This window comes from Homalodisca vitripennis, chromosome 3 (genome assembly GCF_021130785.1).
Source record: "Homalodisca vitripennis isolate AUS2020 chromosome 3, UT_GWSS_2.1, whole genome shotgun sequence".
Lineage (NCBI taxonomy): Eukaryota > Metazoa > Arthropoda > Insecta > Hemiptera > Cicadellidae > Homalodisca > Homalodisca vitripennis.
Genome location: NC_060209.1, coordinates 24582881 through 24727059, shown reverse-complemented (window position 1 = coordinate 24727059; position 144179 = coordinate 24582881). Strand labels below are relative to the sequence as shown.

General features: G+C 31.6%; 1 protein-coding gene across 1 annotated transcript; it reads left to right on the top strand.

The window, feature by feature from the left end:
* Nucleotides 1-64609: 64609 nt before the first annotated feature.
* LOC124358119 lies at nucleotides 64610-65164 on the top strand. The gene has a single exon (XM_046810414.1). It carries the CDS (start codon nucleotides 64610-64612, stop codon nucleotides 65162-65164), a length of 555 nt encoding a protein of 184 aa, XP_046666370.1.
* The last annotated feature ends 79015 nt before the right edge of the window (nucleotides 65165-144179 follow it).

Genomic DNA, 144179 nt, shown 5'->3' with positions numbered 1-144179 from the left:
GTATTTGGTCTTCCGATCATATGTTAGTTTGCTTATTTAAACGCATATGTACAGATACGGCCAAATACAAAATAATTGAATCGGGAAAAAGTAAGCGCTCAGTGGTGTAATGGTAGCACATTCACCCGGCAAGTGAGAGATCCGGGTTCGACTCCCGGCGGAGCAAGTACTTTTTGCGATTCAATGTTTATTGAAATTAAATAAGGCTGTTGCCATTTATACAATTTAATGTAAATAAAAAGTCGTTTGACAGGTATTTGGTCTTCCGATCATATGTTAGTTTGCTTATTTAAACGCATATGTGACAGATACGGCCAAATACAAAATAATTGAATCGGAAAAAGTAAGCGCTCTGTGGTGTAATGGTAGCACATTCACCCGGCAAGTGAGAGATCCGGGTTCGACTCCCGGCGGAGCAAGAGTACTTTTTGCGATTCAATGTTTATTGAAATTAAATAAGGCTGTTGCCCATTTATACAATTTAATGTAAATAAAAGTCGTTTGACAGGTATTTGGGTCTTTCCGATCATATGTTAGTTTGCTTATTTAAACGCATATGTGACAGATACGGCCAAATACAAAAATAATTGAATCGGAAAAGTAAGCGCTCTGTGGTGTAATGGTAGCACATTCACCCGGCAAGTGAGGAGATCCGGGTTCGACTCCCGGCGGAGCAAGTACTTTTTGCGATTCAATGTTTATTGAAATTAAATAAGGCTGTTGCCATTTATACAATTTAATGTAAATAAAAGTCGTTTGACAGGTATTTGGTCTTCCGATCATATGTTAGTTTGCTTATTTAAACGCATATGTGACAGATACGGCCAAATACAAAATAATTGAATCGGAAAAAGTAAGCGCTCTGTGGTGTAATGGTAGCACATTCACCCGCAAGTGAGAGATCCGGGTTCGACTCCGGCGGAGCAAGTACTTTTTGCGATTCCAATGTTTATTGATAATTAATAAGGCTGTTGCCATTTATACAATTTAATGTAAATAAAAGTCGTTTGACAGGTATTTGGTCTTCCGATCATATGTTAGTTTGCTTATTTAAACGCATATGTGACAGATACGGCCAAATACAAAATAATTGAATCGGAAAAAGTAAGCGCTCTGTGGTGTAATGGTAGCACATTCACCCGGCAAGTGAGAGATCCGGGTTCGACTCCGGCGGAGCAAGTACTTTTTGCGATTCAATGTTTATTGAAATTAAATAAGGCTGTTGCCATTTATACAATTTTAATGTAAATAAAAGTCGTTTTGACAGGTATTTGGTCTTCCGATCATATGTTAGTTTGCTTATTTAAAACGCATATGTGACAGATACGGCCAAATACAAAATAATTGAATCGGAAAAAAGTAAGCGCTCTGTGGTGTAATGGTAGCACATTCACCCGGCAAGTGAGAGATCCGGGTTCGACTCCCGGCGGAGCAAAGGAGCAAGTACTTTTTGCGATTCAATGTTTATTGAAATTTAAATAAGGCTGTTGCCATTTTATACAATTTAATGTAAATAAAAGTCGTTTGACAGGTATTTGGTCTTCCGATCATATGTTAGTTTGCTTATTTAAACGCATATGTGACAGATACGGCCAAATACAAAATAATTGAATCGGGAAAAAGTAAGCGCTCTGTGGTGTAATGGTAGCACATTCACCCGGCAAGTGAGAGATCCGGGTTCGACTCCCGGCGGAGCAAGTACTTTTTGCGATTCAATGTTTATTGAAATTAAATAAGGCTGTTGCCATTTATACAATTTAATGTAAATAAAAGTCGTTTGACAGGTATTTGGTCTTCCGATCATATGTTAGTTTGCTTATTTAAACGCATATGTGACAGATACGGCCAAATACAAAATAATTGAATCGGAAAAAAGTAAGCGCTCTGTGGTGTAATGGTAGCACATTCACCCCGGCAAGTGAGAGATCCGGGTTCGACTCCCGGCGGAGCAAGTACTTTTTGCGATTTCAATGTTTATTGAAATTAAATAAGGCTGTTGCCATTTATACAATTTAATGTAAATAAAAGTCGTTTGACAGGTATTTGGTCTTCCGATCATATGTTAGTTTGCTTATTTAAAACGCATATGTGACAGATACGGCCAAATACAAAATAATTGAATCGGAAAAAGTAAGCGCTCTGTGGTGTAATGGTAGCACATTTCACCCGGCAAGTGAGAGATCCGGGTTCGACTCCCGGCGGAGCAAGTACTTTTTGCGATTCAATGTTTATTGAAATTAAATAAGGCTGTTGCCATTTATACAATTTAATGTAAATAAAAGTCGTTTGACAGGTAATTTGGTCTTCCGATCATATGTTAGTTTGCTTATTTAAACGCATATGTGACAGATACGGCCAAATACAAAATAATTGAATCGGAAAAAAGTAAAGCGCTCTGTGGTGTAATGGTAGCACATTCACCCGGCAAGGTGAGAGATCCGGGTTCGACTCCCGGCGGAGCAAAGTACTTTTTGCGATTCAATGTTTATTGAAATTAAATAAGGCTGTTGCCATTTATACAATTTAATGTAAATAAAAGTCGTTTGACAGGTATTTGGTCTTCCGATCATATGTTAGTTTGCTTATTTAAACGCATATGTGACAGATACGGCCAAATACAAAAATAATTGAATCGGAAAAAGTAAGCGCTCTGTGGTGTAAATGGTAGCACATTCACACCGGCAAGTGAGAGATCCGGGGTTCGACTCCCGGCGGAGCAAGTACTTTTTGCGATTCAATGTTTATTGAAATTAAATAAGGCTGTTGCCATTTATACAATTTAATGTAAATAAAAGTCGTTTGACAGGTATTTGGTCTTCCGATCATATGTTAGTTTTGCTTATTTAAACGCATATGTGACAGATACGGCCAAATACAAAATAATTGAATCGGAAAAAGTAAGCGCTCTGTGGTGTAATGGTAGCACATTCACCCGGCAAGTGAGAGATCCGGGTTCGACTCCCGGCGGAGCAAGTACTTTTTTTGCGATTCAATGTTTATTGAAATTAAATAAGGCTGTTGCCATTTATACAATTTAATGTAAATAAAAGTCGTTTGACAGGTATTTGGTCTTCCGAACATATGTTAGTTTGCTTATTTAAACGCATATGTGACAGATACGGCCAAATACAAAATAATTGAATCGGAAAAAGTAAGCGCTCTGTGGTGTAATGGTAGCACATTCACCCGGCAAGTGAGAGATCCGGGTTCGACTCCCGGCGGAGCAAGTACTTTTTGCGATTCAATGTTTATTGAAATTAAATAAGGCTGTTGCCATTTATACAATTTAATGTAAAATAAAAGTCGTTTGACAGGTATTTGGTCTTCCGATCATATGTTAGTTTGCTTATTTAAACGCATATGTGACAGATACGGCCAAATACAAAATAATTGAAATCGGAAAAAGTAAGCGCTCTGTGGTGTAATGGTAGCACATTCACCCGGCAAGTGAGAGATCCGGGTTCGACTCCCGGCGGAGCAAGTACTTTTTGCGATTCAATGTTTATTGAAATTAAAATAAGGCTGTTGCCATTTATACAATTTAATGTATATATATATATATATATATATATATACATAATATATATATATATATATATATATATATATATTATATATATATATATATATATATATTATATATATTATATATATATATATATAATAGCTTTTTCTTTAAGATGTTTAGGTTTGTGATTAATTTGTACACCTAGCAATTATTTTAAAATTTATCTTTAATTTCTATACAGAACGTTGATAAACTGAATGAATGTTAAATGCTAAGATGGTATAACTCAGAAGTATCATTCATACAAACAGAGTTGTAATAAATTATTATGTGTTGCAGCTTATATAAAAATAGTGTAACAATATATTTGATTAAAAATCTACAATATAAAGAGGAATGGGAATAAAGAACATTATTTTATTAATTAACATTAAATTATATTATCTTATCCATTTTATACATAGGATGCCTGTTAAACTTGTAATCGTGTACCACCATAATAGAATCTCTATAAAAGACAACAAATTACAACACAATTTCTTTCAGCTCCAGAGATTGCATGCCAATGAGCAGTCCACATTGCCTTTTTATTGGAGTACACAACTTAATTTAGATTTATACTTCATTGATATGTCAACAGAAATAACTTTCATTAGTAGCGGAAACCTTTAAATTATGTTAATACATTAACTTCAACATATACTCGTATTTAACGAGGAAATTTGGATTAATTTTGTTTCCTCTTAAAAACTTACAATTTGTTCCTAAATTATCTTCCTCTCTTTGAAAAATCTAAATAATTCTTCACACCAAGCTAAATCTTTTTTGTATGGTGAAAACAATATATTTTTGTCAAATCTCAAAGTTGAATAAGAAATCTTATTCTTATACATGCTAACAAAATTCTTGTTCTCAGACATTAGTTTTCAGTTGTTTTGGAAATATTACAAGGCTGTTTAATTACTAATAAGATTGAAACTAATTTATTTACAAAAATTAATACCGCTTAAACAGTTTATACTTTATCGAAATAAAACTCTTTAGAATTAGATAACATCTTGTCTTGGAATATCCATATCAAAATATTATGCTGGAAAATTTCATGCAATTAGCTACTAATCAATTTGCATAGTTCTTTGAACAAACCTTTCGTAAACGTGTGTATAGTATTAATACCATAACCGTATACATCCTCACATTGGTTAGAATAATAGACTGCAGGAACATTTTTCAAAAATAAATTACAAAAGGTAAAATTCCAGTTATTTCAAGCTTAACGAGATCTCATTCCCAGAATTAACTTCTAAGCCTAGCTTAGATTGTTGATTAATTGTGGAAGTATATTTTGAAGCTGTTTAAATCTTAACAGTAACATAGTTCATGAGTGGGAAAAATTCCTAAAACGCTGTAAGAAGAGGGAGGGCAAATAGGAACTAAGGACTAACAGAATGATGAAATCTGCTTTGGTAATTTAGGTTCGGGCAATGCTCTTTAAATCTTTGGCTAAACGACCTGCCTGTATGTCCGATGTAAAAACTAAGACAATTGGAACAAGTTAGTTTATAAAAGATGACTTACTAGAAGTTTAAACTCTAGAAACGTTGACTTCAGTTTGAAATTTTTGACGAACATAATTGTTGATGTTGACAAATAAAGGAATAATCTAAATCTTCCAACGGAGACTATTAGTACACCCCTAATTATAAAAGGCAACCGAAATATTCTACGTCTAAGGGGATACGATTAAAATTTATCAAATATGATAATAAGGAGGAGAGATATTTTATAAAGGTACTACAGAAACTTCTCTTTAAGTTTACATATTTTCAAGCAGACTAAATACTTCCAACCCGCAGAACAGGAGGTCACAACGCTTGTCTACAACGCGATGTCCTAAATTAAAATTTAGGAACATTAATTTAACTTCGTTACTACATAGAAAAGAGGGAGGCTTACGATGGTGCGTAACAAACCATAGAATTTGGCCGAGCCTGTCACTTAGTAGGCCGATGAAATTTCTCTTATGTCTGGCGGGGGATGTAAACATTGTTTCTGCATGTCTGTCCAAAGAACATCTTGAGAATGAAATGAGCTTTAGGCTTGCAATTTTGCAGGCAAGTCACGTGGTGTGGCGTATTCCTACCTTGTCGAACTTGTGGTAACAGACGAGGAGTTCAACCCTAAACTCCTGATTAAAGATATTGGAATTATCCAGGTTTGACTGTTCGTCCATAAAATCTGTAGGATATGCAATTCAAATAAATCGATATTTATTCAATTTAATACTACTAAAATATACTTCCACAATTTAAAAGCTAGGCTTAGAAGTTAATTCTGGGAATGAGATCTCGTTAAATTGGAGTTTATTAGGAATTTAAAACAGAAACTTGAAAATGCAAGGAAAATAATCACTTCTGACACTTATAGGGTGTAATAATAGTCACACGTTAAAATTAAATATGTCAAAAAATTATACAAAATAAAATGAAAATTAATTCTTTTCTATAGAGAAAAGTATATTAGTATGTAGTAATCGGTAAACCATTCTTACATTACTTGATGTTTTCAGTAATATGTATTTATGTTGATCTTCTTGTTTAAAAGAAAATTGTAATTAACATATGCTGTATTAACTGTAGTAACTTAAAATTAAAAAAAAAAAAAAAAAAAAAAAAAAAAAAAAAACTATACACTACTTATAGCGAAACCTGTATGAATAAACAATAATTGTTTTGAACGTTGGTTTTAGTTCTTATACAAGTAATGAATAGTGATATTATTATGATAATTACTTTAATGAGACCAGCCGATAAACGTTAAACAGATTACATTCCGGAACTGAGTGTTTCGGTTATCCTATTAACAGCTAGTAACTGTCTGCTGAACGTCTACAAAGCCGATTAAAACATTCGAAATGTTGGATTGTACTGGTGTAGTCAAATTACATCGTGTATATACGGTGTATAGATCTGTTGATACATTTAACAGAGAACAGGGCTGACAATAAGTGCTTACCTAAGTCAGTACCTAAATCTATATAAAATATGTATGTTTTTATTCATTAACTGACTCATTCACAATAAATATAAATCACTTAAATAAGCTGCAATATTTTAATTTATACATTAGAAGTGTATTTGGCTAAATATATGTATGCCAAAATTTATTTGGTTAAATTTTGAAGATATACCAAACTTCATATGCCTGTAAAAATATAAATGGGTATTAAAAACTTGAATTTTGAAGTTACCCAAAAAAATGTTAATGCAATGAGGAAAAGTATTAGTTAGTGGATCAAAATATGCTCTTAAACTACAATTGATAGGCACATGGGCTATAACGAAAAAAACCATGTATTCGTGTGATTGTTCTGGAAAAATCGAATGTTTGGTTGAAACTTATTAAATTTGTAAAATCAAATATACAAGAATAAATAAATATTACTTAAATGCGTTACCTTTTTTAATATAATTTCCAATCCCTTCAATACTCATTCATGAACACACTGTAAATGCTTTAATATTATCATTGGTGGCTGTTTTTATTTTGGTCTGATTACAAATCACTCCCAGGTACTCTCCAGTTCCTCGTGGAATGATAAAAAATGTTTCTTTCTTAAAGAACGTTATTTATAAGGGCTGAACTAAATAAATATTTAAAAACTAATAATATGTATACAGAGTGTTCAAAAAGGGCGTCAAAAACTTCTGTGGCTGAGGAGTGGGCTTAATTTCAAACAAAAGCTGTCCTAAAACATAGGTCGAGAAATGTTTCGTTTAGCCGCTAGCCGCAATTTTGTATTTTGTATAAAAAATTATCTCTAAAACTAGTTAAGCTAAAGAAATCAAATTTGGCATCGAGGTTTTATTAGATAAGAGTACAATTAAAAAAAAATTCTTATTTTCTTTAATATTAACAAAATGGCGTCCGTTAAAACATTTACAATAGAAATAACAAAAAAACATGTATAGTTATACAGGATTTCCTATTTTTTAAATTTCATTATAATTCGAACGGTTCTTATTTCAAATAAATCCATCAATGCATAAGCAAGCAGTACTACTTTAAAGATACGCCTACACAAGCCGGAAGCAGCAAACATGTCACAGTTGAGAGGTATCAGTTTTTGCTCTTTTAGATATTTTCAAAAGGCGCCATTTTGTTAATATTAAATAAAGTACCACAATTATTTTTTATAACTTTCTTCTTATCCATCTAAACCTATGTACAAAAATATGGTTTATTTAGATTAATCATGCTTGATTTTGGGTTCATATGGTGGTACAAAATTGTTATTAAATTTTTAAACCTGTTTAAAGTACGTTGGTAATAGAATTTCAAATTTCTCTGATTCGATGTTACAATAAGACTGAAAGGGCCCGTATATGTATCGTATTTTCTTTTAATATTTTTTTTTTAGAAATCATATTTCTCATTCATGTCCTTACCCCATAGTACATTAAAAGGGCACGATAAAATTTCCAATTTCCACAAGGGTGTACATAATTAATTGTCAGCTTAACAATGAGATTACAGCTCAATCTAATTCATAATGTATATAATTTACTGTAACTTACACGTAGAGATAATTTCTAAATAAATATATGAAGACAAATTAGTAAGTGGTAAATCATATTTTTTTATAACAAAAGGTAGATGAAAGAACTGTTGTTTGCTGAAAATATTATATTTTTAGAAGTTTTCAGTAGCAATTATAATTATGAAATTGTTTCTCAGAGAAGAATCGCACCCTGCTGAGCTTTCAGAGTAGCCAAACACTGAGTTACTTGAGGAGATTAATGTCGCAAGATCACACGAGAGTGAGCGCTCTAATTAATGAAAATTCGCTAAAACCATCATCAAATATTTTTACACAATGGAACACTTAATTTAATTGACAGGGATCGCTCTTTATATTTATATATTTTTATATTATTTCTCCTAAATAAGTATTAAAATATGAATTTTCCCATTAATCATGTTTTAACTGTGCTTCATTCAATAAACCTTGCACGTCATTTTCTTAGAAAATTTATACTTCTAAAATCGCTTTTCTACAAAACTGCATGTAATTATCTTTAAAATTATATGTAACAAAGTGAATAACTATCACAGACCACAATTATGTTTGTTTTTTTAATTTTATTTTATTTTAGGTCAATTTAATTTAATTTCAGGATAGAAATACACATTACAAATTTGTTAACAATGCTACTGTTTTAATATTTATTTTTCTTTCTGGCACCTAAAATTGAAAAATAATGTATGCTTTCCCAAAGTATGGCTGAGCATTAGCTCGTCACAAATTGTGCTTATCTTATTCAGATAAAAGAGTCTACTTTTAAGGCTTTGCATTTCAAGGTAATGCCATATTTCCCACGCTCCACAATCTATTAAATGATAGGAGTACGCCAGGCAATTTGGTAGCGAAATAGGCTTTACTAAAGTTTCATGCAAATTTTACAGACTGAAAAAATCTCTAGACATTCTGCGCATATTTAGGCCACTTTAATACTCAACCAAGGACCATAGCGAGACAGGGAACACGATTAAGCACGATAGTACCTTGTGTTTAAATGCATGGCTTTACATGCAAAATGTTCACAGTTTAATTTGTTCTTTAGATATCTGCAAAAAACAGACAGAAGATACATTTGCCTAGTCACTTGATTAGTTTGCAAAGACCGTTCCGTTTTAAGTGAATCTAGATACAAATTGGTTGGTATGAAATCACTCATGATGGACGACACAACCAAATTGTACCTGTGCGTAAGAGATGAGCTAGAGAACTTCACAGTCTGAAGGACGGTTTTGAACTCAGGGAGAGTCAAGGTCACTGCCAAAACAACACGAGTAGTATCTACTTACACTGAAATTCCGGCTAAGAATTATGTTTGATCCATTTATGTCAAAAAATCACGAACGTCCTAACTGGAACACGCACACAAGATGCATAACAATTTGGATATCCAAATTCAAAGCGTTTCTACGCACCAGAGACTGCTGTCATAATACATGATGATCTTCCTACATCGTGATTGCCACAGCTTTATCTGATAGTTATAACGTAGCACAGAAAGTTGACACTGAAGGACATCGTATGTCTGTAAACATTACGTCAACTAAGTGTCCTTAACATTCAACTTGTGAATGGAGTTCTTGATTTAGTAGTTTGCAAGTTACAAAGCATGTGATTAAGTTTCCAGATTGCCAATTATCAAAATTGCCTTTGTAAAAGTAAAATAAAGTAGTCTTATTTTACCAGACGAAGTTAGGACTAAGAAGCCCTCTCTAACACTTAACTTTTGTCTTACAAATACAATAACAATCATTTCCACGGGACTTTTAGACTCAGAATGCAAAGTTATCGGCAAAATTTAAATGTTTATGAGCTTATAAGGCAGTCTTGAGAATTTTGAGTAGAGGAAACTAAGATGATCACAAAGACCTGCAGGAGATGTACTGAATCAAATACATTTCTTCTACGTATAGGATTCGGTTGAATTAAGTCGAGGTCAGTGTTGTGGGTTATATGCTACATCCTTAGCATTAATTTCGTGTTTTCAAATTTCACTCATTCTATATCATATATAAAACGGAATTAATATTCTTATATAAAGTATACAATACTAGACGCATGTATTCACGATCATAAAACTTGAATTTTGAGCATTTCCGCTATTTAGGGGAGGCACACTCTACGAGGGGTCTGTTTTAAAAATTTGTATGTAAGCATAAGTGATTGTATCAGTTTAAAATAAAGTATTTAATGAACACAGACATTGATATTGAAATAAATTTGAACATTTTTATACTGATTAAGAATGATTTTTTGTGACAGTGAATAATTAACTGTTTTTAAAATCAATAAATTTTTGTGAAATTATGACTTTTGTTAAATAATATATATATATACTTTCAAAAAACAATATATGTAAAAACAAATAATGCCTTGCATGGGGATATTTTTGTTCCTATTTATATATTATTTACAAGACTCTTACTAAAGCAATAATTATTCTATTATTGGAAACAAATCAGTTCTAATGTGTATCTGTTACTAAAACTGGGAAAATTATAATATTTCGCGTTTCTTTCAAGTGGGCGTAAGATTAATGAACCAGTCTTGGTAATTTCTTGTGTTGTTCATCTCAAAGATTTATTGAAAGATTTGATATTAAAGATTTAATTTGTTTCCCTAAAAATAATACTTGGGTTTATATACGTCGAGTCAGTAAACATTATTTTAAGAGGCTCTTAAAATTGGCTCTTATAAAATTAATTAAAGCAATTAAGGCTACAGTACTTTAAAAACATAAGCTGTCTATTTATGCATAAATAAAGTATTATAAATTGGCGCGTTAATATTGAAGAAGAATTAAAAGTAATTTTCCTTGTCTAAAACTGTAGCTGTTACAATTATTTATTTAAAATTTTGTCTTACATAGTAGGAGACATTTTTGAGTCACTTGAGATTGTTAGACATAGACACAGCGCCATAATAAATATATTTTTAACGCTCTTATGCACTTCACCAATGAATTTATTATTATTAATTAAATAATAGCTGCAGAGTTCCTCTATTTACTTGTATTAAAAATGTCTTACGTAAATTACTTTTCAAAAAAATCCAATGAACAAGGTATAAAATCCTTAAATAAATTTAATGTACATTTACAATATTTAATATGACTGTTTTATTTGTATAATTTATAATTATAAATTATTGTATTTTGTATATTTAGAATATTTTATTTATGCAGTGTAGAATCCAAAAATGTAGATACAACCCAGTTATTATCGCTATTGACCAATGCTACAGACAGAAGGAAAACGTACAGCTTAATCTTAATAATGTAATTTCTTCACATTTACATGACATTGGTGTTATTTGGTGAATCCAAAAATGCAGTTACGGCCCAGTTTTAATCACTGTAGACAAATGCTACAGACAGAAGGATAATATCCGTCTCAGTCTAATTAATGTTATTTAAATTGCTAAAATTGTTCTTGGGCTGTGAAAGCCACATGTATCCTTTACAATTTTTATTATAATATAAGGATTACTTTTTAAAACTAAAATTCCCAAAAAATGTCTAATTCCTTAAATCGAACCAATCGATTGGCATTATTTTTCTTAAATTATTTATTTAAAGACCTGGAAGTCGGTCTGCAAGACAGTTTAAGTCAAATTTAAACTGAATGAAAACTGTCGAGCTAACTTAACTAATAACTGTCACTAATTTCAATAAATTGTATGATATTGCAGGCTAGTATTGAAGTTGACCAGAAATAACTTATTAATAAAAAAGCTAAACAAATTGCGATATTTTCAAAACTAAAGTAAAGAAAGTGCAGGCCAACTTTACAGACTCACATTAACCGATTGCATAAGGTTTCCTTACATTTTGAAGTTGTGATTTATCTGAATTTTGTTTTCCCTCTTTCAAAACCGATTAGTTTTTATTAATACGTTTCTAGCTCTTACTACTAATTTATTTGTAACGTAAATTAACCATTTACATCCAGGATGTATCATGTATATGCAAGATATCAGTGACAGAAAAGGTAAAATACAAAGAGCAAACAATGTTACTGTCACTGACAGTTGAATCGATTGCTTAACCTATAACAATACAATACAGAAAAAAAACAGCCGTTGACTATAATATGACAGTATCAACGACAAACACTTACCAATAAGCGCAGTACAAGCGTATAAGAACAATAAAGAATAAAAATGATAATATAAACCCAAACTCGTGAAAATAATACAGAATAATAGCACAGGTTTAGAATTGCGAACGTATTCGTCACTCCATGCACTGCAGTTCACTCTCATATAAACATACTTATATTAATGAATGTGTTATCTCAGCGTTATTGTGTATAGTTATGAACGTGTTATATATAAAATACTTTACAGTTAGTTGTAAAGTGCTGCGTTTTGGCTTTTAATTTTTTTTCTGTGTTCACTATCGCTTTTATCTTTTCTTATATTACAAATTATGTCTCCATATAACGTATTTCCTTATATGAGTAATTTATGTTTTCTTGTTGAATGATTAATGCAACATGTTGGATGATTAGACTTTTTCAAAAGTTCTTTTTTTAGCTCAAGGCGCCTACTTGAGATTGCTTATTATTTCTGAACTATTTAAAATCCATGTAATCTATTTTAGTTTTCAATTTACTCAGGTAATGGAAAGTCACTGCTATATTAGTCGTGTTTCATTATATTCACCTACATAAATTTAAATCCTTTTGTAAATAAAAACAAATTATACACTTTGGTTAATGTTTTATTGCATATTGTTGAAAATAATAAATGTTTGGGAAAATGTAATCTGTAACTGAGCTTAAATATGCAAAATTGTACTAAATGGTGACTAGAAAGTTTTGAAATACTGGACGTAAAGTATCTGATATAATATTGCATGTTGAGAAAAGGTTTCTACATAAATATCCATGAATTATCATAATTACAGACTGTCAATTTTATGTTTTTTACTTCTAGATATGCTTTAAGGCTTGTAATTTAACTACCAATACGATTAGGGAATGTTAAGAATATGTATATGATGCCTGCTATGGAGGTATTATCTATTAACATTTATTCGTAAACGTAAAAAAGATTGACAGCATAAAATTGCTTATACGTATTTAATTAATATTTTCAACACATGATTCTAATACAAAATTTAGTTAAAAAAAAACAGGTAATAACAATACATAACTTCGTTTTTCCATCTCAGTAAAGTATTCAGAATTTAAATCTCCTTTTCTGCATCAATATTTTAGGGTAGAATCCTATTAGCACGTCAAGCGTAATTTATTAGGTTCTAATGATAATTTTGTTGTTACCCAAAGTAATTTGGATTAGAAGAGGCAATCCAATTGGAAATTCAATTTGCGCTACCTGCTGTTGCTGATTTAGCGAGGATTTGCCCGTTCATTTCTATGGAAATGTGTTGATATTACTACTGAATAGTCTTACTTTCTGGAAGTTAGAAAATGCTTATTAAAATTTGAGTTTAACTGCTATTAACTTATATTAACTATGAATGTTGTATAAATACATATCTGTAATGTATATATATATATATATATATATATATATATATATATATATATATATATATATATATATATTTATACAACATAAACATAAATTATATAAACTAAGATAATTCTAGTATTAGTAGCTTAGTTTCCAAGATATACTTTTTTTGGAAACCTCACAATGAAGCTTTTTTAGAAGAATTAATGCTACAAAATAAAACAGAGTATTTTGCATTAGAAGTCATCATTGCAATTTTATTGTCTATTATGACGTACCATTATAACTTAAGAATTTGACAAAATATACGAGATAAGACACGAACAGCTTTCATAATTTCTATTTTAACATATTGAGGTCTGTATTTGCAATGAGCGGACCAGTAGTATAAATCCTGCTCAAGATTAACTGCAGTTACTGACTGACAAAACGTAACTACAATATTTTCATTTTGGTTTATATATTTCAGAAATTTTTTTATAGCTGATTACAAAATATGTTTTTGCTTTCCAATGAAAAGTATACATTTTACACCGATTTAACTTCAAAGTAAATTACATTTCGTTGCGTGGGCTATTTAAAATAAATTAAAAAACCAGTATCTGAACATTATATTATCTAATTTTAAAAATACATCTAAAAAAGACAAACCTTAAGTATTTTAAGATCAAGACAAAAACAAAGTTTTGTTAGTGTGACATGTAAAATATGTAGAATATGTACACAGGATCACAATATGTCTGATCTTGTTGCAACCCGGCTACACCTAAAAGTCGTATCCGAGTAGCTACTATAGATATTTCTATAAGTGTTGACTATAAAACCTGATATGTAGACCATTGAGTTTAATATACTCCATTATGTGTAATATGTCTTCAATATTCAGGAAACTTTGATAAAATAATAAGAAAACTTGTTTGTGATGTATTTTGGTTTGTAAATAGCGTGCAGCAAAAAGTTTTCCACTTATTGAATGAATATCAGAGGATGAATATAATGAGCTATGTCTAGTTTTCTCTGTCATAATTACTAGCCATCGCATCCATCTTATTTATTACGCATTATAACCTGAACTGAAAATGTAGGCCTCTTTTCATTTAAGCTCCTGGCTCCATTCTTTCTGAAAATACCGTATCCGTACTATTAAATATCTTGAAAAAGCTTTCTCTACAATAGGACCATTAAGAATAATAGATTGAATTTAATTTTAAAACAGACTCTACATTGAGAATCGAGTCCTTAGTTATTTTACCGCTTGATATTGTTCTTAAGGAACTGCCTGGATCTGGTTGACTAACTTAGTAGTGATAACTTCTATGCCAGTATACCGTAGCATAATTAAGTATATAATACGTTATTCAACATGAAATAAATTATTAAATTAGAATAACCCCCAGATTACTGTTACATAAGTCACTAACTCGAATAACAACGGGACTGTGTAAATCAGCTTAGTAAACGTGAAAGCAGACAGCTACTGGACGTAATAGGATAACAGAAATACTCAGTGCGAGACCGTAATCTGTTCAGCGCCCAATCTGGATATGGTGGTCTAATTACAGTAATTACCAGATATCGTGGTACCAGCTGTGGTCGATAACTATGTACTAGTTAGACACGGAAGCAGCTAACTACTGGACTTAACAGGATAACAGAAATACGCAGTGTGAGACCGCAATATGTTCAGTGCCCAATCTGAATATGGTGGTCTAATTACAGTAATTACCAGATATCGTGGTACCAGCTGTGGTCGATAACTATGTACTAGTTAGACACGGAAGCAGAATGCTACTGGACGTAATAGGATAATATAAATTCGTGGTTCGAGAATTTAATCCGTTCAACCCCAATCCGGCTATTGTGGTTTAATAACAGTAATTACAAGAATATCACGGTACCAGCTGTGGTGGCCAATTCCGCGGATCTAGCGGATGAAATACTATCAATTTTGTTGAAAATTCCTTAACCTTAGTCGTAAGTTGTTAGTGAAAACCGTTCAGTAAAAACATTTGTTTCCTGTTTACTATTCTTTAGAATGTATTGATATTCCTTATTTTTAGTTTGCTGTTCTAACTAGAACGATGTTTTGTAAACTGTAACTATTATAACTGTTATTTTGAAGTGATTATTTGTAGGAAGACATTCAACTGAATAGTTTAATATATAATAATGTTTAATATATACTTTATTCAATCTTAAGCATTAAAGAGAGTGTGTAATCTATTTTTACTGCAATAAAAGAGCTCCAGACCTCGGATTTATACGTTTCGCCAACGCTCAACCAATTTGTAGTCGACCTTCATTTTCAAACTGATTGGCCTAATTACGTATTTCAAATTAGAGAATTACATTTATGAATTATAGTCATTGTTTACTGTTTTAAGAGTGAATTTAAGCCATAAAACCTCATTTCAAAAACTTAATTTTATATATTCATCCGATGAATGGCATAAAAACACAAGCTTATAAATGTGGTGAAGCAGACAACCAAATTATGCCATTGTGACACACTGACGTCAGGAATTGTAATTCACACTGGCTGACATTCAGAAAAACGTTGTTACTTGTCACACAAAGGATGCACAAGCGAGATAACACTTGATGTATTGTGGCGGTATGAATTGTCAACACGCTCTGATCCAATCACAGGCAACTTGGCGGTGATCAATGCAAACGTGGCTATAATTAATAGCAAACAATGGTGGCGACAAGGATGTATAGAAGATTAACGACGATGATTTCCAGAGATATTTCTGAGTTACTTTATAGTAGCTTAGGGAGCTGCTTCAGCTCTCTGTTCTTCATATAACCTTTAATTAATCTGTTTCTAATGCATTAAAACTGCATTTCCACCAGCAGAATTAGGTTTTTGGTTTTAAAAGAGTATTTTAATTGAAGATCTTATGCTTTAGCAACTGTATACAATTCACTGTTTACATGATCGGCTAGCACCATTTTTCATTTGTCTGCGGAGGATTCCCCCCATTTATAAACATGAAAACAAACTTTTGTCCACAGAATTTAATTCTTGAATTTAATTTCAAGAATTAAAATGAGCTTTAAACTCGAAATTGTGCAAGTAACATCAGCGTAGCCTGTCACGCGACACGTCAAATAAATTTATGCGTGCGTCGTTTATCGATGCAAAAATTGGAAGTTTTAAATACTTTAAAACTATGAAGGGTGTTATTAATAAATTATCGCCTTCGTAATTTCAGTAAAAGTTGTCTAATGTATAATAATGCAAATAAAAGAAAGCTTTGTCTTAGCTTTAAAATAATGTTCTGATTAAAACAAAAAACTTAACCTCATAATAAATTCATATACAGCACATTTTTATCGTTTAAAGTTGTGGAAGCTCTGGTTCTTCGGTCGTATGGACATGGGTTATTACCAAGGAAAGAATTATTAAAAATGGTCTCTGTGATGCTTTAAAAGACAATTGTTTATAGACGGTTGTGAATTTGTAAAGATGTTATGGCTATAACGGACTTTCAGTTAAATTCACTTAAGCGTGTTGGAACCTGTCTAAATGTGATATGAATATTGTAGGTTAAGAGTATTCAGTGTATTTAAACTGTAATAACTGTGTTTTAAAAGGTAAACTCCTATATTTTTAAATAGCGTCCCTCCTTTGTTTGGAAGCGGTTTGGCAGAAGAGGTTATGATTTTGTCGTGAGTCCAAAATTATGCATTAAGATTTGTGTTTCATCTGGAAAGTTCCATCAAATTAATACTGATCGTAAAAGTACCAAAATACTTTCAGTAATGACTTATGTTAACTCCTGAATGTGAAATTAGCGCATACAATTCTGGAAACATTTGTGACGCCTATCAGTTCCAAAAAACGGGTTCAAGGAATCCGGACCCCTCCAAATTTAAAATTTTTCAATTAACGTTTTAGCAAATGATTATTATTATTTAAATAATTCAGTATACTGACATGTACTGCTGAAAGATCGTTCTCAACATTTAAACGGGCAAGAGACTTTTTAAGGACCAGAATGAGGAATAAGCGGTTGACTGCACTTCCTTTAGTTTCTGTTCACCATGGGAAAATATCAGTCCTCTTTGACCCCCCCCTAAATCCTTTCCAGGCTACGTTCTTGATGAGGGCCTACACTCTCATGAAGTCCTTCAACTATAATATTAAAAACAAATTAAAATTATGTTACTTGCGTGTGATTAGGCCAAAGTGCTTCAGTGTTTAAGAATGATCACAATAACAATCCACTTTATTAAATTTAAATACATTAATTCATTATTTTGACACCAGTCAATTGTCAAACATCATTAATCCGCAAATGCCTCAAATCCGCTCACAAATATAAACATTAGTTATTTATTTATTCTATTTACAAAGTAAATAAATTATTGTGATACTTGAATGAGCCTATCAGATAGCTATGCATTTATAATGTCTACTGGTGGGTTCATAACGTAGGATTTCCTTTTTGTTTATCCACTATAATTTTATGCTGATAATTACTAGTTCACTCTAATTATTGTGTTTTTATTTTATTTTATTTTGTATTGCCCTACATATATATGGTATGTAGAATGTTTGATTTTTGGAATATACTTGTTTCGTTATATAGAATTAATAAACTTACGTAAAGAATGGCGTAAAAGTAGCTAACTGAGGACCCAATTGAAATTAATGGCAGGATATTAACTGCAAAAGTTATAATGTATATAATAGTTGCTTGGATAGTTCTTAGCATCTTCTAAACGAGTACTAAATCTCCCTGTTTATAAAGATGAGGCACAGCTGTGCAATATCTTAGCAAAACACTCCCTCCGCAATAAATTTCTTTTTTAGTAAATTACTTGGCCAATTTCAGTTGATTTACAGGTTAAGTTTGTAAATTAACTGTTCTTTTTTACACAAGTTTCCTCTATTTCAGTAAAATTATTTCGTTCTTTAAGGTAATATGAAATATTCAACCAAAGCTACCAAAAATTATATCCGTTTAGATTGACGATTTCATGTGCGTTTATTTTTACCTTGTTAAAAACCTAGCGTATTTAGCGGTGATAATAAATATTTTCATTAGGCACAAAGGAAAATGTGTATTGTATGAGGATAAGGAGCTAATAAAACACTCGTTTTAATTCAAATAAGTATTAACGGCATGAATGAATTAGCATTAGTAAATTAAGAGATATCATAATTGTTTATTAAAAAAAGTTGTTTGATGGGTTATAATTTAAAAAATGTGGAAATAATTTAGCTCGTTTTAAAATTTAATTACGATTTAGTTTCATATTAAATATAAAGGAATTGCTCTAATTAGTCGATTTCATATAAACTAAGAGCGCCAGCTGTGTGAAATGCTTAAGCTGAGGTTTCAACAAATTTCCTTAATTACAGAGCTATTACTCCATCCCCCGGAGAGTTAGTAATGTTACTCCTCTAGTAAAGAACAAGTATTTGCCTACTCTTTGAAAGGTTTTAGTTTCTGAAGGAATTAATTTTGGCTTTTGTACAGGTAATGATAAACATTTTACCTACGTTTAGATATGTTTGAATGATTAAGGAGGTATTGAATGAAGAAGAATAATGCTGCTGTTTTATTTAACATCGTCACGGTTTAAAACAAAAAACTACGAGAGATTTTGTGTCTTAGAATCTGATACCTAAACATATTTTTTAGGTATGCAAAACTGAAACAGTATTACTTAGAAAAATAATTTCAATGAACGAATGAGAGTTAATTACTTAATTAACACTTCCACGTTTGAACGTTGCAGTAAATGTTTCAATTTGAAGTTTCCCACGATTTTAAGTAGAACATTATATTCTGCTTCCACTTTCTCTGACCTTTATTACAAAAAAAGGAAACAAAATGAGGAAAACTAAAATTTATTATGTATTCAGAGATCAATTCCTAAATAAATAGGCATTGTTAGGCCGTGTTTAATATAATTACTTTTAAACCATTCATGTATGAAAAAAGCTATAATTACACTCCTAAAACTCCTTATAATTTTTAGTTTCAAAAAAGAAGATGGTCTATGTTTAGGAACACAGGTTGTGAACTATTCTGTGCCTGACGTCAACCTAATAATGTAACTCCGGGTAATTCGTCTTTAAACTTTCTTTAAATTTTCTTTAATAATTTAAAATTTATCCCTTGTCATTTCATGGAAATAACTGTCTGTGTGTACGTAACATAGGTTTAATTCAAATAAAAGTTCTTGAATTTTACGGTAACCGTAATAAAACTAGTATACTAGCAATTTTGATAGGTCTAAGACATGAAAACCCTATGTTGATTGGGTTATTTCAAAATTACCTTTTTTCTTGGACATGTGAGACGAAATGCAATTTTCATTAAATATTTTAAGGCAATTAAAGTTAGTTTTCTTAGCCTGTTTCATTGTCCTCATTTCCAAGCTTAATATCACACCCATTCCGAAACATTTTCTATAAAATTTCCAAAAGGGTTATTCGTTAGTTTTTTGAAGCCACTTGTAGCCTTGGCTCTCATATTTAGTAAAGTTCTGGAAAGTTTCTTGTTAAAATGTTCAGGAAAATAAAAGCGGTAAATACCTGTGTTTTTCATGTTATTTTTTTGGATATTTAAGATCGAATTAAAGAATGTATCAGTAAGATTTATCTCTATAAGTTATAAAATTGTTTTGAGTTTTTTGAGATTTTTGAAAAGTTTTTCAGTATATGAAACAATGAATTTAAATGTACCAGTAAATGAGAATTTTATAAAACTTTAGGCTTATCACATTTAAAATCATATCATCTTATCTATAACAAGAATGTATGTACTTTTCAACTGTGGTTGCAATAAAGTGTACATTTACATATCGCCTTGCCAGTTCTTTGATTTATAAACGAGTATCATAGTCAGACATACTGTGATAGAAAATTAGAGTATTTCGTGGACATTTCAAACTTAAACTACAACACAAACGCACAGAACCTCTAATTTTACCTGTTAAATGACAATATTGTACTTTTTATCTGTTTTCACTATCGAATCCTTTAGTCTCACAAATGCGGCAAATGTCTAAATTTTAATATAATTTTTTCTCTTCTTCAGACAATTTCCTAGATTTCTTGTTCCTAGAATTGTATTTCTGAGCTATGTATTTGAAAATTTTGTTGGGCTCTTCAAATAATTTATTGGAACATTTGGTAAGTCTTCTTCATTTTTATAATATATCAGTTTATATATAGTATTGGTTACATACAATACTAAATATGATGTAAAATCATAAGAAGTATGCTTCTAAATCTTAGTTGTCCTTGATTTTTTGGATTATAATTACAAGTCTGATATTTTTTCTAAAATGCTTTAAAAGTTCATATAAATCACATAAGGATGAGTAAATTCTTTTTATACTTGAAGCATTTTGTTTTTTGTTGACCTAAATATGCCATAATTGAGTTATGAACCTCGTGAGTTTAAAATTTCAAAATAATCTGTAAAACCCTTAGATTTATAAACATGACTTAAACATCTTCAAAATAAGAATGCTTTATGTTGATTTCTATATAATTAAGAGGAGACAAGTTTATTTAAATCTGTTACCAAAACATAATGAGATTTTCATTATTGCCTAATATACAACAAATCAATATTGAAATAAAATATTATCGCTGATTTTAAAAATTGGCTTTCCATTAATTTTACTCTATGAATAAACATACCATATGTTAAAATCTCATAAAATTGTTCTCGGTCTATTGTAAAATTTGGGGTTTATACTATTTTCTTGTTTCCATCACGGTTAAAATAAAACAAATGTGAAATATTCGCTAACGCCCAACCAAATCGCATTGCTTCATACTCAGTTTGAAGTATAGGTCAGGTCGTTTTTGAGATATTGTCTAGATAGACAGACAGACGGACATATATACAGAAATGAAATTTTCTGCCCCTCGACTGATAAGCTTCACTAATGCTCAACTAATAAAATTACTCTGATATTTTCATTATAAAATGTACAAATCTACAACACTAAATTTTGTATGAAGTGAAGACAATCGCCAATTATATGTTATAAAAATAAACCACATCTTATTTTAACGAGTTTCATTATTTTCCCTTTACGCATCGTTTTAATATTTTATATGCTTGAAAATGCTGGGTTCTATGGATGTAAAATCTATTAAGGCAGTTAGTTACAATCGTAACTGTAATAGCTTTGGAATTACATTTGCAAATAGCAATCATCACATTGGAACAGCTCCCTTGGTTCTTAAATAAGTTACGTCTTGGGAATTGCGCGTTCCAGAATGTCTGCTACTGCTACATTTGTTAGGTTCTACTTACAATACCGTGCCAATAGTAGTTATGCCCCAATTTTAGAGGCATATATGACATTCGACTGAAATTACAAAAATTTTTGTGTTTGACTAGTGTGACAAAAAATGTAAGATGTGTTTTCTTTTTATTTACATGTATAACCAGCAATTCAAAGTAACAAGTTTCAAAGTATCGTGAGGTTATGATGAATAATAAACAATAACGCGAAACATTCAGTTCTATTTTGATAATTATTAGTGTGCCCATTTTGATTTTTTTTTCATGCTAACCATATTTTTCTTACTCGCTTGATATCAGGCACGCAGACAGACTCAGCAAAGTATACAATTTTAAATTGTTAAGTGATTTTTTGCTCACGTAATTCCGCGTTTTATGTAAACTCTATTTTAACATTGTTGACGATTCTGCGAAGAAAATAAATTATTTACATCTTTCTACAATATGACTGGCAATGATGTTTCACGATTGAAACTGGCCAAGAGATTGAGCGTAACGGTAAAGATAGCGGAAAATAAGGATTGTTGAGATAAGTTACAGTTTTATTATATTACAGTAATCGAAATCCAAAAGCTAACAAGCAAGAATTGTTCACGTCCATGATAACAACGAGATCTCTTTCAGGAGCGCCATATCTTTTGAAATGAAACGTCATACTACATTATATATGAATGTTTTAGGATAATGTAAATTTATAAATTTTTAAAACTATTTTATTAATATGGCAAATAATTAAGAGTTACCATATTATTTCCATTAGTTACCATACTTATCCATCGTACACTAAAGATTAACTCTAAAGACAGCAATTTCTTCAGTTTGATATTTCGAGATGACAGATGACGAAATTTATTTGTCTTGGGACTGCGCCGGCAAAGGTATTCAGTTTAGTTAAAAAGTCCTTTAAAATTATAAAATAATTACTCAGTTAGTCCCGAAACGGACACGCATGTTGATTTATCTCAGATATATGAGTACCGATTCACCTCCACAAACGAAATGACACAAATCTGGTAATCTGAGTTATTAACATATAAGTATAATCAAGGAATAAATAGAACAGCCAAGTGTTGGGTGTGACCGCACTGCGTCACAAACAAACATTACAACTGCTGTCACATTGATCACTCCATTGTAATGAGCGCCAATAATTAATCATGACAACATCCATCCTGGAGCGATTAAACTCTCTCTGGTCGTTTCACTGTTTCCATTTTCCGCCTGTTAGTTGATGGTGATTAATTAACAGTGACGTTTCGTTTTCCATTGACAAAACAGAATTATGGTTATCGTAAAATAATACAGCCCACTCCTGCTGAAATGGTATGGTATGTTTAGCTGTAGAAACAGCTCTCCGAATTGCAGAAAATACCATAAGTAATCGGTTATAGTATTTCCTACCTTAAAACGTGATATCTAAATAGTGATAATCTTTTACAGTATTTTGACCACTACTCACAATAAGTGGAATAATTTAAAATTTTACACTACATTTTCAATTCAATTTTCAAAAATTTTGGTAATGTGTGATACGCGAGTGGCGATTTTAACTTCTATAGTTTAAAGAGTAGGTGGATGTAATATTTTAAAATTATCTATACACTTGAATATAAATTTAGTTCTCAATGTATAAATAGAGAAATAATTTACTATTTTATTAAAATCTTTAGCAGTTGAACCACTAAAAACTGAGAGTTTTTGTACTTTAACACGAGGTGCTATAAATGAACCACTTACTTTTTTTGAGTTACGGCCGTTAAATCTCTAAAAATAGTTATTTTTAGAGTTAGAAAATATTTGCTAAATAAGTTCGTTACATGTAAGGAAATTAATTGAAAATTAGTATTTTCAAGATTTATTATTTGTTATTGAGATTATTATTATATATTATTTGTACTGAAAAAAAAGTAAAATACATTTAAAATCCTAAACCTTTTTATCTGAAAATTTTAACGGTTAATATTGATTAAACATTGGACGGAACTGTTTACAGGGATTTTATGGCACGTACCATGTAATATAGAATTATGGTTTGAAATTATTGTAAAAATGTAATAATATAATTTACAGTAATATTAATGTGTGACTGTTAATTTTATGAAGGAAACAGGATTTTTCCGGACATTTGCCATCGTTCAGTGAAACAAGAAAACAGTAACACTACGTTTCGAGATCTGCAATCTGATCTCTTCTTCAGGTAAAGAACTAACCTAATACATAATTACAAACTAGGTTAAAATAAACAAACCTAGTTTATTTTAACCTAGTTTGTAATTATGTATTAGGTTAGTTCTTTACCTGAAGAAGAGATCAGATTGCAGATCTCGAAACGTAGTGTTACTGTTTTCTTGTTTCACTGAACGATGGCAAATGTCCGGCAAAAATCCTGTTTCCTTCACAATCCTTCCATCGTCAAAAATAACCTTTAAACAAAGTGTTAATTTTAAATATTGAAATCAGTTTTCTCCATTAAAAAACTGTTAGATACAGAAATACGGTTAGAATGTTAAACAAAATCTTTTTTCGGACATTAAATATGTGGTACTACATAACTTGCACTTTTAAATTCAGACTTTTAAGTTATGCTAATTTTAACTTTCTTTAAATTTTAAAAATAGCGTAGGCAAATTTTATTAAATATTGTTATGTACATATATTTTTAATAGGAATTTATTCCAGATAAAAATTGATAATTCCATTATTTCTAGAAAATACTTGATACAATATAAACCACTAATTCTGTTACTTTATCCACCGCTTTAAAAAGGTAAAATAGTTTTTTTACTTCACTGAAATATTATTGTCAACTAAAGTTAACCACATACACAGGTTTGTGTTTGAATTTGAGATGTGATCTTGAGCTCCAGTTTTGACATACAGTTCGTTAAATTCGATGAAGATGTTTTAAATAGATTTTCTGTATGCTATTTAGTAGGATTGCATTTTGTTTCACTGGTATAGCTGTAATTGTTCTCCAATTACATTGCGTTCAGCAAAATTTAGCTAGCTCAGTTTTATAGATAATTTGTTTGCTATTTAGGGGGGGGGGCATTTGTTGGGCATTTGTTGGGCCTTGCCCTTGAACAGTTTGAAGTGATGAATTGGTGTACTGAATCTCCGCTATTACATAAAAGAAAATAGTGTGAAAAAGGTAATAACGTTTCAATGAAGATGCTTTGAGAGCAGCTCCTGCAATTTGAAGTCTGTTGCCTCATTGACTCCTGTTATTACCGCTGAAAATTGCTTCATCTCACGCTATTTTTATTTCAATTAAGCGGTTTAGAACACTCATATAGGCATTCTAAGTCACATATTATTAAATTTAAAACCTAATCTATAAAGTTGGAGAAAGTATAATAATATGAGACATCAAATTTGTGTTGAAACATGTAAATTTCTAATTAAATGAAGGTTGTACGTAACGAAATGGTTTATTATGATTGCGAGAGAGTGTGAAGATGTTTGGGTGTTTGGTACTCTATCACGGAAACACAAGGGGGCAGATTTAGCATGCAAATTACTTATATATATATATATATATATATATATATATATATATATATATATATATATATATATATATATATAAGGATGAGACACATATCTATCTTCCGAAGTACCACCCACAAATACCTTACTGAAAGTAACTAACTGAAGATATATTTACTGCAAAGATAGACAGTATTCTTGCAATCTGAACAACAACAGAACGCAACGTAGCACACAGTATACCAGTACTTTGTAAGTATTTGCATGAATAAGTACCAGCTAAAAAATAGTAGTATCTGTCTTTAAGTATTGATGGCATCAAAGATGAATGTTGAGTTAAGCTCTAATTCACCTTTCTCGAAGAGTATCGTCTGGGTTTCGATGCTGTTACAAATATGTAACTCCTGAAATCTGGTGTTCGTCTGAAGATATATCTTTTACAAATACAAATTACATATATATATATATATTTTTTATTTTGTAACTATATAAAATCAAAATTTTATAGTGTCTTCACTTAGTGCAGCATCTAGAATCTGACGCTGTCACAGACTTGACTCCTGGAATCTAGAATCAACGTCCGTCTGTAAAGATCCTAAAGAGTCGGCGACGAAACTCAAAACAAACTTTTTGCATCGTTTCGTAGATTAAGCGGAATGTGAAATAGAGGTAAACTCACTATTCGTATTAAATCAAATCTTCCAACCATATATATTTATATGCTGCAAATTATGAATATTTGTCTAATAAATAAAGATATGGAATGTTATTATGAATAATACTATAATGCGTGTGTATATGGTATATAAACGTAAGTTATATTATATTATAAGTGTGTTCTACCGTGTACCAACAATTCATACACCGACGCAATTTCTAACCAACTTTGATGATACAAGTAACGAGAGCTAAAGTGGTTTTTGATGAAAATGGAATATTCGCCTGTAATATCCAGCAAACCTCATTAGGCTCTGTCGTGACTTTCATTAACTTTATTGGAAAAAAACACAAGACTGGTTTACTAATATCAAATGTCATAACATTGGCAAAGTAGTAATATTGCCAAAAACATTCGATTATAGCTGTCAATGTTTTCGACTGCTTACGACAACATGATGATTGTATGATTTTACCGTAAAATCTTAATTCATTTTAACATTAAATATGAAAATATTATACTTTAAGAATGTGAATAAATAAATATTAAAGTTCTTAAGATAAAATGTATACAATAATATAGCTGATTCTATTTTCAAGACATAAAAATGTTAAGGTACAAATTAAAATTTTTGGGTATTTAGGCTTCATTATTAATTACAAGGCGTGGAAACAGAGAATTATGAGATTACTTGTGTTTGCATAGTCGGATCTGATCTCTACCAGTGTTCTTCGGTAAAATGTACAGCATCAAGCATTTACACGTAAAGTAACAATTTTAAACTTTTAAAATATTCTGTCGGAATAATAACGAACCTTATCATTGAAAAGCTCTATATATTTTTCCAAATTAATGTTTTACTAATTCATGTGATCTATTTAATTTAGAAACGTATAGGAGCTCCCCTAAAATCCCTCAAATTAATGACAATGCTAAATGTAAGAAAGATTAATACATAAGGTCAATCATAATTATTGTAACAGAAGATTAATCATATTCAATTAAAACCGTCCCAAATCTTACCATGCAAATTAAGATTAATCCGTGATTTTAAAATGGTTGGCATTTCCCATTACAAACGTTAAACGCTGTTAGACGTTACGTCTTATTGACAAATATTTCACAGCAGTTCTGATAAGTTTCAACAGAAGTCTGGTTAATACTAATGGTAGCTCATCAGAACGTTCAATCCAATGTCTCAAGCATCAATCAAGAAAGTCAATGGGAGATGGGCTGTTGGAACATCTGTCGCCTCCCTCCCTCTACACCCTACCATTAAACCACCACCAGCCACATCACATTCACTTCCTCCTGCCATTTTACCGAGCTGCTCCCTCCAATCAACCGCAACTAATGTCAAAAACTTATGTTGCCTCCTTTTTATTTGGGGTTTCCATCGGTATTTTTAAAGGGCTAACGCCATACAAAAGTTCTCTGTAAATAGTAATTAAGTGACACTACTATACTATAATTTAGCATTAGTTATTACGAGTAGTAAAGTTGATATCAATAAATAAATTATTAAAAGACTTTCATATCTTAACTTTTAGATTTTAACGAGTTGTATCTTTAAAAAATAAAAATAAACTTTTCGAAACACTAATTTCTATGCATCGGCACACATGGTTGGAAACAACACTTTCCAATTGCGGGTATTTTGGAATTTAATATTAAAAGATTTGTGAGTTTGATTTCAAGTCCATGTTAGGATTTTATTGCAACTTAAGATGTAATACAATGTAATGTGCCTGTGATAAAAAGCAAAAAGCAAATAACCAATGAACAGTTATTAAAAATTAAGAATAAGTTTAACATGAAGATAAACATTTATTAAATTAGGTATAATTTTAAGGCATTTGTAAAACCCAGTTTTTACCATGTATTTACGTCTTATAAGACCGCACTAATATTTGATTCGATTAAAAACTTAAAAATATTTACGGGGTTCAGTTTTATTGAATGGATGCTGTGGGATCACTTCTTTTAAAACGTACATCATGACTCTATGTTTATTTACAAGAAGATTACCTTCAATTTCAAAGCAAACTCTACAATGTTAAAATTATTTTTAGAGATATAATTATACTTGTAGTACTATTAAGATAATTCATTGTTGACACTTAAAAGCTGCCCTAGTTTTTTGTGTCTAGTTGTTCACGTCTAACGGAGGTTCCTTAGTCATATTAGCTCCTAAGAAGACAAGATTTGAGGATGAAAATACTTAATTACAGTAAGTGCACTCAACTAAGCCAGAAAGTTACACAACATTCACCAGTAAAGTCTAATTTTAGTTACTCTAGTTGTTCTCGTCTAACGGAGGTTCCTTAGTCATATTAGCTCGTAATAAACCAAGATTTCAGGGTAAAAACTCTTAGTTACAGTAAGTGCACTCTACCAAGCCAAAATTTAGCACAACATTCACCAGTAAAGTCTAATCTAAGTCACTTAAGCTTTACACCTAACGAAGGTTCCTTAATCATATTAGCACGTAAGAAGCCAAGATTTGAGGGTGAAAACACTTAGTTACAGTGAGAGCCGGAGCTAAGTGGAGAACTTTCATAACGAAAGCTCCTCGCGTATCTTGTTCTACACACCGCTCGTATTATACACACTCTGTACAGCGAGATTACATACAGGTACTTGAAACTAGTTACAGTGAGAGCCGGAGCTAAGTGGAGAACTTTCATAACGAAAGCTCCTCGCGTATCTTGTTCTACACACCGCTCGTATTATACACGCTCTGTACAGCGAGATTACATACAGGTACTTGAAACTAGTTACAGTGAGAGCCGGAGCTAAGTGGAGAACTTTCATAACGAAAGCTCCTCGCGCTTTCTTGTTCTACACACCGCTCGTATTATACACACTCTGTACAGCGAGATTACATACAGGTACTTGAAACTAGTTACAGTGAGAGCCGGGCTAAGTGGAGAACTTTCATAACGAAAGCTCCTCGCGTATCTTGTTCTACACACCGCTCGTATTATATACGCTCTGTACAGCGAGATTACATACAGGTACTTGAAACTAGTTACAGTGAGAGCCGGAGCTAAGTGGAGAACTTTCATAACGAAAGCTCCTCGCGTATCTTGTTCTACACACCGCTCGTATTATACACACTCTGTACAGCGAGATTACATACAGGTACTTGAAACTAGTTACAGTGAGAGCCGGAGCTAAGTGGAGAACTTTCATAACGAAAGCTCCTCGCGTATCTTGTTCTACACACCGCTCGTATTATACACACTCTGTACAGCGAGATTACATACAGGTACTTGAAACTAGTTACAGTGAGAGCCGGAGCTAAGTGGAGAACTTTCATAACGAAAGCTCCTCGCGTATCTTGTTCTACACACCGCTCGTATTATACACTCTCTGTACAGCGAGATTACATACAGGTACTTGAAACTAGTTACAGTGAGAGCCGGAGCTAAGTGGAGAACTTTCATAACGAAAGCTCCTCGCGTATCTTGTTCTACACACCGCTCGTATTATACACACTCTGTACAGCGAGATTACATACAGGTACTTGAAACTAGTTACAGTGAGAGCCGAAGCTAAGTGGAGAACTTTCATAACGAAAGCTCCTCGCGTATCTTGTTCTACACACCGCTCGTATTATACACACTCTGTACAGCGAGATTACATACAGGTACTTGAAACTAGTTACAGTGAGAGCCGGAGCTAAGTGGAGAACTTTCATAACGAAAGCTCCTCGCGTATCTTGTTCTACACACCGCTCGTATTATACACACTCTGTACAGCGAGATTACATACAGGTACTTGAAACTAGTTACAGTGAGAGCCGGGCTAGTGGAACTTTCATAACGAAAACTCCTCGCGTATCTTGTTCTACACACCGCTCGTATTATACACTCTGTACAGCGACCTACATGATACTCTCTAACAGTGAGAGCCGGGGCTAAGTGGAGAACTTTCATAACGAAAGCTCCTCGCGTATCTTGTTCTACATCGTATTATATACACTCTGTACAGCGAGATTACATACAGGTACTTGAAACTAGTTACAGTGAGAGCCGGGGCTAAGTGGAGAACTTTCATAAACGAAAGCTCCTCGCGTATCTTGTTCTACACACCGCTCGTATTATACACTCTGTACAGCGAGATTACATAGGTAGAAACTAGTTACAGTGAGAGCCGGGGCTAAGTGGAGAACTTTCATAACGAAAGCTCCTCGCGTATCTTGTTCTACACACCGCTCGTATTATACACTCTGTACAGCGAGATTACATACAGGTACTTGAAAACTAGTTACAGTGAGAGCCGGGGCTAAGTGGAGAACTTTCATAACGAAAGCTCCTCGCGTATCTTGTTCTACACACCGCTCGTATTATAACGCTCTGTACAGCGAGATTACATACAGGTACTTGAAACTAGTTACAGTGAGAGCCGGGGCTAAGTGGAGAACTTTCATAACGAAAGCTCCTCGCGTATCTTGTTCTACACACCGCTCGTATTATATACGCTCTGTACAGCGAGATTACATACAGGTACTTGAAACTAGTTACAGTGAGAGCCGGGGCTAAGTGGAGAACTTTCATAACGAAAGCTCCTCGCGTATCTTGTTCTACACACCGCTCGTATTATATACACTCTGTACAGCGAGATTACATACAGGTACTTGAAACTAGTTACAGTGAGAGCCGGGGCTAAGTGGAGAACTTTCATAACGAAAGCTCCTCGCGTATCTTGTTCTACACACCGCTCGTATTATATACGCTCTGTACAGCGAGATTACATACAGGTACTTGAAACTAGTTACAGTGAGAGCCGGAGCTAAGTGGAGAACTTTCATAACGAAAGCTCCTCGCGTATCTTGTTCTACACACCGCTCGTATTATACACGCTCTGTACAGCGAGATTACATACAGGTACTTGAAACTAGTTAAACGCGCACATATTATTTATGAAAAGGTAATGAAACTCGTTAATGCCTGTTTAAACTCTTCATCTTTTCCTGCTTAAACTTCTAATTGCACATAGAAGCCAACCTTTCATAGATGTACAAGAAAGAGAGGATTTATTACATTAAGGACACGTAAGCCTCTTAAGCAAAACAGCGAAATATATTAACAGTATATTTTACATAGGAAAGACTTTTCCAAACATTAACCACAGTTTTTATTTAATATTTTCACAACTGTCATTATTTTTTACTTATAATTATTAATGTCAGCAAATTACAAAGTTACTTTGTTTTTAATTTTAATATTTTTAGTGTATTTAAAGAAAGTTTGTTAAAATATATAAAACTGTCATTATGATGCATGACTTGCGTGGACTATGGTTGTTATTATTTTCCTAATATTACGTTTTTATGTTTATTTTGGCAAACCAATAATTTACTTCATGGTTTGATTATTGAATTTAGATAGGATACTAATGGTCCATTAAAAATCACATAATTTATTATTACGATTGAAATTACTTACACAACGGTTCTTAAACACATTAAAACGTTTTATTTCTAATGAATTTAGTGGGCTATATCTCCTAAACGAATTAATTAAAAAAACCGCTAAGAATAACAATGTTTAAAAGGATTTATAAAAAAAAATATAGGATGAACCGTAATAGATTTTAAGCTTGGCGCTAAGTTCTAAAATGGTGCCCTTATTTTAAAATTATTAATTAATATTTTTAATTATACCTAAAAAAATAGGTTGAAGTTCTTCATTTAACCTTTCCAGTAAAGTTGGCCGTTTTTTAATTACCAATGGTAGCAAAGATGAGATAAACAACCTAAATAGTAAGTTTTATTAATATTTGTGATAGTTATAGTCAAAATTGTGTGCAAACACAAAATGGCAAGTGATTTTCTTAGCCTTTATTCCCTTAATTGCAAATAAATCTAAATCATGCATATGAAAGCAAGGTATTGGATGATTTATTATTACTTGCTTTAAGTAATAAGGTTGTTGTGATTTTATGGTGCTTTTGATATTATATACATTATATAAGTATATGTTAAGAAATTGAAATAGTTAATTTCGTAAGCATTGGGTTGTTTGTGATAACGTCATAAAATGTTAAAGAATGACTATGAAATAATTCGCAAGTAAAAGGCCCTGACGATCCGTTTATTACTTGAATATTACTCAGTCCTCTGGTGGCTGGCAGATTAAAAACGCCGCAATTAAGGCATTGTAATAAAGAAACTGCTTCAATTAAATGATCTTAGCGCTTTCTGTATTTGCGAGGCCTCCAAAGTTAATTAAAACAATATTCAAATCGTAATTTATATTGATATGAAAGTTGATTTAAAACAAGGACCTTTTAATATCTTCAATACATAAATTATGTTTATTTATATTAGGCTAGTTTCTATTATTTTTATAAAAGAAAACCTTTCTAAATCAAAGATGCCATTGTCAGGTGTAAATAAACAATTGGAAATATTTTACAATTTAAAATTAATTATCAGCTGAATAAAGCTTAATACAAGATTTATATAGTTAAAAGTAAAATAAATATCAATATATTTATAAATGTTTGGCTAAAAAAGAATTTAGTTATATTTTAAAAGAAGGCTGAGTTTTGAATCGGTCCGAAATCATTGTTTAATATTTTATCTTTACGTTTTTAGTGTATAATGTTTCATAAGCGTCGAGTTCTTCTTGTTTATGGACTTGTTATAATAATGTGATATTTTAATGATGCGATTTGTTTCTAATGCATGTTTGGCAATTGCTGATTTTTGAGTTTGTCCGTATTTATAATATCTTTTGCGTTCTTTAAATCTTTTTTAATTGTTCTTTTCGTCTTTCCAATGTAAATCTTTTCACAATCTCCACAGTTAACTTTGTAAAATACACTTTTATTTTCATCTAAAGTTTTATCTTTTGGATTACCAATTAGGTTATTTATCTTCCTCGTTGTGCGAATAATTATGTTCATGCTAACATTTTTTCTAAATTCATTTTTTATTTATCTATAAAAGATAAATTTATAATAAAAGGTAGTTTGATGGTGATTGTAATTTCAATTCAATCTATACTTAAAATACTAGTATTTTTCAGTAAAAAATAATCTGGTTCTGTTAAATTATCGTATGTTTAAAATTTTCCAATTTTTAATTTATATGTGTTGAGTTGAGAGACGAATAACACATTTAAATTTCTTACCACATCGTAATTTCTCAACAAATACTTTAATAAACAGGCTTTAACACAGCCTGTTCTTGACTTATTTAGGTTTTATAATAATTTAAATTCAAAAACTAAATTTAAACATTTATTATCAGTTTTTGAATGTTCATAAAAATAACTTCTATACTGTGATTGAATTAAAATATAGGTAATCTGAAAAAGGGCATTATATGCATTCTTTAGTATTCAAATAAAAATACTAGCAGTTACTCGCGTCTACTACATGCAATTCCTATTAAAATTCAGGTACAGCCTTGGAATATTTTTAAAAAACAATAGGAAAATGCCAGACTTTTTCAGTGGTATAATAAAAACCTTATAAAAATAAGTGACGATCATCAATAGGATGATATTCCAATTTCTTGATCCATTTCATAATAATTGGACTTAGTTTTAAATTTCCATTTAACATTAAATCTCCCATACAGGCCAAGGAAGATAGAAAGCATACCACTTAGTGTATTTCATACAAAGGTAATAGGAAAACATATAATAAATAATCGCTATTAATCCCTTTACTCGATTGACTCACGCATAATTTAGACAACTAAAAACAAGAGCTGAAGAGGTCTTTGTAAAGTTTAGTCGAAAACACTTCGTTTGAACTTCGGTAACTTTGTTACAGTTTGGTGTGAAGAGATCAGAATGACAAACACGTTACCAGACTGTTACTGAAGACAATTTACTTATCTAATTACTCTCTGCAACACCAACAGAAACTATTTACTGTCATTTGTTGTTTGCATCTCAAGCGAAGTTCAGTTGATTCAATCTCTATAACTGCTTTAAAATTAATATGGTTACTATTTTTAAATTTGAATTTTATTAAGTTGCTTCTTACAATGCCTGCGAAAATTATGTGTAGTAGGTCGATACATCAAAAGCTCGATTTTGTTACGGAATTTGTAAAAAACTTCTTTTTTTAATTGTGGTTCAATCTATGTGGCAAGAGTGTTGCATGCTAGACGATTTGCTGGGAATACCACTGCATCAGATCATCATAATCGCAGATATCAAAGTCATTCTTGTTCAGGGAATATATAGACCAGATACTGTAATCCACTGATTCGTTTCAACTTCAATCATTGGAACCCAAAGTTGAAGTTCTCGGAAACAAAAATAAATGTGATCAGTTACCTGGAAAACACTAAGCTCATAGGCTATAGTTGACTATGGAAAGTTCCAAAACGGCTATACGATCACATCAGTCACGTGGGCAACCAAAATTACACCGGTTAGCTATTCGGTGAGATTATTTATTACTTAATTTCCCATTTAAACTTCATGCTATCAAGTACATGTAGTAACTTCCTTAACCAGAGCTCACTGACCGGTTTCATTTACTGTTGTCTTCGCTGTATTAGAAGAAATGCCCATCGAAATAAAAACCCGGCTGAGCGAAACAGCGTGGAAATGGAAGATTGACATGCGACTGGGAACAAAATTAAAGGTATGAGATTATACAACTTCGCAGAGGCAAGAGTTTGAAATGCACCATCATGGAAAATTTCAAGTCTACAGATGAAAAATGAATTTACGCTCAGCCAAATTCTATTTAATGACATGCACCATAATCGAAATCGGTGTACTTCATGTGGAAATAAGGCTAATGATACTTTATATACAATTTAAAGTCTGTAGGTCAGTTCCTTTTCAAGATAGATATCGTGTGGACAGGTAGACAGATAGACATACAGACAGAGAGAAATATTTTTCAGTCCTACGAGTATCAGGCTTCTCTAATGTTCAGCCAATTATAATTTTTTTAAACAGGACTTTACTAAAAAGAACGAATAAAATTAATTGCTTAAAACACTTATATTTAAAACTTTATTGCTTGATCAAAATTGCAAATTCTAGCTAGCGTGGAAAATCTTTCGAAAAAGATTTGTATAATTTATATGAGCTTAGAGACCTTTTAAACATTATTTGCAATGAATTTATTTTAAATTTCACACATGATATTTTCAATTGGTTTGTTATTAATAAGAACCGAAAATAGACGATAATAAGAAGAAACATGTCCAGACTTGATGAATTAATTTTGTACTTCTTAAACGGTTTGATAAATTTTATGTATTGTTAATTAATTATATAAAGATAAAATTGCATATTAAAATACTAAACTTAACTGAGCGCGTAAGTTTCTAAAAGTACTGAACTGTGTAGAGTATGGCAGAATCTGATAGTAAATACTGAACTGTATTGAGTACGCTAGTACCTGATAGTGAATACTGAACTGTGTAGAGTACGGTAGAATCTGATAGTAAATACTGAACTGTATTGAGTACGCTAGTACCTGATAGTGAATACTGAACTGTGTAGAGTACGGTAGAATCTGATAGTAAATACTGAACTGTGTAGAGTACGCTAGAATCTGATAGTAAATACTGAACTGTATTGAGTACGCTAGTACCTGATAGTGAATACTGAACTGTGTAGAGTACGGTAGAATCTGATAGTAAATACTGAACTGTATTGAGTACGCTAGTACCTGATAGTGAATACTGAACTGTGTAGAGTACGCTAGAATCTGATAGTAAATACTGAACTGTATTGAGTACGCTAGTACCTGATAGTAAATACTGAACTGTGTAGAGTACGCTAGAATCTGATAGTAAATACTGAACTGTAATGAGTACGCTAGTACCTGATAGTGAATACTGAACTGTGTAGAGTACGCTAGAATCTGATAGTAAATACTGAACTGTAATGAGTACGCTAGTACCTGATAGTGAGTACTGAACTGTGTAGAGTACGGTAGAATCTGATAGTAAATACTGAACTGTATTGAGTACGCTAGTACCTGATAGTAAACACTGAACTGTGTAGAGTACGCTAGCATCTGATAGTAAATACTGAACTGTATGAAGGATACGCTAGTATCTGATAATAAATACTGAACTGTGTAGAGTACGCTAGTATCCGATAGTAAATACTGATTCGTGTAGTGTACGCTAGCATCTGATAGTAAATACTGAACTATGCAGGATTCGCTAGTATCTGATAGTAAATACTGAACTGTGTAGAGTACGCTAGTATCTGATAGTAAACACTGAATCGTGTAGTGTAAGGTAGCATCTGATAGTAAATTCTGAACTATGTCAGGATTCGCTAGTATCTGATAGTAAATACTGAACTCTATTGAGTACGCTACTATTCTAATAGTATATTGCCTTAATCTTGTTTTCACCACCCACACTGCCATCACCTACTCTTGCATTTCAATACTATGGGTGGTACGAGTACATAATGAAATATGTTTATTTACCCTGCTCAATTAACTACAGTTTTACTGCTATTTCTTTATTCATCATGCTTGTTTCTCGAAGTCTAATTCGTTTCCGCAGCAACAAAAACTAGAAGACTCGCCATTTATTTTTCATTGTTAGACATTAAAGGATTAAGTTTTCCAATTCTTATTAGAAAGGAAGTCTTCTATGAATGTTATACACATCACTTTATGCAGATATAATAAATGCAATATATTATTCTGTATCTACGAATTAATAATTAACTGTTAAAACCATTTATTTTTGTTGAAACAACATCCTATAATTAATTTGTTTTATACTTAAAATCAATATTTATAATTATAAGGATTTAGGTAAAGATGTTGATACAAAACTAATCGATGAGCCATATAATTATTTGTCATTTAATAAACATTTATCCTCTCCATCTCATCGATAAACGAGAGTACTTATTATTTTGTTCTTATAGCATAAACTAATTTGTGATTTAAATACTTAAATTTAATTTTCAACACAAGACTCTAACAGTAATTTAAATTTAGGATTATATAGCGGTATGCATAGGTAGGCTGATATTTTTGTTAAATCGATAACACATTTCATATGAAGTAATAAACCTTTCATAAGGGTTAAAATCACGGCAGTTATTTGTGTGAATGGTAGATCACGAAACTAAGTGCAGCAGTAAGACGCTAGGACAGAACGTATCGCTCCGTGTAAACCTGCAAAGTTTAATCTTGCCTGGCTGAGTTGTTCTCGTTTACTGAGCCGCTTTAATCATATTAGCTGCAAGAAGCCAAGAGGTGAAGCGAACCTTCTTAGTTACTGCCGACCTCAATACGAAACTTCCATCTTGGGCGGACAGACTTCTTGTGCGTTACTTCACCATCACATTACCGTAGCTTGTTCCTTCTCTTGCTACGTGTTGTACGTGTAAGATGTTAAGATACTGACCTTATCTAAAAAATAAATTTATATAATAATTAAGTTCGTCAATTTTTTAATTAAATAAGAAAAAAAGACCTCTACACTTTAAAAAGTTTACCATCCTGTACATTAGACTTTGTATTAAATATGTATTAATATTATATAATTACCAAAAATTTCGAATATAAATTTATTTAATAAATTATTGCCTTTAGCTTTGACTATAGCATTCAACATTTTTCATCTCATTTTACTTCTTAAATATAATTGCACTCAGCAGCGTCTTGCTCTCAGGAAACGCTACTTACTGTAACTAATTAATTTGTCATTTTATTAGTTTTTATTTTATAAAAGTATGTAAATTAGCAAAATTATTATTTATATTCAGTTACATATTTAACATTCACTAAATGAATAATGCATCATCTATCTCTTGTTTCACTATCTTTGATATAACGGAACAGGGATATAATGAGGTTGTATCTAATTAGAGTTGTGACATTACTATCGTACTTTTAATTTAGTAATCAAATTGAAAGCAATGTCACTTTTTTCATGCAGAAAGGTTTTTCGAATTAAATATCAGGGTAACCGCCCTCAATTTTCAAATTCCTGCATGACGTAATTAACCCAATATAACAATATATTGAAGGACCCAACAGAACGTAACGAAATACTGTTACCCTGAACACAGAAAAGTTATCAGACCGACGGACAGAGACGGATGGAAGAAATTTTGAAATTTTTACCAAAAACAAAATTATTTCTTCCTTGGATCAAGAGGGACATATGTATCAATTTCAAGTATTTACAATTTTTCCGTCAAGAGTCAAAGGATGGAAAACCGTAGATGAACGGCAATGTCCTATATCCCATTGACTTCAAAAGCAGTAGAGCTCCTTTTACTAAGTTTATAGTTTCTAGGACCTTTCAATCATGAATCTAGGATAGGCTCATAAACTGGCTACCTTTCGATCTTAAGATTCAAAAAGCAATAAGATTCTTCCCTGCACCAAAAGGAACCTATATATCAAGTTTCTAGGACCTTTCCTTCAAGACTTATCTCTCAGATGGTTAAATGGACTACCCTTTGACGTTTTAAACCCCAAAATCAGCAGGGTTCTTTGGACCAAGTGAGTCATCTTTACCAAGTTTCAAGGTCCCGGGTTTTTCTATAGAGACAATACGTAGACTGGCATACGGAAAGCCAGACAATGACTTGACTGTTGCAACCTGAGTGTTCTAAACCTGATCTTCTCCCTGATTGATACCTGGGCCGTGACGAAGTTTCTAGGACCTTTCTCATAAAACTTATTATGTAGACTGGCAGACGGAAACCCAGACAATGACTTGAGTGTTGCAACCTTACTGTGTTCCAACCCTGATCTTCTCCCTTAGTGATTGCCGGACTGTGACAAAGTTTCTAGGTCCTTTCTATTAGAGTTATCGCACAGTCGTAGTGACGGATACACAATTAAATGGTGTTAAGAAGGTCCTGTCTGATCCTTCATAATAGAAATTTGAAATGATGTAATCGAATTTGATGTTATGTAACTTAATTACATCTTGTCAAAGAGACTTCCGTGTGAAAACAATTAGTTCAAAGTTTGCTTACCTTGTTACTACGTGTTGACGTGTTTACAATTGTTAACATGTTCCCTTGGCACTCCGATCTGGTGTTCATATGCTCTCAATTACTTACCGTATTTAAATCGCGATCAGATTATACTGAAAGAGTTCATGTGGAAGTTTGCAGTGTTTATTTTAATATGTTTTGACACCATGTCCTTTTATCACAGTGCAGTTCTCGGACAATGCCATGTTATTTATCATGTATTATTTGCTTACCACTCCACTTTAGGGTAAACGCAAAAGAAACTTCATACTTCTTTCTTTGAAAAATATTAGTCCATTTTTCAAACGCTGCACTAAGAAGAAGGTGAAATAGAACTGAATTCAACATTCAAATAAAATGGTAGTTGCTAGAACAAAATAGAACAATGAATCAGTTGTGTACACTATGTTGTAGTTTTAAGACAGGAATGAACTACCATTTGTTATCGCTCTATATTGTAACGTCATTTAAACTGATACAGATGCCGTGGTAACATAGCAATGTGTTTCACTCTAGACTAGTTCATTTTAAAGCGTGCAGTTAAAATAAAAAGTATGCTATTAATACATCACTTTATTAATCACAGGTTTATTTAACGAAAATTCCTTTTTACTACCTGTTATTTAATTACTTACACTGTTATTGTATTTTAGAGTACATTTTATTCACTCTAAGGACTATAAGGAGAAAGGAAAACTGATTTAATACAGTTAAAATATTAAACATTCACACAAGTAAAAACTTATGAAATGATTTACACCCTTAAAAGTATTGTAAATGCTAAGGTAAAAATGTTTTGATATAAACCTTGCCAACAAATACAGTATTGCATTAAAGTTGTAAAATAGTGTTGCAAAAGCCTAATTAATGGATGGCTCTTTAATTAAGGAAACTCACTGGAAACCCAGATTTACCATTAAACACAGCTGGTGCACTAAGTTTAATTGAAATAAACTGCTTATAGCAATATTTCAAAGCTTATCTTAGCTTCTGCATTAAAATGGAACTTAAATGGGGCTCAGTCGGAAGAAGTAGATACATTTCGTGAAAATGGAATATTATAAATTTCCTTTTATGGGGTTTTCATGTACTCAATATTTTGAAAAACTGTTACAAAGAGAAAAGAAAATTGTAACAAAAGTTTTATCTCTAGGTTCATAAATAGCTGTGTTGTGAGTCTAAAAAATGTTTAAACGGTCTGCTGTACATACGAAATTTTTGACAATAGGTGCTTTTGGGCTCTGTGTGTAATGTTCGGTGAAGTTAGCAGAAATTTTCTTTAATCGTTACCACGAGAGCGATTATAAAGGCTAAATCTATATAAAAAATCACCTGTAAGGAATTATGTTGTCTTATATAAAAGTGTATTGAAAAACCCATACGATTGGTTTTAACGATATGACAGTTATATTATACGTATTACCCAATTGCAATATGTTTCAATGAGGCTTAAGATTTTGATTGAACTCAGTTTAAAGAATTTAAATTTTTGGTAAAGTTAAGTTTACGTATTACAACTTATTCTGTAAATTTTAGCATGTTATATGATTTTATTTGTACTATGCAAAAAGACGTCAAATCTAAAATTACTATTGAAAACAATAACACTGTTTGAGATGTTTAGTCCATTTTCAGAAATTTTATGTCTTTAGACTTTAATGATTTGAGAAAGTCGATAAACAATAATAGTAATTAGGTTATTTGTTGCTTCGCAATAATATACGAGTATATGAAGCTAAACAATCAGCTATAAAAAATAATGTTATAGTAAAATAAATTAAACAATTTCATGTATTGGAAAAGGCAACCATTAAACATATAATAATTCAATTTTTACATCAGAAATAATAAGATGCGAAAATATAATTAGAAATTAGATTTAAATATGAATCAATAGTGGGATTTATCCATAAATATTGAAAAAAAACGGCCGAGACATTTCTCAATCAATCCATTTACCGGAAGAAGGATTCACACCTGAACCCTAAATATGTATGAAACGGTTACGTCAATGAAAAATAACACATAAATAAAAATTATATTAAAATTTAATTTTATATACGCAGTAAACACAAGAGTTTATATTTAATATTTTGAGCGGGCCATTTTAGAAAAAATGGCTGATACAAAAAAAAAATGTTTAAACTACCAAATACAATATCCGGAGAAGTTTCTATTTTACTTTCTATGCTATCTTTTGTAGTTTTCAGGTAAAATGGCTGGTACACTTTATCAATCACCTTTAAACTGGAAAAACGTTGTAAGATTGTATTACTACTGATAGTTTTTTTATTGATGTATTAACTGGGTGAAGTCATGCATTGGTTATGTAATTCTTTTACGTGATATACTAAATATATATATATATATATATATATATATATATATATATATATATATAATACGCAAGTAATCAGTTATGATCATATAAGTGAATATGATATAAGCAGCTAATTTTACTGATCATATTTATGACGAACGAGAAAGTGTTAAATAAACAAGATACAAACACCTGTACCTCTGTCGCGCCGCTACGCATCAGCTTGCCGGAGGAAAACTCGTATTTGTCAGCTTTGATTCCCAGTTATGCGTTTGTTGGTGTAATGTAGTTTGCAGAGTCTCGTTAGTCATCTCTTTATGAGGAGTGTACTAATTAACAAACATGCACTGAGTACATTTGTTTGTCTGTATTTACATTAAACATGTTAATGAGCCGGTTTCTATTAGGAAGTACCAGCTAATATAACGTGTAATATTAATTATGTATATGATGATAAAGTCTCTTGTACCATAATTTACGTATTTATATTTAATTTTTTTGTCTTATGTTCATTTAAGAAAATAAAATGATAACTCTATCGTTGCACCTGGTCCAAAAAAGACCTTTGCGCTTGCTTCCAGAGTGGTTGGATATTAAGGGTTGTTTTTTTTAAGAGACAGATGAAATACTGTATAAGAGGTTTATTAATGATTTATATTTTTTGAATAATGTGGAGTTAAAGTGAAGAAAGCTCAAATTTTAAACAGAAAACAAAGCTTTTCTCCATATTATTTGCTTATCTCTCTCTCTCTCTCAAAAAAAAAAAAACATTTTAATACACGGACGAATACTAATAAAACAGTAAAAAATTGTTTCCGATGTAATATGGGTGTATATTTTAACGTGGTAGACATTTTAAGTAAGATGTGTAGCATGTGAGAGAGGTCTGTGGGACTCAGCTCCGCAGGGATCTTCTTTAGAAATCCAAACTAGAGATTTACCCAATATCTCGATATTTGCAGTTAGGGATGTGCCATATTCCTGGAATTGCCAAGACACATTTTAGTACAATGATTGTTTTTTGTACTCAGTATAGTTTCAAATAAAAGATAAGAACCAACTAGTTGTGAAATTTCCTTCTGAAGCTAATAATTGGTTTATGCAGATGTAATTATATTTTAATGAATATTGCAGTTTTGAAAATGTCGGGTGAACTAACTACCTTTTGCTTCTGAGTATACTACACCGTAACTGTGTGTGATATGTGTTGTTATTAAACTCCCCTGGTACAACCTAACTTATAGATGACCATTCCTTGTACTGGGTACCTTTACACACACTCCTACAAGTTCGCGGCCTTCGGTATTTTCCAGCATCGCAAAAGTACGTAAATCAATACGATGTTGTGATGGTAGGATCTACATCACAGTTAGTTGTAATCATTGAATATATATATTAATCTATGCAAACAGTTACTATATAAATACATATGAAATGAATATTCAATAGCTCCTTCTATATAAATGAAGCTGCATCTTGAAGTGGAAACAAACGAATAATATCCCCGAAGCGTTATATATATATATATATATATATATATATATATATATATATATATATATATATATATATATATATAGCCACTGAGGTTTTGTAGATTTACTTTGTCTTATTGCTTTAACATAGGCAACTCTATCAAGTGAGTTTTGTGGATTTAAGTTCTGGGGAAGGAAGTACTTTTGAATGGGTAGATAAATTAATCTAGGATTTAGCGGTTTCTATAAAATTAAATCTAAATAAATAAAGTCAACTAATAGTTATTTATTTGGTCTTGTTATTACATATTCTACTGCTTATTAAGGATTCAACAGTGTATTCTGAAAACGTTGTTCTGTATCCGCATCTGTACGAGACGTATGTTCTCGAAGAACGCTATTGATTTGATTTTGGGATTAGAAGATTAAAATACAAAGTAAAATCAAAATTATAATCCTTAAATTGGTTTTGAAGGAAACAGGATTTTAGGGACATTACATATCGCTCAGTGTTAAAATAAATCAGTAACACTTAGTTTCTGTATCTGCAGTCTGGTCTCTTCTCCAAGGTACATTTACCTTAAGACTTCCCTTTAAATTCTTTACTTCATTGCATTGGATTATTTTAATACATGTGGCGGCAGTAAACACAATATTAAAAAATAATTTATTTACTAAAATTAAATGAACAGCGGTGTAGTGGTAGCATGGCCATTGTTATAATTGATGTTTAATTAGGTTATAGGTATAGATTATGTATTCGGTAATGAAATAAAAGAATACATATGTTTAGATTTGTGCCTAGCAGAAATGCTTTAAATAAAATATACGAGTAAGCCCGTCTAATATTAGGAACTGTAAACACTTCAGTTAAAGAGATCTTGAGCTGAATATGGATTGAAGATACTTTATTTAAACGAAGCGAGAGACTTAAGATTTATGTTCTTCTTCGTATCATCTGCAGTGGATTATAGATTATACTGCTCAACACTGGATTTTCATCACAGAAGATTTCAATTTTACGACGTTCAGCAACATATTTGGAAATAAGTACAAGCAGTCTTTTAAAGTAGTTCATTTAACATGTTTAACAACCAGTACTTTATAGGGTAAGCCAATCCCTATGTTTGTCTTTATTTTTCCAGCTTTTGTAGAGATCTGATCAAACAGAATAAAATGTAGCAGTGGTGCAGTACAGCTAACAAATGTAAAACCCGATTTGAAAATGAACATCAAATGATAATGAACATGCTTGCACGTGATCATAAGAAGAACAATTCAACATATGATTTCGTTTTTAAAAGTCTCCAGGTACGCTGTATGGGATTTCTTAAAATTTCCATAACTGAAACTGCCTTCATTGCAGCTGATAGAGATATCTCGTCTACAAGATTAGGGAGTTCTATGCTGTTGTTGCAGTTTTAAGAAATGCTATTTTTACATAGGGTTTACAAAATCTATGGCGATTTCTCCTTATAACTGTACTAGTGGCAAGAGTATTTGTGGGTATATTACCATCAAAGTGAAAGTTTCCACAGATAACCCTGCTGGCGTTCACAAACTTTGGTGCCTCAACACAGAGCGAGTTGCAGTGTCTGATATGTCTCCCAACTATCATCACTATTCCTTTGAATGTGGATATCTTGCAATCTATGTAAGTCGCCTGGTGAAATCCTCTTTGGAGTGTACGTATTTCCGGTTCTATATCAGTGAAATAGTATATGTGAGAAAGTTGTAACCTTTTCACGGTAGATGAATTTACTGACCTCAGTAATGCATGTAATCATATATTATTCCAACTTCATTTTAAGGACATAAACGGGCCTGTTAGTACAGTCGTTTTTGTTCAATTATCCTAGGGTCCACATATATTAAGTAACATTTCATAATGGAGAATAAAAACTAATTTATGAAATGTGTTACTATATTAATAAATAGCATATATTAAAAGTGATAACTATACTTGTCAACAACATTTTTTATAAAACTGCTTTTACAAGATTTGAGAATAATTATTATCTTAAAATGTTCCTACATGTGTACTCTCTGGAACTCGATACAACTTAAGTACTATATACCATAAAAACTAAAAATACTATATATGACTTTAGATGACTGCGCGTTAGTGAAGACTATCAAAAGAGAGATAGAGAAGTCATTTCCGTCTGTCAGTCTATTTGGGCAGTATCTCGACCCATGTCGACATTCTGCACGTAACTTCAGAATTCTGTTACGTCACACATGGTATGGTGTACTTACATATTGAGACTTAAAACTAATAAATACAATTTGGCGATAAATATCTACTTACGTATCACAATTATTGGTGTTCAGGATACTATTATTAAAGTTTGTTTAATAACATATTAATAAAAATCTTATTCCAGTAGACCTTCAACTTTGAACTATATAATTTTCGATATTGACTTAAGTCGACTGCTTTAAATTGCTGTGATAGACATTTTCCTCATGGCATTTGAGAAGATAAATGAAATTCATAATAATGGATAATGACGTAATTCGACTGCTTTATAATGCTGTAGTGAACATATGCATGATGGCATCTGAGAAGATAAAAAAACCTGAACTTCTTAATAGTTCATTTTGATGTAAGGCGACTGCTTTAAAACACTATATTGAACATTTTGCATCCGAGAAAATAAAAAACCTGAACTTCAGATAAAAATCATGATAAACTCGTTTTTCCAAAAATTTTAATATTTTAAATCTAACGATATAAGCTAATTTTTATTAATCAGCCACTATTGTTTATACGATATAAGCTACATCCAGTATGTTTAAATCTGAAAGGAAACGTTCGACTGATATTTGTTGTCAATAATGAATGCTTCACTAATTAATTTTGAGAGATATACATTTAGTTACATAATACAGCATTTATAGGATATTTGTTTTATGAAATAAGTTATCCGATTTAAGAAAAATCTATGCCAATATCCTTAAAATTAACGTCATATAAAATTTAGAAACAATACTCGGCCCGTTCTATATGCATACACTTACTCTCACTTTCCCTCAAAAACAAAAATACATTGTAGTTTGGCAGCTGTAAAACTGTCCTCCTTAATCGAAAACTTGAATGCTGGATATAATAATTACTGGATTATATTTAAATAACAGCAATCGATCCTAATTTTCTGAAATGTAAATAATATTATCGTCTTTTCATAAAGATATTTCTTTGTACTGGAATAAAATATATCAAATAACTTAATGAATACAACGCTTATTAAAATGGTTACTCGATGTTTATGTCGAAATTCTCGAAACAGACGGAAACCAAACGAGAAACAATATTTTGTTCTCGAAACATATTTACGACTGAATGCGTCTGACAAGAAATGATTTATCTTATTGGCGTTACGTTCAACCAGCAATACCAGTTTTTCCTATCAGTAGGTTCAACAATTTGAGAAAATAGAAATACGTTGCATTTGTCAATTGGAAAATTAGCATATGAATTAGCATAAAACATTCGGTTTAGTATCCATCCTGAACAACGTAAATCGATAAAAATTTATTCCTACAACAAAAATTTATTGACTTTTATAGGTCTCTTTTTACGTCTTGTTTATTATCCTATTATTTCGGTGTAGAGTAAAATAGAAAACTGTTTTGTTTTTTATATATGTTGTTTAATTTCAATAGAAAGAAACATTTTGAGGTATAATTGGGTTAAAATATAATTCGAATTTTCTAAAATGTATAGGTATTATTGCACATAAACCTTTTGATTAGTAGTGCGTTAGAGAAGCTTTAGGGACACTGGAAAAATTTATTTCCTGTCTCTCTGTCCAGACGAATTGTTGAAAATGGCACTATAGACTTGGAGTTTTACGTAAAGCTTCATTTCTATAAAGAAAACTTCAAGTTTGATGATGATACATATCACTTCTTGTGATTTAGTTAGGTGTTAGTTAAAATATTTACATTGATCTTATAGGTAACGTAATTGGAAACTAATGGCGTACAGTTATATTAGATTTGAACATTTGAAATAATATCGTATGGAAGCTAACTGTCCCAAACATACCTGGCTAAATATTTCATCTGTAGACGTTAAATGTTGTACCAAAATTCACTTCTACACAGACAAAAATTTGTTCCATGATGGATTAGGCTGAAGGTAACTGAAAACTATTACTTTAGATTAGCACAATTTCTCTTTTGTCTGGACGGGGATGTAGGCTACTCATTCATTTTGTATCTCACCTTTGTCTGCCAGTATGTACGTAGGACATCTCAAGAACAAAACGAGCTTTAGACATGAAGTTTTGCAAACAACCTCAGAAAAGCCAGTTACACGACACGTGGTGTGGCTTACTCGTGCCTAGTATATTACCATTGCTGAACATACATGTCCCTCATTATGTGTCCGAGTAAAAACCTCCTTTAGAAATTTATTTAGTTAAGTTTAGTAATAATGATAGTTAACAATCATTTATAAAAACCACCTTCTTTGGCTGGATTTTTGAAACAAATTATGTTTTATTAAAGTAAAAATATATATACTAATATTTTATAAATCATTAAAAATGGTAAAATTTAAATAATTACAGCATACTCAAATATTGAAATGCAAGGAAATTTTAGTTAGGATACAAAATATTTCAAGAGAAATCAGATATTTTCAGTAATTTATAAAGTGTATGGCGAAAAGCGAGGTGTGTTTTTATACAGTTTTCTTTTCGTGTCTCTGGTTACAAATGATGCTAAGGGATAAGTGGATTTAAAAGCGTCACATAAAAGCTTCCCTGCCATCGCTCAGCCTTCTCGTCCGACTTGACAACAGAAGTTAAACCGTTTTTGTGCTAGCAAGCTGCTTTTCCATATGGAGTATTTTTTGTATCGCCAAAAAGATTTTCGTTAATATTTTTTTAATGTTTTGTAAATAGTACTGTGGAAGAAGGAAAATGGTGATCTTCAACAGATTAGTAAATTTAAAAATATCTCTTTAAAATTAACAAGTTTTCGATTTTTATTTCATACTGAATAATTTATGCATTTCTAAAGTGTACCTTCTGTATATATTGTTGCTGTTTTTGTTCTTGCAACTGTTTATGCATAAGGATGCAAAACAGCTTAGTAGCGAACATGATCCATATAATAGATGGCAACATAAACTACAATAGTAGTTCATTAATTACCTCATTTGCAATTAAATAACTGAGGAAACATAAAATTTTAATTTTATTTTATTGCTTTTGATTTCTTCTTATTATCATGTACTAATGATTAGTTAAAATGCTAATAACTTAACACCGTTTATTTGGAGTTTCCTTGTTAGTATCACTCAATTCAGTTATCTAAAAATTAATGGCTGCTTGTAATAAGCTATTCATTGTGCCTCAAATCCAAATATTTATTCAATTTCCGATACTTTACAAAGGGTATTTTGGGTATTATAGTCAATTCTACCTTGACGTAAAAAATAAAAAGCGTAACAGAGCAAAGCTGAAGATTAATTTTTTTAAATGAAGGTATTAAATAATGTAATACATATAACCACAGATGTTAATACTCCATACAGGATCATTTGGTAATGGAAACTAGTTCTTTATTAAAACGTCTTAACGAAAATGCTTATATAAGTACTTTATTAAAACATATTCATAAATTTATAGTTTGCAAAGTTCTAAAACTGGTGTAAAACGTTCTAACTAAGAACTAATCAACCTTAAAACCTTAGTAGTAATAATGCGTTCAATGACTAGAAATGAAAATTAGATCATTATTGTTAATAACAAACTTAGATGAAACATACATTTTATATATTTAATATAGTAACCATTGTATAGTAACCATTGTTTTACAAAATTATATAGTATATCTTTATTCTTTATCTAACATATATATTCCTATATTCTAAAGGTATTTAGAACTGGTCCTTTGTTTTGGTATTGCTGTTACAATAATTTTTTGGTAGTTTTTTAAATGTATTCAATAAAATATGTATTATTTAAATGTTGGTTGACTGGCGATCTAATCTAAGTCGCTGCTTCTGAAATCTTTTTATCTCAAATCTTTTTTACCAAATATTTAGTCAAAAAGTTAAATGAATATCAAAGCAAAATGATTAATGCTCAGCGTAAAATATGTCTAATATCAAAAACACATACAAACTACACACATAACAAAACACTAACAAACACATAAAACTAACATTGATTAAACGTTTCTTTAAGAATTCATGCCACTGATGATGAAAACTTCCAGTCCACGTAGCTCCTAAACCATTAGAGATATTGAAAAACTCTCAATTGCAAAAATGTTATATTTTTTAGAATTGAATCTAAAAGCAACATAAAATACAGGGTGTTCCATAAAAGATTTTAGGGTATATATATATATATATATATATTATAATATATATATATATATATATATACTAGCTGTTTCCCGCGGCCTTCGCACGCTTTTCGTAAGTTTTGCCCGCGTATGAGCATTTCTGGTTGAAGTAAATTATAATTTTGAACCCCGATGTAGATTTTACCTTGATTAGTCACGATCAAGAATATATGTCATAAAATGTATTGTACAGGCATAAATGTGTATTTTTATTACAAAGTGGTGTTACACTAACTCAACCTTTAAGTGTCAGAACTCCTCAAAAATTTTAGTTTTAGACAAATTATACATCATAAACTTAGCGCCTTCAAATTGTGTTTCACTGTTTAATGTATATCGTAATCTATCTCGTATATTCCAGGTTTGATAATGTACTGCAGGTCGACGCTTTGAATAACTTTTCTTCCTATTTTATTTCGTTTGTATTCACGACATAAGCGAATAATTCAGATAATAACTATTCCTATGTCTTCTAAAGTTAGACTAAAATACGGATACATGTGGAAATTTGATTGAAATTGGTTCAGTCGTTGTTTGGAGTTTTTTGGGCAAACATGAAATCGGTGACAAGATTTTTATATATAGTAAGTTATATAGTTATATATATATATATAAATATAAGAAAATGGGATTATTATATATATATAGGAACATATATATATATATAATATTTATATATATATATATATATATATATAATATTTGTTCATATATAAATATAAGGAAAATGGGATTATATGATACGGTATAAAACAAATTCATCATCATAAATAATTATCAATCGTCAATGTCTAGACTGCTCATGTATATCAATAAATCTGTAGTTACATGTAAACCATATATGTCTGGGACTTGAATACATTGTAAAAATTACAATATATAGGCTTAACACTACCTATGGGGAGGAAGGGTTAGATTCAGATTCCTGCTTCCTATAAGCCAATGAAGGGTGTAAAAGAGAAAACTACAAATTTACTTTTTAAAAATGAGAAAAGTTGGCGGACTTGGGGCCCAAGTCATTTATTACTGTCACAGACTGCCGGGAATCTGAAGCCACGTCTGTCTGGGTGGGATCCAGCAAGTACAGTAACTTGGCAAATATTATGTAGTACTCCGTTATTATTTCTATACTCAATACACAGCTGTGGAGGGAAAGAATCTCTATTGCGAGTTTTGGAGTTTAGCTTCGGTGTTCTGTTTTCGCTTAAGAGCAACGTCTGAGATCTGATACTGTTCACAGACTTGCAACACAGGCGCTACATTAAGCGGTATGGTGAAAATAGATCTAAAATCAACATTTGGGCAATACAACATGATTTCATTGGTTGAAAGAGAATATTAACAAATTAACCGTTATAAAAAACGCAAAGTGACCACCAGAGCTAAGAATTACGGGTAGTGCCAATAGTGCAACTATTATGGATATGGTAAATAGAGGGCCATTGGCACCACTACCGTCACAGCATTACCAATTGGCTCTGAATGTTCTTATGGAACAGAATTTCACAGTCGACAGGCAAAAACTGTGAATAATGAGACCTAAGATTTAGATAGACAATATTCACTGGTACTTTGTTTACCATAATTCTGAGATCAATTTTAAAATGGTTTTCAAATAAAAATATTTATGATATGAAATAGAAACGTACAACAGAGTGAGAATTATTAATCTGGAAAATCCTTTAATTTAATGATAAGAATAAAACTGTTCGAAGTACGAAAACGTTTACGTGATGCATCTTCGTTCTGATATTAAACCCAAATCTAAAGTAAATGCACGCTGAGCTCGGTAGGAAGTATTAAAAAAAAAGTGAAAGAAAATTTGTACTTACAATAATAAATGAATTAAAATGCGAAAGTGATGTTTAAAATAAAAAATAACGACAACAATTTTATTACAAGCTATATGGTTACACAAGAAAAAAGCGGTTGGTTTGGTTTTGAGATTTGACCAAAATGAATAAGAAGACGACCGGGCGCCTGAGAGTGTTAAATGTGAGTGAGAGAGATTGTCACAAGAACTCAAGACTGATGGTGTGTTACCTTGACTGGAGAGTGGTGTGACAACTTGAGGGCTTGGTTGACCGCTTAATTATTCTTGTGGATTAATTTATTACTGGTAACCAACATTTAAAACTTAATCGTAACTGCTTCACTCATTCTTGGACCAAAGTTTCGTGCTTCTAGTGAATTAAGTCATCACATCTCTATATATCTCATTTTGTTTATATATAAATAATAAATTAATATTTCATAAGCATTAAATACATTAAATACGTGTTTATTGAATTAAAAGTTGCTAATAAAACCTCGTAATTGCGTTGGTTGTGTTAATACTGCTAATAATAAATGAAATATAATTCGATAAATTTGCAACCCGAAACACAGGTCAGTTAATTATCAAAAAGTAACATGTAAGCTACAATGAATACTTTTTAAATGGTTGTGAGAGTTGTGTTTACCAGACTAAGGGGACAGTATTGAGAATGTTTTTTGATATATGGTTTTTTAAGTTTAGTAAGCGAGGTTTGGAGAAAATAATGTTTACGGTCTTTTTTACCTAAATAATAAAACGATGTTATTATTATTGTTCAAAGTCACCAATGCTTCATGGTCGTTAGTAAAATATAACAGTCTCAAGCAGTTGTTATCATATAATGTTACACGTTGTCTCTGCTAATTTCCATGTTTTTGTTTAAATAGCTCTAATGATTCCTAAGTAAACAGTTGGGTTATTTTCATTCAGCTGTTGTGTTGGATTTTCTGTATAGAGGCAAGTTTTGAATTGATTTTAGATATTGGTGAATCACTGGTGTATCATAATGATACCCTCAGTATTTTGCTAAAAAAAAACATAATTAAATCATCCATTAATTAATTTTACTTAAGAAAGATCGATTTTTTAAGTACAGGTATTAATCTTAGAGACAATAGCGAGGACATTACAGCGATTAGCAATTACTGTAAAAGCCTACTTCAGTCTAAGAGTGTTCTACTTCATTTTGAAGCTTTTAATTCACCTCGCGAAGAAGTGGTATGGTGAAAAATTCTTAATATACCTCTTGCTTACTCTTCAAAATGACATATATTGATTAGTAATACATCTCTTCCCGTTACATCTCGTCATTCGGTATTGAGATCATGGTGTATACAAAACCTACGTGAGCATGTTCATAAAGCTTTGCAAAATAACATGCACATTCAAAACCGTTTACTAATAATATTTTCGAATTAGTTTAATTCACTTAAAAGGCAAATGGAGTGGATACATTGCGTAACCTATGGCTTCGTCACCATACTTTGCACCCTTTGTTATAATGCCACTTTTGAATGGCAGGAAATATTTGTAAATCTCCATAGTTGCTTCCCAGTTCTGATCATTCTATTTTCTTGGCTCATTATCTAAGGGAATATTATATCTATATTTATTTTACTTTATCTTGAATCGCATTCTCCCATCTGGGGGGTGGGGGGGGGGGGGGGTGGGGGGGGGGGGGGGTGGGGGGGGGGGGGGGTGGGGGGGGGGGGGGGTGGGGGGGGGGGGGGGTGGGGGGGGGGGGGGGGGTAATTGTTATCGGGGGTTAATGAAACACCACCAGGCCCCCTTTCGGGTGTTGGCCAGATTCGGGGATAAGCGGAATTCGGAATTATCTTGGACCTGATGTTATTTAATTTTTCAGTTTTAATCAAAATTTTGACTTTAATGGCGTTTTACGGGTTAAACCGTTAGAGATACGAGAAAAAAGTAACTGGACATTTCCTGTCGGAAATTTAATTTTATCTTTCGATTGTTCCCTCAGATTTTAGCTGCGAAACTTTGGTTTAGCCAGGAATGAGCTCGGAAGGAAAAGTTTGCACAGGTCAGCTATCGTGAATTGTTTATTATAAACGTAATAAAAACAGACCTTAAAAGGCAGTATTTTAAGTTGAACAGTTGGTTTTAATATCATCAGGAGATTATCTTGTCAAGCCAGGAAATTCCCTGGGGGGGTTAATGTTACCGGGGGGTTAACACATTCAGGGGGTTTAATTTACTCAGGAGGTTATCTGGTCATACCAGGAAATCCTCGGAGGGGGGTTAATGTTACCGGGGGCTAATGACACACCTGTCCCTATTTTAGACGGTGTTGTGTCTGTGAACAAAATAAAAATTTATTCTGTCCCTATATGCTATTGACGCATAGCTAACGCTCAGCCAACTTATTATGTGGGGTTGTATTCACTCGTTAACCTAGCAAAGCCTAAATCCTGATTGAATTACACAAATATTAGTCACATATAGGCCTAATATATATTTAAAACTCCAAAAAATTTCCAATTCACGACAAATATTTTGCTATTTATCGCGTTTTTCAGGCTTATTAAAGTACATACAGCAAAAGGTTACTGGACTTTTTTTGTAGAACACGTCGTTTACTAAAACTTATTAAGTCGCATTTTTTGAGCTACGACCAACCGTTTAGCCGCTATCAAGCCCGGAATGTAAAATTTGTAGGCGAAAAATTTCAAAATATTTTCACTTAATCGCGTTTTGCGGTCAAACTAATGGAGATATAGTAAAAAGTCACTCAACCCTTTTTGTAGATCATATTATTTCCTAAATCTAACCTTTGTTTTTATTTTGACTTCCGACCAATGGTTTTTGCCGCTATCGACACCAAAAACAAAATGTTCACGTAAATATTACAAATAAATTGCACATAAACCACGTTTTTCGGCCAAACCAATGCAGATAGGGCAAAAAAGTCACTGGACCTTTTCTGTAGATCACACGTAATTTGCTAATTTGATGGGTCAATCAGATTTGAGCTACGACCAACGGCTCGGCCGCTATCGGGCTCGAAACTTTATTTTAAGCGAAAAAATCTCTGGAATGTCAAATGTTCGAGCGTTTTGTCGCTTAACCATGCAAGATAGAGCAAAAAGTCACTGGACCTTTTTTGTAGTTCATTTCATTCCTGATTATGAATTTTTCGTCAGATCCGAGCTAGCTCCAACGGTTCGCCCGCTATCGGGCTTACAAGAAATGCCTGCAAGGGGTGAAGAATGCGCGATTTTTCGGGAATTTTTTTGAGGGGTTTAAAAGTAAAAAAGTCCGGTTTTCAGACTTTTCCTCCGGGTCATATTTCACGGAAAGGTACCTGCATGCCAAATTTCAAGTTTCCAGCACTTCTAGAACTATGTTAGAATTTGTATATATCTGTCAGTCAGTGAGTGAGTCAGTCAGTCAGTTACACATGCGGCTGTATATATTATAGGACTCGCTCGCCTTTGGCTCGCTGGGGGCTACGCCCCCAGGCCCCCATAATGATCTTGATTTTTTAAGTATAAGCATAATAAAAACCGACCTTAAGGCAGTATTATAGGTTAAACAGTTGGTTTAATAACATCAGGAGATTATTTAGTCATGCCAGAAAATTGCCGGGGGTTAATATTACCGGGGGTTAAGAAATCAGGGGGTTTAAGTTACTCAAGAGATTATCTGGTCATAGCAGAAAATTCCGCGGGAGTTAATGTTACCGTGGTTTAGGACATAGGGGGGTTTAATTTACTGATTAGTTTATCTATTCATACCAGGAAATTCTCTGGGAGGGGGTTAATGTTACCGTAGGTTAAGACATCTCAGGGGGTTTCATTTACTCAGGATTTTATCTAGTAATGAATGGAAAAATTCCCTGGGAGGGGGTTTAATGTTACCGGGGGGTTAAGACATCAGGAGGTTTAGTTTACTCTGGAGGTTATCTGGTCATACTAGAAAAATTCCGGGGGGGGGCTGATGTTACCGGGGGTTAATGACACATGGGCCTATTTTAGAAGGTGTTGTGTCTGTAAAACATAATAAAAATTTACTTTGTCCCTATCTACTATTGACGCTTAGCTAACGTTCAGCCAATATCTAATGTGGGGTGTAATCACTCGTTAACTGGATTAGCGGTATTCGGGGAAAGTTTATGTCTGAGCATCAGATTAGGGATCTTGGGGTTAAAAGAAGACCCATTTTATCGAATTTTCCAGATTTAACCAAAGTTTTGAATTTAAGGGCATTTTGCGGCCAAACCGTTAGAGATACGAGAAAAAGTGACTGGACCTTTCTTGTCGAAAATTTAATTTTTTCTTTCGATTATGCCATCATATTTAAGCTACGACCTATAATTTAGGCAGTACAGAGCTTAGGACAAAAGGCTGCACTGGGCAGTTTAAAAATATCACGTAAAACTTAAAAAATCAATACTTTAAAACGCGTTATGCAGCCAAACCGTTGAGGATAGGGCAAAATGTTACTGAACATTTTTTTGTAGATTCACATTATTTGCTAAATCCTGTTGAAAATTTGTTTTGAGCAACGAGCAACCGTTTAGCCGCTATCAAGCCCTGAATGTAAATTTGTAGGTGAAAATTTCCAAATCTTTTCACTTAATCGCATTTTGCGGGCCAAACTAATGGAGATAGAGTAAAAAGTCACTTGACCTTTTATGTAGATCACTTCATTTCCTATATCTAACCTGTGTTTTATTTTGCCCTCCGACCAATGGTTTCGCCGCTATCGACCTCAAAAACAAACTTTTCACGTAAATATTACAAAAGAATTGCACATAAATCACGTTTTTCGGCCAAACCAATGGAGATAGGGCAAAAAGTCACTGGACCTTTTCTGTAGATCGCGCAATTTGCTAATTTGATGGGTCAATCAGATTTGAGCTACGACCAACGGTTCGGCCGCTATCGGGCTCGAAACATTATTTTTATCGAAAAAATCTCTGGAATGTCAAATGTTCGAGCGTTTTGTCGCATAAACCACGGAAGATAGAGCAAAAAAGTCACTGGACCTTTTTTGTAGTTCACTCCATTCCTGACTATGAATTTTTCGTCAGATCCGAGCTAGCTCTAAACGGTTCGCCCGCTATCGGGCTTACAAAAAAGGCCTGCAAGGGTGAAAAATGCATGAATTTTCTCGAATTTTTTTGAGGGGTTTAAAAGTAAAAAAGTCCGGTTTTCAGACTTTTCCTCCGGGTCATATTGTGAAAGGTACCTGCGTGCCAAATTTCAAGTTTCCAGCACTTCTAGAACTATGTTAGAATTTGTATCTATATATCAGTGAGTGAGTCAGTTTCACATGCGGCTGTATATATATTAGATAGAGATATGACAAAAAGTGACTGCACATTTCTTGTCGAAAATTTAATTTTGTCTTTCGATTATGCCATCATATTTAAGCTACGACCTATAATTTAGGCAGTACAGAGCTTAGGACAAAAGGCTGCACTGGGCAGTTTAAAAATATCACGTAAAACTTAAAAAAATCAATACTTTAAAACGCGTTATGCAGCCAAACCGTTGAGGATAGGGCAAAATGTTACTGAACATTTTTTGTAGATCACATTATTTGCTAAATCCTGTTGAAAATTTGTTTGAGCAACGAGCAACCGTTTTAGCCGCTATCAAGCCCTGAATGTAAATTTGTAGGCGAAAATTTCCAAATCTTTTCACTTAATCGCATTTTGCGGCCAAACTAATGGAGATAGAGTAAAAAGTCACTTGACCTTTTATGTAGATCACTTCATTTCCTATATCTAACCTGTGTTTTATTTTGCCCTCCGACCAATGGTTTCGCCGCTATCGACCTCAAAAACAAACTTTTCACGTAAATATTACAAAAGAATTGCACATAATCACGTTTTTCGGCCAAACCAATGGAGATAGGGCAAAAAGTCACTGGACCTTTTCTGTAGATCGCGCAATTTGCTAATTTGATGGGTCAATCAGATTTGAGCTACGACCAACGGTTCGGCCGCTATCGGGCTCGAAACATTATTTTTATCGAAAAAATCTCTGGAATGTCAAATGTTCGAGCGTTTTGTCGCATAACCACGGAAGATAGAGCAAAAAGTCACTGGACCTTTTTTGTAGTTCACTCCATTCCTGACTATGAATTTTTCGTCAGATCCGAGCTAGCTCTAACGGTTCGCCCGCTATCGGGCTTACAAAAAAGGCCTGCAAGGGTGAAAAATGCATGAATTTTCTCGAATTTTTTTGAGGGGTTTAAAAGTAAAAAAGTCCGGTTTTCAGACTTTTCCTCCGGGTCATATTGTGAAAGGTACCTGCGTGCCAAATTTCAAGTTTCCAGCACTTCTAGAACTATGTTTAGAATTTGTATCTATATATCAGTGAGTGAGTCAGTTTCACATGCGGCTGTATATATATTAGATAAAGAATAAAAATGATAATATAAACCCAAACTCGTGAAAATAATACAGAATAATAGCACAGGTTTAGAATTGCGAACGTATTCGCCACTCCATGCTCTGCAGTTCACTCTCATATAAACATACTTATATTAATGAATGTGTTATCTAAGCGTTATTGTGTATAGTTATGAACGTGTTATATATAAAATACTTTACAGTTAGTTGTAAAGTGCTGCGTTTTGGCTTTTAATTTTTTTTTCTGTGTTCACTATCGCTTTTATCTTTTCTTATATTACAAAATTATGTCTCCATATAACGTATTTCCTTATATGGGTAATTTATGTTTTCTTGTTGAATGAATAATGATGCAAACATGTTGGATGATTAGACTTTTTCAAAAGTTCTTTTTTTAGCTCAAGGCGCCTACTTGAGATTTGCTTATTATTTCTGAACTATATAAAATCCATGTAATCTTTTTTAGTTTTCAATTTACTCAGGTAATGGAAAGTCACTGCTATATTAGTCGTGTTTCATTATATTCACCTACATAAATTTAAATCCTTTTGTAAATAAAAACAAATTATACACTTTGGTTAATGTTTTATTGCATATTGTTGAAAATAATAGATGTTTGGGAAAATGTAATCTGTAACTGAGCTTAAATATGGAAAATTGTACTAAATGGTGACTAGAAAATTTTGAAATACTGGACGTAAAGTATCTGATATAATATTTCATGTCGAGAAAAGTTTTCTACATAAATATCCATGAATTATCATAATTAAAAGACTATCAATTTTATGTTTTTTACTTCTAGATGTGCTTTAAGGCTTATAATTTAACTACCAATACGATAGGAGAATGTTAAGAATATGTATATGATGCGCTATGGAGGTATTATCTATTAACATTTATTTATTTGTAAACGTAAAAAAGATTGACAGCATAAAATTGCTTATACGTATTTAATTAATATTTTCAACACATGATTCTAATACAAAATTTAGTTAAAAAAAACTGGTAATAACAATACATAACTTCGTTTTTCCATCCCACTATAATATTAAGAATTTAAATCTCCTTCTCTGCATCAATATTTTCAGGGTAGAATCCTATTAGCACGTCAAGCGTAATTTATTAGGTTCTAATGATAATTTTGTTGTTACCCAAAGTAATTTGGATTAGAAGAGGCAATCCAATTGGAAATTCAATTTGCGCTACCTGCTGTTGCTGATTTAGCGAGGATTTGCCCGTTCATTTCTATGGAAATGTGTTGATATTACTACTGAATGGTCTTACTTTCTGGAAGTTAGAAAATGCTTATTAAAATTTGAGTTAAACTGCTATTAACTTATATTAACTATGAATGTTGTATAAATACATATCTGTAACATATATATATTTATACAACATAAACATAAATTATATAAAATAAGATTATTCTAGTATTAGTAGCTTAGTTTCCAAGATATACTTTTTTTGCAAACCTCACAACAGCTTCTTTAGAAGAATTAATGCTACAAAATAAAACAGAGTATTTTGCATTAGAAGTCATTATTGCAATTTCACTGACTATTATGACGTACCATTATAAATTAAGAATTTTACAAAATATACGAGATAAGTCATGAACAGCTCTTAGAATTTCTATTTAAACGAATTAAGGTCTATATTTGTGATGAGTGGAATAGTAATATAGATCCTGCTCAAGATTAACTGCAGTTACTGACTGACAAAACGTAACTACAATATTTTCATTTGGTTTATATATTTCAGAAATTTTTTTATAGCTGATTACAAAATATGTTTTGCTTTCCAATGAAAAGTATACATTTTACACCGATTTAACTTCAAAGTAAATCATATTTCATTGCGTGGGCTATTTAAAATAAATTAAATAACCAGTATCTGAACATTATATTATCTAATTTTAAAAATACATCTAAAAAAGACAAACAAGTATATTTTAAGATCAAGACAAAAACAAAGTTTTGTTAGTGTGACATGTAAAATATGTAGAATATGTACAAAGGATCACTGATCTTGTTGCAACTCGACTACACCTAAAAGTCGTACCCGAGTAGCTACTATAGATATTTCTATAAGTGTTGACTATAAAACCTGATATGTAGACCATTGAGTTTAATATACTCCATTATGTGTAATATGTCTTCAATATTCAGGAAACTTTGATAAAATAATAAGAAACTTGTTTGTGGTGTATTTTTGTCTGTAAATAGCGTGCAGCAAAAAGTTTTTCCACTTATTGAATGAATATCAGAGGATGAATATAATGAGCTATGTCTAGTTTTCTCTGTCATAATTACTACCCATCGCATCCATATTATTTATTACGCATTAAGACCTGAACTGAAGATGTACACCTCTTTTCATTTAAGCTCAATTATTTATGAAAATACCGTATCCGTACTATTAAATATCTTGAAAAAGCTTTCTCTACAATAGGACCATTAAGAATAATAGATTGAATTTAATTTTAAAACAGACTCTACATTGAGAATCGAGTCCTTAGTTATTTCACCGCTTGATATTGTTCTTATGGAACTGCCTGGATCTGGTTGACTAACTTAGTAGTGATAACTTCTATGCCAGTATACCGTAGCATAATTAAGTATATAATACGTTATTCAACATGAAATAAATTATTAAATTAGAATAACCCCCAGATTACTGTTACATAAGTCTCTAACTCGAATAACAACGGGACTGTGTAAATCAGCTTAGTAAACGTGAAAGCAGACAACTACTGGACGTAATAGGATAACAGAAATAGTGCGAGACTGTAATCTGTTCAGCGCCCAATCTGGATATGGTGGTCAAATTACAGTAATTAGCAGAATATCGTGGTACCAGCTGTGGTCGATAACTATGTACTAGTTAGACACGGGAGAAGCTAATTACTGAACTTACCAGGATAACAGAAATACTCAGTGCCAGACCGTAATCTGTTCAGCGCCCAATATGGATATGGTGGTCAAATTACAGTAATTAGCAGATATCGTGGTACCAGCCTTGGTCGATATCTATGTCCTAGTTAGACACGGGAGAAGCTAATTACTGGACTTACCAGAATAACAGAAATAGTGTGAGACCGTAATCTGTTCAGCGCCCAATATTGATATGGTGGTTCAATAACAGTAATTACCAGAGTATCACGGTACCAGCTGTGGTTGATATCAATGTACTAGTTAGATACGGGAGAAGCTAATTACTGGACTTACCAGGATAACAGAAATAGGTGTGAGACCGTAATTTGTTCAGCGCCCAATCTGGATATGGTGGTCTAATTACAGTAATTACCAGAATATCGCCGGGTACCAGGTGTGGTCGATAACTCTGTACTAGTTAGACACGGGAGAAGCTAATTACTGGACTTACTAGAATAACAGAAATAGTGTGAGACCGTAATCTGTTCAGCGCCCAATCTGGATATGGTGGTCTAATTACAGTAATTACAAGATATCGTGGTACCAGCTGTGGTCGATAACTATGTACTAGTTAGACATGGGAGCAGCTAACTACTGGACTTAACAGGATAACAGAAATAGTGTGAGACCGTAATCTGTTCAGCGTCCAATCTGAATATGTTGGTCTAATTACAGTAATTACCAGATATCGCAGGTACCAGCTGTGGTTGATAACTATGTACTAGTTAGACACGGAAGCAGAATGCTACTGGACGTAATAGGATAATATAAATTCGTGGTTCGAGAATTTAATCCGTTCAACCCCAATCCGGCTATTGTGGTTTAATAACAGTAATTACAAGAATATCACGGTACCAGCTGTGGTGGCCAATTCCGCGGATCTAGCGGATGAAATACTATCAATTTGGTTGAAAATTCCTTAACCTTAGTCGTAAGTTGTTAGTGAAAACCGTTCAGTAAAAAACATTTGTTTCCTGTTTACTATTCTTTAGAATGTATTGATATTCCTTATTTTTAGTTTGCTTTTCTAACTAGAACGATGTTTTGTAAACTGAAACTATTATAACTGTTATTTTGAAGTGATTATTTGTAGGAAGACATTTAACTGAATAGTTCAATATATAATACTTTATTCAATCTTAAGCATTAAAGAGAGTGTGTAATCTATTTTTACTGCAATAAAAGAGCTCCAGATCTCGGATTTGTACGTTCGCCAACGCTCAACCCATTTGTAGTCGACCTTCATTTTCAAACTGATTGGCCTAATTACGTATTTCAAATTAGAGAATTCCATTTATGAATTATAGTCATTGTTTACTGTTTTAAGAGTGAATTTAAGCTATAAAACCTCATTTCAAAAACTTAATTGTATATATTCATCCGATGAATGGCATAAAAACACAAGCTTATAAATGTGGTGAAGCAGAAAACCAAATTATGCCATTGTGACACACTGACGTCAGGATTGTAATTCACACTGGCTGACATACAGAAACACGTTGTTACTTGTCACACAAGCGAGATAACACTTGATGTATTGTGGCGGTATGAATTGTCAACACACTCTGATCCAATCACAGGCAACTTGGCGGTGATCAATGCAAACGTGGCTATAATTAATAGCAAACAAAGGTGGCGACAAGGATGTATAGAAGATTAACGACGATTATTTCCAGAGATATTTCTGAGTTACTTTATAGTAGCTTAGGGAGCTGCTTCAGCTCTCTGTTCTTCATATAAACTTTAATTAATCTGTTTCTAATGTATTAAAACTGCATTTCCACCAACAGAATTAGGTTTTTGGTTTTAAAAGAGTATTTTAATTGAAGATCTTATGCTTTAGCAACTGTATACAATTCACTGTTTACATGATCGGCTAGCACCATTTTTCATTTGTCTGCGGAGGATTCCCCCCATTTATAAACATGAAAACAAACTTTTGCCCATAGGATTTAATTTTAAGAATTAAAATGAGCTTTAAACTCCAAATTGTGCAAGTAACATCGGCGTAGCTTGTTACGCGATACGTGGTGTGGTGTACTCCAGCCTTAATTTACTTTATATTCAAGGATGGATTAATTTTTTGAAACAAATTTTTATTTTTTTGACCTGGAGATTTATACATTAATGTAAAATAAATTTATGCGTGCGTCGTTTATCGATGCGAAAATTGGAAGTTTTAAATACGTTACAATTATGAAGGGCATTATTAATAAATTACCGCCTCCGTAATTTCAGTAACAGTTGTCTAATATGTAGTAATGCAAATAAAAGAAAGCCTTGTCTTAGCTTTTAAATAATGTTCTGATTAAAACAAAAATTTAATCTCATAATAAATTCATATACAGCACAGTTTTATCGTTTAAAGTTGTGGAAGCTCTGGTTCTTCGGTCGTATGGACATGGGTTATTACCAAGGAAAGAATTATTAAAAATGGTCTCTGTGATGCTTTAAAAGACAATTGTTTATAGACGGTTGTGAATTTGTAAAGATGTTATGGCTATAACGGACTTTCAGTTAAATTCACTTAAGCGTGTTGGAAACTGTCTAAATGTGATATGAATATTGTAGGTTAATAGTGTAGGTTATTCAGTGTATTTAAACTGTAATAACTGTGTTTTAAATAGCGTCCCTCTTATGTTTGGCAGAAGAGATTATGATTTTGTCGTGAGTCCAAAATTATGCATTAAGATTTGTGTTTCACCTGGAAAGTTCCATCAAATTAATACTGATCGTAAAAGTACCAAAATACTTTCAGTAATGACTTATGTTCAACTCCTGAATGTGAAATTAGTGCATACAATTCTGGAAACATTTGTGACGCCTATAAGTTCAAAACTGGTTCAAGGAATCCGGACCCACACAAATATTATGTTTAAATTATTATTATTTAAATAATTTAGTATTACTGTAATGTACAGCTGAAATATGGTTCTCAACATTTAAACGAGTAAAGGAATTTTTAAGGAACAGAATGAGGATTAAGCGGTTGACTGCACTTGCTTTAGTTTGTGTTCACCATCGGAAAATATCAGTCGTCTTTAACCCTTAATTCTTTCCTGGGTCGTATTAAAAACAAATTAAAATTATGTTACTTGCGTGTGATTAGGCCAAAGTGCTTCAGTGTTTAAAAATGATCACAATAACAATCCACTTTATTAAATTTAAATACATTAATTCATTATTTTGACACAAGTCAATTGCCAAACATCATTAATCCGCAAATGCCTCAAATCCGCTCACAAATATAAACATTAGTTATTTATTTATTCTATTTACAAAGTAAATAAATTATTGTGATGTGATACTTGAATAAGCCTATCAGATAGCTATGCATTTATAATGTCTGCTGGTAGGTTCATAACGTAGGATTTCCTTTTTGTTTATCCACTATAATTTTATGCTGATAATTACTAGTTCACTCTAATTATTGTGTTTTTATTTTATTTTGTTATTGCCCTACATATATATGGTATGTAGAATGTTTATTTTTGGAATACATTTTTTCGTTATACAGAGTGAGTTTTATGTCCTGGCACACCTGGATATAATTTAAACGGCCCGAGATATCTATGTGAAACCTTGACCCTACCTATTATAACATATTTTTTTAATTTTTCAAGTTGTTGAAAATTTTGCCCCCCTTTTCTAAAGGGGGGGTAAAGGGGGGCAACTAAAAATTTTCAAATACAAAACCCCTATCATGTGACCCCTCATTTTAAATGGAATAAAAAAAGAAATCCAATAATGCAAACTAGAGGTCTCTACGTTTATTTTAACAGATTTTATGACAAATTTACAATAGTGATGAGTCAGCGCTCGGAGAGTCAACAACGTTATCAGTGCGTGCTCCCGCTATTGTATATCGCGTGGACGAGTTCGGCCTAATCAAGTTTTCAGCCAGCCTATTGAGCTAACGATATTCGTTATTTTAGTGTTAATTGATTTGTGTATATTATTTTTTAATTTGAAATGTCTAGTTGTGGTGTGTGTTTGAAGCCTATTGCAGGTAATAAGCCTAAAGTAACGTGCAGCGACTGCAAAACCGATTTTCATGCTGTGTGCTTGAAATTTAGTAAAGCGGATGTAGACTGCATTACCCAGGATGGTATGGTGTGGAGGTGTAAGAACTGTGCAGCTGAAAGACGGAAAAAGTATGCGGTTTGAGTCAGAGGCGGGCGAGGGCAGGTTATCTCTTGAAGACGTTATGAAGGTCGTCACAGAAAATAAGGGACAGTCAAAAACAGTATGAAAAAAGTTTTAATACTGCCATCGAAGCTGTGAATTTGCAACTTGCAGAAAATACAGATGCAGTGAAGGCTCAGAGCAACGAGTGTAGTAAAATGAGTAATCTCATAGAGGCCCTCACAACTGAAAATAGCCAATTAAAAAAAAAAGTAAAGGAGTTGGAAACTCGTCTTGAAGACATTGAGCAATACTCAAGAAGCAATTGCATTGAGATTCAAGGAATTCCTCTGGAGCCTGCAGAAAATGTGTTAAACATTGTTAAAGACGTCGGAAGGGCCTTGGACTTTGATATCTCTGACACTATGGTTGACGCCTGTCACAGGTTGGGTGTACAGAAAACTGGAGACAAGCCACCAGGGATAATAGTGAAATTTGTGCGTCGCATGGACAAAGAGAGTTTTATTCAGCGGAGGCGTGTGAAGACGACCCTGTCGACCCGTCACATTGGCAGGAAGGACGATTGCCCGATCTATGTCAATGAGTCGCTGTCACCAGCTCGGAGGAGGTTACATGCATTGGCGAGGAAGTTTCAGCGTGAGAAGAACTACAAATTCCTCTGGGTCCGAAACGGGAAAATCTTCATGAGAAAAGAAGATAAAGCGCCAGTCAAGGTCATCTCGAGTGAGGAGGACTTACAACGGTATCTGTAATTATGTACATAGTCTCATTTAGTATTAATTTTTACACAAGTGTAAACCTTTCCAGTATTGTGATTTGTATTCCAAGGGTTATTTTTATTGTGTTGCTACAAAAATAATATTATTTTATAATTTCTTTATGAACTAATTATAGAACTGTCAAGCGCTTTAATGCAATAACAACTTTAAGTTAGAATTATAAATATAAACAAAATGAATATTTTGAGTTTATGGAAAGGGCGCATCTGTTATTTTTGTATTATTATATTGAATTTTGATTTAATATTCTTTGATCTGGTCTTGAACCTTGATGGACTCTTGTATATATTACATTGTAGTATATTGTATTTTTGATGGATTTTTATTTGTTTAATGAAAATGAGTTTATAACAAAAACAATTTAATGACTAAAGAGTGGAAGAATTTAGAGGTATTACACCAAAATATTCGCAGTATGAGGAGTAATTTTGATAGCTTCTTGGCTGAAATGGATGGTAGAGGTTTGCATTCCGAAATAATAGTATTGTCAAAAATTTGGATTGACGAAAATGAAATAAATTTTTACAATATTCGTAATTACAAAAGTTACATAAAACCTAACGGAGATCATAGAGCTGGAGGTATTGCAATATTTATTAAGTCGGGTATTGAAGTCAATAGTTTTGATATTGTTAATATTATGTCAGCTGATATGCTAAAATTAGAATTTAAATTTAACTCTCAATATTTCTGTTTAATTGCAATTTATAGACTGCACAGTTTTAGTAAGGAATTATTTTTGAACGAAATTAACACATATTTTGTGGACAACCATAACTTCAATAATAAGAGCAATGTTTTTTTTATTGGTGACGTAAATCTTAATTTACTTATTAATGACAGAACTGTTGATAAATACAATACTTTTCTTTCTTCAAATGGATTCGAATGTTTAATAAAAGAACCAACTAGAATTACAGCTGAATCGATTTCCTGCATTGATCACGTTTTTACAAAGATAACAAACAAATATATGACGGAGGCGGAAGTGATGGTTGTTGACACAAACATAACGGACCACCGGATGATTGTCTTGAGTGTACGAGTGTGCGCTAACCGGACGGACAGACAGATAGACACGTCACCTGCGAGCTCTGGCCCTTCTTATCGTATTGATTACGTCAAACTGAAAACAACTCTAGATAGCGTAGATTGGAAAGATGTCTACAGTGACACAAACCCGTCCTCTGCATTTTATACATTTCACAGTAAGCTTCTGTCAGTCATTTCTGAACGTAAAGTTGAAAAACGCAATGCTAGGGAAAGCTTAGTTAAAATTAAACCGTGGATGAATAATTATATATGTGCGAAAATAAAATTTAAAAACAAACTTTTTGATAAAGTTAAAAATCACCCGAACAATGATAAATTAATTAATTATTTTAAAAAATATAGGAATAAACTTCAGATTGAAATAAAAAATTTAAAAAATTCATACTATGAGAATGCTTTTAAAATCTGTAACGGTGACTCAAAAAGAACCTGGCAAGTATTAAATGAAGTGACAGGTCAAAAAGTAAAAAATAAATCAATAAAGAGTCTGAACATAAATGGTAATGAAGTTAAGGATACTAAAACTATTTGTAATGAGTTTAATAATTTTTTTCTTATCTATTGTGAATACATTGGATATTACGAAGACAAAACCTAGTAATCTGAATTCATGTTATTTTAAGAATTGCTTTAAGATAAAACACTCAGTTAACTCCATGTTTGACAGATTCAGTTTATCCTAAGATCTCAGATGTTTTGTTGTATTTAGTTAATTTAAGTTTTGAAAAGGGAATTTTTCCGGATATGTTAAAGACTGCAGTGGTGATACCCTTGCATAAAAATAACTCTGTTAAAGATTGCAATAACTATAGACCGATATCTCTTCTTTCTATTTTCGCAAAAATATTAGAAAAATTAATGAAAAAGAAACTAGTCACATTTCTTGAAAGAAACAAGTTTTTTAGTGAAAATCAGTTTGGATTTAGGGAAGGGTTGAGTACAGAGGTAGCATTAAAACGTTTCATGGATTTAGTTTATGAGTCCTTAAATTCCGGAAAAAAAGTTAGTGGAATTTTCTTAGATATAAAAAAGGCATTTGACACAGTAGATCACAAAATTCTTTTGGAAAAGTTATATATGAGCGGGGTTAGAGGAAATGCGTATTCCTGGTTTGGAAGTTATTTATCAAAAAGGAGTCAATGTGTGAAAATTAACAACGTTTTTAGTGAAATTGGTTACATCAGTAGTGGAGTACCCCAAGGGTCAGTTTTGGGAGCAATTCTTTTTTTAATTTACATTAATGATCTTTGTAATGCAAAATTAAATGGAAAATTAACATCTTTTGCGGACGACACAGCTTTGTGTTACGTAAAAAATAGTTGGACTGAAATAGAGCAAGCCATGAATTCTGACTTGAACGCTATTCAATGGTGGTTTACAAGCAATTGTATGCTTTTAAGTCCGGAAAAAACAAAATACATAAATTTCAATTTAAGAAGTGAGCAAGAATTTGATAATGAAATTATATATAAATGTATGGACTGTTTGCTTAAAAATACCCATTGCAATAGTAGATGTGCAATTGTGTCACAGACTTATAGTTTGAAATATTTGGGAGTAATTTTAGACAGGGAGGTAAACTGGAAGAAACACATTGAAAGTTTAAAGAAAAAGTTATACAATACACTAAGATGTTTCTATTTTTTGAAAAACATGTGCACGGAAGATGTCTTAAGAATGTTGTATTTTTCATTAGTAAACAGTAGACTGGAATATGGTATTTTCTGTTGGGGTGGGACTTTTGACAACAGTTTGAAACCAGTTTTTACACAGCAAAAGAAAATTATTAAATTAATTAAACGAAAAAGTAAATTTGAACCATCTTGGCCTTTATTTGTAGATTTAAGAATTCTCCCTTTAAAATATATGTTTGTATATAAAGTATTAAAAATTTTTTTCGTGAAAAGTGGGAATTTGAATGAATTAAATAATTGTTACAAAGATAAATTGAGGTATAAAGAACGTTTGGAAGTACCCAAGCCAAATTTGACATTTTTTACGAAAAGTTATTGTTTTATGGGTCCTAGAATTTTTAATATTATTCCGAAAAGCATTGCAAATTGTACAAATGCTAAGTTGTTTGCAAAAAAATTGAAGTTTTGGCTTTTAAAAAAAGATAATATTGATCACCTTATTAATATACAAGTTTAATTTGTTTGAATCTATATCGTAAAGAAACAAACATTATTCTAAGCGGCTAGGTTTGTTGAAGTTATATTGCCACAATTGCATTTATATAGTGGGACTTTATGTAGTTAAATAAAATATAGAAATCTTTGTAGCGCAAATTGTTTAATCTTGGAGAAGGAACCTCTACACAGACTTTGCCTTAGAGGCCCTATGTTTTTTGAAAGTAAATATATATTGGATATATACTAGAATATGTGTGTTGCATTTAAACTTATATATAGTATTTTTATTCTTTTAATTATGATAATTTGTGATATTTTATAGTTTAATTGCAGTCATTAATTTAAGACTATATGTGAATTAATATTATTACCATCTTTTTTGATAATTTTGCACCAGATTATTTTAGTTGTGATGGATTGTAATTACTTTCGAAAAATAAATATATTCTATTCTATTCTATAATAATAAAATCAGTAACTATCGTGTTTTGTTTATCGTAACATGAGTCAACACTAACGCAAATTCGAAACTTTTTAGTTGCCCCCCTTTACCCCCCTTTAGAAAAGGGGGGAAAAATTTTCAACAACTTGAAAAATTAAAAAAATATGTTATAATAGGTAGGGTCAAGGTTTCACATAGATATCTCGGGCCGTTTAAATTATATCCAGGTGTGCCAGGACATAAAACTCACTCTGTATATAATTAATAAACTTGCGTAAAGAATGGCGTGAAAGTAACTAACTGAGTACCCGAATGAAATACATGGCAGGATATTAACTGCAAAAGTTATAATGTATATAATAGTGGCTTGGATAGTTCTTAGCATCTTCTAAACGAATACTAAATCTCCCTGTTTATAAAGATGAGGCACAGCTGTGCAATATCTTAGCAAAACACTCCCTCCGCAATAAATTTCTTTTTTAGTAAATTACTTGGCCAATTTCAGTAGATTTACAGCCTAAGTTTGAAATTAACTGTTATTTTTAACATAAGTTTCAGCTCTATCTCAGTAAAATTATTTCGTTCTTTAAGATAATATGAAATATTCAACCAAAGCTACCAAAAATTATATCCGTTTAGATTAAAGATTTCATTAATCGTTTATTTTTACCTTGTTAAAAACCTAGCGTATTTAGCGGTGATAATAAATATTTTTCATAAGGCACAAAGGAAAATGTGTATTGTATGAGGATAAGGAGCTAATAAAACACTCGTTTTAATTCAAATAAGTATTAACGGCATGAATGAATATTAGAATTAGTGACTTAAGAGATATCGTAATTTTTTATTTAAAAAAGTTGTTTGATGGGTTATAATAAAATGATGGGTAAATAATTTAAAAATGTGGAAATAATTTAGCTCGTTTTAAAATCTAATTACGATTTAGTTTCATATTAAATGTAAAAGAATTGCTCTAATTAGTCGATTTCATATAAAATAAGAGCACCAGCTGTGTGAAATGCTTAAGCTGAGGTTTCAACAAATTTCCTTAATTACAGAGCTACTACTCCATCCTCCGGAGAGTTAGTAATGTTACTCCTCTAGTAAAGAACAAGTATTTGCCTACTCTTTGAAAGGTTTTAGTTTCTGAAGGAATTAATTTTGGCTTTTGTACAGGTAATGATAAACATTTTACCTACGTTTAGATATGTTTGAATGATTAAGGAGGTATTGAATGAAGAAGAATAATGCTGCTGTTTTATTTAACATCGTCACGGTTTAATCCAAAAAACTACGAGAGATTTTGTGTCTTAGAATCTGATACCTAAACATATTTTTTAGGTATGCAAAACTGAAACAGTATTACTCAGAAAAATAATTTCAATGAACGAATGAGAGTTAATTACTTAATTAACACTTCCAAGTTTGAACGTTGCAGTAAATGTTTCAATTTAAAGTTTCCCACGATTTTAAGTAGAACATTATATTCTGCTTCCACTTTCTCTGACCTTTATAAAAAAAATGGGGAAAACTACAATTTATTATGTATTCAGAGATCAATTCCTAAATAAATAGGCATTGTTAGGCCGTGTTTAATATAACTACTTTTAAACCATTCATGTATGAAAAAATATATAATTACACTCCTAAAAATCCTTATAATTTTTAGTTTTAGAAAATAAGATGGTCTATGTTTAGGAACGCAAGTTGTGAAATATTCTGTGCCTGACGTCAACCTAACAATGTAACTAAGGGTAATTCGTCTTTAAACTTTCTTTAATAATTTAAAATTTATCCATTGTAATTTCATTGAAGTAACTGTCTGTGTGTACGTAACAGAGGTTTAATTCAAATAAAAGTTCTTGAATTTACCGTAATAAAACTAGTATACTAGCTTTTGATAGGTCTAAGACATGAAACCCCTATGTTGGTTGGGTTATTTCAAAATTACCTTTTTTCTTGGACATGTGAGACCAAATGCAATTTTCATTAAATATTTTAAGGCAATTAAAGTTAGTTTTCTTAGCCTGTTTCATTGTCCTCATTTCCAAGCTTAATATCACACCCATTCCGAAACATTTTCTATAAAATTTCCAAAAGGGTTATTCGTTAGTTTTTTGAAGCCACTTGTAGCCTTGGCTCTCATATTTAGTAAAGTTCTGGAAAGTTTCTTGTTAAAATATTCAGGAGCAAGTGGTAAATAGCTGTGTTTTTCATGTTATTTTTTGTATTTAAGATCGAATTAAAGAATATATTCGTAGATTTATCTCTATAAGTTACAAAATTATTTTGTGTTTTTTGAGATTTTTGAAAAATTTTCAGTATATGAAACAATGAATTTAAATGTACCAGTAAATGAGAATTTTATAAATTCTTTTAGGCTTATCACATTTAAAATCATCATCTTATCTATAACAGGAATTTACTGAATAATTTATAATAACTTTTCAACTGTGGTTGCAAATTAAGTGTACAATTCCATATCACCAGTTCTTTGATTTATAAACGAGTATCATAGTCAGACATACTGTGATAGAAAATTAGAGTATTTCGTGGACATTTCAATACACACGCACAGAACCTCTAGTTTTACCTGTTAAATGACAATATCTTATTTTTATTTGTTTTAATTATCGAATTCTTTAGTCTCACAAATGCGGCAAATGTCTAAATTGTAATATAAGTTTTTCTCTTCTTCAGTCAATTTCCTAGATTTCTTGTTCCTAGAAAATTAATGTATTTAAAAATTTTGTTGGGCTCTTCAAATAATTTATTGGAACATTTGGTAAGTCTTCTTCATTTTTATGACATATCAGTTTATATTGGTTACATACAATACTAAATATGATTCAAAATCATAATAAGTATGCTCCTAAATCTTAGTTGTCGTTGATTTTTTGGATTATAATTACAAGTCTATTTTTTTCTAAAATGCTTTCAAAGTTCATATAAATCACATAAGGATGAATAAATTCTTTTTATATTTGAAGCATTTTGTGTTTTGTTGACCTAAATATGCCATAATTGAGTTATGAACCTCGTGAGTTTAAAAATTTCAAAATAATCTGTAAAACCTCTAGATTTATAAACATGACTTAAACATATTCAAAATAAGAAGGCATATGTTGATTTCTATATAATTAAGAGGAGACAAGTTTATTTTAAATCTGTTACCAAAACATAATGAGATTTTCATTATTGCCTAATATACAACAAATCGATATTGAAATACAATATTATCGCTGATTTTAAAAATTGGCTTTGCATTCATTTTACTCTATGAATAAACATACCATATGTTAAAATCTCATAAAATTTTACTTAATCTATTGTAAAATTTGGGGTTTATACTATTTTCTTGTTTCCATCACGGTTAAAATAAAACAAATGTGAAATATTTGCTAACGCGCATCCAAATCGCATTGCTTCACACTCAGTTTGAAGTATAGGTCAGATCGTTTTTGAGATATTGTCTAGACAGAAAGACAGACAGACGGAAATAAATACAGAAATTGAATTTTCTGCCCCTCGACTGATAAGCTTGACTAATGCTCAACTAATCAAATTACTGTGATATTTTCATTATAAAATGTAAAAATCTACAACGCTAAATTTTGTATGAAGTGAAGAATTTTGTATGACAATCGCCAATTATACGTATGTTATAAAAATAAACCACATCTGCTTTTTACGAGTTTCATTGTTTTCCCTTTATGATTCGTTTTAATATTTTATATGCTTGAAACTGCTGGGTTCTATGGATGTAAAATCTATTAAGGCAGTTAGTTACAATCGTAACTGTAATAGCTTTGGAATTGCATTTGCAAATAGCAATCATCACATTGGAACAGCTCCCTTGGTTCTTAAATAAGTTACGTCTTGGGAATTGCGCGTTCCAGAATGTCTGCTACTGCTACATTTACTAAGTTCTACTTGCAATGCCGTGCCAATAGTAGTTATGCCCCAATTTTAGAGACATATATTCGACTGAAATTACAAAACCTTTTGTATTTGTCTAATGTGACAAAAATGTAAGATGTGCTTTCTTTTTATTTACATATATAAGCAGCAATCAAAATAACAAGTTTAAAGTATCATGTGTTTATGTTACATGATAATATAATAACGAAACATTAAGTTCTATTTTGCATAATTAATGTGCCATTTTTATTTTTCCCATGCTATCCATATTTTTCTTACTCGCTTGATATCAGGCATGCAAACAGTCTCAGAAAAGTATAAAGTTTAAAATTTTGAAGTGTTTTTTGCTCACGTAATTCCGCGTTTTATGTAAACTCTATTTTAACACTATTGACGATTCTGCGAAGAAAATAAATTATTTACATCTTTCTACAATATGACTGGCAATGATGTTTTACGATTATAACTGGTCAAGAGATTGAGCGTAACGGTAAGGATAGCGGAAAATAAGGATTGTTGAGATAAGTTACAGTTTTATTATATTACAGTACTTCGAAATCCAAAAGCTAACAAGCAAGAATTGTTCACGTCCATGATAACAACGAGATCTCTTTCAGGAGCGCCATATCTTTTGAAATGAAACGTCATACCACATTATATATGAATGTTTTAGGATAATGTAATTTCTAAATTTTTAAAACTATTTTATTAATATGGCAAATATTGAAGAGTTACCACACCATCGTACACGAAATATTAACTCTAAAGTCTGCAAATTTCTTCACTTTGATATTTCGAGATGACAGATGACGAAATTTATTTTTCTTGCGACTGCGCCGGCAAAGGTATTCAGTTTAGTTAAAAAGTCCTCTAAAATTATAAAATAATTACTCCCGACTAATAAAAATTAGTCCCGAAACGGGCACGCATGTTGATTTATCTCAGATATATGAGTACCGATTCACCTCCACAAACGAAATGACACAAATCTGGTAATCTGAGTTATTAACATATAAGTATAATCAAGGAATAAATAGAACAGCCAAGTGTTGGGTGTGACCGCACTGCGTCACAAACAAACATTACAACTGCTGTCACATTGATCACTCCATTGTAATGAGCGCCAATAATTAATCATGACAACATCCATCCTGGAGCGATTAAACTCTCTCTGGTCGTTTCACTGTTTCCATTTTCCGCCTGTTAGTTGATGGTGATTAATTAGCAGTGACGTTTCGTTTTCCATTGACAAAACAGAATTATGGTTATCGTAAAATAATACTGCCCACTCCTGCTGAAATGGTATGGTATGTTTAGTTGTTAGAGTCCGAATTGCAAAACCTACCATAAATAATCGGTTACAGTATTTCCTACCTTGATAAACGTGATATCTAAATAGTGATAATATTTTACAGTATTTTGACCCTTAATAAAAATAAGTGGAATAATTTAAATTTTACAATACATTTTCAATTCAATTTTCAAAAATTGTGGTAATGTGTGATAAGCGAGTGGCGATATTAACTTCTATAGTAAGAAAATAACAATAATAAATTATTATTAATTTATTATTAATAATGAATGGATGTAATATTTTAAAATTATCCATACACTTGAATATAAATTTAGTTCTCAATGTATAAATAAGGAAATAATTTACTATTTTATTAAAATCTTTAGCAGTTAAACCACTAAAAACTAAGAGTTTTTTTACTTTAACACGAGCTGCTATAAAAGAACCACTTACTTTTTTTATTTATGGCCTTTAAATCTCTAAAAATAGTTATTTTTAGAGCTAAAAAATTTTTACTAAATAAGTTCGTTTCACGTAATGAAATTAATTGAAAATAAGTATTTTAAGGGGAGATGTACGCTCTATACCAGCTCATGTTAATTTTCAAATATTTATGTTCATTTTTCTCAAGAACTATGATACCTAACGAATTGAAATTTTTAGCACTTCTAAAACATACTATTATACACAAGCCACTTTTAAAGATTTCCAATCAATATTTTTGGCTTTAGAAATTTTTTAAGGATACTCATTATTTTTTTCAATTATTTGTTTTAAAAAAATTTTTATTTTTTTTATTTTGACCTAGACTTATGAAAGTGGCAGGGCTTGTATGAATAGGTACGTTATATATATGATATAAATTTCATGAAGATTGGACAACTAGTTCCTGAGAAAAAGGAACATTTATGTCAAAAAAGTAAATTTTCGGTAATTCACAAAACACTTTTATGTATACAAAAATATGATTGAAAAGTACCTTTTAAAACATTCCTGCTTCATAGTCTTGTTCCTTGGCCTTATCATCATCAATTAGTTTCTTCCTCACCATTCTTGCCCATTTCCTAGCTTGCTTTGTCTCTTCTTCACCAGCTTTTTCGGCTTTCCTCACTCGGTCCTCATCAATCTGACGTAGGGTATAAACACAGTTTTGGCCTAGTACATGTAATTTCCGCTATTAAATAAAAGAAAATAGTGTGAAAAAGGTAATAACGTTTCAATGAAGATGCTTTGAGAGCAGCTCCTGCAATTTGAAGTCTGTTGCCTCATTGACTCTTGTTATTACCGCTGGAAATTGCCTCATCTCACGGAATTTTATTTTAATTAAGCGGTTTAGAACACTCATTCTAAGTCACATATTATTAAATATAAAACCAAATCTATAACATTGGAGAAAGTATAATAATATGAGACATTAAGGTGTTGAAACATGTAAATTTCTAATTAAATGAAGGCTGTACGTAACGAAATGGTTTATTATGATTGCGAGAGATTGTGAAGATGTTTGGGTGTTTGGTACTCAATCACGGAAAACACAGGGGTAAGATATATAAGGATGAGACATATATCTATCGGTATATATGTATTCCAAAATAACACCCACAAATACCCTTGTAAGTAACTTACTGAAGATATATATACTGCAAAGATAAGCATGTGAACAGTAACAGAACGCGACGTGTCACACAGTATACCAGTACTTTGTAAGTATTTGCATTAATAAGTACCAGCTAACAAATAGTATTATCTCTCTTTAAGGGGTTTCACGGGTGCCTATACTAACAATGTTAAAATTAGGTAAAAACATGACCCGTTATCTCAGAAACAGTAGTAGATACAAGCTTGATTTTTTTACTGTATGGAGACTACATCATGTCTAACCTTTCCAAGCACTTTTAATAATATGGCATTTATAGTTTTTTTTTATTACATTTTCTAGATTTTCGTAATTTTTTTCTAAAAATTTGTAACAAAAAAAATTTGTACTAGGCTTAATTATTTTTTTAAATGCTTCAAATTGCTAGTATACAAAGCAGTATAGGTACATAATATAGGCTTAAAATTTCAAGTAAATTGATTTTAAGGTTCCTGAGATAATGGGTCATATGTACTTGAAAATTGGGTTTTCGGAAATTCGCGAATAAACACAAAACTATTAATATATGTATATAATTTAATAAATTTCACAATATTACTCCCTTAGAACATTCCTGCTCCATACTCTGGGTTGTCAGGATCCTCTAGCCTATCCTCTTCTCTTAACTTGGCACCTCTTCGAGCCTGTCGAGCTTTTTTGGTAACTTCGGTCACCGCTTTTTTCTGCCCTCTTAATTCTCAAAGCATCAAGTTTTTTCATTGTTGATATCATATTGGAGCCTGGACTTATACCTAATTTAGCCAAACACTTTACATTTTCCAATGTTTCCCTCATTGAACGAGATCACAGCATCCTGAACCCTAAAGTGAGAGTATCTAATCCTACAAAAACTGTCTTAGGAATCCTATTCCAAACGACACTATTAAAAGACTCGTTAGGATTCTGAGTAAGTCCATGTAAACATTTCTTCAATAAATCTGGAGATGACAGATCCCAAAGATTGATGGTTTTACAGCATCAAGAACTGGCTTTGGAAGTGAGTGTTTATGCAAATACTTTTCCTTGGTGACCTGAGAACGGTTTGTATTTGCACCAGGACTTGATACCTTTGGGGCAAAGACCGTGATGTGGATCCTCATCTGTTGAGAGCTTGTGAAAGAAAATGGCCCATATGTCCCCTGCCTCATGTTTTCAAGATTTCCTTTTGTTTCTTCTTATTAGCCTCCCCATAGTAATTTGAAGGGTATCTATTTCTATTTTGGGAAAGTCTACCCTTACCATATAACAATTTATTGTCCTCAAGTCGAACGCCTTTCATAGTTTTTGTCAGACCTCGCAATCGTGTGTACCTAAGCGCTTCTGAACATGAGCAACACATTCCCCACTTAGATATGATCACATCTTCACCATATGGTTTAGATTCAAGAACACTCATGAAGCCTTTACTATCGCCATCACCCAAGTAAGTGAGGTAACGCACTCCTCGATCTTCCACCGATCGTTCAAATATTTTTTTTACTCCTGCAACTTCCATGCTGCCACTGGATCCTACAAAGTTTTTTTTTACAGTCATGGGCCTTGTTCTTATTTTTCTTGCAGGCAAAGCAGAACTTTGTTAGTATTTCTACATCAATAATCTTTCCAGTATCTATGCTACTAGCACTTATGACTCCATTCAATGACGTATGTCCTCTTCTTTGCCAACTCCCATCACAAGCTATGGCCAAATCTGTGCATCCATTGTTTTCTTGAACGGCTTCTGAAGCTGCTAACTTCATACTGTCTTGACTAACCTGAATTATTGCTGGTAATATATATTTATATATTGGAATAAATTCTGTAACAGGTTTCAGGTAAATTCAAAACACCGCATAACATTCGATCTGCGGTTACCCCTTTTCCTACTACACGCAATCCATAAGCCATTCTGGTGTTGATCTCATATGGTTTTATATGGGCTAGGCCTATTAGAAGTCATAAAAGAAGTAGTGAACAAACATGTTTTTTACATTTCACAAGTAGTTTGCAAGCTAGACCATTTCTCTTTGTAAACATCTTCTTCGATAACAATTGCTTTCGGTGGAATCACAGTTTTTACATTTTACAAAAGAAACTAATTGCTACAGATAAAATATTTACACTTACAATTATATTTCCATCATTGCCAGTATTTATATAGTTGTCATAGTTTCCTAACCCAGGTGACAGTTTTCTTTGTTGAAGCACTAGTACTTGTAGTAGGGATAGACTTGCTGGGAATTAGGAGTATTAGACCTAAGCGTTTGATGTAGTTGGTTGTAGGCGTACACTAGTCAAATCAATATTTTGAACAGTTTTTCTTAGTATATTGATTACCCCTAAACTTAACCTTTTTAAATACACCTTTGGATTTAGTCATTATTTTATCACAAAACCAGCACAGTATATTCTAATGAACTAAAAGAAAAATATGTCACTAACTTTCAATATGTGCAAAATATTGTAGCAGAACTGACTAATATAATAAAAGCACAACATAAACCAACTACAGCTGTCTGCTGAACATATGGCTGCACATGTTTGCCTTATAGCCTACATAGAGTAAGGTAAAAACACAACACTAAACAATGATGTACTGTAACTGATATTTTGGTGCACAAATCGGAACAAAATGTTGTGTAGCAACTTGTTTAAAAAATCATAGAAAAAAAAGTATATTAGGTATATACATGAGTGTTTTTTTTATTTATTAAGGAAGAAACAAATAATATTTTTTACACTAATAATCCAAAAAAAAATCAAAATTTTAAATTTTTCAACCCGTGAACCCCCCTTAAGTATGGATGGCAGCAAAGATGAATGTTGAGTTAAGCTCTAATTCACCTTCCTCGAAGAGTATCGTCTGGGTTTCGATGCTGTTACAAATGTAACTCCTGAAGTGTGGTGTTCGTCTGAAGATATATATGTATCTTTTACAGATACAAATTACACACACACACACACACACACACACACACACACACACACACACATATATATTTGTATTTTGTAACTATATAAAATCAAAATTTTACAGTGTCTTAGTACACCTTCCACTTAGTGCAGCGTCTAGAATCTGTCGCTCTTGTAACAGACTTGACTCCTGGAATCTAGAATCAACGTCCGTCTGTAAAGATCTTAAAGAGTCAGTGACGAAACTCAAAATAAACTAGATTAAGCGGAATGTGAAATAGAGGTAAACTCAATATTCGTATTAAATCAACTCTTCCAACCATATATATTTATATGCTGCAAATTACGAATATTTGTCTAATAAATAAAGATATGGTACTTTATTATGAATAATACTATAATGCTTGTGTATATGGTAAATAAACGTAAGTGATATTATATTATAAGTGTGTTCTACCGTGTACCAACAATTCATACATCGACGCAATTTATAACCAACTTTGGCGATACAAGTAACGAGATCTAAAGTGGTTTTTGATGAAAATGGAATACTCGCCTGTAATATCCAGCAAACCTCATTAGGCTCTGTCGTGACTTTCATTAACTTTATTGGAAAAAACACAAGACTGGTTTACAAATATCAAATGTCATAACATTGGCAAAGTAGTAATATTCGCCAGTTTCGGCAATTTACAAGTAAATTTATGTACCTAGAAAAATATAATAACTCATACTCTCAATACAACTAAATACAATCGATTCTATCTGTCAATGTTTTCGACTGCTTACGGCAATATAATGATTGAATGATTTTACCTGTAAAATCTTTATTCATTTTACTAATAACAATAAAACATTAATTATAAAGAATAAATAAATATTATAGCTTTTAATATAAAATTTATACAATAATATAACTATAGTAAATTTTTAAAGAACTAAAAATTTTAAGGGACTAATTAAAACTGTAAGGATTTTCGAGAGTTAGATTGAATTATTAATTACAAAGAGGGGAAACAGAAACTTATTCTGAGATGACCTTTTTGGGTAGAAGTATATGACCTCCATCAGTTATCCTTCGGTAAAACGTACATCACCAGTCATTTACAAATAAAGCAGTAATATTTCATTCTTCAAAATTTTATATCTAAATAATAGCAAACCTCATACTTGAGAAGCTTCTCTATTTTTTTTATAGTGAGGTAATTTATGTAAGACAGAAACCCTTTAAGTAACGACAATGCTAAAAGTAAGAATGTATAATAACTATTGGTCAATCATAATTATTGTAACAAAAGATAAACAATATTCAATTAAAACCGTCCCAAATCTTACGATCCAAATTAAGATTAATCCGTAATTTTAAAATTGTTGATAGTCTCCCATTACAAACGTTAAATGCTGTTAGACGTTATTTCTTACTGACAAATATTTTACAGCAGTTCTGATAAGTTTCAACAGAAGTCTGGTTAATACTAATGGTAGCTCATCAGAACGTTTCAATCCAATGTCTCAAGCATCAATCAAGAAAGTCAATGGGAGATGGGCTGTTGGAACATCTGTCGCTTCCCTCCTTCTACACCCTACCATTAAACCACCACCACCCACATCACATTCACTTCCTCCAACTATTTTACCGAGCTGCTCCCTCCAATTAACCGCAACTAAAGTCAAAAAGTTTTGTTGCCTCCTTTTTATTTGGGGTTTCCATCGGTATTTTTAAAGGGCTAACGCCATACAAAATTCTCTGTAAATGTAAATAGTAATTAAGTGGTACTACTATACTATAACACTTATCATTAGTTATTACGAGTAGTAAAGTTGTTATCAATGAATAAATTATTAAAAGACTTTCATATCGTTTTTAACGAGTTGTATCTTTAAAAAATAAAAATAAACGTTTCGAAACAGTAATTTCTATGCATCGGCACACATGGTTGGAAACAACACTTTCCAATTGCGGGTATTTTGGAATTTAATATTAAACGATTTGTGAGTTTGAAGTCCATGTTAGGAATGTATTGCAACTTAAGAAGTAATACAATGTAATGTGCCTGTGCTGAAAAGTAAAAAAGCAAATAACCAGTGAATATTTATTATTAATTTAAGAATAAGTTTAACGTGAAGATAAAAATTATTAAATTAAGTATAGTTTTAAGGGATTTGTAAAACCCAATTTTTACCACGTATTTACGTCTTATCAAACCGCAATAATATTTGATTGTATTAAAAACTTAAAAATATTTACGGGGTTCAGTTTTTTTGAACGGATGCTGTGGGATCACTTCTTTTAAAACGTACATCATGACTCGATGTTTATTTACAAAGCAAACTCTACAATGTTAAACTCATTTTTAGATATATAATTATAATCGTAGTAGTATTAAGATAATTCATTGCTGACGCTTAACAGCTGCTCTAGTTTTGTGTGATTGTATTTTTTATGGTTATGAATACGTCACATGTAATATTTATAATTATATAAATATTCAACAAGAGTTATGCTTCACGGAAGATTAGAGATCTAATGATGTAACCTACCTGCATCTAATTCTGATAGCTCATTTTATTCTTGAGACAGATAGGCGTACAATCGTATAGAAATGCAATTTTCTTATCGCCCTTGATGGATTAAGAGAAATAGTGGCAGTCAAATAAGTGATAGGCTTCATTCACAACATTCGCCAGTTAAGAATATAAAATCTTAGATATTCTCGTTGTTGACGCTAAACGGAGGGTCCTTAGTCATATTAACAAGTAATAAGCCATGATTTGGGGGTGACTACACGTAGTTAAAGTAAGTGCACTCAACCAAGCCGGAAAATTGTACAACATTCACCAGTAAAGTCTAATCGCAGTTTTTCTATTTTTTCACGCCTAACGGAGGTTCCTTAACCATATTAACTTGTAATAAGCTAATATTTGAGGGTGAAAACACTTAATTACAGTAAATGCACTCAACCAAGCCAGAATGTAGTACAACATTCACCAGTAAAGTCTAATCACAGTTACTATAATTGTTCACGTCCGACGGAGGTTCCTTAATTATTTTAGTTCGTGAGAAACCAAGATTTGAGGGTGAAAACACTTAGTTACAGTAAGTGCACTCAACAAAGGCAGAAATGTAGCACAACATTCACCAGTAAAGTCTAATCACAGTCACTCTAGTTGTTCACGTCTGACGGAGGTTCCTTAATTATTTTAGTTCGTGAGAAACCAAGATTTTGAGGGTGAAAACACTTAATTACAGTAAATGCACTCAACCAAGCCGGAATGTAGTACAACATTCACCAGTAAAGTCTAATCACAGTTACTCTAGTTCACGTCCGACGGAGGTTCCTTAATTATTTTAGTTCGTGAGAAACCAAGGTTTTGAGGGTGAAAACACTTAATTATAGTAAATGCACTCAACCAAGCCGGAATGTAGTACAACATTCACCAGTAAAGTCTAATCACAGTCACTCTAGTTGTTCACGTCCGACGGAGGTTCCTTATTTTAGTTTGTGAGAAACCAAGATTTTGAGGGTGAAAACACTTAATTACAGTAAATGCACTCAACCAAGCCGGAATGTAGTACAACATTCACCAGTAAAGTCTAATCACAGTTACTCTAGTTGTTCACGTCCGACGGAGGTTCCTTAATTATTTTAGTTCGTGAGAAACCAAGATTTTGAGGGTGAAAACACTTAATTACAGTAAGTGCAATCAACCAAGCCGGAATGTAGTACAACATTCACCAGTAAAGTCTAATCACAGTTACTCTAGTTGTTCATGTCCGACGGAGGTTCCTTAATTATTTTAGTTCGTGAGAAACCAAGATTTGAGGGTGAAAACACTTAGTTACAGTAAGTGCACTCAACAAAGGCAGAAATGTAGCACAACATTCACCAGTAAAGTCTAATCACAGTCACTCTAGTTGTTCACGTCTGACGGAGGTTCCTTAATTATTTTAGTTCGTGAGAAACCAAGATTTTGAGGGTGAAAACACTTAATTACAGTAAATGCACTCAACCAAGCCGGAATGTAGTACAACATTCACCAGTAAAGTCTAATCTAAGTCACTCTAGTTGCTCTCGTCTAACGGAGGTTCCTTAGTCATATTAGCTCGTAAGAAGACAAGATTTGAGGGTGAAAACTCTTAGTTACAGTAAGTACACTCTACCAAGCCGAAAAGTTGCACAACATTCACCAGTAAAGTCTAATCTAAGTCACTTAAGGTCTTCACACCTAACGAAGGTTCTTTAATCATATTAGCACGTAAGAAGCCAAGATTTGAGGGTGAAAACACTTAGTTACAGTGAGAGCCGGAGCTAAGTGGAGAAGTTTCATAACGAAAGCTCCTCGCGTATCTTGTTCTACACCGCTCGTATTATACACTCTCTGTACAGCGAGATTACATACAGGTACTTGAAACTAGTTAAACGCGCACATATCATTAATTTATGAAAAGTTAATGAAACTCGTTAATGCCTGTTTAAACTCTTCATATTTTCCTGCTTTAACTTCTAATTGCACATAGAAGCCAACCTTTCGTATATGTACAATAAAGAGAGAATTTATTATATTAAGGACACGTAAGCCTCTTAAGCAAAATTGCGAAATATTAGTAACAGTATATTTGACATATGACAAACTTTTCCAAACATTAACCAACGTTTTATTTAATATTTTCACAGCTGTCATTATTTCAATGTCCTTATAATTATTATTGTCAGCAAATTTCAAAAGTTACTTTGATTTAATTTTTAGTGAAGAATGTTTTTTTGAAGAATGTTTTTAGTGTTTTTAAAGAAAGGTTGTAAAAATATATAAAAAATGTCCTTATGATGCATAACTGCGGGGACTATGATAGTTATTATTTCCGTAATATTACATTGTTATGTTTATTTTGGAAAACCAATAATTTACTTCTTGGTTTGATTATTGAATTTAGATAGGATACTAATGGTTCATTAAAAATAATGGCATTTTATTAATACGTTTGAAATTACTTAGATAACGGTTCTTAAACACATTAAAACGTTTTATTTCTAATGAATTTAGTAGGATATATTTCCTAAACGAATTAATTAAAAAACCGCTAAGAATAACAATGTTTAAAAGGATTTATAAAAAAATATATGATGAACCGTAATAGATTTTAAGCTTGGCGCTAAGTTCTAAAATGGTGCCCTTATTTTAAAATTATTAATTAATATTTTTAATTATACCTAAAAAAATAGGTTGAAGTTCTTCATTTAACCTTTCCAGTAAAGTTGGCCGTTTTTTAATTACCAATGGTAGCAAAGATGAGATAAACAATCTAAATAGTAAGTTTTATTAATATTTGTGATAGTTATAGTCAAAATTGTGTGCAAACACAAAATGGCGTGATTTTCTTAGCCTTTATTCCCTTAAATGCAAATAAATCTAAATCATGCATATGAAAGCAAGTATTGGATGATTTATTATTACTTGCTTTAAATAATAAGGTTGTTGTGATTTTTTATGGTGCTTTTGATATTATATACATTATTAAAGTATATGTTAAGAAATTGAAATAGTTTATTCCATAAGCATTGGGTTGTTTGTGATAACGTCATAAAATGTTAAAGAATTACTATGAAATAATTCGCAAGTAAAAGGCCCTGACGATCCGTTTATTACTTGAATATTACTCAGTCCTCTGGTGGCTGGCAGATTAAAAACGCCGCAATTAAGGCATTGTAATAAAGAAAACTGCTTCAATTAAATGGTCTTAGCGCTTTCTGTATTTGCGAGGCCTCCAAAGTTAATTAAAACAATATTTAAATCGTAATTGATATTGATATGAAAGTTGATTTTAAGCAAAGGATAAGCCTTTTCATATCATCAATACATAAATTATGTCTATTTATATTAGGCTAGTTTCTATTATTTTTATAAAAGAAAACTCACAATTATCCAATAATTTTATCTTTTTTCACACGAGGCTTTCTAAATCAAAGATGCCATTTGTCAGGTGTAAATCAACAATTTGAAATATTTTACAATTTAAAATTAATTATTAGTTGTCAAAAGCTTAATACAAGATTTATATAGTTAAAAGTAAAATAAATATCAATATATTTATAAATGTTTGGCTAAAAAAGAATTTAGTTAATTTTAAAGGAAGGCTGAGTTTTGAATCGGTCCAATATCATTGTTTAATATTTTATCTTTACGTTTTTTATGTATAATGTTTCATAATCGTCGAGATCTTTTTGTTTATGGACTTGTTATAATAATGTGATATTTTAATTATGTGATTTGATTCTAATGCATGTTTGGCAATTCCTGATTTTTAAGTTTGTCCGTATTTTCTTTTGCGTTCTTTAAATCTTTTTTAATTGTTATTTTCGTCTTGCCAATGTAAATCTTTTCACAATCTCCACAGGTAACTTTATAAGATAAACTTTTATTTTCATCTAAAGTTTTATCTTTTGGATTACCAATTAGGTTATTTATCTTCCTCGTTGTGCGAATAATTATGTTCATGCTAACATTTTTTCTAAATTCATTTTTTATTTATCTATAAAAGATAAATTTATAATAAAAGCTAGTTTGATTGATTGTAATTTCAATTCAATCTATACTTAAAATACTAGTATTTTTCAGTAAAAACAATCTGGTTCTGTTAAATTATCGTAATGATTAAAATTTTACAATTTTTCATTTATATGTGTTGAGTTGAGAGACGAATAAACACATTTAAATTTCTTACCACATCGTAATTTCTCAACAAATACTTTAATAAACAGGCTTTAACACAGCCTGTTCTTGACTTATTTAGGTTTTATAATAATTTAAATTCAAAAACTAAATATAAACATTTATTATCAGTTTTTGAATGTTTATAAAAATAAATTCTTTACTGTGATTGAATTAAAATATAGGTAATCTGAAAAAGGGCATTATATGCATTCTTTAGTATTCAAATAAAAATACTAGCAGTTACTCTCGTACCAGGACTATTTCAGAGGTATAATAAAAAAACTTATGAAAATAAGTGACGATCATGGGATGATATTACAATCTCTTCATCCATTTCATAATAATTGGACTTAGTTTTAAATTTCCATTTAAAATTAAATCTCCCATACAGGCCAAGGAAGATATAAAGCATACCACTTAGTGTATTTCATACAAAGGTAATAGGAAAACATAATAAAATAATCGCTATTAATCCCTTTACTCGAGACTCACGCATAATTTAGACAACTAAAAACAAGAGCTGAAGAGGTCTTTGTAAAGTTTAGTCGAAAACACTTCGTTTGAACTTCGGTAACTTTGTTACAGTTTGGTGTGAAGAGATCAGAATGACAAACACGTTACCAGACTGTTACTGAAGACAATTTACTTATCTAATTACTCTCTGCAACACCAACTGAAACTATTTACTGTCATTTGTTGTTTGCATCTCAAGTGAAGTTCAGTTGATTCAATGTCTATAATTGCTTTAAAATAACAGGGTTACTATTGTTAAATTTCAATTTTATTAAGTGCATCTTACAATGACTGCGAAAATTATGTGTAGTAGCTCGATAAATTATAAGCTCGATTTTTTACGAAATTTTTAAAAAACTTCGTTTTTAATTGTGGTTCAATCTATGTGGTTAGAGTGTTGCATGCTAGACGATTTGCTGGGAATACCACTGCATCAGATCATCATAATCGCAGATATCAGTCATTCTTGTTCAGGGAATATATAGACCAGATACTGTAATCCACTGATTCGTTTCAACTTGAATCATTTGAACCCAAAGTTGAAGTTCTCGGAAACAAAAACAAATGTGATCAGTTACCTGGAAAACACTAAGCTCATAGGCTATAGTTGACTATGGAAAGTTTCAAAACGGCTATACGATCACATCAGTCAAGTGGTCAACCAAAATTACACCGGTTAGCTATTCGGTGAGATTATTTATTACTTAATTTCCCATTTAAACTCATGCTATCAAGTACATGTAGTAACTTCCTTAACCAGAGCTCACTGACCGGTTTCATTTACTGTTGTCTTCGCTGTATTAGAAGAAATGCCCATCGAAATAAAAACTCGGCCGAGCAAAACGGCGTGGAGTTCAAGTTTCAAGTTTGGAGTTCGAGCAAAACCAGTCGCATTTCAATCTTCCATTGAAGATTGAAATGCGACTGGGAACAAAATTAAAGGTATGAAATTATACAACTTCGCAGAGACAGGAGTTTTAAATACACCATCATGGAAAATTTCAAGTCTACAGATGAAAAATGAATTTACGATCAGCCAAATTCTATGTACATGCACCATAATCGAAATCGGTGTAATTCATGTGGAAATAAGGCAAATGATACTTTATATAAAATTTAAAGTCTGTAGGTCAGTTCCTTTTCAAGATAGATATCGTGTGGACAGGTAGACAGATAGACATACAGACAGAGAGAAATATTTTCCAGTCCTACGAGTATCAGGCTTCTCTAATGTTCAGCCAATTATAATTTTTTTACCCAGGACTTTACTAAAAAGAACGAATAAAATTAATTGCTTAAAACACTTATATTTAAAACTTTATTGCTTGATCAAAATTGCAAATTCTAGTTAGCGTGGAAAATCTTTCGAAAAAGATTTGTATCATTTATATGAGCTTAGAGACCTTTTAAACATTATTTGCAATGAATTTATTTTAAATTTCACACATGATATTTTCAATTGGTTTGCTATTTATAAGAACCGAAAATAGACGATAATAAGAAGAAACATGTCCAGACTTGATGAATTAATTTTGTACTTCTTAAACTGTTTGATGAATTTTATGTATTGTTAATTAATTACATAAAGATAAAATTGCATACTAAAATACTAAACTTAACTGAGCGCGTAAGTTTCTAAAGTACTGAACTGTGTAGAGTATGGTAGAATCTGATAGTAAAATACTGAACTGTGTAGAGTACGCTAGTATCTGATAGTGAATACTGAACTGTGTAGAGTACGGTAGAATCTGATAGTAAATACTGAACTGTGTAGAGTACGCTAGTACCTTATAGTGAATACTGGACTGTGTAGAGTACGGTAGAATCTGATAGTAAATACTGAACTGTGTAGAGTACGGTAGAATCTGATAGTAAATACTGAACTGTATTGAGTACGCTAGTACCTGATAGTGAATACTGAGCTGTAATGAGTACGCTAGTACCTGATAGTGAGTACTGAACTGTGTAGAGTACGGTAGAATCTGATAGTAAATACTGAATTCAAATTCAAATTCAAATGACTTTATTTGTATTATATATACAAAAGGGCGAATTTAGGGCCATAAGGCCCTGTCTTACAATTAACCCTAATATAATAATATAGAACTTAAGTCAAATAAAACTACTACTGTACATTTAAAATAAAACAAAATTATATAATAAAGGTATCTTTAAGAATTTAGTACTGAACTGTATTGAGTACGCTAGTACCTGATAGTAAACACTGAAGCGTATAGTGCACGCTAGTATCTGATAATAAATACTGAACTGTGTAGACTACTACACTAGTATCCGATAGTAAACACTGAATCGTGTAGTGTAAGATAGCATCTGATAGTAAATTCTGAACTATGCAGGATTCAATAGTGTCTGATAGTAAATCCTGAACTATATAGAGTACGCTACTATCTAATAGAAGATTGCCTTAATCTTGTTTTCACCACCCACACTGCCATCACCTACTCTTGGATTTCATAATGGGTGGTACGAGTACATAACGAAATATGTTTATTTACCCTGCTCAATAAACTATAGTTTTACTGCTATTTATTTATTCATCATGCTTGTTCTTGAAGTCTTATTCGTTTCCCTAGCAACAAAAACTAGAAGACTCGCCATTTATTTTTCATTTAGATATTAAAGGATTAAGTTTTCCAATTCTTATTAGAAAGGAAGTCTTCTATGAATGTTATACACATCACATATGCAGATATAACACATGCAATACATTATTCTGTATCTAAGTGTTAATAACTGTAAAACAATTTATTTTTGTTGAAACAACATCTTATAACTAATTTGTTTTATACTTAAAATTATTTATAATTATACGAAGTTAGGTAAAGATGTTGATACAAACTAATCGATGAGCCATATAATTATTTGTCATTTAATAAACATTTCTCCTCTCCATCTCATCGATAAACGAGAGTACTTATTATTTTGTTCTTATAGCATAAACTAATTTGTGATTTAAATACTTAAATTTAATTTTCAAAAGAAGACTCTAATAGTAATTTAAATTTAGGTTTATATAGCGGTATGCATAGGTAGGCTGATAATTTTGTTAAATCGATAACATTTCGTATGAACTAATACACCTTTCATAAGGTTTAAAATCACGGCAGTTATTTGTGTGAATGGTAGATCACGAAACTAAGTGCAGCAGTAAGACGCTAGGACAGAACGTATCGCTCCGTGTAAACCTGCAAAGTTTAATCTTGCCTGGCTGAGTTGTTCTCGTTTACTGAGCCGCTTTAATCATATTAGCTGCAAGAAGCCAAGAGGTGAAGCGAACCTTCTTAGTTACTGCCGACCTTAATACGAAACTTCCATCTTGGGCGGATAGACTTCTTGTGCGTTACTTCACCATCACATTACCGTAACTTGTTCCTTTTCTTGCTACGTGTTGTACGTGTAATAACTTTACAATTATTACAATTTGGAATCACAAAATAAAAACTTACCATCCTGTACATTAGACTTTGTATTAAATATGTATTAATATTAGATAATTTCCAAAAATGTCGAATATAAATGTATTTAATAAATTATTGCCTTTAGCTTTGACTATAGCATTCAACATTTTTCATCTCTACTTCTTAGATATAATTGCACTCAGCAGCGTCTTGCTCTCAGGAAAGCTACTTACTGTAACTAATTAATTTGCATTTTATTAGTTTTTATTTTCCAAAAGTATGTAACTTTGCAAAATTATTATTTATATTCAGTTACATATTAAACATTCACTAAATGAATAATGCATAATCTATCTTTTGTTTCACTATCTTTGCTATAACGGAACAGGGATATAATGAGGTTGTATCTGATTAGAGTTGTGACATTACTATCGTATTTTTAATTTAGTAATCAAATTGTAAGCAATGTCAGTTTTTTCATGCAGAAAGTTTTTTCGAATTAAATATCAGTGTAACCGCCCTTAATTTTCAAATTCCTGCATGACATAATTAACCCAATATAACAATATACTGAAGGACCCAACAGAACGTAATGAAATACTGTTACCCTGAACACAGAAAAGTTATCAGACCGACGGACAGAGACGGATGGAAGAAATTTTGAATTTTTACCAAAAACAAAATCATTTCTTCCTTGGATCAAGAGGGACATATGTATCAATTTCAAGTATTTACAATTTTTCCGTCAAGAGTCAAAGGATGGAAAACCGTAGATGAACGGCAATGTCCTATATCCCATTGACTTCAAAAGCAGTAAAGCTCCTTTTACTAAGTTTATAGTTTCTAGGACCTTTCAATCATGAATCTAGGATAGGCTCATAAACTGGCTACCTTTCGATCTTAAGATTCAAAAAGCAATAAGATTCTTCCCTGCACCAAAAGGAACCTATATTTCAAGTTTCTAGGACCTTTCCTTCAAGACTTATCTCTCAGATGGTTAAATGGACTACCCTTTGACGTTTTAACCCCAAAATCAGCAGGGTTCTTTGGACCAAGTGAGTCATCTTTACCAAGTTTCAAGGTCCCGGGTTTTTCTATAGAGACAATACGTAGACTGGCATACGGAAAGCCAGATAATGACTTGACTGTTGCAACCTGAGTGTTCTAACCCTGATCTTCTCCCTGATTGATACCTGGGCCGTGACGAAGTTTCTAGGACCTTTCTCATAAAACTTATTATGTAGACTGGCAGACGGAAACCCAGACAATGACTTGAGTGTTGCAACCTTACTGTGTTCCAACCCTGATCTTCTCCCTTAGTGATTGCCGGACTGTGACAAAGTTTCTAGGTCCTTTCTATTAGAGTTATCGCACAGTCGTAGTGACGGATGCACAATTAAATGGTGTTAAGAAGGTCCTGTCTGATCCTTCATAATAGAAATTTGAAATGATGTAATCGAATTTGATGTTATGTAACTTAATTACATCTTGTCAAAGAGACTTCCGTGTGAAAACAATTAGTTCAAAGTTTGCTTACCTTGTTACTACGTGTTGACGTGTTTACAATTGTTAACATGTTCCCTTGGCACTCCGATCTGGTGTTCATATGCTCTCAATTACTTACCGTATTTAAATCGCGATCAGATTATACTGAAAGAGTTCATGTGGAAGTTTGCAGTGTTTATTTTAATATGTTTTGACACCATGTCCTTTTATCACAGTGCAGTTCTCGGACAATGCCATGTTATTTATCATGTATTATTTGCTTACCACTCCACTTTAGGGTAAACGCAAAAGAAACTTCATACTTCTTTCTTTGAAAAATATTAGTCCATTTTTCAAACGCTGCACTAAGAAGAAGGTGAAATAGAACTGAATTCAACATTCAAATAAAATGGTAGTTGCTAGAACAAAATAGAACAATGAATCAGTTGTGTACACTATGTTGTAGTTTTAAGACAGGAATGAACTACCATTTGTTATCGCTCTATATTGTAATGTCATTTAAACTGATACAGATGCCGTGGTAACATAGCAATGTGTTTCACTCTAGACTAGTTCATTTTAAAGCGTGCAGTTAAAATAAAAAGTATGCTATTAATACATCACTTTATTAATCACAGGTTTATTTAACGAAAATTCCTTTTTACTACCTGTTATTTAATTACTTACACTGTTATTGTATTTTAGAGTACATTTTATTCACTCTAAGGACTATAAGGAGAAAGGAAAACTGATTTAATACAGTTAAAATATTAAACATTCACACAAGTAAAAACTTATGAAATGATTTACACCCTTAAAAGTATTGTAAATGCTAAGGTAAAAATGTTTTCATATAACCTTGCCAACAAATACAGTATTGCATTAAAGTTGTAAAATAGTGTTGCAAAAGCCTAATTAATGGATGGCTCTTTAATTAAGGAAACTCACTGGAAACCCAGATTTACCATTAAACACAGCTGGTGCACTAAGTTTAATTGAAATAAACTGCTTATAGCAATATTTCAAAGCTTATCTTAGCTTCTGCATTAAAATGGAACTTAAATGGCTCTTCTGGCTCAGTCGGAAGAAGTAGATACATTTCGTGAAAATGGAATATTATAAATTTCCTTTTATGGGGTTTTCATGTACTCAATATTTTGAAAACTGTTACAAAGAGAAAAGAAAATTGTAACAAAAGTTTTATCTCTAGGTTCATAAATAGCTGTGTTGTGAGTCTAAAAAATGTTTTAAAACGGTCTGCTGTACATACGAAATTTTTGACAATAGGTGCTTTTGGGCTCTGTGTGTAATGTTCGGTGAAGTTAGCAGAAATTTTCTTTAAGCGTTACCACGAGAGCGATTATAAAGGCTGAATCTATATAAAAAATCACCTGTAAGGAATTATGTTGTATTATATAAAAGTGTATTGAAAACCCCATACGATTGGTTTAACGATAGGACAGTTATATTATACGTATTACCCAATTGCAATATGTTTCAATGAGGCTTAAGATTTGATTGAACTCAGTTTAAAGAATTTAAATTTTTGGTAAAGTTAAGTTTACGTATTACAACTTAATCTGTAAATTTTAGCATGTTATATGATTTTATTTGTACTATGCAAAAAGACGTCAAATCTAAAATTACTATTGAAAAACAATAACACTGTTTGAGATGTTTAGTCCATTTTCAGAAATTTTATGTCTTTAGACTTTAATGATTTGAGAAAGTCGATAAACAATAATAGTAATTAGGTTATTTGTTGCTTCGCAATAATATATATGAAGCTAAACAATCAGCTATAAAAAATAATGTTATAGTAAAATAAATTAAACAATTTCATGTATTGGAAAAGGCAACCATTAAACATATAATAATTCAATTTTTACATCTGAAATAATAAAATGCGAAAATATGATTACGAATTAGATTTAAATATGAATTAATAGTGGGATTTATCCATAAATATTAAAAAAAAAAAAAAAAAAAAAAACGGCCGAGACATTTCTCAATCAATCCATTTACCGGAAGAAGGATTCAAACCTGAACCCTAAATATGTATAAAACGGTTAGGTCAATGAAAAATAACAAATAAATAAAAATATATTAAAAATTTAATTTTATATACGCAGTACACACAAGAGTTTATATTTAACATTATGAGCGGGCCATTTTAGAAAAAATGGCTGATATAACAAAAATGTTTAAAACTACCAAATACAATATCCGGAAAAGTTTCTACTTTACTTTCTTTGCTATCTTCTGTAGTTTTCAGGTAAAATGACTGGTACACTTTATCAATCACCTTTATACAATTACGTAGTCTAGTTTTAAACATTCGTTATTTACTAAGATTCTGAATATACAGGGGATAGGGAGAAAACTGGAATAACGTGTAAGATTTTATGACTACTGATACTGTTTACATTGATCCTAATATTGGTGTATTTACTGGGTGAAGTCAAGCATTGGTTTTGTAATTATTTTACGCGACATATTAAAAATTTATACAATACGCAAGTAATTAGTTATAATCATATAAGTGAATATGATGTAAGCAGCTAAGTCAGAATGATCATATTTATGTCGAACGAGAGAGTGTTAAATAAACAAGATACAAACACCTGTACCTCTGTCGCGCCGCTACGCATCAGCTTGCCGGAGGAAAACGTATTTGTCAGCTTTGATTCCCAGTTATGCTTTTGTTGGTGTAATGTAGTTTGCAGAGCTCTCGTTAGTCATCTCTTTATGAGGAGTGTACTAATTAACAAACATGCACTGAGTACATTTGTTTGTCTGTATTTACATTAAACATGTTAATGAGCCGGTTTCTATTAGGAAGTACCAGCTGATATAACGTGTAATATTAATGATGTATATGATGATAAAGCTATTGTACCATAAGTTACGTATTTATATTTGATTTTTTTTTCTTTTGTTAATTTAAGAAAATAAAATGATAAGCCTATCATTGCACCTGGTCCAAAAAAGACCTTTGGGTTTGCTTCAAGAGTGGCCGGATATTAAGGGTTGATTTTAAGAGACATACAACAAATACTGTATAACAGGTTTATTAATGTTTTATATTTTTTGAATAATGAGGAGTTAAATTGAAGAAAGCTCAAATTTTAAACAGAAAACAAAGCTTTTCTCCATATTATTTGCTTATCTCTCTCTCTCTCTCAAAAAAAAAAAAAAACATTTTAATACACGGACGAATGTGTATGTTTCCGATGTAATATAGGTGTATATTTTAATGTGGTAGACATTTCAAGTAAGATGTTTAGCGTGTGAGAGAGGTCTTGGGACTCAGCTCCGCCAGGGATCTTCTTTAGAAATCCAAACTAGAGATTTACCTAATATCTCGATATTTGCTGTTAGGGATGTGCCATATTCCTGGAATTGCCAAGACATATTTTAGTACAACGATTGTTTTTATTTACTCAGTATAGGTTCAACTAAAAGATAAGAACCAACTAGTTGTGAAATTTTCTTCTGCGGCTACTAATTGGTTTATGCAGATGTAATTATATTTTAATGAAAATTGGAGTTTTGAAAATTTCGGGTGAACTACCTACCAGCTAACGTATCTGGCTTCTAAGTATACTACACCGTAACTGTGTGTGATATGTGTTAGTATTAAACTCTCCTGGTACAACCTAACTTATAGATGACCATTACTTTGTACGACCTTTACACACACTCTCTAAAAGTTCTCGGCCTTCGGTATTTTCCAGCATCACAAAAGTACGTAAATCAACACGATGTTGCGATGGTAGGATCTACTTCACAGTTAGTTGTAATCATTGAATATACAGGGTGATTCATGAAGTTCTCCCCCCACTTCTACAGCACATTGTACTAGTAAAATAATGAAAAAAATGTTATATAAACATAGGTCCGAAAACGCTTCGTTAGCGAGTTACAGCTAGCGAAAGATTTCGCCTGAATTCCTGGGTAAAGAGTAAAATAAAGCCATACTGAACTTTTGGAAAGGTTAATTAAGTAAGAAATATAGTGGATTCTTATGTATTTTTACCTGATAAAGCTAATAAAATAGGTTTCAGAACTGTACCTGTAGTAGTTTTTGAGGAATTCAGGGTTAAATGCAAAAAATTGGGGCACGAAACAATGTTTTTTTTAAGTTTGATGTACAATAACTTTGTTAAATTGGTAATAAATACATAAAATCAACAAACATTAATTGTAGAGAATTTAATTTTGAGAAAATTTATATAATCAAAGTCTAAAATAAAAACAGAAATAAGTACCAAAAAAATCGATTTTATTCAGTATAATACATTACTAGTTTTAAGCAAAATTAATCAGGTTGGGCCAACCGTACGCACCTTTTTATAATAGATGTTCGAAAAATGAGGCCATCATTATCAATACATTTTGCAGCACGTTTGTGTATTGCTTTTGTTGCGTTTCTTAATTTTTCAGGACTTCCCTGTATCTGCACAGCCGAATCCATAATACGGGCAATTTAATTCATCACGAGAATTCACTTTTGTCTTGTATACAATGTCTTTCAATCCATCCCCAGATGCAATAATCCAATGGAGATAGATTGGTGATCTTGGTGGCCAAGGGTGAGGCCCTCCACGACCAATCCAGTGTCCAGGAAATTGATGATTTAAGTAAGCAGAAAACGGCACGTGAAAAGTGGGGAGGTGCTCCGTCATGCTGGAAGTAAAAATTTTGTCTGAGATGTAAAGGAACATTCTCTAACAGCTGCGGCAACTCTTCTTGAAGGAAATGCAAATAGAAACTCAGCATTTAGGCGTCCAGGTAATATGAAAGGTCCAATCAGCCGATTGTGCAAAAGGCCCACACCAGACATTGACGCTAAATTCGCTGTTGAAAGTTCTGTTCCACTACCTCATGTGGATTTTCTTCTGCCCATGAGTGTTCATTGTGCAAGTAATTGACACCATCCCGAGTGAATTGTGGCCTCATCCGTAAACAAAATACGCTTGTAGAGTTGATTATTAATATTCAAAAAGTTTCAAAACTCCAAGCGAAGCGGACCATTCCCCTAGCTGTAGATGTTGAACCTTTTGTTTATGAAACGGATAAAATTTGTTTCGATTAAGTGACCTCCACCACCGTTGACTGCGAAACTCCTATCCGCCTATAAATACGTCGTGTACTTACACCTGGACTGCGATGAACAGCATTAATAACAATATCATATTCAAGTTGGACAGCTCGTTCATAATTGGTTCTAGTACTTGGTAGTGATCCTGTTTCCCGAAGAGTATGAAAAGTTCCTGAAATTGTTTTGGTATCTGGAATCCTCCTATTAGGGGTAACGTAGTTCATATTCTTCTACAGCAGCTCTAGCATTACCATTGACAGTAACCCAAAAATAAAAACCATATCAGCGTATTCCTCTGATGTAAATAAGTAAGGCATTTTTTCGCTGAATAAACAATCGAATTATAACTCACAGAAAAATTGCATTTAATAACACGATTCACAGAACCCGATCTCCTGCTGTAGCTTGCAAAAACACCACTAATACACAGTTCTAACGTAACAGTACAGAATACCATTGTTGATCAGCTGTTATTCGTGCGTTACCAACTTAGAAATTAATAAAAACAAAAAACTGCATTTTCGATGATTAGTAAACAATAATGGGAAAATGTTTGCTTCATTTATTTTTCGAACATTTGATGCAAATTTTTTATTAAAAAAAATACAACGTAATAAAACATGATATTTTTATTTACAAACAAATTTATTTTAACAGTTAATCTTGTTTTCTCAATTTATCTCATCATTAAGGAACAAACATTTTGTTTTTGTTTTATTTTAAACTAAATACCGTACGCGGCATTTCTTTACAGCTAGTTATGTATTATACTGAATAAAATCGATTTTTTGGTACTTATTTCTGTTTTTATTTTAGATTTTGATTATATCAATTTTCTCAGAATTACATTCTCTACAATTAATGTTTGTTGATTTTATGTATTTATTACCAATTTAACAAAGTTATTGTACATCAAACTTAAAAAAAACATTGTTTCGTGCCCCAATTTTTTGCATTTAACCCTGAATCCCTCAAAAACTACTACAGGTACAGTTCTGAAAACCTATTTTATTAGCTTTATCAGGTAAAAATACATAAGAATCCACGATATTTCTTACTTAATTTAACCTTTCCAAAAGTTCAGTATGGCTTTATTTTACTCTTTACCCAGGAATTCAGGCGAAATCTTTCGCTAGCTGTAACTCGCTAACGAAGCGTTTTCGGACCTATGTTTATATAACATTTTTTCATTATTTTTACTAGTACAATGTGCTGTAGAAGTGGGGGGGAGAGAGAACTTCATGAATCACCCTGTATATAATTTATGGAAAAGTTTCTATATAAATACATATGAATGAATATTCAATAGTTCATTCTATATAAATGAAGCTACACCTGAAGTGGAAAACAACGAATAATAGCCCCGAAGCGTATAGCCATTGAGGTATTGTAGTTTTACTTTGTCTTATTCCTTTATCATATATAACTCAATCAAGTGAGTTTCGTGGATTTAAGGTCCGGTGAAGGAAGTACCTTTCTGAAGTAATGGGTACATAAATTAACTTAGGATTTAGTGATTTCTATAAAATTAAATCTAAATAAATAAAAGTCACCTGATAGTTATTTATTTGGTCTTCTTATTACATATTCTACTGCTTGTTAAGGAGTCAACAGGATATTCTTAAAAACGTTGTTCTGTATCCACATCTGTACGAGACGAGTGTTCTTGAAGAACGCTATTGATTGATTTTGGGTTTAGATGATTAACATCCAAAGTAAAAACAAGATTATAATCCTTAAATTAGTTTTGAAGGAAACATCAATTTCCGGACATTTGTCATCGTTCAGTGTTAAAAAAAATCAGTAACACTTAGTTTCTGTATCTGCAGTGTGGTCTCTTCTCCAAGGACGTTTACCTTAAGTTCCCTTAAATTCTTTACTTCATTATATTGGATTATTTTAACACGTGTGGATAAGTAAACGCAATATTAAAAAATTATTAATTTACTAAAATTAAATGCACAGCGGTGTAGTGGTAGCATGGCCCATTGTTATAATTGATGTTTAATTATGGTACTGGTATTTAATATGTATTCGGTAATGAAATAAAAGAATACATATTGGTTTGTTGCTCGGACGAAACGCTTTAAATAAAATATACGAGTAAACCCGTCTAATATTAGGAACTGTAAACACTTCGGTTAAAGAGATCTTGAGCTGAATATGGATTGCAGATACTTTATTTAAACGAAGCGAGAGACTTAAGATTTATGTTCTTCTTCGTATCATCTGCAGTGAATTATAGATTATACTGCTCAACACTGGATTTTTATCAAAGAAGATTTCCATTTTACGACGTTCAGCAACATATTTGGAAATAAGTACAAGCAGCCTTTGAAAGTAGTACATTTAACATGTTTAACAACCAGTAATTTGTAGGATAACCCAATCCCTATGTTTGTCTTTATTCTTCTAGCTTGTGTAGAGATCTGATCAAACAAAATAAAATGTAGCAGTGGTGCAGTACAGCTATAAAATGTAACACCCGATTTGAAAATGAACGTCAAATGAATGAACATGCTTGCTCATGATCATAAGAAGAACAATTCAACATATGATTTCGTTAAAAGTCTCCAAGTTAAACTGTATGGGATTTCTTAAAATTTCCATAACTGAAACTGCCTTCATTGCAGCTGGAGATATTTCGTCAAACCAAATTAGGGAGTTCTATGATGCCGTTGTTGCAGTTTTAAGAAATGCTATTTTGATTTGGGGTTTACAAAGTCTATGGTGATTTCTCCTTATAACTGTACTAGTGGCAAGAGTATTTGTGGGTATATTACCATCAAAGTGAAAGTTTCCACAGATAACCCTGCTGGCGTTCACAAACTTTGATGCCTCAACACAGAGCGAGTTGCAGTGTCTGAGATTTCTCCCAACTATCACCATCTATTCCTCTGAATGTGGATATCTTGCAATCTATGTAAGTCGCCTGGTGATATCCTCTTTGGAGTGTACGTATTTCCGGTTCTATATCAGCGAAATAGTATACGTGAGAAAGCTGTAACCTTTTCCCAGTAGGTGAATTTACTGACCTCAGTAATGCATGTAATCATATATCATTCCAACTTCATTTTAAGGACATAAACGGGCCTGTTAGTATAGGCGTTTTTGTTCAATTATCCTAGGGACCACATATATTAAGTAACATTTCATAATCGAGAATAAAAACTAATGTATGAGATGTGTTACTATATTAATAAATAGCATATATTAAAAGTGATAACTATACTTGTCAACAACATTTTTGATAAAACTGCTTTTACAAGATTTGAGAATAATTATCTTAAAATGTTCCTACATGTGTACTCTCTGGAACTCCATAGAACTCGTATACTATACCATAAAAACTAAAAATATATGATGACTTTATATGACTGAGCGTTAGCGAAGACTATCAAAAGAGAGATAGAGAAGTCATTTCCCTCTGTCCGTCTATTTGGGCAGTATCTCGACCCATGTCGACATTCTGCATGTAACTTCAGAATTCTGTTACGTCACACATGGTATGGTGTACTCAAATATTGAGACTTAAAACTAATAACTAATAAGTACAATTTGCCGATAAATATCTACTTACGTATCACAATTATTGATGCTCTGGATAATATTATTAAAGTATTGTTAATAACCTATTAATAAAAATCTTATTCCAGTACACCTTTTTCTTTGAACTACATAATTTTCGATATTGACGTAAGTCGACTGCTTTAAATTGCTGTGATAAACACTTTCCTCATGGCATTTGAGAAGATAAATGAAATTCATAATAATGGATAATGACGTAATTCGACTGCTTTATAATGCTGTAGTGAACATATGCATGATGGCATCTGAGAAGATTCAAAAACCTGAACTTCTTAATAGTTAATTTTGACGTAAGGCGACTGCTTTAAAACACTAAATTAAACATTTGGCATCTGAGAAAATAAAAACCTGAACTTTTTAATAGTTTAATATTGACGTAAGGTGACTGCTTTAAAACACTAAATTAAACATTTGGAATCTGAGAAATTAAAAAAACCTGAACTTTTAATAGTTAATATTGACGTAAGGAGACTTCTGTAAAACATTATATTGAACATGTGGCATCCGAGAAAATAAAAAACTTGTTCTCCAGATAAAAAATCATGATAAACTCTTTTTTCCAGAAAATTTAACAATTTTAAATCTAAAAATATAAGCTAATTTTTATTAATCAGCCACTATTGTGTTCTACATCCAGTATGTTTTTATCTGAAATGAAACGTTCGACTGATATTTGTCGACTGTTATATATATATAAGAAAATGGGATTATATATATAGATATGTACATATATAAATATAAGAAAATGGGATTATATGATACGTATAAAACAAATCATCAGTAAATAATTATCAACGTCAATGTCACTGTAGTATATCAATAAATCTGTAGTTACATGTAAACCATACATGTCTGGGACTTGAATACATTGTAAAATTACAATATATAGCACACACCTATGGTGGGAAGGGTAGATTCAATTCAGCCAATGAAGGTAAAAGAGAAAACTACAAATTTACTTTTAGAAAGAGAAAAGTGGCGACTGGGGCGAAGTCATCTATTACTGTCACAGGACTTGACTGCTGGAATCTGAAGCCACGTCTGTCTGGTGGGATCCAGCAAGTACAGTAACTTGGCAATATTATGTAGCACTCGTTATTATTTCTATACTCAAACACAGCTGTGGAGGGAAAGAAACTCTATGCTAGTTTTGAGTTTAGCTTCGGTTCACTTTTCGCTTAGAGCAACGTCTGAGATCTGTTACTGTCACAGACTTGCAACTCAGGCGCTACATTAAGCGGAAGGTGAAATAGATCTAAACTCAACATTGGCAAATACAACATGATTTCATTGGTGAAAGAGAATATTACAAATTAACCGTTATAAAAAGCAAAGAGACCACCAGAGCTAAGAATTACGGGTAGTGCCAATAGTGCAAACTATTATGGATATGGTAAATAGAGGCCATGGCATCAGTTCCGTCACAGCTTACCAATGGCTCTGATGTTCGTTGGAACAGAATTTCACAGTCGACAGGCAAATACTGTGAATAATGGACTAAATTTTAGATAGACAATATTCACTGGTACTTTGTTTACATAATTCTGAGATCAATTTAAAATGGTTTTCAAATAAAAATATTTATGATATGAAATAGAAACGTACAACAGAGTGAGAATTATAATCTGGAAAATCCTTTTATTTAATGATAAGAAACTGTTCGAAGTACGAACACTTTTACGTGATGATCTCGTCTGAGATTAACCCCAAATCTAAAAGTTAAAGGCACTGAGCTCGGTGGAAGTATTAAAAATAAGTGAAAGAAATTTGTACTTACAAAATTAATTAATTAAAATGCGAAGTGAGGTTAAATAAAAATAACACAACAATTTTATTGCAAGCTATATGGTTACAAGAAAAAGCGGTTTGGTTTTGAGATTTGACAATTGAAAAAACGACCCGGGCCTGGAGTTTAAATGTGAGAGAGAGAGATTGTCACAGAACTCAAGACTGATGGTGTACCTTGACTGGAGAGTAGTGTGACAACTTAAGGGCTTGGTGACCGCTTAAATTATTCTTGTGATAATTTATTACTGGTAACCAACATTTAAAACTTAATCGTAACTGCTCACTCATTCTTGGACAAACTTCGTGCTTCTAGTGAATTAAAGTCATCACATCTCTATATATCTCATTGTGTTTATATATAAATTAAAAAATATATTTCAAAGCATAAATACATTAAATACGTGTTTATTGAATTAAAAGTTGCAAATAACCTCGTAATTGCGTTGGTGTTTAATACTGCTATTAATTAAATGATAATAATTCGATAAATTTGCACCCGAAAACAGGTCAGTTAATTATCAAAAGTAACATTTAAGCTCGCAGAAGCATTTTTTAACTTAAATTAAATACTTGTTTCCAATAACTGCAATGAATACTTTAAATGGTGTGAGAGTTGTGTTTACAGACTAAGGACAGTATTGAGAATGACTTGATGTAAGTTTAGTAAGCGGGGTGAGAAATAATGCGGTTTTTTACCTAAATAATAAAACGGTGTTATTATTATTATCAAGTCACCAATGCTTCATGGTCGTTAGTAAAATATAAACAGTACAAGCACTTATCATACATGTTACAACACGTTTTCTCTGCTACTTTCCATGTTTTTGATTAAATAGCTCTAATGATTCCAGTAAGTAACAGTTGGGCTATTTTCATTCAGCTGTTGTGTAGGATTTCTGTATAGAGGCAAGTTTTGAAATGATTTTAGTTATGTTGAATCACTTGTATACATAATGAGACCTCAGTATTTTGCTAAAAAAAACAATAAATCAACCGTTAATTATTTTTACTCAAGAAAGATCGATTTTTTTTAAGACAGATTAATCTTAGAGACAAAGCGAGACATTACAGCGATATGCATATACTGAAAAGCCTACTTCAGTCTAAGAGTGTCTACTTCTGAAGCTTTTAATTCACCTCGCGAATAAGTGGTATGGTGAAAAATCTTAATATACCTTGATTACTCTTCAAAAGACATATATTGATTAGTAATACATCTCTTCACCGTACGTCTCATCAATCGGAGATAATGTGTATACAAACCTACGTGATCATGTTCACAAGCTTGCAAATACATGCACATTCAAACCGGTTTACTAATAATATTTCGAATTAGTTTAATTCCCTAAAAGGAAATGAGTGGATACATTGCGTACCAATGGCTTCGTCACCTTACTTTGCACCCTTGTTATATGCCTTTTGAAAGTATGAATATTTGTAAATCTCCATAGTTGCTTCCCAGTTCTTTTTGCTGTATCATTCTATTTTCTTGGCTCATTCTAGGAATTATATCTATATTTATATACCTTATCTGAATCGCATCTCCCATCAGTAAAAAATAGGCACAGTTACTCATCGAAAATTTCTCTCATAAAAATCATATTTAGTGTCTGGTGTATTGGTTTGTGATTCCAGTTAATATAAATATACCACACCTCAATGTTAAAGGAAACTAATTTCAAGTACCTTACCTGTACAAATTTTACAATTTTCGTCCTAAAGTCAATGGATAGATGTTCCAGAATAGATTAATGGGTTTGAACTTGCCATTACTGATATATACGCACTATGACACTTCAGATTTGTGAAAGAAACAGTTTTTCCATCGTTCAGAGATACAAAAAAATCAATAAATTTACGTTTAGAAATCTGCAATATAATCTCTTCTTGAACCTAAGTAATCAAACACATCAAAATCTCAGTTAAAAGAAACAAATCATACCAGTGTGTGACATACAGAAGTCAGGAATCGCAACCACCAATTTGTGTATCAACTTTACTAACTCTAATAAAACACGCATTTAATAAAAACAAAACATAACACTATTTATTAAAACTGAACTACAGAATAGAAGTCACAATAGGTTTGCATCAGCCGACCAACCACCTACGACTGCCAGTCCACCGACCACCAGTCGATCGACCCACCTACGACTGGTTAAAAAAGGTTTAACTTACTCGTATAGGTTCTTCTGGATGCATTCATTAATCAGACATTGGTTTTGAATTACAAAAACAAGACATCTATCATGACTCACGTTGCTAAGGAAAAAGTAACACTTTATGCATCAAATGAGGGTAAAATTAAGTATTTACGAATTTACAAACATTTAGCTTCGCATCTTGTACAATCTTGTAAGTTCACTGCAACATAATCGAACTTGATTCTTTCTATGTAAAAATGAAGTTTAATCTAAAATCACGTCTATATCTCAATTTGTTCTTGTGATATTTCCCCTAATTATTGGTTTCACTAATTACCAGTCAAAACCCATAGGGGAACGTATATAAATATAAATAAATATATATATATAAATATATATATAAATACTCATGTATATGGGATGTATACATGAATTTTAACCAGTAAAATATACTTTAAACAAAAAGAAGCATTTTCGAATATAAATTAAAAAATTACAATTATATACTCGTTTATTATTGCTTTTATAATATTTTTAAAATTATTATTGTAACTGGTATTTTTTACGACGTAGTTCGTCCATGGACGGAGTTAAGCAACGGTAGTTATGTATCAACTACGAACTGAAGAGGGAGGGAAGGGTGGAGTTGGCAGAAAGAAACTTGTTTCTTTAGAACCTGAGGCGGGTAAATGTGAAATGAACGTTTCATTAGTAGGCCCTGAGCTAAACATGGTGTACTGTACCCGGTGGTATAAGATGGTAACTGGCGCAACTTATGACTTACTCGTAATTATACACCACTTGCAATTGACTTAAGATACACTTGATAGATTGTTACGAAGTCATTATATTCTTTACAGGATTTACAGGATTAAAACATACGAACTGAATCTAAATAAATCTTATTGACTTTCAGTCATTTACTTTCTTTACTTCAGTTAATCTACGTATATATTGGAATGTTGTCTTTATGAGCAATACTAAACTCTGAGCGTATTACTGGCTGAGCGTTAAGCAAAGCCTATACTCGAGGAAACTGGACAAAGTCGGGTATGTCTGTTACAAGAGATATAGAAAATAAACTGACCTACAGATTAAAATATTGCATTAAATTTGTTTGTATAAAAGCAACATCAAGGTGGATGGTGTTATATGTCACTCCGTGGTATGTGTGACCTTTAGGGGTTATCTGTATGTGTATCTTATGGGTAACCTTGACGGCAACGAGAAAGATAAAATAGCTGAATTAATAAACTGAGTACAATCACATAGGATTTTTTAAGATGTAACCTTCTATTCGTGAAAAAACAAGAAAAACGTATCAGACTGGATATTCATTGTGAAAATTTGGTGATACGATTTGATTTTATCTTTAGTATCCTCCTTAACTACCTTGAACACTGATATGTAACCTAATTTAATTAAAAAAATTGACAAATTTTGTGGCAAGAGATCTGAAGATGGACTTTACCTGTAGACTTTAAATATTTTATACTTTATTTCAATATGAATAAGAATGAGTTCTATGGTGATACATGTCTAATTATGGAATTTGTGTTTTTTTTAATTGAAGCCTATTCTGGCTTAAGTAGACTGGAAAAATTTTCTTTGTCTGCGGAGAGGAATATAAAAAATTTAAAAAAAAATACAAAAAGCCTCAGCGAAGGTTACCTCACCTGTTACGTGACATATGGTGTGGTGAAAACCTACATTTTGTTTTAAAATAAAGCTATAATAATCAATTCAATTATGAAGTCACTATTAATGTTCATACAGACTTTAGATTTTTAATGATTTCTTAAATACTCTTTAATAGTATGTACTCAAAGTGATATGATTAATGTTTATTTATTTCACATATGTAATACAATTTTTTTCATTATTAAAAAGTGTTAGTATGTCAGAAAATCGCATAAAGTACCATGCATGAAATTTACATAATAGATTTTCCTATCCTTTTTCAGTTAAACATATAGCCTAGATTTTTGTGGATTTAGATTAACATAAATATTTGATGTTTATAATATCTCAGATTGTTCTAAATGTTTGTGTTATAGAAGTACAACAATTATTTTTAGCTAGCACATATTGACGCCTGGGATGTTATTGTTTTTGATTTACTAGTAATCAATAAGAGAAGCTGTTATAAATGCGAAGAGACGAGGACGGTTAACGGCCATCAATGGCTCTTTACAGACAATTGCAGCGAAATAAATGTAATGAGAAATGATGTCAGGTAAACGAGTGCCGCTGTAGTATATGTCCCTTCAAGAGGGATTGGAGAGCCTTCAGTCAAGTAGTAAGTGATGTCAACCACGGAGTATAGCGGGTGGTTATCTGAAGTCCTTGTTTATTCACAGAGTATTGGAGAGTCATTATTTGAGTAGGAAGTCACGTTAAGCACGGATGAAAAACGGTGGTTGACTGAAGTCCTTGCCTATTCACAGCGTATTGGAGAGTCATTAGTTGAGTAGGAAGTGACGTTAAGCACGGATGACAGACGGTGGTTGTCTGATGTCCTTGCCTATTCGCAGAGTATTGGAGAGTCATTAGTTGAGTAGGAAGTGACGTTAAGCACGGATGACAGACGGTGGTTGTCTGATGTCCTTGCCTTATTCGCAGAGTATTGGAGAGTCATTAGTTGGGTAGAAAGTGACGTTAAGCACGGATGACAAACTGCCATGACAAATTAGTACTTATCAGATATACTTCAATAACGAGTCATTCACTAACTACACTTTGTCAACAAACTCAAAAAATATATGTACAGTACAACCTGAAAAGTAAGGAAAAACTGTAGCTGTTGATTAGTACTTAACAGTTATACTTCAATAACGAGTCCTTCAGTAACTAAATTTTGTCAACAAACGTTAAACAAAGTCAAAGCTGACATAAGTACGTGTGGCGCGGAGATGTGTTTTGATATTGAGAGTCAAATCTTGTTTATTAAACACATCGTTAATCATACATATACAGGGCCAGTCTAGTTAATGATATGCAAATTAACATGCAGGAATGGACTATATGAAACTGATTTCAAAGAAAATAAGATTTCTTTTAATGTTTTAGAGTTTAATTTAACAAATATCATAAATGTTTGATTGGATCATAATGTACAACAATATTACAACTTTAATAAGTAAAATAATTTGTCACTGATGATCCAATGTTTGTTTACGAAACATATTTGTATTGTAAATTGTGAATTTTTTATCAATGTATATATTTTTTATAATTAATACATTTTTATTTTAGTCCACTTTAGAAATTTAAATTTGTAAAAGTTCTTGTTTTAAATTTACTCTGATATACTATGTGCACAACGCTACTGCTGCATTATGTATAATATATTTATGATGTAGGTTTAAAAGCTGGATTATTGCCAATTTTATGAATATAGTAGAATATGGCTGCATGATAAAAATATTTAACATACAAGTTGGGTATACAAAGTTTCCACAATCTGGATGCCTGATCTCGTCTAGACAAATTGAGTATTGTCTCATTGATATCTGCTTGCCTGATCTCACCAACTCGTTCGTCACTGTTATCAAGGATCTTTTTGTAATTCTGCCTGTCTGTAAATTAGACAGTTCTTAATCAGTACTTGATTCAAAAATATCTACTGATATTAATATTAATATATTGATATTAAGCGACTTTGTAATAGTAAATTTTATTTTTATTTTAACAGTAGACAAATGTTTAAATGACCTTACAATAATTATAAGTTTGTTCTAATACTGAATAAGTCCTGTTAAAGTTCCATTTTAAATTGAAATCTGCAAAGTGATTTACACTATTGATATTAACGTACATTTCGGTTTAAATAAAAACTTTGATAATTTCTTAATATTTTTAAATATTTTAGTTTATTAGTTAAAACAATAAATTTGTTTTAACAGAAGCCTCAGAATAAAGAGGATGCTTTTGTATTAATCATAACTGGTTACGATGCCATTGTTTCTGAAGGCATAAACGATTTCTGTAGTCGTATCGTAGATTTATTAAAATTAATGAGAAATTTATTATGAGCATTTGGAGGTGTATCATTAATGAGGCTATTCATCCATGTAAGTATTACTGACATTTATACCACCATCTACTGTAAGTATTAAAATTTTGTGTTTATATAGATGGCAGGGTTTAGAAAGTGTATTCTTAGACGGTTTATTGCATTGATTAGAAAATAGTAGCGGTATAAGTCTAGTATTAATAGGCAACTTAATATATTAATTTCAAATAACATAAAAATGTATTTATGAATATATAAACATTGTTTCAATGAATGATTTTAGAATCCCCAATCGATATTGATACAAGTATTGACCCAGTAAGTAGAAGGGGGATAAAAAAATATTTTATTAAAAAAGTCAGCAGTTTTTTTTTGGAGTAACAGATCGTAAACCATCATTGTTTCATCATTTTCATTTTTTATAGAGTAAATTTAATTGTAAAAAAATAAATAGAATATACAATAATTAATTACGATATGCTGCTTTAACTTGTAGCACAGATTAATTGGAATAGTATTTTATTGGTCAAAGATTTTAAATATTGGACAGTATTTAAAGTATTCAACAGTTAATAAATAGTAACTAATTTTAAATAAAAATAATAAAATATTAAACAATTAACTTTATTATTATTACTTTATTTTTGGTTAGAACAAATAATGTTTATTTACTTTAACAATTTCAGTTTAAGAAGCCATTTAAAATTAAATAAAAAAAATAAAAAACTATATAGGTAATCGTTGGTTATATAAATTTAACTAATAAAATTTAAACCGGAGGTATATTTTTTAAATGTAGTAATGTATTTTGTAGATAAAGATAACAACGCTAGAGAAGTTTCGATGTCCGCACACAACCAATATTGCAGCAGCAGCGGAGAGCTACCGGTGTCGTGTTTACATTGGGTCGGTTCTACTGCTGATCTTTCTCGTTTGTTTTTATACTGAACCAATGGAAACCTCAAGGAACAAATATTAATTCCTTTATTTTACACCATCAGATGCAAGACTGTTAATTATATATATTACTGACAATAATTATGTATTTTATCGTCAGTATAAATAAAGTATATATTTACAGTTTTTTTTTATTGTGTTTATAGAATGTGTTAGTAGAAGACCTAACACGTATATGTAATAATTTAAAATAAAACAGAATCTATTTCAAAAATGACACATGTAGCCGTATAAGAGATTTGTGTCAAGTATTAAATATAATTTAATAAGGAAAAATAATAGGATATCGGACATTTTCTATAGCTATATATTACAACGTGTATAACACTACGTTTCTAGGATCGAAATCTATTTTTTTAGCAAGTCAGGAGGTAATAAATACATACAAAATAAGAAAAGAAAAGGTTGCAAACATACCCAATAGCTACTTGTCAAGTCCAGGCTTTGTCACTGCACAGGATGCCAGTCATGAGCACAAGTCAAGAGCACAATCACACGTCACAGACGCACAGGCGAAAGTGGGATACGGATGTTTTGTTTTAAAAGTAGTACACTATTCTATACAAAAAGGGAATTATTAAATATTATTGTAATAAAAATAAAAAGAATCACAATTACATTAAGTAAGTGGTAGTGGTGTAAATGTTTAAATTCGCCATGTAGTACATTCAAATCCTTTTCAATTACAGTACATTTTATTATCATATCATTCAGTTTTTACGGTCATATTTTCTCAACATAATAATTTTTAGCTGAAAAAAAAACATTAAATTATAATTGAAATTAACTTTCATCGAATATAGTTCTAATCCTATTTTCAGAATATAATTTTCAAAAATAAAGATTATTTTAAAACTCAAATTTGTTGTTTCATATTCAAAATTTATAATAGTTTTGAAATTTTAAAATGTGAGCGGCTAGTAGTACAATAAAATTTTCATAAAGAATAAAGAACATTACGGTATGCGCCTTAATCCACAGCTCGAGATTGTTGTCATTTGAAATTAGACTCACCGATTGCGACAAAACAGTTAAGATGCCAATTTCAGATATCGCCGACAATTCGCCCAACTTGAGCAGTTAACTCCTTGTTAGTGTCTTATCTCTTTTCTTTTCCCTCAAGTAATTAGGCGTTAGCTGAAAAACACTCTAAAACACCAACAATTTGCAGCTTCCAAACTTTTACAATATCCCTGTTTTATTTATATGAAATACAGTAATAGCCAAAATAAACAATACTGAAATGGTGATATTTTATTATGGTAAACACAGTAACATTAAATATAGATTTTTACCAATAAATACAAGTCAAAGGAAACAAATTCGGCTAAATTCGGGTACTATCATGTTCAATATGCCCCCGTTCAGTTTCAGGCAAACCTCGTACTGTTCTTGGAGGTTTTGCATCATTTTAATGAATAGGGGTTGATGCATTCTCCCAATACGCATGGTTATCATTTTCTTTGAGTTGAACGATGGTAGATGGTGGGTCCTCGCGGAAGATGTTTTCTTCAAACATTCCCCAGACGTAGGCGTCTGGTGTTGTAAGATCGGGGGAGTAGGGTGGGTAAAGAAAGTTTGTTCTAAGGGAGATGAGACGGTTGCCAAAGGTTTGTTAGAGGAAAGCAATTTTGTTAACGGCAGTGTGACTGGTTGTTCCATTATGCTAGAACCACTGTGAGGTTTAACAGCAGTTTGGTTGCACGACAAAATCTCTTGAGTTCTCTCACAAAAACTATCAAGAATGGCCCTATATCGATACTGATTTACAACGAGAGTATCTCCATTGTTGCCTTAAAAAAAGTGTGGTCCCACTATACCCTCCCAGACACAGCGCACCAAATAATTACACGCTTACTATGCTGTGCCTCTCAACAACAATGTCAGGACATTCAAATCTTGCAGGACACGTGTTGTCTCCTTGTTTATGAAACCATTAAAGTGCACATGTCATTCATCTGTAAACGATAAAATGGTATCGTGAATGGTTTTGCTTTAAATCTCGGAGAGAGAGAGAGAGAGAGAGAGAGAGAGAGAGAGAGAGAGGAGAGAGAGAGAGAGAGAGGAGAGAGAGAGAGAGAGAGAAGAGAGAGAGAGAGAGAGAGAGAGAGAGAGAGAGAGAGAGAGAGAGAGAGAGAGGAGAGAGAGAGAGAGAGAGAGGAGAGAGAGAGAGAGAGAGAGAGAGGAGAGAGAGAGAGAGAGAGACGAGAAGAGAGAGAGAGAGATTTTAACCAGTAGCAATTCTCTGTATATTTAAATGTTTCTATATAATTCTATATTTATTACTAAAAAAAATTTATTTTGCCTTTCCATAGTTTTATTCCTTCGTTGACTTAAAGTATAATAACATATTATCACATATTGATATGAGAACTACTGATGTCGTATTGTCTATAGTTCAAACGAGAGATGACAAAGATTGTAGTGAAGTTAGTTACAACAATAACATAAGTTTATTACAGTAAATATCCATTTGTCATTCTCTAGAGAAATTTAGCTTTTCCTTGTCTGCAAATTTGATGATAAAATATAGATAAAAGGTCATTGCGCCAGTTAGTAAAGATGCCATTTTCAGATAGCACGAGACCGCAGAGTTCTGCCAAACTCCAGCAGTTTAACTCCTTGTTATTTTCTTATCTCCCTCAATATTGTCCCGTTTTTTTTGTCAGAGCAGAAATAGATGTTCTATAATAATAGATTTTTTATATTTTTATTACAATTGTTTTGAACGATAGCATTAGTTCAATTTAATTATAAAAAGTGTCTCCATAAGAATAAGTCAATGATTTTGAATTGATTGTTTTCAAAACTCTATGACACACCGACCAGTTGTTTAATAGTAACATTTAAATTTTTGCATACATAAAGCTTTTAACCAACGTACCAACCTTTGCGTAGCCGTTCTTTCCTTTTCTTACAGCTCTTAATATTATAAAATCAATACAACCTACAACTATATGCGGTATTTAGATATAATTTTCCATGTTACTAGAAATGTGTATGAGCATGCAAGTTACACGAGAAACTAAGTTTTGGTTTGCATTACCGAACTATGCATTTTCCTAATTAATTAACGAAATTTACACTGGCGTTTACTGAAGTTTGTGGGGGGGGGTGGGGGGGGGGGGGGGTGGGGGGGGGGGGGGGTGGGGGGGGGGGGGGGTGGGGGGGGGGGGGGGTGGGGGGGGGGGGGGGTGGGGGGGGGGGTGGCTGATTATTTATCGATTGGGATTCACAAGTTCCCGTGGGAGATATCAATAATCTGCAATGACACTCCCTTGCAAAAGGAATGTACGCTACATGATGTTTTCTAAATAAACAAGTTTGTCACAAGGTATTAGGTATTATTTTCAGCTGCACGAGGCAGTAAAAGATTTTGATACGTACGTAATTTAAAATTTCATAAACTTTGTTAAGAAGTATATTTCAATTAAATAGAAATCAGAGAAGTGAAATATGTAATAACAGACGATGTTAGCAAGGAAGGTTTTGTGAAACAACAAAATAATTCCACTCTTTCGGGAATGACATATTGTGACTTGGGAGGAAACTGTATATTATTTCTTTTCCGTCTCGGGGGTTTAAGGTCAACAAACATTTATTCAGAGTACCAAAAACAACCCATAAATATTGGACAGCTTGACGGTTAAAAAGAGATTAAAAGTCTGCAGCATATTGCTAGAGGCTCCAGGTTGCCAAGTCTCCTGAGTTATACGTTTATACTTATTTTAACACTGCAAGAGACTTCAGTATACAATAACATGTTTATGCATTAATACTAAATATCTTTGAATCTCGTGTGTCAGTTATACGTTCATATTTTTTCACTTTGTTTACTTACAAGAAATAGACTATTTTATATTCCTTTTATGGGCTAATACAATGTACACACTTGTTTTAAGAATGCATTTTAAGAGGAGTAATAATATTATAGTATAATAATAGCAGTATAATAATTATTAATTATTATTATTATTATAAGTTATTGGCTGAGGTTTATTGAAGCCTACGACTCGTAGGGCTGGAAGAATGACTTTCTGTCTGTCTTCCCAGACAATATCTAGAAAATGAACTGATCTGTGGAATTGCACGAATTTTGCTTGGAACTTAGCACATAAGTAGCACAATTTTGGATGATGGAATGTCTCCATGGGATTTGGCTGAGCGCTAGCGAATATTTTTACATTTCTATTATTGGTTCCCAAAACAGTAACGAGAAAATAGCTGAATAAATTTGTAAGCAAACTGTGTACAGTCATATGAGATTTTAAACAAGTGACACTTATTCATAGAAATATAATATAAAGGAAACAATGCTTAGTGTCAGTAACAAAATACTCCTTCAATGTACTCTTACATTGCAATACCTTCGTTAGGTTAATGGAAACTTTTATTTGAACACTATTATAATACTTAACCTAATGAACACAATTCAGAATTATGAGGGAAGATAGCCCAAGAAAAATGTCATCTTTACACTGAATTAGGTAAAAAACATGGAATCAAACATGGAATTAGGTAACAAAGTGGAAAGGTTTTTATAGCTTTTTAACTATGCGTTTTCTTTTTATTTCGTATAACCATGTTCAGTTTAAGTGTGCAGAAATAGTTTGCCCAAAAAAATCAGGTCCAAGCCCTAGTTCAACATTATTGCAATTCAGAAATTTAAATCAACATAAAAAGTGTAACTGTAAGTGAACTGCAACACTGAGAATTAAGTATATCAAGGGTTATATTTGAGTTTTAAAAGAGTACGTATACATTCTTGAAGTTCTTGTCTTATTGGAAATTATCTATTAATTTAAATAAACTCTCCAATAATATAAAGTTTTTATTTTTGTGAGGCCTTTCGTACTCAATGAGTACATCTTCGGACTCACACAACTGAATAAAAGTAATAATAACAAAAGTAATGTAAACAATTTTGTACTAAATAAAAACATATGTCATTCTCTCATATGCCACTCTCTGGAAGTTTCCAAAACATGTGAAAACAAGATGTTAAATGACCTGAGAAACACTTTTTTGTGTTTCGCTATAATACTGAATTTTTTTAAGTTTGTTATTGTCAATTCAAGGTTTGAAAGGATAATAGGGCTTTATATATATAACATCGTTATATGATACTAAATGTATACTACATTTCGAGGAATGAAATCTATTCTCTTCGACAGGTGATAATACTATTAGTACATTATACTTGTTATAGTAGATTTATATCCTTTAAACGTTGTGTTAAACGTTTTCTATCATATAACAGTGGTAAATTTCCAAAACCCTACTATCCTTTCTACGATATAAGTAATTACTGTTAAGTAAATATTTATTTTCCAAATTTTGATTGGAATTAACCTAAGTTAATCTTACGAGATTAAACGAGATATATTTTAATATACCATTTTATCTTAGAAATTAGTTGACTAAGTATTTTTGTTCTAATGCGAATAGCTACCATCTTGAAATATATTTGTTAAAACAGACTTTCAAACTTATCCATGCGATGTGCAATTACATGATACAGACAAATATTTGCTCATTAGGTTTAATGACACTGGGTGGATATTAAAAAGATCTGCCCAAAAGAAACTGACAAGATTAATGTAAAAATATTCGTTAACGCTCACCCAAATCCCTTGGATCTATATTATTATCGCGTTCAGTGCTTTATATAGATATAAAGCTTCTTATAATATTTCAATTCTAAGTTTCTTTACCTTTTAAATATTTACCGAACAGACATGCATACAGAAATTACATTTTTTAAACCTTTGAATAATATTTTTCGCCAACGCTTAATCTGAAGGTGTTTGCTTCCTACTATCACTTATGTATTATAACAAGTATTTTAAAAAATTGCCGAACTGATTCAGTCTTTCGCGATTTTCGTGATTACCAACATATTTATTACATGACATAATAATAATAATAATTTTTAGTTATAAGAATATTTAAGTAAAAAAAAACACAATTTACTGTTTTTTTATCCTAACAAGAAATAGATTATTACGTATAAATGTTTTCTGGAACAGTAAAGAATTCCACACACGCACTCGTGGCAAGACTGAAACTAAGGGTATTACCGAGCCCTTACATTCCCTAAGTTCCTAACCCTTTGCTCGACCCACAAACGGAATGCTAATTTGAAACTGAAGGAAATAAATTAATTGCTGGATAAGTAATGTGTTTTGTAACCAAATTTTCCTTAAATATATATTTAATAGTCATGTTGTAAAATTCATTACAACACCTATCAATTTTGTGTATTCGTATTATATTATTAAAGCAGATTAGGGAATATAGCTTGGTAATATTAAAGTTACTTTACTACAATTAGTGATTAAGACTTTGCCTCTTTAAGATTAATTAGGAATGGGTGTAAGCATGAATGTCACTATGGAATCAGAAGCGCAAAAAATTTGAAATTAAAATGAAAGTAGTAATTGTGTAGGTTTATAGCTAAGAACGTATTCAATACCAAAATACCAATATTTATGAATACATATTTTTATTAAATCGTATTTCAGATTTTTAAGTTTAGATACATTTCTTATACATACTTCTAAATCTAAATGTACACATCTCACCTTATTTTAAATACTCTAAAATTTATTAATCAGATTATTTGCTTCAATTGCAATTTAGCCTATCAAAATGCTTTTAAATGGTTACTTTTTAAAGTATTACTAAATAGTGAAAATAAAATATAAATTATGCAAACTTACATTTTACTAAATACTTAATGAACTAAACAATAATTACAATCCCTTTGTTTTGACATACAACCTGGTTTGCTGTTAACTATAAGTTTGAGGAGTTCACCGCCATGTACTGAATGGTTATAAATTTTAGTTACTAATTATCCTCATGCCTTAAGATTTTTACATGTAAAGAAGACAGATTTCTATCCTTGAAACGTCGTCTTTTATTTTTAATATTAATGATGGAAAATTCGAAAAACCTATTATTCTTAAATAAGTGAATTTCTGAAGTTAAATTCATGAGTCATTCTAATATTACAAGTTTAATTATTTAGTATCATGATGGTAAATGTTTTCAAAGTGGTTATAAAATTGTAAAATAAAAGTGTACGACTTCTTGATAAAACTAACAACTTCTTAACATTTCTTAGCATATGTTTAGAAGAGAAGAATGCTGTTCCATTACACAATTCTTGAAATGAAAGCAATCAAACATAGATATCATTCAGACACTCCATTAATATTTTTGCCCGTGATCTGTCTCTCTGGTTCTTTTACATTACCTTAGATCAATTGTACACAAACACAATACTTCGAGTTTAAAATCTATTGAAAATTAGTATACTTAGTATTAGTATAATTAGTAAACTGTATTTTATTAAGTATGATAAATTTGAAACCTTTTATATTGGCTGTTGATACATTGTGAAAAAGAGACTTGTGTGTGTGTGTATATATATAATTGTTTATTTATATTGGTGTTATGGTATAAAACATTTAGTCCCTGGTATAGAAATGTTTCTTAAATAAACAGAAACGGATTGAAAAACACATTTTCTTGCGCTCACAACTAAATCTCGTTTCTTATCATTCTGGGATTCAGATGAAATGTTATTAAAAGTAAAGTTTTACTCCTAATAGTTTATTATGAATGTACTTTGACTTTTAACATAGTTTTCGTATATAAACTATGTAATAGTAGTTGAATACTTTATAATTATCTTTCTCAAAGTAATCACAGTACTAAGCAATGTAAAGCAGCAATTTACTTACAGCTTCAATACAATATCTTTCTATTTAAGGTGAGCAATTAAAATAATTATTTCCTGCAGAACTCAATAACTTTGATAGGCCTATTTTTCTGGACATTCTCTCAACAAAGTTTGTCACACAATTTTTTCAGCAGAAACTTGATCTTGAGAAAGGGTTCCGAAGAGAACAAAACGTAAGAATGTTTTTAAGAATATTCTTAAAACTCTTGAAAGATTTTTGACTCCTCTGCATGTAATTAGTACATCATGCACCTTTATAAATGATCACATGTTTAATTGTTCTTTAACAATTCATAATTCCTTTGATCATGTGCAAATATACTTTGTTATAATTGACACATATTATATAAAATTTGATATATAATTCTCCTTTTCATTCAAACTGAACCCTAATCGTGAGATGAATTTTTTTGCAATAACAGTCAAATAGATGGTTGCAATATTTTGGCAACTATATATATTGTTTGAAATAGCCTAATTATATCACGGCCCATATCAGATGTACTGTCCATTATAAAAACTTGAATAACTAAATGAAATCTACAATAATGAACATTTTAACACTGTTTATATATTTTATTTGTACAACGAACATTTCAAATGCAACGAATTCATCTTCAGCTAGTTGTAGTAAATTGAAGATAATCCATAAATTATAGTTGATAGAAAATCATGCATTTCACAAGCGGACGACAACCAGAATAGAGGAAACTCAGTAAATCATTCATAATCAATAAATTATTATAAACAAAATATAAGGCATTCCACAAACGGACGATAACCGAAATATAGTAAAGTCAGGAAAACCATGCATCAATAAAACAAATTCGACAGAAAATCATCCAGTCCACAAAGAACATCACATTAATACCGCTTGTCGTTGTATTCAACAATGGAGCGGGATTTGTCTCGATATACCCCATTTAAATGCATGAACGTCGCCCTCGGCCGGTGCTGACTGAGCCCATTGTTTGTTTGTTTGTTTGTGCAGCAAAGCATCTACCAACGCAATCTGTACCTTTATATTCAGTTAGAAGCTGATACGACACACAACACTAAGCCTACTAAGTACATTTATTCATACTTTAAAGTATTTTTTATTTACACATGGCTATACAATTATTAGGTATATAAATTAATACCTATTTTACTTAGAATGGGTTGCTGTCATTGAAACATTCAACTTAATTGGTATTCCCGTTTCCGTCAGAAACAGAGGTATCTTTTCAAAAGTCTTTCTTGTTAGAGGGCGAATCCAGGAAGACGTTATTCAGACAGTGTAGCCTATTTGAACAGCAAAGATGCTATTAATAACCCCATGGTTGTACTTTTAATCTAATGCCGTAACCGGGCGTAGGTTTATGTTTAGCCAGGTAACAGATACATTAGGCACTGCAGCTGTATCCTAGAGCGATTAAACTCCCTGAACATTTGCCGTCCTTGAATTATACCCGTCCTTCATAATTCACACCAAGGGGTACAGTTATAGAGGATATAAAGAAGTATCGCTTTTGTATTTCTTGCCAATGGGGAAGAGGAAAACTATATGGGACATATATCAAACCGTTTAACCGAAAAAGACTTATTCTGGTAAATACGAAAAAAGGAAGCATCATCACAGACTTGCTGTACTACATGTCTAAACCTATCACTGGAGATTTCTTTCAAAGAAAGACTCTCTTTTCTTCTTGCTATGCCACGTTAATAGGCCATTCTTCTTGTTCTGCCACCTTAATAGGCCACTGGTCTCTACAAGGGTTTCATATAGGTGAGTAAAGGGTAGAAAATAAATAGTACAAGATCGATGGTACTGATAATTTTAAAACGGTGCTGTTCAGCTGCTTTACTACTATAAAATGAAAATACGAGATCAAAATGAAAATCACAGTAGTATTGCCGATTATTTGATCACTGGATCTAAAATAGATAATTGCTATTTTAAATTATATTGCAAAACAACACAGAATGAAATATTGTATTCCAAACGATAATCTAATAAGGACAAAAGAACACTATTTTTTTGTTTTGTGATGTTTTAAGGAAAACTTCTACAAAACAAGAATTACAAAGGTGTACGTCAAAATTCAAGCAAACTATAAAATTGTGTTACACTTTAGGCCCAAAATATTTATCCATGAGACATATAACGTAACTTTAGATGGATCCAAAATAACGTTTAACAAATAACTTTAAGTGGTAATTTAAGCAGAAATTTATTCTACACATAGTGTGGCTCAAATATACGAACACATTTCTAGATATTAAAAGCACTAATTATTTTACTATCCATTCTGATCTCACCATGTTATACAAAATAATTGAGATTAGTTATATTAATCTAATTTCCATCCCTAATGAAAAATGGCCGAAGATGTTTCCAGTGCCAAGGGTAAGGTTGTCTTGTGTCTCCAGATAAAGATATTATACATATTTAGGCTTGACAAGACTAAATTAATATTGTCAAAATCATCCATTCCTAGCGCTAGTATTATACTTAAGCGCTAGGTATTCGACTAAGAAGGATAACCCTTTCTATGTTTTCGCCACGTTTCAAAACAATCATTAATAAATAATAAATGTATTTATTGCTGCATAGAAGTCTTGATGTTTCTCAGAGTCTTTTCTGGCAATTAACTCCTTTTCTTAAGCCATTGTAAAAAATGCCACATCGCAGAAGCCAACCGGTTTTGAGAACCGTGTGTGCAAACTTTAACCACTTTATTCATTAAGGAGGGTTTTATAACGGTATTTATTGAGCATTTCAAATAGAGTAGATGTTTTTAATTTGAAACTGGTGCAATCTATTGTACAAAGTTAGATGATAATATTGTGCTTTCAATCCGCATTTTATACTGCTCAAACACTTTATACTTCATACAATTTAACAGTAACTTCAACAGAGCGTATCAAAATGTGTTTATTTTAATTAAAACTTGAATACATTTTTTTTTAATTTTTTCTAAATTTAAATTTGTTCCGGAAACTTAAAATGTTTGATTTCTCCCTTACTGGATGGTATTAAATTTTCTCTGGCTTCAACGGATATTGAAAAAATAGCTGAATTGATCTAGATGTTTATGAGACTAGGTCTCAATTTAAAACGTTTTAATAATCTTTTATTGTATTAATGATACAATCTTAAACTACTAACACTTTGATAGTTTTCCCAAACATAACACAGCTTGTAGCTGACAGCTGACGGCAAACTGCCAGCTCGCCTCTACACATTCAAGTGATTTACACATTACCATACATATTGCTTCACCCATTCCAGATGCTGGGAACTCCCTATATAACGAGACATTTCAATTACATTAACTGTATCATTTGTATGACTGGACTGCATGGCAAAAACGTGTGCAGAGAATAGAAAATATATAGATGTATCTGAGCTTTTTACTAATTATTAGCTGAGTATTAGCATAGTCTTATTTCACTGACTTAAAGTTATTAACAATACTATACTAAAGTCTGTTATTATGGAAATAATTTTCCTTGCATATCTGTGTATTATTATTATTACTCTTATTACCATGTTCTGTTTCTATGTTGAAATATTTTTTAATAATAATAATTTAATAATTCATTCCATTGTAATACAGGGTCTTATTTCTATTCTAATTGTACTCGGATATAATTTTTGAAAGTTAACAATTTCAATCAGCTTCTATTCTCTAATAAAAACCCTAAGAGGTATATTACAGTTGACTTTCTCCTGAAAGGTTTAAAATTTGTAATATATTCACACCAAACTTCAATTATAATATACTAAAGACAGCAACGTAAAGCCAAACCAGGAACGCGTTATAACACAAATTCTACAGCGTAAATTTAATCAACTCTAAGCACAATACATGCTCGCACCAGAATGGGGCTTTATTAAATTCCACACTGAAATGGTGTTGTTTATCATAATTTGGTTTGTCCATTATTAATACTTTACCACAGCATTTAATGTATGAGTAGATTCTCCAGTCTAAACGTAGTTTCTGTATGTTCGTGTGTCATGTAGTAATAATAAAATCAATCTGTTAAAACAAAACTTCTTTAATTCGTTTATGTGGAGTTTAACAGATTTCACAGCAAGTTGGTAAATAGATATTATATTAACAACTACAAGATGAAAATGGAGAGACAAACATATTTGTATGTATATCGTTCAGCATTAAATGTTTTATCACCACGAATCATTTTATTCGCGGCTTTGCACCCTATTTCCTATTAAAAACCAGGAACATCTCGGTACTGGAATACGAGATCTCCTGATATATATCAGATGTTTCAATAGCGGTGTTTTGAGACCGTGGAGTTAGAGAGTAAAACAATTTTTATAAGTACCAGTGAGTTCTCTCCATTATTCCATGGTACAAGAGACATATCCTCGTTAAGTCAATGCAACATTTCAAAGTATTCCTTTAAAATAGTTACTTTAGATAGTCCCACAATCTATAAGTGTCTTGTGGAATGTGCACTAGGGAAACCAGTTCATTAAGGGATATCTATGTCATTTCTCTGATATTTCTTAGATCCCTGTGCAAAAGCCATGTTATATTGTCAAGGAAACCAACCAGTTTAGAGTAACGTTTGCGCTAATTTACAGTTGTTTTCAATACTTTGGTTTTGTGACAGTGTTTGTAGAGTAGTTTTAATACATTGGATGTAAAACACACAATCTTTTTTCGTTTTAATTATTAATATTTAGTTTCTATTAGGTATATGTTTTATAGTGTTCATGGAATAGATACAAAACATTACTATAGTGGGTCCTGACTTAAGCGTGTCACAACGGTCTGTTATGTTTTGTTTACTTTAAACTAAGTCATAGTCATGCATTAGTTTAGAGATTTACCTGATGAAGAGATCAGATTGCAGATCTCGAAACTTATTGTTACTGATTGTACTGTATCACTGAACATACAAATTGATGACCATAACCGATATATCCTTTACTATTTTATAACTGAATACTTTTTTGAAACATTATATTACACATTTTTTCACAAGTCGCATATGTAAATGAGGATTCCCATTAATATTTTTGTGCATTTTGCTTTATTTTAGTATTTATTTTGCTGTGGACTCGTGACCAACGCGCTCACATTTAGCTAACCCGTAGCCTCGGATTAAATAGCTTGTTGGGCCATGTTGATTCCCAACCCACTGTTTCTCTCAGCTGCTCTGTACATACCATTACAATGATACCAATAGATCCAATAGTGAGTACCTTAGTGCATGCATTTGTAGTTTATTATTTAACTTTAAAACTTTAATAGACTTGTCAAAATATGCCTAAAATATAACATACGTTTACTATCTCACTTTCTACATATGTACTAAGTGTCGTAGCTTTTAATTATATTTGCAAATAACTGACCATTATTAGTACGTATTATTTTATGTATCATTGATGTTGACTATACAATATGTTTCAAGCAGATTCTCCATTGTTGTTATTCAAATAAATTTGTTTACAACAATTATACGGAGTGCTCGTAAAGTATGAAGTAATATTACATTCAGAGCTCTAAGAGTAAACAAGTGTTTTACCATTCCTCAACATTTTCTCTATCTCCATGTGTTTAATGGAAATTTTAGTGCCGAGGGGACGCAGCACTGTCTATAAGTTGAGTCATTTGACGAAAAAACAAATATAAATGCTCCTAATAATATTTTTATTCATATTATTAAGATAAGAGATGTGTTCCTGTGAAACTATATACGTACCTATACATTAATTAAATTTGTATAAATGCCAATAGCTGAATTTAATTTTCAATAAACGTTGAATCAAAATGTACTTGCTCCGCCAGGACTCGATTCAATGTTTATTAAATATAAGTATATATAATGGAAGTTATATATATATATATATATATATATATATATATATATATATATATATATATATATATATATATCATTTACGCATAAATAATAAAGAAACAATTTTCTTTTATAACCTTAACCATAAATTATATTGTAATACACTTTCATGTTTCCGATAAATTGCATTTTACATAATAAATATAGATATTTAAATACTTGTTATTTATGTATATAAATTTCCTACGGTATCTTGATTCGAGGTTTTTCACCAAAAATACACATTTTAAATAATAAATTAAAGAATTAAAATGGATAAACAGATCAACGGATTCCCAGCTAATACGGTTGGTAATAATTAATAGAAAACTCACTAACGTCAAATACACACGATATGAGGGTCGACCTCAGCAGCATGCTGGATCTTCAACACACGGTTTTTCCAGGTGGCTTTATTTGTACTGCGCTAATGGAACATCCCTCGTGTGTTTCTCAGTTAAATATTCATCCAGTGGTCAGTCGCTTTGTGGACCCCATCTTCTACCCCTTGGATTTTTAAAGACCCATTTGCTCTAACACGGTTTCAGCCACGCAATAAGGGTTTATGCTTCACTTTTTTAATTTCTTTCATAAAATTGTATAAATTTGAATTTCATAACGACATAATGTGCCAAATATTAATAGCTGTTCATAAATTTCATAATAACTGTTGTATAATACCAAATATAAAAATTACGAAACGCCTAAATACACTAAAATATATTGTAAAGCAGTATGATGAATCGTTACTTAATATATATATGCTTGGTCCGACAAGGTAAAAGTTGTTATTTAGGAAAATTAATATCTTGTAACAGAATTGGACAAAATATTTGGTGGGTTTTTTATTATCGGCACTATTAAATGCAATATATTATTTAAATAAATATCCACTTCACTTTTGAATATTTTCTTAGAAACTGGATGATTACGTTAAAAATAGTCTTTAATGACTAGTTATTAGTAAAACCTAACATTTGAGGGGCTGGAAATATTTCAGTTTGTCTGCCTTTCCAAACTACATCTCGATGAAGATATAACCTATAGGCTTGAAGTCTTGCGAGAAGCCTTCTTTATATATAGTGTACTAGAAGTTTAATGATGTTACATATTAATTCATGGAATTTTGTTGCATTCGTAAAACCTTTTACAGTGCTTTTATTGATTACCATGATGATGACGTTATAAATATCAGATTAAAGAAATGTGGAAAACTCATATGAAATTTTTAACATGTTTTATTGTATTATTGGCTTACTGGCTTAAAATGTTATATGCAACCTCATTGAAGCCTCTTAAACGACAAGTATTATCGTACTTTGTATAACATACATAATTACCAATTTGTAATTACATAATTACGACTATGGTCAGCTTAATTAAGACAGACGCCACGGCATTTCACTCTGGGTTAGTAAATATAGTAAGTTGAAGGTACAGTAAAATAATGTAAATGTAGCATACGAATATCATTTCTGTTTAAACAATAAACAAGAAAATAGACAGACACCCTCATCATATTGTTTCTTTTATATATTTATTGTTTAATATACTTTTTAATTATTTAAGTGAGCAACATAAAAATTTAATCTCGACGTTGGAGTAATTCATGCATAAAGAATGCGCTAGTAACTATATTTCTTACTGTTCTCATATTTTATGACATCCACAAAGATCGCAACACTACTTCACGTACGAGCTCAATGTGGCTTTACTTTACAGCCGTCTGAGACCATCGTTTGTCATTGTTGTGCAGATAAAACATGGTTTTACAGTTGCTTTTATATGACTAAATATACCTCCTGAACTGTTTGTGCAATTTTATATCTACTGTAGAAACCTGTATTAATAATGAAAACTATAATAATACACCAACTACTTTGGACCAAAGCGATGTTAAAATCATTTTAATGGGTTCACCTAATTGTTACTAAGCTAACAGTTCATCGTGATTTATTGAGCCAAGTAAGAACTTTAGTCAATTGTCGTTAAGAGCTTAGACACAATTTTAAACCCATACCTAAGTTACCTTATGCTTACGTACATTTTATACAATAATTTAATAACAAATCGAACGTGTAAAACAATAAAATTGCGCTTATGTTAGACCGCTTTTGGAATACCGAAATTTTTCGTGAGATACCTAACCGGCATACACTTTAAAACCACTTGGAGATCACACAGAATAAGTTTCTGTGGCTGATTATTCATCGATTGAGATTCACAAGTTCCCTTGGGAGATACCAAGAATCTGCAACGACTTCACTCCCACCAGGTCAGAGGGAATGTACAGTACATGATGTGTTCTACCTAGACAAGTTGGTCACGGAAATGATTGACAATCCTGAATTATTTGGCTTTATTATCTTCAGCTGCACAACTGGCACGAGTCAGTAAAAAATTTTGATACGTACGTAATGTAAAAGTTAATAAACTCTGTTAAGAGGTATATTTAAATTAAATATAAATCAGAGAAGTGAAGTACGTAATAACAGACGATGTTTGCAAGAAAGGTTTTGTGAAACAACAAAATAATTCCACTCTTTCTGGAATGACATATTGTGACTTGGGAGGAAACTGTATATTATTTCTTTTCCGTCTCGGGTTTTAAGGTCAACAAACATTTATTCAGAGTACCAAAACAACCCATAAATATGAGACAGCTTGACGGTAAAAAGAGATTAAAAGTCTGCAGCATATTGCTAGAGGCTCCAGGTTGCCAAGTCTCCTGAGTTATACGTTTATTCTTATTTTGACACTGCAAGGGACTTCAGTATACAATAACATGGTTATGCATTAATACTAAATATCTTTGAATCTCGTACGTCAGTTATACGGTCATATTTGTTCACTTTGTTTACTTACAAGAAATAGACTATTTTATATTCCTTTTATGGGCTAATACAATGTACAGTACACACTTGTTAAATGCATTTTAAGAGGAGTAATAATATTCTAGTATAATAATAATATAACTTATAATAATAATAGGATATTGGCAGAGGTTTAGTGAAGCCTGCGACTCGTGGGGCTGGAATAATAACTTCTGTCTGTCTGTCTTCCCAGACAATATCTAGAAGATGAACTAATCTGTGGAATTGCACGAATTTTGCATGGATCGTAGCACATAAGTAGCACAAATTTGAATGATGGTATGTCACTCCTTGGGATTTGGCTGAGCGCTAGCGAATACTTTTACATTTCTTTTATTAGTACCTAAAACAGTAACGAGAAAATAGCTGAATAAATTTGTAAGCAAACTGTGTACAGTCATATGAGATTTTAACAAGTGACACTTATTCGTAGAAATATAATATAAAGGAATCAATGCTTAGTATCAGTAACAAAATATTCCTTCAATGCACTCTTACATTGCAATACCTTCGTTAGTTTAATGGAAATTTTATTTGAATACTATTATAATACTTAACCTATTGAACATAATTCAGAATTAAAAGAAAAGATTGCCCAAGAAAAATTCATCTGTACACTGAATTAGGTAAGAAACATGGAATCAAACATGGAATTACGTAACAAAGTGGTAAAGTTTTTGCAGCTTTTTAACTATGTGTTTTCTTTCCATTTCGTGCAACCATGTTTCAGTTTAAGTGTTCAGAAATAGTTTGCCAAAAAAGAATCAGGTCCAAGCCCTAGTTCAACATTAATGCAATTCAGAAATTTAATCAACATAGAAATGTAAGTGAACTGCAACACTGAGAATTAAGTATATGAAGGGTTATATTTTTGTTTTAAAAGATTATATATATTGTGCTATTTTAAGTATTGTTAAGTATTTTCAAGTTTCCACTAGTCTCTAATATATAAATTTATATTCTATTATATTATATATTATTACAATATAACTATTACATATTATATAACTATTATATTTTATTATATCTCTATTATATTCCACTAAGTATCTCCCTTCTGTGACTTTATAGAACTTAATTGAGGAAAATAGTAAGTCACTTTTCTCATTCCAAAGCCATAAATATAAATAATTAAAAATGTTTATTGCTTTAGTTTGATAACCGTATTACCTGACCTAAAAGAACAGTCGAAGATAACAATATAAATTGTTCACATATATTTGCGTAACGTGAGAATTGGCATGTTCTTTTTAATATATAAAAAAATATCTGTCTTAAGAAAGAATAATGTTCATTATGAAAACATGAATAACTAAATGAAATCTACAATAGGAAACATTGTAATATGTTTATATATTTTATTTGTACAACGAACATTTCAATTGCAACAAATTCATCATCAGGTAGTTGTTTTAAACTAATGATAGTCCATAAAATATAATTTATAGAAAATCATGCATTTCACAAGCGGACGACAATCAAAATAGAGGAAACTCAGTAAAGCATTGATAATGTATAAATTATTTTAGACGAAGAATAATGCAGTCCACAAACGGACGATAACCGAGATATAGTAAACTCAGGAAAATCATTGGTGCATCAATAAAATAAATTCGACAGAAAATCAAGCCACAAAGAACATCACATTAATGTATACCGCCAGTCGTTGTATTCAACAATGGAGCGGGGTTTGTCTCGATATACCCCATTTAAATGCATGAACGTCGCGTCGCCCTCGGCCGGTGCTGACTGAGCCCATTGTTTGTTTGTTTGTTTGTTAGTTTGTGCTGCAAAGCATCTACCAACGCAATCTGTACCTTTATATTCAGTTAGAAGCTGATAAGACACACAACACTAAGCCTACTAAGTACATTTATTCTTACTGTGAAAGTATTTTTTATCTACACATAAAATGGCTATACAATTATTAGGTATATAAATTAATACCTATTTTACTTAGAATGCGTTGCTGTCATTGAAACATTCAACTTAATTGGTATTCCCGTTTCCGTCAGAAACAGAGGTATATTTCAAAAGTCTTTCTTGTTAGAGGGCGGATCCAGGAAGACGTTATTCAGACAGTGTAGCCTATTTGAACAGCAAAGATGCTATTAATAACCCCATGGTTGAACTTTCAATCTAATGCCGTAACCAGGCGTAGGTTTATGTTTAGCCAGGTAACGGATATATTAGGCACTGCAGCTGTATCCTAGGGCGATTAAACTCCCTGAACATTTGCCGTCCTGGAATTATACCCGTCCTTCATAATTCACACCAAGGGGTACAGTTATAGAGGGTATAAATAAGTATCGCTTTTGTATTTCTTGCCAATAGGGAAGTGGAAACGTGTATGTATTTATCAAACCGTTTAACCGAAAATGACTTTTTCTGGTAAAAACGAAAAAAGGAAGCATCATCTCAGACATCATGTACTACATGTCTAAACCTATCATAGGAGATTTCTTTCAAAGAAAGACCCTCTTTTCTTCTTGCTTTGCCACCTTAATAGGCCACTGGCCTCTACAAGGGTCTCATATAGGTGAGTAAAGGGAAGAAATACATAGTGCAAGATCAATGGTACTGATAATTTTAAAAAGGTGCTGTTCAGCTACTTTACTATAAAATAAAATACGAGATCAAACTGAAAATCACAGTAGTATTTTTGATTATTTGATCACTGGATCTGAAATAGATAATTGATATCTCAAATTATATTGCAAAACAACACAGAATGAAATATTGTATTCGAAACGATTATCTAATAAGGACAAAAGAACACTTTTTTTGTTTTGTAATGTTTTAAGGAAAACTTCTACAAAACAAAAAGTCCAAAAGTGTACTTCAAAAGTCAAGCAAACTATAAATATTTTGTTACACTTAAGGCCCAAATTATTTATCCATGAGACATATAACGTAACTTTAGATGGATACAAAATAACGTTTAACAAATAACTTTAAGTGGTAATTTAAGCAGAAATTTATTATAAACATAGTGGGGCTCAAATATATGAACACATTTCTAGATATTAAAAGCACTAATTATTTTATTATCCATTCTGATCTCACCATATTATACAAAATAATTGAGATTAGTTATATTAATCTAATTTCCATCCCTAATGAAAAATGGCCGAAGATGTTTCCAGTGCCAAGGGTAAGGTTGTCTTGTGTCTCCAGATAAAGATATTATACTCATATTTAGGCTCGACAAGACTAATTAATTTGGTCAAAATCATTTATTCCCAGCGCTAGTATTATACTTAAGCGCTAGGTATTCAAATAAGAAGGATAACCCGTTCTATGTTTTCGCTACGTTTCAAAACATTCATTAATAAATAATAAATGTATTTATTGCTGGATAGAAGTCTTGATGTTTCTCAGAGTCTTTTCTGGCAATTAACTCATTTTCTTCAGCCATTGTAAAAATGCCACATCGCAGAAGCCAACCGGTTTTGAGAACCGTGTGTGCAAGCTTTCACCACTTTATTCGTTAAGGAGGGTTTTATAACGGTATTTATTGAGCATTTCAAATAGAGTAGATGTTTTTAATTTGGAACTGGTGCAATCTATAGTACAAATTTAGATGATAATATTGTGATTTCAATCTGCATTTTCTACTGCTCAAACACAGTATACTTAATAAAATTTAACAGTAACCTCAACAGAGCGTATCAAAATGTGTTTATTGTAATTAAAACTTGAATTAATTTTTTAAAATTTTATCTTAATTCAAATTTGTTCAGGAAACTTAAAATGTTTGATTTCTCCCTTACCGAATGGTATTAAATTTTCTCTGGCTTCAACGGATATTGAAAGAATTGCTGATTTGATGAGACTAGGTCTGAATTTAAAACTTTTTAATAATTTGTTATTGTATTAATGATAAAATCTCAAACTACAAACAGCTGAATTGATCTAGACGTTTTTGAGACTAGGTCTGAAGCAACAGATTTAAAAATTAATTTTTTATACCATTTAAAACGTTTTAATAATTTGTTATTGTATTGATGATATAAAATCTTAAATTACTAACACTTTGCTAGTTTTCCCAAACATAACAGAACTTGTAACTGACAGCTGACAGCAAACTGCCAGCTCGCCTCTACACAGTCAAGTGATTTACACATTACCATACATATTGCTTCACCCACTCCAGATGCTCGGAACTCCCTATATAACGAGACATTCAGTTACATTGTCTACATCATTTTTGTGACTGGATTGAGTGGCAAAAACGTGCAGAGAGGATAGTAAATGTATGGATTTAAGTGAGCTTTTTACTAATTATTAGCTGAGTATTATCATATTCTTATTTCACTGCCTTAAAGTTATTAACAATACTATACTAAAGTCTGTTATTATGGAAATAATTTTCCTTGCATATCTGTGTATTACTATTATTACTCTTATTAACATGTTCTTTTTCTACGTTGAAAGAATTTTTTTTATAATTCCTTCCATTGTAATATTGGGTCTTATTTCTATTCTAATTGTATAATAAATTTTGAAAGTTACAAATTTTATTCAGCTTCTGTTCTCTAATAAAAACCCTAAGAAGTATATTACAGTTGACTTTCTCCTGAATGGTTTAAAATTTGTACTGATGGCGAGAGAAAAGAAGAGACCTGGATTCTGGCCTATCTGAAAATTGCAGGCGCTACTACTAGTATGTCGCCGAGCCTTGTTTTGTAATTCCATTATTGTTTCACTGTTTTGATTGATTTGCGGCCTAATTGTTATGTTTTATAAGATAATAATGACGGTACTGTTTTGATAAATTAAAATTGAGCAAAATTTATGTTTGTAATAAATTTTAATAATTAGGCTCTACAGTGGTTGTAAACAAACAATAATTAAAGGAATGAATTGCTGAAATTGAAGATTTTTGTATTGTTAAGATAATAATTACTAATATACATATAAGTATAATGTAAATGTAGTGCTTTTATGTATATAAAATTTAACATTGATACGTTACTGACTAACACAATATACAGTAAACAAAAAACCTCTTACGCAAAAAAATATTAACATTTGTAATTAGATTAAAAAAATTTGCTTCAACAGCTTTACAAATACCACGTCAAAGGAAAATAATGTCTAAGATAAGTCACACTCTACAGGAATGCCACATTACTGAAAACAAATAACTCCATTGCTAGGATAAACAATTCGAAGGGTTGGCTGTGGGGCGAAGCGCCTGAAATTACCGCGCGGCAACACACTAGTACACTGCTGTGCGCCGGCAAAGGCCAGGTCTCTTCTTTTCTCTCGCCACCAGTAATATATTCACACCAAACTTCAATTATAATATATTAAAGACAGCAACGTAAAGCCAAACCAGGTACGCGGGATAACACAAACTCTGGAGCGTAAATTTAATCAACTCAAAACACAATACATGCTCGCACCTGAATGGGGCTTTATTAAATTCCACACTGAAATGCTGTTGTTTATCATAATTTGGTTTGTCAATATTAATACTTTACCACAGCATTTAATGTATGAGTAGTAAGAAGGAGGATAAGTGTGCTTAAAGTGACAGATCTGGGTAATATTACAGAAAATTAATTTTTTTTTAGTGCTACACAAAATTTATAATAAGTCTTTATTCCAAGATATTGGAAAACCAAGTTATTTACACAATATATCTTTTAAAGTTGTAAACATAAAGTTTCGATAAGTTAAATAATGCCATGAATAAAAATAAAGCAAATACATGAAGTTAAATTTAAAAAACAATTAATTTCATTTATAGTAGAATACGAATTCATTTTTTGTAACGATTCCAATCATCTAATGATTTGGTTTTGATTTACGTTCCACGTGGTAATGATTAATTAATGCATAAAATTAAGGGATTATTTCCATTAATTTAAAATAGTATATCCCATGCAATAAGATATGGGCGCAATCATAATTACGTCATCCACATACTTATGATATATTGTAAAAATTCTGTATAGTATACATCGAAGTTAAAACGTACCGTTATGTATTACTGTTAATAATTACCTAAGAACAAAGTTTAAAAAATAAAAGAAATAAATTCCAGGAATATTTCAATAAAATTAGTTTATACCACTTTAATGCAATTACTAAGCACTGAGAAATTATGCTTGTTAAAGTTTTATCTAAATTTAATGGGCAGGCTGATTTTCAATCTCTCAGCTGTGTTTTAGGCGTTCTGGAAGAGAAGTGCCAGGGTTTTCATACAGCCTTCACCAGATTCGTCTACTTCTGCAGCTCCAATCTGCCGAAGTTCATCCATTCCAAGGTCTCGAACACTACAGGCAACCCAGTGTTTACACAACACTTCACCTTCATGGGTATTTACAATTATGGCATCCCCAAAGTTCAAGCATCTTTCGCTTGGCTCCCAACCACCGTTGGAGCCATTTCCTCGTTCACTAATTCTTTTGGCTTTCTCAGATTTAGATTAATTGGAGTCTTTCAGCTCATTACTATGGCCTATATCAAAGTTTAAATCTCCTCGGACATCTAAAAACCTGCTTTGCATAATACCTGAAATGGGAATATTCCTAGGGCTAACAGATTCTGACTGCTTTCACTGAAGTGACACTGTTTACTAGTTGTCATAGAGGTTAATTTATTAATATCTACTTCAGGTTTTGGGAATATAATTCACATGCAGTGTGTCTCTGTAGTAATATGGCCAAAATACAGCGGGGAATATAATACCCCCATAGCAAAAGGGGTGGGCTTGAGTCCCGATGCAGCTTTAGATATTTTTTCATGAACAGCCTGTATAATCAGATGCCATGCAACGATAAGCAAATGTTCTTTCTTCAACAATGTATGTGGTGAAAATGTTTATAACTAAGTAGTGTGAATATTAAAACTCATGAATTTACTGCAAAAAGTAAGCATTAGCCCAATTCCCATAGAATATTGTGTACAGCATCCTTAGAGGATATAGGAGACTGGGATTGCCTGCAGCATACCTGTAGGTATAAAGGACCAGCCTCGTTATTCTCCGGCTTTAGTGTACAGCTCACGCCTCTGTAATCCTGACTTCCTCTAGTTACCGCCCGATATCCTGCGCAGGATGATCCTTTTTGATCCGGCTTCATTCTTTTCAATGCGTTTTCTCTTGTGTAACCAACAGAGCTTTGTGTGTCTGATTACAATACATTCCGATACTCAAGAAGAAACTTAAAAAATAAAAAAAATATATAATTACAATTTAATTATGTTTTTACTCTTAATATTTTGTTTTAGAATGTTGTATTTTCTCTTCTGTTCTTTTGATTTGTGTTCTTATTCTAATACTTATAAAGTTTAAATTATAAACTATTAAATTGACTTCATATAGTTTAAATACTTACTTATGTAGTTTAGTCATTATACACATACAATGTTGTGATGACTAGAAATGCTTTAAACTTGGTATGTATATGCATTAGAACTATCAGGTTATTCAATAACAAAATGCTTCAGCATTTTAAAAGTAAAATTCTATAGTATACAAAAACTATGTTATGTCATTTCATTGCTAATTGCAGCTTCTTATCGATCGAGTTCATGGAAATCTATTTATATTTAAATAAAAGACGGATAGAAATACTTTTGCGCTGTAAATATTCTTATGCTCTTAAACAAATCCGTTGTAAAACAATTGCCTAAAATAAAAAATATTCAGGATTTGAGATTTTAAATATTTTTACTTTACAAATGAAACAAAATTTATTGGTTTGAAAAAAAAAAAAAAACATTGTTGTAACTAACTGATATTTTCTGTTTTTGCGTTACAAAGCCACACTTTCTTTCTAGCGTTATAAAATATGTTATTAGCAATTTTAATTATTTAAGCTAAAATTTTACGTGTATAATTTTAATCAAGAAATATGCCAAAAAGTATATTTACAAAAAATATGTGGACGTCTATTACCAATAATATTATTAATTTTTATCCGCCCAAGAAAATGTAAAAACGATTGTAATTGTAAAGACTATTGCATTTTATTTTGTAAGATTTAATAAAATATTTATTTTAAAATGATATAGTTAAACAAATTTCTTATAATTTATAAGAGCTTTTACCAGTTAAGCTTATACAAATTAAAATATTTAAACATAATACATTGGATGATATTTTAAGACGTCATTATCCAAAAGTGAATGTCAGATTTAATACATTTTTGGACAGCATAATTTTAATATTTGTTCGTTCTAAGGCATATAAAAAAGAGATCTTTGTTAATAAAATCTGTGCTTTGATTATTTCATTTTTTTATACTAGTACATTTTTAAAGTATGGTGTAAAGTATAAACCATGGTATTATACGGATTACATAGCACCATATATATTAAGTGATACAACAAATTTCCTATTAATGGTTGTAAATTAAATTCATAATAATGTTTTATATTATTATTTTTCATTTATAATGCACTAGTTCATTTATAAACAGACATTTACTGGATTAAGTTAACTTTAAAAGCGTATGAAAATAAATTTTTCTACTACAAAATAGCACAGTCAGCTTTGAACAAACTAAAAAGTAATTCGAATGAGGTAATTCGTGCTCTTAGGTGAAAGCATAATCCCTAGAGCGTAAATTTAATCAACTTTTACTCCAAACGCAACAGAATAGAGATTTATTAAATTCCCCGGAGTGGGAATGTACGTTTAGCTGAAACATATTCATACAACTGCGACACGATTTTATTATTGTTTCGTTGAATCACTGTGAATTTCATACGAAGATTAACTTACTATTTTGAGCAACAATTACGTTTAATAATATTTTTAATATATGGAATTGAATATAACGAGTGTATACAGAGTGTATGAATCGTTGGATAATGAGATTCATGTGGATATTCGTTACATTTTCAAGCCATAGGATTGAATATTGTGAGGGTATTTAGTGTTGAATTTGTTTTTGGATACAGTTACATGTGTTCCATTGCTTCCTGAGCTAATACATGAATATAAATATGACAGTTATTTTAACACATTTTGTTTATGTTTCCTTTATGAAATAGTATCACACTAACAATACGTTATACATTACTGCTAAAAATAACTAAAAGATTTTTGTTTCATAAAAAAATAACCATTAAGCTAATACTACTGTATTAAATGTAATACAATTATTTATGTAAATGTATTGAAATTTTCATGTGTTGTGTTTTAGTATACCCGGCTTTAAACGTTTATTCACATTCCAAAGATAGACTTATTTGTAATTTATTAGTTTAAAACCAATTAAAGAAATCGATTTATTGATGAAATCATTCAATTAAAAATATTTATTTTAAATTACAAGATTGTCTAAAGATATGAGGGTTCTGAAAAATTGATTTTAATACCACCAATCAATAAATAACTACAAAGGATTATAAATAATAATTAAAAGTACTTCTTGAAATCGTGTACTTTCCTTACGCTGAGCTTATGTCAGGTTACTCATGATAGAAAGGTCCTAGGGCCATCTTTGTCCAACGAAAAACTCTACTTGGGGATCAAAAGGTAAAAGGGCAGCAAGAGTTTCACTATGTGCAATGCACCTAGTTTTATGCAGTGTACGCAGTACACTATAAAAATGTTTTAGCAGGCACTAGATAGAAAGGCGCTCGTAATATCCGGTAAAGACTAGTATTACGTTCTGTCAGGTTCGTAACTCTATTCCATCGGCTTCTTCTTCTTTTACTCTATTGCAATAAGAGGGACCGAGTTTATACATTATGGAATTTCAAAGTCTGGCTTTCCTCAGTCCAGGTTACATTAGCAGGTTGCTTACTTCGTGTTCCCAACTATACCATATTCTCCGGTTTTTTATATATATATATATATATATATATATATATATATATATATATATATATACACAGTGTAGGAATCTGTACGAAATTAACAATGCTTCCATGTATTAAATTAACGGTTCTACGATCAGACTAGTTTTTTTTATCTGCCACAAATTGGTTTTGGATTAAAACAATTAATTTCAAACAAATATAATGGACTCCCTCATGTCAGTGACTGATGAGAATAGCTAATTAACATTAGACTTTCTCCACTGCTCAAAGTTTTCTATGAAAATGGGTCTCCAAAAGCAATTTCAGCTTCCTAGGATTCCGTTTGCTAAAATAGGAATGTAGTGATTGGCGTTTAAAGATTTAAACAATTATTATTAGGCCCGAAGGTTTATACCCCGAATGGTAAAATTAATTGCTCAAATACTGTCTGGAATGAAAGTTTTATATTAAATAGCACTTAGGTTTTATAGTAATATAGCTTACCGCAAAGAACACATACAGTGATGATAGTAAGACAACCGACTAATAAGTTATAACTTATTAATACTAAAGTAGCAAATAACTCTAAATAGAATATGGCATCAATTGATCGAAATCAAACATTCAGGACATCTCCTTGGTAAACATACATATTTACTAATCCTTGGAAAGAGAGCAGCCACGAAATGAACCACAAATGAAATTTACATAGAAATACAATAAAGTCCATTAAATAACAAAATATTAACGATTGTAACTGTTTTTGTAACATAGAAAATAGTTAGTAAACCTACATTCCTTTCATATCATCCACGCTCTTCAATTAATGTTTAGTAACATATTTAATTTTTGTCTACTTTTCAGGTTTATAAAAATAATGAAAATGTACAGATTTTATTTTACTAAAAAATAAATAAAATAAAATAAATAAAACATCTAAAATCTATGTTTGAAAAAATAATAAATGTTTCAAGCTGAATAAATTCATTCTCAAAACATGATCATCTGAAAACGAGAAGAGATAATTATATGTATAGTGGATCAATTCTTTAGTATTAGCATAATGGCTATTTTTTCAATATTAAACAAATATTTTTGTCATGCGAATATTAAAAAATATTATTCAAAAGAACTCTAATATTTCCATTATTGTATTAATACAGGAAGCAATGCAAGAATTTAACTTCCAAATAGTTATACCATTTAATAAAGGATTGGCGTTAGACAACATGAAACGTTTGTGTTACAAAGGGTGAACACATGTGTTATCGTGAATTGTGAGGTACTGTTTTCATGTATAATGTATCTCATATACAACACATATGTCGGCTCAGTAGATAGATGTAGTCAGAGTATAATGTTACATACTTTACTGTGAACCCAAGTTCCGAACAATTATGCAACTCACAGTATGATAATATGACTGTGCTATTTTTATATTATAGTCTTATAAGGAGACTGATATTATAGATATTTGGAGTCTGATTGCTGATCAAAATATTCCATGGGTATCAGCTTGGCACTGCTGATGCCTATAAAATGCTGAGCTGCGAGTAAGCAGTCATCAGCACTGATGTCACGTTTCCAATTTGTCCAAAACTGTTACTATCAACCTGTTTAAATTAACCGTATTTGTCACTTTAGTTACGTTTAACAAAGAAGGTTTCATCATTTTACGAAGTAATTGGTTTTACATTACTCACCTCGATTATAGTCTAATATATGTGTTGATAATAGCGTTTTAGATCCAGTACTATTACTGTTATATAAAATTGTGGATGAACAAAAAATTTTTAAAATTAAGCAAGTAATAAATTATTGCCACATTTAAATTTGCTTCATCTTTATAGTTTTGTTATTTTCTTGTAGATTGTGATTTATTTGCGTTGAAGCGACTTTGATAATGATTTTTTATACTATACCCATAGTTACTTCTCCATTTGTATGTAAACAGAGCATTTAATTGCATTATAAAGTATATTGAAAACTTTTGGACAAACGAGTAATTTTTCTTTCTACTGCAATAGTTTTATCCAATATGAATAATTTCATTTTATTTGAAAAATGTCTTTAAATGCATTCAAATTTGGGTTTTTGAAAGTGGATATTGTTGTTCTCTTTGCTTATTAACTGTTAGGCAACACGTCTGATATATTCAACCATACATAAATGGCCATTTTTTAAAGATTATCATTACTTGCAACTTTTACATTAATTAAAATCTTTCTTTGTTTTAAATTTTTCAGTGTATTCCAGTAATAGTTTTGTGAAGTCTCCAATTCACCCTGTTACTACTGATATTGCCATACCGTATTTCATATTTAACTGTAACTTTGCGATCGAGTGATCGATAGTAAAAATAACATTATGGCAGTCAACAACACCGTTCAACTTGTGCAGCAGCAGGTCATCAGCCATCCTTCTTCTTGTCTCAAGAAGTGGAAGTCCCAAAATATGTCTAAGATTGTCCACAAGCCTAGTTTGAATTCGTTCCAAGACAGAAATATGTCCAGTAAGGTACGGGTTCCAAACAACAGAGGAATATTCAAGAATAGGTAGTATAAACGTTTTGTAAAGAGTGATGATAGTTATTACTATGTATCACTACAATGTTATTTAGTTTCATGGCAAGAACAGGAGACCCCTAAGATTAGGATGAAGACGGTTTCATATTGAGTATTATGTGAGGTGTAATGCTTGGTCCAAACAAGACTCCAATATTCTGCCGTTACGAGAGAAATGTCTTTGTCTTTAGTCACGCTATTAAATTCTCTCATAGCTTGGCTCGTATCTGTTTCATATAATTTTATAAATTATGTGTACTCATGTCGCATCAGCATTTTTGGAAGATTAGTAAGAGAATAGCGCAACCTAAGCCAACTTGAAATAGCCTGCATGGTATAGAAAACCACTTCTTCTTTCCTGCTTAATAATTAATCCAGAACAGCAATCACACACCACTTTGATAAGAAACTAAATCTGGACCCAGAGAGCTCAGATTAGTGAAAAAACACAATATGGCAGAGAGTATATTCTTGTACGTTGCACGCCTCACATGTGAGGTGGTTGCACGTAATAGGACTTCTGGTGGACTATTATTGCACCGAGATTGAACTTCAAAGGACACAGTGGAAGTGGAGACACAGAGTTGGAAACTGCTGTTTTTGCAAAAACTCATTACTATACATTATTTAGGTAATTCTTACTGCATCAAGGGAGATAACAAAGACGAACAAGTAGGCCGATCTTTTACGTTAAACACTTTGAATACTCTAACACGGCAGGGGCCGCAGGGAAATGCACAAGATAATTTGTGATAACACCTACATTTTTTTCATCCATAACAGATCTGAGTGATAATAGAGAGTCTTGGATGGATGAAAGCTTATGCAAAACATCGCTGCAACTGAACCTACAACATTACCATGCATTGCCTCCAGGTATAATGTTAATATGCTCGATGTTCTATTGGAACGAACGTATTGCATTTAAATCCTCGCTAATGGTTGAAGATAAGCTTATTTGAGGACAATATTGATCGTATTTGCTCCATGGGAATGAAATTTTCCTCTTGACCTATAGTACAAAAGTAAGCAACTTAAGTAGAAGGCTCTGTTAGATTTTGCAAAAAACTGAGGAAGTGGCCACGAGATCACGATAGAAACATTCAAGGATTATGCATAGTCAGCAAGTTATACTTATAATATATTATCAACTACAATGTCTTTTTCTTTATCATTTTGTGAGAAACATTAGTGCAGTCTACATGCTGACGAAGATATTGACACCCTTATGATACACATATCATACCACAGTTTTGCAATAATAGTAAGCTAAAAACTAATTACTATATTATATGTTGTATAGTACTAGATATATCGTTGCTTTATTGTTCATACAGTGAATCACAAATGTATTGGGATTACTAAAGATAAACGTAGCAACCGGATCTGGAAATTCACTGTACTGCAATTTTATTTGGATTCCTTAGTAATATAATTTTAAGTGACTTAAATATGATCATCTATAAATAAATAATATTTCCTTTTGCCGCAGAAATAATAATTTGATATTTTTAGAAGTATTTGCCTTTGTTAATAAGTGATTAAACGCTGTTTTTGTATTTACGACATACTGAATTCAAATAATATCGTACACATATTAAAACATAATATAAAAAGTTTTCTCCAAAAGAAGTTTATCAGATATTAAAACTTGGCTGAGACGATGAGGTGTCTGTAAAACTGCTTGACAACCGACTACGTGTCTCGTGGTTATGGATCGTGACCGGTTGAAACTTTGCGGTGATGGAGGGAAGCAGAGCTGTAACTGCTCTGAGGTAAATATTCTCCAGTCTAAACGTACTTTCTGTGTAGCCCTGTGTCATGTAGTAACAATAAAATCAATCTGTTAAAACAAAACTTCTTTAATTCGTATACGTGAAGTTTAACAGATCCAAAATATACGATGATATGTGATATGTGACTGAGTTATGTGCATACATTTCACAGCAAGTTGGTAAATAGATATTATATTAACAACTACAAGACAAACGTGTTTGTATGAATATCGTTCAGCGTTAAATGTTTTATCTCTACGTATCATTTTATTCGTGGCTTTGCACCCTACTTCCTATTGAAAAACAGGGACATCGCGGTACTGGAATATATACAATCTCCTGATACATATCAGATATTTAAATAGCGGTGTTTTGAGGCCGTAAAATCAGAGAGTATAACAATTTTTAAAAGTACCTGTGAAATACTCCTAATTCTGTCCATTACTCCATGTTCATTTATTGAATATATAGGCTACTTATATACATAAATTATGTATATAACTATATATTAAAAATTATGTAGGTTTGCTTTGTTTTTCCGATGAAGAATATTATATTATATTCGTATAAATAATAACCTATTACTGAAAAAAAAAACTATTTATTTCTGGTATATAGGGAGATATCCTTCTTTAATTCAATGCAACATTTTAATATAATCGTTTAAAATAGTTTCTTTAGATAGTCCAACAATCTATAAGTGTCTTGTGGAATGTGCAATACGAAAACCGGTTCATTGAGGGATATTAATGCCATTTCTCTGATATTTCTTAAGTCACTGTGCAACAGCCATGCCATATTGTCAAGGAAAGTCAACCAGTTTAGAGTAAAGTTTGTGCTAATTTACAGTTTTTTTTCAATACTTTGGTTTTATGACAGTGTTTGTATAGTATTTTTAATACATTGGATGTAAAACACACAATAATCTTTTTGTGTTTTAATAGTTAATGAATAGCTTTTATGAAGTGTATGTTTTAGAGTTAGTGTGCATGAAATAGATACAAAACATGACTATTGTGGGTCCTGACTTAAACGTGTCACAACGGTCTGGTATGTTTTGGTTACTTTAACCTAAGTTGTAGTCATTCATTAGTTTACAGATTTACCTGAAGAAGAGATCAGATTGCAGATTTCGAAACTTATTGTTACTTATTGTACTGTATCACTGAACATACATATTGATAACCATAACCGATATATCCTTTAGTATTTTATAACTGAATACTTTTATTGAAACATTACATTACACATACTTTTCACAAGTCGCATATGTAAATGAGGATTCCCATTCATATTTTTGTGCATTTTGCTTTATTTTAGTATTTATTTTGCTATGGACTCGTGACCAACGCGCTCACATTTAGCTAACCCGTAGCCTCGGATTAAATAGCTTGTTGGGCCATGTTGATTCCCAACCCACTGTTTCTCTCAGCTGCTCTGTACATACCATTACAAAGATACCAATAGATCCAATACTGAGTACCTTAGTGCATACATTTGTAGTTTATTAGTTAACTTTAAAAATTTAATGGACTTGCCAAAATATGCCTGATATATTACATACGTTTACTATCTCACTATCTACATCTGTAGTAAGTGTTATAGCTTTTAATTATATTTGCTAATAACTGACCATTTGCATTATTAGTACGTATTATTTTATGTATCATTGATGTTGACTATACAATATGTTTCAAGCAGACTCTCCATTGTTGTTATTCAAATAAACTTGTTTATAACAATACGGGAGGTCGTAAAGTATGAAGTAATATTACGTTCAGAGCTCTAAGAGTAAACAAGTGTTTTACCATTCCTGAACATTTTCTCCATCTCCATGTGTTTAAATGGAGATTTTAGTGCCGAGGGGACGCAGCACTGTCTATAAGTTGAGTCATTTGACTGAAAAACAAATATAAATTCTCCTAATAATATTTTTAATTTAATCATATTAGTAAGATAAGAGATGGGTTCCTGTGAAAGTATATACATACTTATACATGAGTTAAATTTGTATAAATGCCAATAGCAGAATTTAATTTTCAATACACCTTGAATCACAAAAAGTACATGCTCCGCTGGGTCTCGAACCTGGATCTCTCTCTTGCCGTGTGAATGTGCTACCATTAAACCACAGAGCCCTTACTTTTTACGATTAATTATTCTGTATTTGGCTGTATCTTTCACATATGCGCTTTTAAATAACCAAACTAACATATAATCGGTAGACCAATTACCTGTCAAATTATTTTAATTTACATAAATTAAATTTGTATAAATGGCAATGGCCGAATTTAATTTAAATAAACATTAAATCAAAAAATTAATTACTTGACTCAGCCGTGACTCGATTCAATGTTTATTGAATATTATACTCATATATACTGTATATATATTCATGTTATTATGTTCATATATATTATATTTTTATTTTTATATTCATATAATATTCATTTTTATATATTTCCATTACTAATTTGTACAGCAAAAAACTAAACTCGTATTGATTAATAAATTAATGCATTAAAATGGATAAACAGGTAAACGGATACCCAGCTTATACGGGTAGTAATAATTAATAGAAGATTCACTAACGTCAAGTACAAACGATATGAGGGTCAACCTCAGCAGCATGCTGGATCTTCAACACACGGTTTCCAGGTGGCTTTATTTGTACTGGGCTAATGGAACATCCCTCGTGTGTTTGTCAGTTAAATATTCATCCAGTGGTCAGTCGCTTTGTGGACCCCATCTTCTACCTCTTGGATTTTTAAAGACCCATTTGCTCTAACACGGTTTCAGCCACGCAATGAGGGTTTATGCTTCACTTTTTTAATTTCTTTCATACAATTGTATAACTTTGAATTTCATAACATCATGTGCCAAATATTAATAGCTGTTAATAAATTTCCTAATAATGGTTGTATAATAACAGTAATACAAATTATGAAACGCCAAAATACACTAACAAATATACTAAAGCAGTATGATATATCGTTATTTAAAGTATATATGCTTGGTCCGACTACGTAAAAGTCATTATTTAGGAAAATTAATATCTTGTAACAGAATTGGACAAAACATTTGGTGGTTTTTTTTATGATTGGCACTATTAAATGCAATATATTATTTAAATAAATATCCACTTGACTTTTGAATATTTTCTTAGAAAACTGCATGATTTCATTAAAAATAGTCTTTAACGACTAGTTACTGGGGAAACCTAACATTCGAGGAGCTGGAAATATTTCTGTTTGTCTGCCTTTCCGAACGACATCTCGATGAAGATCTGACCTATAAGTTTGAAACTTGCGATAAGTTTTAGTTATATATAATGTACTAGAAGTTTAATGATGTTACATATTACTCCATGGGATTTTGTTCCATTAGTAAAACCTTTTACAGTGCTTCCATTGGTTACCATGATGATGACGTTATAAATCTCATATCAAAAAAATTTGTAAAACAGACTACAATCATATGAAATTTTTAACAATTTGTATGGTATAGCACATGCGGTTGACTTAAAATTGCGTATGCAATCTCATTGAAGCCTGTTAAACGACAAGTGGTGTATCGTACTTTGTATAACATACATAATTATTACTAATTGGTAATTACATAATTACGACTATGGTCAGCTTAATTAAGACAGAAGCCACGGCATTTCACTCTGGGTTAGTAAATATAGTAATTTGAAGGTACAGTAAAAGAATGTGGATGTAGCATACGAATATCAGTTCAGTTTATACAATAAACAAGAAAATAGAAACACACTTTCACAATATTGTTTCTTTATATATTTATTGTTTAATATAATTTTTAATGATTTTCATAAGCAACATAAGAGTGTAATCTTGATGTTGGAGTAATGTATGCATCAAGAATACGCTAGTAACTATATTTCATGATGTTCTCATATTTTATGACACCCACAAAGATCGCAACACTACTTCACGTACGAGCTCAATGTGGCTTTACTTTACAGCCGTCTGAGACCATCGTTTGTCATTGTTGTGCAGATAAAACGTGGTTTTACAGTTGCTTTTATATGACTAAATATTCCTTCTGAACTGTTTGTGCAATTTTATATCTACTCTAAAAACCTGTATCAATACTGTAAACTATAAGAAAACACCAACTTCTGTGGAGCCAAGCGATGTTAAAAACATTTTAATGGGTTTACCTAATTGTTACTAAGCTAACAGATCATCGTGATTTATTGGGCCAAATAAGTACTTTTTTAAACTCTAATACAGATCTTACACATAACTTTAAAACCATTATCTCTAAGTTACATTTTGCTTATGCACATTCTATATAGTCATGTAATAACAAATCGAACGTTCTAAAAACTATAAAATTGCTCTAATGTTAGACCACTTTTGGAATACCGAAATTTTGCGTGAGGTACCTAACCGGCTTACACTTTAAAACCGCTTGGAAGATCACACAGAGTAAGTTTCTGTGGCTGATCGTTTATCGATTGGGATTCACATGTTCCCATGGGAGATACCAAAAATCTGCAATGACTTCACTCCCACCAGGTCAGAGGGAATGTACAGTACATGATGTGTTCTACCTAGACAAGTTGGTCACGGAAATGATTGACAGTCCTGAATTATTTGGCCTTATTAACTTCAGCTGCACCATTGGCCCAAGTCAGTAAAAAAATGTTGATACGTACGTAATGTAAAATTTCATAAACTCTGTTAAGAGGTATATTTAAATTAAAAAGAAATCAGAGAAGTGAAATACGTAATAACAGACGATGCTTGCAAGGAAGGTTTTGTGAAACAACAAAATAATTCCACTCTTTCTGGAATGACATATTGTGACTTGGGAGGAAACTGTATATTATTTCTTTTCCGTCTCAGGTTTTAAGGTCAACAAACATTTATTCAGAGTACCAAAACAACCCATAAATATTGGACAGCTTGACGGTAAAAAGAGATTAAAAGTCTGCAGCATATTGCTAGAGGCTCCAGGTTGCCAAGTCTCCTGAGTTATACTTTTATACTTATTTTGACACTGAAAGAGACTTCAGTGTACAATAACATGTTTATGCATTAATACTAAATAACTTTGAATCTCTTATGTCAGTTATACGTTCATATTTTTTCACTTTGTTTACTTACAAGAAATAGACTATTTTATATTCCTTTTATGGGCTAATACAATGTACACACTTGTTAATTGCATTTTAAGAGGAGTAATAATATTTTAGTGTATAATACTATAATATAATGGTATAATAATAGTATAATATTACAATAATATTAATATTATAATAATATAACTTATAATA

What these genes read in the sequence shown, in the direction of transcription:
- LOC124358119 (XM_046810414.1), top strand. Translation starts at nt 64,610, where the DNA reads ATGAGTAATCTCATAGAGGCCCTCACAACTGAAAATAGCCAATTAAAA.